Source organism: Oreochromis niloticus, linkage group LG16, assembly GCF_001858045.2.
Source record: "Oreochromis niloticus isolate F11D_XX linkage group LG16, O_niloticus_UMD_NMBU, whole genome shotgun sequence".
Lineage (NCBI taxonomy): Eukaryota > Metazoa > Chordata > Actinopteri > Cichliformes > Cichlidae > Oreochromis > Oreochromis niloticus.
The window spans coordinates 845,621-961,425 of record NC_031987.2 but is presented as its reverse complement, the minus strand read 5'-3'; the positions used below and the strand labels follow the sequence as shown (position 1 = coordinate 961,425).

The 115,805-nt window shown below is 43.1% G+C and overlaps 5 protein-coding genes and 1 long non-coding RNA gene across 9 annotated transcripts; 2 read left to right on the top strand and 4 right to left on the bottom strand.

The window, feature by feature from the left end:
• Positions 1-5,695: 5,695 nt before the first annotated feature.
• Positions 5,696-43,510, bottom strand: LOC106098083 (thrombospondin-type laminin G domain and EAR repeat-containing protein). Its single transcript, XM_013270203.3, has 16 exons — positions 42,997-43,510; positions 41,832-42,037; positions 40,146-40,210; positions 39,906-40,067; positions 39,549-39,781; positions 39,369-39,459; positions 39,142-39,295; positions 35,352-35,483; positions 34,781-34,898; positions 34,588-34,702; positions 33,464-33,647; positions 31,369-31,427; positions 31,049-31,225; positions 8,769-8,947; positions 7,927-8,028; positions 5,696-7,855 (listed from the first exon to the last, which is right to left on the bottom strand). The coding sequence occupies exons 2-16, from the start codon at positions 41,911-41,913 to the stop codon at positions 7,702-7,704; spliced, it is 2,007 nt and encodes a 668-aa protein (XP_013125657.2). The 5' UTR covers positions 41,914-42,037; positions 42,997-43,510; the 3' UTR covers positions 5,696-7,701.
• Positions 43,511-48,071: 4,561 nt separating this feature from the next.
• On the bottom strand, positions 48,072-57,750 carry ube2g2 (ubiquitin-conjugating enzyme E2G 2 (UBC7 homolog, yeast)). 2 transcript variants are annotated; one of them, XM_003443322.5, is made up of 6 exons: positions 57,577-57,750; positions 56,330-56,365; positions 56,155-56,200; positions 50,916-51,034; positions 49,030-49,170; positions 48,072-48,949 (listed from the first exon to the last, which is right to left on the bottom strand). In XM_003443322.5, exons 1-6 carry the CDS (start codon positions 57,617-57,619, stop codon positions 48,837-48,839), a joined length of 498 nt encoding a protein of 165 aa, XP_003443370.1. In that variant the 5' UTR covers positions 57,620-57,750; the 3' UTR covers positions 48,072-48,836. The 2 variants fall into 2 exon arrangements, with proteins under 2 accessions (XP_003443370.1, XP_025759736.1); XM_025903951.1 differs by lacking the exon at positions 57,577-57,750 and adding an exon at positions 57,333-57,351.
• A 1,285-nt stretch (positions 57,751-59,035) lies between these two features.
• LOC100690185 (olfactory receptor 10J5-like) lies at positions 59,036-59,998 on the bottom strand. Its single transcript, XM_019352475.1, has one exon. It carries the CDS (start codon positions 59,996-59,998, stop codon positions 59,036-59,038), a length of 963 nt encoding a protein of 320 aa, XP_019208020.1.
• A 6,428-nt stretch (positions 59,999-66,426) lies between these two features.
• LOC100689921 (olfactory receptor 10J5-like) lies at positions 66,427-67,389 on the bottom strand. Its single transcript, XM_003443252.4, has one exon. The coding sequence runs from the start codon at positions 67,387-67,389 to the stop codon at positions 66,427-66,429; it is 963 nt and encodes a 320-aa protein (XP_003443300.3).
• A 30,963-nt stretch (positions 67,390-98,352) lies between these two features.
• Positions 98,353-100,516, top strand: LOC109197528 (uncharacterized). Its single transcript, XR_002058580.2, has 3 exons — positions 98,353-98,405; positions 99,330-99,358; positions 99,786-100,516. It is a non-coding gene; the product is annotated as an uncharacterized LOC109197528 (long non-coding RNA).
• A 4,155-nt stretch (positions 100,517-104,671) lies between these two features.
• LOC109197352 (ATP-dependent DNA helicase PIF1-like) lies at positions 104,672-110,273 on the top strand. Of its 3 annotated transcripts, XR_003216960.1 has the most exons (5): positions 104,672-107,613; positions 107,806-107,913; positions 109,193-109,306; positions 109,423-109,526; positions 109,631-110,273. XR_003216960.1 is itself a non-coding variant. In XM_019352325.2 (2 exons), the coding sequence occupies exons 1-2, from the start codon at positions 104,677-104,679 to the stop codon at positions 107,555-107,557; spliced, it is 2,559 nt and encodes an 852-aa protein (XP_019207870.2). In that variant the 5' UTR covers positions 104,673-104,676; the 3' UTR covers positions 107,558-107,686. The 3 variants fall into 3 exon arrangements, 1 of the variants encoding a protein (XP_019207870.2); XR_003216961.1 differs by lacking the exons at positions 104,672-107,613; positions 107,806-107,913 and adding an exon at positions 108,390-109,022; XM_019352325.2 differs by lacking the exons at positions 107,806-107,913; positions 109,193-109,306; positions 109,423-109,526; positions 109,631-110,273 and having other exon boundaries at positions 104,673-107,210; positions 107,533-107,686.
• Positions 110,274-115,805: the final 5,532 nt, after the last annotated feature.

Here is a 115,805-nt window from a genome sequence, read left to right as displayed (position 1 = left end):
TCTGAGGGCAGCTCCTGTAATCACAAAGACAACAGAACCATCAAACTCAAATATAAATTTTATCCCTCAAAATTGAAATAAAGCTGATTCTTCTGTCCTCACACACTCAGGATCTGAAGTTCTTCTCTTACGTTTTTTTCAGTATTACAGTACACTACAGTACTTTAATCCATAGTTCCTGATTAATGAGGAGTTACTGAAATACAAGCTTTTTAAAAAAAAATGTTACTGTCTTTACAGATGTGGCAAGAGACTGAAAACATGCTGTTGTTTGCATATATTTAATAATCAGCTCTGCACAGGAGCTGCAGCAGCGTGCAGCCTGTTGCTTTTACAGTATAATACTTGTAATAAAAGTACAGTAACAGTAATTAGTGACTGAGTAGCCCGGGGCGTTTCTCTTGATTTCTTTAGTAAATTCATTCACCTGCACAGCTAAACGAACCCTGACAGCCGAGTGCTCATCTTAACTAGCTAGGTCTCAGGACTGAGCTAAGGACGGTAGTTACGGATTAGCTTACAAACACGTTTAACTTACCGAAAAAGTGCAGCCGGGCCTCGGGTCCTTCTGTCGGGTAGTCCAGTTTACTGAAGAACACCTCAGGCTGTCAGGTTAAAACACTCGGTCGTGTTTTCGTAGCGTAAACGCTGGCCCTCCTCTCAGAGCCTACGCTCTATCTGCTATTCGCGAACAGAGATACGCAAGTTTCTCCGTGACTGCAGCTGCCAGTCAAAGCTGTTATGATGACGTTTCACCCCAATTTAACATCGCCGCGGTAGGAATTAGAATCAAACTTATGGGAAAGGAGACCCCTTGGACATCAATCAGCATGATGAGAACTATTGATAACAAAAGAAAGAATCTTTGGAAAAAAATTATCTGAGGAGAATAAATTTATTTTAGTCTGACCCCAGTCCCATCCGCTAACATGGAGGAGGCGGGGTTTATGACCTATACTGCAGCCAGACACCAGGGGGCGATAGAGACGTTTTGGCTTCATTTTTGGGGAGCTGTGGCGTCGTCCATGTTTTCTACAGTCAATGCTGAGAACCTTCACAGACATATTTATCTGGGATCGTTTAATCATCCTAAATATTGTAACTCAGCGATATGAGCCAAACTTTGAAGGATTATTTTGTTGTGACACTGAACTCACAGACAGTGAAACATGTCCGCTCACATTTATTCTCACAGGATTGTTTCATCTTGTGCGTCCTCTCCAGAGGATGAACTTGGGACAGCCCCCCCCCCCTCAGGATGCGTTTAGCTGGGGCGGTGCTGGTTACCTGTCCAGGTGAGTCCTGGCAGATGTCAGAGCCAGTAGCGGTTTTTGATACGGGCGACACGGGCGGTTGCCCGGGGCGGCATCGTGGTGGGGGGCGGCATCACGGGCATCGGCAAAAAATAAATAAATTACTCGTATTCATGCTGCCCCGACATGATGCCATATTGGGAATGGCATAGGCACCGATCGGTTTTCTATCGCCCATTTGCTGGGAGTAAGGGCGCCCTCCGTTAGTGAGGTGCACCTGCTGCTTGCGGCACAGGGAGGACGCTTTTCTTTGCAAATTCCTTTGAATATATATAAGCCTTCTTTTTTCTTTATACTGTCGTCACGGTTTTTAATAAAAGCGTTTTTCAAGGACAGCACGAAAACAGTAAAGAAAGAAAAAAAAAGCCACCTCTTTCCTATTGGTGGAAAGTTTTGGGAGTGAGACAGAGCGAGCGAGCGAGAGAGAGGGATTTGAGATGTGAGAGATTTGTGACGTTTAGCGTGTAGTTAGTGTGTTGTGTAGTCATTGTTTAGTGTGTCAGTGAGGGCACTAATGAACGTCACAAAGGCAGATTACAGCGTAAACACTGTCTCCAGGTGGAAAACCGCAGCAGTGATACACCTGCTGTCAGGCCTGCAGGTTTATCCCTGTGCTGTTCTCCTCTGCAGGGACAATTTCTTTCTTTTTGTCTTTTTTTTTTACAGCACAAATAATTTGTGGGGCTTGTTATTGTGACACCTGATTGTTCTCTCATTTTAGTTACAGTAGTATTTTAAAATGGTTGTACAAAATAAAATAAAAAAAACACCAGCTGCATCGGCTGCATGTTTAATTAATAGTTGTATATAACTTTATTGTTTACAAAATTTGTGCATAAGCTTTCAAAATTTACAATTTATATTTGCATTTCAAGTTATGAAAATAATTTACTAAACATGTCTGTGGTTTATACAGTAAAAAAAACTACTACTAGGATTTTATGTTTTTGTGTGATTTCAGATCAGTTGTGTTGCTACAGCATGTCAATGAAAAAAAAACTGTAAATTCAGACACGGGAGGTTGAGCCGAAGAGAATGACACCAAACAAGGCAAGGAAAACATAATTAAACAATTTGAAGGTGAAATACAAAAGTAAAATCAAAAGCAGTCAACAATGGCCAGTTATATTTTGGACCTCAGAGGGTTAACCCAACAAATCATTAAAGATTAGGTTTAAATTTTTGTTCATGACGTTGCAGATTTCTCACATTTTGTGTAAATTTAAGCACATAACAATTTGATTTTTTTCTAACAAAAAAAAACAGTGAAACTTAATTTAGACTGTGTGTGTAAATGAACCGCCGCATGTTGTGTAGCTTTCTGGATTTTATACTTATTGGGCTACAAATTTATTGATCATACAGGCTATACAGTACATAAGATCAACATTCACGTGTTTTATGTAACTGAGATATTTAATTATGTGGGCTACAGACAATAATTAGGTTATAAACTATATTTATATAAAACGTGTATGCTTACTGCATTTGAATTATTTTAACCACATGTAACATCTGCATATGTGGGGTTTTTAAAAGAAGGCTTTCATTTTGCCACCCCATTTCATTTCCATGCCACCCTAAGAAAATTTCTCTAGATCCGCCCAGTGAAGAGAAACCTGTGGTGTGGTTGAAGGAAGGTCCAGCCACAGAATGTTCAATTTCAGAAAGCGTTCAGATACGTTTCCACGTTAGTTAGTTGAGCAGAGACTCACAGAGGAGCTTCAGGTCTCACAGAGAAGAATCCTGTAGGTCAAATACAGGGACGAACCACCAGGGGGCAGCAGCACGCTGACACATGCATGAACAAAAGACACGACACTGACAACAACAGGAAGCATCAGCAAGACTGGAAATAGAAACTGTCAACTGAAGATTGATATTTAAATACTGTAAATTAAAAAGAACAAGTACTAAAACATCAACACAGGCAAAACATATGTAAACATAAACTTGTGTAAGCTCTGTGACCTTTGAACTTGTGAGAGCATCGTGATGCAGAATAAATGCCTTAATTTGAATGTTTCTGTTTTTATTCCCTTTTCCTCTCTCTCTCTTGTCGCTCACTCTGCTCTTTGGTTTCTTTGCGTCTTTTTTCTATCACTGCGTCGATCACCTGTTTCCTTACCCATCCACAAACAACGCTCTCTATTTCTACTTGCTCACTCTGCACGATCACGCACACACATGCGGTTAAAGGCAACACATTTACAACAGCCTCACAGCGCACACAGATATAGGACACACACACTCAGACGTGTGCACACTTGCTCATATTAATTATTATGCACACACATATAGAGACAAGGAGCTTTTCGCTGCGCATTTTTCTTCTTTTTATTTACAAACAAATGATGTGTTTCCATTTTCCTCACCGTCTAAGCAAGACACACAGCGTACATCATTAGTTATACACACACATCTATGGGCGCACTAAGGTTTGTTACATGGAATGTAAATGGAGCTGGGTCCAGAGAAAAAAGGTTAAAAATATTTAACCAACTTAAAAACCTACAGGCAGATGTTGTTTTATTACAAGAGCCTCACAGGCCTGTCACAGGTTTGAATGAACTTAAAACACCTGAGTTTCCTAATGTGTTCTCAGCTTGTTATAATTCTAGACAAAGAGGAGTAGCAATTTTAATACATAAAAATATTAATTTCACAATATTCGACACAGTTATAGATCCAGAGGGCAGATTCCTAATCGTTAAACTATCTATACTTAATCAAAAGCTAGATATTGTAAGTGTATATGATCCAAATGTTGATGATCCCTCATTCTTTCACAGTTTTTTCAGTGCACTCTCTGAACACTTAGATGGCACACTTGTTCTTGGAGGCGACCTCAACCTTGGACTAAATGAAGAAATGGATAGGCTCAATACAGCAGGAACTCAGCGTAATTGGCAGTCCACAAATATAATCAAACAGTATATGAGCGACTTTGGTCTTTGCGATGCATGGCGCTCCCTTCACCCCAACAGTAAGGAATATTCTTTCTTTTCACATGTTCATCACTCCTACTCTCGTCTGGATTATCTCCTAGTCAGCAGCTCACTGCTGAGGGACATTTCAGACACTGAGATTCACCCTATAGCTGTCAGCGATCATGCTCCTGTTGTGGAAGTTTTCCATTAAATAAAGCCTGCAGACGAGCGGTGAGCGGTAGCTAACATTCTTTAATCAAAAGACAAAGAACAGAAAACCAAGCTTGGTGGAGCCTGCATGATCGCGGGGCAGATGGTCAGCAGAGTCTCACTGAGCCTAGCATGGCTCTCAGTTAAATACCTTCTCCAGGAACAAAAGGCAGTACACAGCTGTTTCACACCTTAAGGTTCACACTCCCTTGCTACCTCCCAGAGTCGTTGAAGAGACAAAAGACTCTTCCTGTGGAGTTGTCTGCTCCCCCCCAACTTCCTTACCAGACCCCCACCATCTGTCTAACTGTATGAGTGTGAGACATGTTAAAATTCAGTGCCACCAAGGCATCATACAATAAAATAATGTGATTAATACATAAATAACAGAAATTCCTATACACTCTCCTCAGCTCTTCCCAGGAGGGTGGCATGGTTACCCCCCGGTGGTCCTCCTCGGGTCCTCGTATTCTGGGGCCTCTGGATGTTTGGGGCCTGGATCTCCTCCATGCCTGCTTCATGCCCTGGGGGACGGGGCTATGGCTCCCCACACTCCCTAGCAGATCATTACATGGAGAAACCTTTTGAATACAAGTGTGCCGATCCACACAGGTGTTCACACGGGTGTTCACAGACACAAACTACACCTTTCTTGGCTGCTACCTCAAAGCACATTGTGTACTGTCGATCTTGCGTGCTGCACAATAACATGTAATATTTAGTATCTACTGTTAGCTAGTTTATTGTGATGGTGTTGTATTTATTATGTTGCTCTGTTTTGTTTGTTTTCTTGTCTGTTTTTTCTTCTCCCCATACAGGTGATCCAGGTGTTTTGTTTGTTTTTCTTTTTTTTTCTTCCCCCCTTTCTCACCATCTCTTCTCCCCTCTATTTTTCTTTCTCCCCCTCTCTTTCTTTCATTTTTTCTCCCTGTCCTATCCCCCAGTCATGTCTGTCCCATCTGTAACAACCGAAAAATAAAATAAAATAAATACATAATTATAATAAAGGTCAATCAAATGGACCAATATGGCAAGGCCATGATGATCCACTTGGTAAAGTAAATCTGCTTGGCATCTTTCTTGGCCTTCAGACAACAATTTTGATGGCTAAAGATCCAAACGGGACAGGCAAAAAAATAAATAAATAAATAAATAAATAAAATAAAATGAAATAAAATAAAATAAATCACGCATGTCTGAGTTTCCTGTTATTTTCTGAGCTCGTCACAGAAACTGGTTTCATCACAGATTTATTACAAAGTTTGAGTTTAGACCTGATTTTGTGTTGGATGATGAAATAAAAACATTCGAGCACATGTTGTGTAATTCACATATATTACCTTTTACTTCACCTAAACATTCACATAACGTTTTATACTTTTTATATAAACATCACATACATATATGAATGATGATATTGTTGATTTATTGATGTGTATATCACTTTAATGCTGCAGCTGTTGATGGTTTTCATCACCTATATACTGCTGGCCATCCCGATCTGTATAAACAAACTTAATTTAAGTAACTAAAACTTTGAAGTTAAATATAACAACATAAGAACAATACGTAAAGTACTTCACTTGTACTCTATTGCAGTAGAAGTGACGATTGGTCCTTGTTTTTGATTCTCAGAATAATCCTTCTTTTTCTGATTCTGGCCTCAGTGCAGGGTCAACCCCTCACGTCATCGTCTGTCTTAAACAGGCTGATTTAGCTTCTCCTATAGTTTCCAACTTTGCTCTGATTGGCTGTGTCACACAAACAGAAGGTTTGAACAGCAGGTGGGCGGGTCTTCCTCCTGTCTATTATATCATCCAGATCCATCCAGTGTTTCCAGCAGCCCGAGCTCTGGGCTCACAGGGATTATTGTACATACAACGAGGTCATTATTACAAACTTGGGTCATGTTTAATCAGAACATCTACCACAGGAACAGGAAACACATGACTGGAAATATGGAAGAAAAACGAAGCAGGTCCAGGTAAGGGAAAATGCAGCTGGCTGAAATGAAGCAGAATGACCCTTTTAGCCGGCATTTCAGATCAGCATATAAAGAGGAAATATCTGTCTCTGCGTTGAGCTTCTCACATTTATATAAATGAAAATATGCACGTTTTAAAAAGAATTTATTCAATGTTTAATTTATATATCAATCAGCAAATTAGCTGAAACATAAATAACTGGAAATAAAATCTCAAGAAAACACAGAAAAAACAAACATGCAAAATATTTTCAGTGAAAAAACTGTCAGAAAAAAAATATCCACAAATATGAACAAATGTAATAAATAGAGTAAAAAAATCCCCAAAGTGTCAGAAAACATATTTAATGAAACATAAAAACTCCGAACCAATGAACCAAAAGTGTAAAAAACAAACTGCTGAACAAAGCAGAGAAAAACAATTAGTGCTGAACATGTGAGGAGCCGATGGGACGAACATCTGGACCTCCACCTCCTGAGATAACTGTCTCTGATGTCTGTCCACCGAGAGACCAGAGACACAGACGGGCCGGACAGGAAGCAGCGGCGTGGCGCTCTGTCTGATGATCGACTGAACCCAGTGACATGAGACGGGTTTCCTCAGAGTCTCTGAGGGAGTCCCGCAGGGTTCCATCTCAGGCATCATTTCATTTTTCTATCTTTGTATAAATAAGATTGTGAGAACATGTTTCCAGTTAAAGGGCGCCTTTGTGCTTCAGCTGCAGGAGTCACTGAAGGTTTTTCAGTAAGCGCTTCCAGATCTCTCAGCGTTGGTGTTTTCCTTTTGGAGGAGATTTAAGGAAATATTTGTGTATCCGGGTGAATGATGCTCTTTTGTTTAGAGTGCTTATTGAGCACTTGGTGGAAAATCTGAAGAAGGTTGAGACCTCTGTTTTTAAGTTTCATTGTCTCAGTGATATGTTCACGTCCGTGATTCAGTGAAACAGGAGGTCCTCTGAGTGTAATCAGCTGACTTAAAATGGGACAACTTTCATTATTGAGTCATCTGATGATTCATTTCTGAGGTTTATGGATCATGCAGGATCAGAGAGGCACTGTCCTCGTCAGCAGAGCTTAAAGTGACTTGATATCCAAACAGCATAAATGAATCTTTAATCTTTGGGGGTTTTCATCGCTGGATTTAAATAATGTTCTCCTCGGGATGAACTCAGGATTTAGCTCACAGGAAGTTCAGTCCACTGAATGATCACATGACCTCAGAGGAGTCTGGGGGCGGTCGTGTGTCTCTCCAGGATGGTTTCACTCAGTAGTTCCTCAGTTTGAACACCTTGCTGAGCCTGGACTTGGCGCTGGAGTAGATGAGGAAGGAGCCTTCCTCTGTGCTGAAGTCCTCCCAGTCTCTGCAGCCGAACGTGGGCAGGCTGTGGACAGGAACGAAGCCCTCATAACCCTGCCACCTAAAAACACACACAGAGGTCACCGGAGCTCAGGAAACAAGTCACACCTGAGCAGATGAGCACTTACGCACCTGTAGACAACGCTGTTCAAAGAGTACGAGCTGCCGTCGTGAGAGTTCGCCACCACCAGGAACTTTTCATCACCGATGGTGAAAAACTCCCAGTCCAGCGCACTGAACACACAAAGGACAAGGAGATGAGATACTGTAAAGAGCAGCTGTTTTTGGTGTTTTTACAATAAACCTTTTCTTTAAAATATATTTAAGTTTTCAGGTCTATGTTTCTACAGCTAAGCTTAGCAATCCCCCAAAAATGTCCAAAAAATTACTATTATAGTTCAAAAATAATAAAAAAAATAAAGTGGAAAAGAAGAGGTCATCAATATCCTCAGAAAATATTATTAAGTATAATAAATATAAATTAACACACATACACACATGAATTAATATAAATATAATAATATGTATTAAAAATTAAATTCATAATATTTATGAATATTTATGAAATAATAAATGAATATAAAATAAATAAATAAAAGTTTTCTAAAAATAAAAAACTAAAAACTAAAAAAAATCAACAAAAAGTGATAATAAAAAAGAACGAATGATGTAAATATAAATAATTTAATAAAGATATAAAATACTATGACCAAATTTTGAAAAGTTGTTAAAATATGTTTTTTAACTAAATGTAAATGATCTCAAACGAAAGAATAAAATTCCAAATGAAACCTTAAACAAACATCAGGCTTCTTGGTGCTGATGGCTTCCTTTTAATTATCAGCAATGTTTCCACAGTGACTTTGAAATAAATGTTATTCAGCCTTTAATCTTCATGCTGCTCCTTTAATCTCCAGTTAAAAGCAGGAAGTGTATCTGAAGACATGTTAAATGAGCCCAGGTGTGACGCTCACCTGTGTGTGAGGATGTCCTGGAAGCGGATGAAGGTCTGTGTGAGCGTGTTCAGTTCGTACACGGTGGAGTTGATGCTGTAGACACTCGTGCCACGATCAGGGATCTTCTGACTGTTGGCGACGGCGAGGAAAAACCTGCCGTCGATCTGAAACGGCTCCCAGTCTGTCGCTCCAACTGTCTGCGGAAAGAAGAGGACACTCAGAGAACCAGGGTACGAAGGGTAACCCTCTGATAATCGTACACTTGGTGGGAGGGGCTTTCACTGCAGGAGCCCCTTCAGCGCTGCTTTTAGTGGAGAAAGAAGAACTTCTCCTTGACATGGTGGATGCTGATTGGCTAAACTCGGAGAAAACATCCACAACACGCTCTGTTTTCAACACTCACAGAAGCCAGAGGAGATGGAAAACAACAAGCAAGAACCAGAGTGATGCTAAAGCTGAGTGCATGCAGACCCAGCCACCTGATCTTCAGGAGGTAACAGGAGCATCATGGCCTCCGTGTCTACCTGTACCTGGATCCCTGTGTGATCGGACTGGGCTGGTTTTCATTCCCTCTGCTTAAATGGTAAAGGAAGCAGGGTCTGTGTGTCCTCGGCAGGAGAGGGATTTGTGTCAGAGTGTGACGGTGGCTTCAGATTTATAACGTTAACTGGTGAAAGTGTGAACACACAGCTCAGGTCATTTTACAGGATCAGAAATGAGTCCATCAGAGGAACAGCTCAGAGTCAGAGGCTGAGGTGGTTTGGACATGTGCAGAGGAGAAAGAGTGGATATACGGGACGAGGATGATGAAGCTGGAGCTGCCGGGCAGGAGGAGAAGAGGAAGACCTCAAAGGAAGGTTATGGATGTTGTGAAGGAGGACAGGAGGATTCACTGCTGTCACCCCAAAAGGGAGCAGTCAGAAGAAGGAGAAGACAAAAAACTTCATGCTACTTAGGTGGTTAGATGAGGAGTCAGAGGAAGATTCCAGCTCATGTGCAGTAAGTGTGATCAGGATCAGTCACAGGGAAAAACTCTGCATCAGCTGATGGAGGCAGTTGTGGCTCAGGTCATCCACCTATCAGAAAGTAGGTGTTTTCATCCCTGCTGCCTCCACTCTGCAGGCTGAAGTATCCTCGAGTGGGTGAACAAGTGTGTTTGCATGAATGTCAGACGTATGTGGGAAAGAAGAACTCGTCTGACGCGGGGATGAGCCTTCTATCATTTAAAACACTAACGAGTACTGTGTAATCTATTACTTTGAGTTGAGTAATGACTCCATCACTGCCTGTGAGCTTTGGGCTCACTGTACACACACTAACCCATTCATTTTCTTCCACTTATCCACAGCAGCAGCCCAAGCAGAGAAGCCCAGACCTCCCTCTCCCCAGCCACCTCCTCCAGCTTGTTCGAGGGAACACCGAGGCGTTCCCGGGCCAGCCAAGAGATATAATCTCTCCAGCGTGTCATGGGTCTATCCCGGGGCCTCACCCAGGAGGTGCCCAGGAGGCATCCTTGTCAGATGCTCAAACCACCTCAACTGACTGCTTTCGATGTGAAGGAGCAGCGGCTCTACTCTGAGCCCCTCCCTCTCTAAGGGAGAGGCCAGCCACCCTTCAGAGGAAGCCCATCTCAATCCAGGCCCGGGGAGCGTCTGGTGGACTTTGGGATTCACTGACACATCACAATGAAATAAGGAGGAAGCTTTTAAATGAAGTCATTATTCAGTGTTTTATACGTTACTGTAATGTGAGACTATGAAACGCTCTGCTTCGTGCTGCCTGTGTGCAGCGGCTCACGCAGCCTGCAGGGGGAGCTGGTGAGGTCTGGCTGGGTCTGATTGGAGCTATTTGCGGCTCCATTAGTCGTGTTGATGTCTGAGCAGTTTAATGCATGCTATGCCGGCTGTCAGCAGCTGAATTACAGGTTCAGGTGGTTTCATGACGCTTTAACATGTTTTTGTGGTTTTCAGAAGCAATAAAAGTCTTTCTTCAGCGCGCAGCTGGAAACCCCCTCGCACACACGCATTAATTACACTGCTCTGGTTTCCTGTTTCATCTTTGACATCAACAGACTGAAAAACATATTTTCATCAGCGTAAGATGATTTTTATGATCTGCTTTCATGTCCACATCTGTCACCACATTAATGTTTTAAACAAGCAGCTGTGTCTGCGTAGGCATCTCTGTTTATCAGGCTGCAGGTACACAGCGCTCATCATCACCACCACCTTCACCCTGAAACCCCAAACACTGACTTTAATAAGAACGTAATCTTTGATTATTTGATTGGATGTTAGCTGATAACTAACACTCTTCCAAATATGGTAAATCCCCCCCCCCAGCTAAATGAGGCTAAAACGGAGGCTACAGAGAGCGTGATGTCACAATGGATACATCCACCATAATCCAGAGTAAGCGAGGCGAGGACGAGGAACCTGAGTTTGTGAGCGGCAAGCGATCCAAACACCCTGCAACGCGTTCCTGCGATCCAGGATCAACGACGACCAAAGAAACACTGAAGCTTAGAAATTAAAGGGCAAAAACACAGAAATATCAAGTGTGGCTGGAAAACAGCGTTTTCCTGCAGAGGCACACCTGCACCAATCAGAGCCCGGCTGAGAGCGAGGTGTTTCCCTGCAGCTGTGAGTCAGCGTGGTATTTTTACCAGCGTGTGATTTGCGGTCGGGCGGCTTCACGCCGCTGCTGTTATCATGTGACTCACTGACAACATCCTCATTGTCATGGCTGCTCTGACCAGTGGCGGTCCTAGCCTTTTGGCGCCCCGGGCCAACACTCCCTCTGGTGCCCCCCCCCCCCAACTATTTTTATCATTTCTTCTTGGAGCAACTGTAACCCACATAATTTCCATAGGGATTAATAAAGTATTCTGATTCTGATTGTTTCAGGATGACCTGCCATTATCCAATGACACATCTGCTTACCTGTATCTTTTGCTCGTTTCTCCTTGTAGCTGCCGTCATAGGCAACTCTCGCATTTAAGTTCATTTTATTGGATTTGATATTGAAACAATTAGTAGTTGAAATATTAAGAAATAATAAATAGTAATTCATGTTTGTTGATTAGATTTATATGTTTAAATGTGTATTTGTGCTAACTGTGCAACTAGATAGGAACCTTTTCTATAGTTCCGTCTGTTGTTGCTAAGAGGGTATTTTTTGGCTGTCACACTCAGCAAGCTAATTAAGAGACGAGCCACGAGGTTTGCACGTCTACAGTAAGATAAATAAAAGAGTGCCTTTTTTGGACTACCCCACGACGTAAGGATTAAAGTTTTATTCCCTTTGAGTGAGGCCAATGAGGTAAATGTTTTCTTTTGTTTATTATCGTTGTATGTAAATACGCTAGTATTGCGTGATATTCTAGTGCAATTACCGCAGTGTGAAGTGTAATGTGTATTTTATTGATCCTGTTGTTAGAATGTTTCGTCATATATAATGCTTAAGGACTTTATTAAGAATATTCATTTAAGTTTGTATTTCTTTTTAGTTCTGACGGCATTGTATCGGCTGTGGTTGGACATCATTACATGTTAAGGCATGTCGAAGAATCCTCCTGTCCGAAATAAATGTCAGTTTAAAAGCAAAGAACAAGTTGAGCTTTATTAAGACTCGAGGGGAGTAACAGTCAGAACTCAGCCTGCTTCGTGCTGGAGGAGAGAGAAGGAGAAAGAGGTCTGCCGCAGCGGAGCCGGGCCGACAGCCGAGAGCAGCGGAGCCGAGTGGGAGCGGAGCTGAGCCGACAGCGCGCTGGGTCACGTGGTTAAGCTCGCGTCTCTCTCAAGCATCAAAGACACCCAAATACACACACAGACATCCCATAAGGCAACCAGAGTCCAGTGGTGCAGCTTGTTTAAGCTACAAATAAGTAACACGTTTATACAAGGTAAATGTGGAGAGTAGATTTCCTTAGCTCATCTTAAAGGGACTCTGTCAAGCAATGAAAGGGTAAGTGTGGTGGTTTTGGAGTAAAAGTTTAAGTTCATGTTATTAGTTGTTTATGCTAAGTAACTGCAATTAAGGTACGTTTAAGTTGATTATAAGGGTTTGCTTGTTTTTAAGACTGCATTAGATATTTAAAGGTCACATTATAGTATTTTGTTTGACATTGAAGGTTATTTTCTGTTTAACTACAAGTGAAGAACAATTTATTATTTTGGTTTAAGTGATGGTGACATATATTTAAGTTGACTCTGTAAAGTAAAGCAATTTAAGTTCCTAGGTGCTTCATAAGGTGACTATTCACATATTTAAGTGGACTTAGGTGACTTGAGTGTAGTATAACACCTTTGACTGTCTGTGACATGGAGCAAGAAGGCTGTGACACTGAAGCTGTGGAGCAGCAAGAAGCTTTTGAAGAGCAAGAAAGTTTGCAAGAACCATGCACAAGTAAAGCTACTAAAGAAGGAAGTTTGAGGAAAAGTCAAAGAGTTAAGAAGTTCACTGAAAGGGGCCAAGCACTACATGATGAAAAGGTGAACAAGCTTCAAGCTCGCTTTAAAGTCAGTTATGAAAGGTGGAAAGTTGTTGCAAAACAAGGCAAAAAGGCACTTGAAGAACCTGTTAGTGCAAAACTTAAAGAGCTTATTGACCGAGTTGAACATACCTCGGCAGAAGTGAAACAAGTTTATGATGAACTGCGCAATCATGAAACTCCTGATGCAGACACTCGCCGCAGAGTGGACACCTGTGACGCGGTTTCTCAGAAGATGATAAGGCTAGCTCAAGAAAAATTAGCAGCAGAAGAAGACGAAGAACTTTCTGAGAGATTAGTTCACTGGAGTGATATAGGATCAGCATTCAATTCTGCAACCTCTCAAAGATCCAAGAGTTCAAATAGCAGGCAATCAAGATGCTCAAGTAAGTTGTCTGTAAAGAGGCAAGAAGCAGCTGCAGAGCTTGCGGCTACTGAAGCGACTCTGAAGATTATGGAGGAAATGGAAAGTGAAAGAAAGGCACTTGAAATCCTTGAAGCAGAGAATGCTGAGAAACAGAAGGCCTTAGAGCAAAAGCGAAGAGAGCTTGAAAGGCTAGAAACAGTAAAGAGAATGAATGCTGCTAAAGCACGTCTGAAAGTGTACAATGAAGAAGGAAACTCAGATGAAGAAATATCAGATCTTCTGCACGAAAGGAGTAAACAGAGAAATGTCACATCTAAACCGATGAATCAGTTTGCACATTCGCAACTTAATGCAAATGCAGAGCCGTTTGATATGCCACAAGCCACGTCAAGGTCACAACCAAGAGAAAGCAAACAGGAAGACAGTACCACAACATTGGCCCAAGCTCTAGCTGAGTCCATTCACATAAGTCGCCTACCAGTACCAGAACCTACAGTCTTCAACGGAGATCCTCTCAAGTACAAGGATTGGAAATTGTCGTTTTAAATGCTGATAGACAGAAAGAACATCCCAGTGAATGAAAAGATTTACTATCTTCGCAAGTATGTTGGAGGACCGGCGAGAAAGGCTGTTGAGAGTTATTTTCTCTTGGGAACAGAGCTTGCTTATTACTCAGCATGGAACACTTTGGAGGAAAGATACGGAAGTTCATTTGTAATCACCAAAGCTTTCAGAGATAAGTTGACATCATGGCCAAGGATTGGTAACAAGGATAGCGTTGAACTTCGAGAATTTTCAGATTTTCATGCTTCAGGTTAAAGGTCTTGAAGTTTTGAATGACTGCAATGAGAATCAGAGAATGCTAAGCAAGCTACCTGATTGGTTGTCAGCAAGATGGAATCGAAAGGTCATTGAAATTGAAGAGCAAGATGGTTCTTTCCCAACATTTAGCCACTTTGTTGACTTCATTGCAAGAGAGGCCAAGATTGCGTGCAATCCAGTAACATCGCTTCATGCACTCAAAGCAGGTGACTCAGAGAAAACGAAATCTTCCAAGACAAGAAGTGTTGGAGCAAAGGTGCTAGTGAGTGCTGCAGAAGAGACGTCCAACACAAAAAAATGTGTGTTTTGTGAAAACTCAAATCATAGCATTCACACATGTAGGAAGTTTATGGACAAGGTCTTGAGTGAAAGAGTCAAGTTTGTGCAAACCAAGGGACTGTGCTTTGGATGTCTAGGCTTTGGACACCAATCAAAGAAATGTGAAAAGAGAAAGATGTGTGACACATGTAAAGGGAAACACCCGACATGTTTGCATGAAGAACGAGACAAATTCTCAAGGAAAGGGAAAGAAAAGGAAAGTGACAAGGAACCACAAATGAAAGAGATGGAAGACAATAAAGAGAGTAGAGAAACCAAACCCAAGGAAGCACCAAGTGAAGCAATATCAAACCATGTGATTCAAAGTGAGAAGTAATCTCACGTCTACAATCATTCCAGTTTGGTTATCCACAACAAGCAATCCTGAACATGAGATTCTTCTCTATGCTCTTCTTGATAGCCAAAGTGACACGACATTCATCTTGAAAGAAAAGGCAGATGCTCTGGATGCCGGGAAGAAATGTGTGCAGTTAAAGCTCTCGACAATGTCTTCTAAAGATACTTTAGTACCAAGTCAAAGGTTGTTTGGATTACAGGTCAGAGGTTTCTATTCTTCAAGGAGAATTCCTCTTCCTGTGACATACACAAGAGAGTTTATTCCTGCGAATTTGAGTCATATTCCCACATCAAGGACAGCAAGAGCGTGGCCACACTTAGAGCACCTGGCTGAAGAAATTGCTCCACTGATTGAATGTGAAGTAGGCCTGCTCATTGGTTACAATTGCTCACAAGTGTTGGTACCCAGAGAAGTTGTGGCAGGAAACGATAATGAACCTTTTGCCCAAAGAACAGACCTTGGCTGGACAATAGTTGGAGGAACTAATCCATGTGTTGACTATGGGGATGCCATAGGATGTAGCCACAAAATCATTGTCAAGGAAGTGACACCCAATCAGTCAGCTGAACAGTTGGTCAAAGAAGTGCAATACATCTGTCGCACACAAGTCAAAGAGGTGGTCACATCCGCAGATGTAATTAAAGTGCTCGAGTCCGACTTCAATGAAAGAAAGGTGGAAGACTCACACTTCTCACAAGAAGATTTGAGGTTCATCTCCATAATGGAAGAAGGAGTGAGGATAAAAGCAGATGGACACTGTGAGTTACCTTTGCCATTTAAAGAAGACAGACCAAGTCTGGCAAACAACCGGAGCTGTGCAGAACACAGACTCAAATATTTGAAGAGAAGATTTGAGAAGGACAAACAATACCACAAAGACTACACAGAGTTCATGAGAGAGACTATAGAGCGTGGTGATGCAGAAAGAGTTCCCTCTGTAGACCTGGACAAAAGCCCTGCCTGGTACATTCCACACCATGGAGGGTATCATCCACAAAAGCCTGGCAAAATAAGAGTGGTGTTTGATTGTTCAGCGAAGTACGAAGGAGCATCCTTGAACGACTACCTGCTTACAGGGCCAGAGTTAACCAACTCTCTGGTGGGGGTCCTGTGTCGATTTCGGAAAGGTCCAGTTGCAGTGATGTGCGACATTGAGCGCATGTTTCATCAATTCAGAGTCAGAGAAGAAGATCAAGATTACTTTTGCTTCTTGTGGTGGGACAATGGAGACTTCAACTCTACTCCATCTGTCTATCGCATGCGCGTACACCTGTTTGGAGCTGCTTCTTCCCCTGCCTGTGCGAACTTTGGTCTCAAGTATATTGCTGCACAAGGTCAAGGCAAGTTCAGTGAAGCTACCATAAGGTTCATTGAGCGAAATTTTTATGTGGACGATGGTCTTATCAGTTTCCACTCAGAAGAAGAGGCAATTCGTTTGGTGAAGGAAGCCAAGGAACTTTGCAGCACAGGAGGCTTGCGACTTCACAAGTTCGTTTCAAACAGTAAGCAAGTGCTTAATTCGCTGCCGGAAGAAGATTGTGCAGAAACAGTAAGAAAAGACTTGTCACTGGGCGAGCAACAAATTGAAAGAGCCCTAGGTGTCAAATGGTGCATCGACTCGGATCATTTCCAGTTTCGAGTAGTTGTGAATGAGCAGCCACTTTCCAGGAGAAGAGTTTTGTCCATGGTAGCCTCTATTTACGATCCACTTGGCTTTGTGGCACCTTTTGTTCTACTTGGGAAGCAGATACTACAGCAGATGTGTCGTGAGAAAGCAGATTGGGACGAACCACTCACAAGCGATCTGAAGTCACGGTGGGAGTCCTGGTTGTTGGATCTAAAAAATCTAGCAGATGTCAAAATTGACAGATGTTACGTGCCAAGAGATTTTCAAACAGTTCAGAAGTACGAGCTTCACCATTTCTCAGACGCAAGTGTTTCAGGGTATGGTGTTTGTACGTACCTGAGAGCTGTCAGTGAAGCAGGACAAGTCCACTGCTCTCTTGTCTTTGCTAAGTCCAGAGTAGCACCCACAAAGGTTACTACGGTGCCAAGATTGGAGCTGTCTGCAGCAGTTGTAGCAGTGCGGATTAGTGACATGCTCAAAGCAGAGTTGGAGCTAGAAGATGCTCAAGAATTCTTCTGGACAGATTCTCAAGTTGTCTTGGGATATATCAACAACGATGCAAGACGTTTCCATGTTTTCGTTGCAAATCGCATTCAGCGTATTAAGGAAAGCACTCAACCGATGCAATGGAAGTTTGTGGCATCAGATCTCAATCCAGCTGACCATGCGTCGCGCGGACTGAAGGCCAAAGACCTCATTACCTCCAACTGGTTTGGTGGTCCAAGTTTTCTTTGGCAAGAGAAACTTCCCCACGGAGAAGTCAAGGTGGGAAAACTTGATGCAGAGGATCCAGAAGTACGCAAAGCTGGTGTACTCCATACAACTACGGAAACATTCTTTGGCAGAATGTTGTCTGAAATTCTCCAGTTGGCCAAAGTTGTCGTCATACACCCGAGTGAAGATGGATGTATACGCAAAGTACAACTGTTAATGAGTGACTCATTGTTAGATGACCATGGAAAGAGACTGAGTAAACCAGTTCTACTTGACAGACCTATACACAAGACTGTGACACTATTAGAAGCAGATTAGTTTACATTTCATAAGTTCATGGGTGAAAATCACAAGTGATTTGGTGGGAGTGTAGCTGCCGTCATAGGCAACTCTCGCATTTAAGTTCATTTTATTGGATTTGATGTTGAAACAATTAGTAGTTGAAATATTAAGAAATAATAAATAGTAATTCATGTTTGTTGATTAGATTTATATGTTTAAATGTGTATTTGTGCTAACTGTGCAACTAGATAGGAACCTTTTCTATAGTTCCGTCTGTTGTTGCTAAGAGGGTATTTTTTGGCTGTCACACTCAGCAAGCTAATTAAGAGACGAGCCACGAGGTTTGCACGTCTACAGTAAGATAAATAAAAGAGTGCCTTTTTTGGACTACCCCACGACGTAAGGATTAAAGTTTTATTCCCTTTGAGTGAGGCCAATGAGGTAAATGTTTTCTTTTGTTTATTATCGTTGTATGTAAATACGCTAGTATTGCGTGATATTCTAGTGCAATTACCGCAGTGTGAAGTGTAATGTGTATTTTATTGATCCTGTTGTTAGAATGTTTCGTCATATATAATGCTTAAGGACTTTATTAAGAATATTCATTTAAGTTTGTATTTCTTTTTAGTTCTGACGGCATTGTATCGGCTGTGGTTGGACATCATTATATGTTAAGGCATGTCGAAGAATCCTCCTGTCCGAAATAAATGTCAGTTTAAAAGCAAAGAACAAGTTGAGCTTTATTAAGACTCGAGGGGAGTAACACTCCTCCTCTTTTCTCTTTTTTCTAAACTGAGCACCTGATGGCTTTGAACTTTTCTTGTCCATCTTCCATTGGTTTTAATTTTGCACTCCAGTATAAACACCCATCCCTCAACCAGAGGATCACCACAACATAACCTAATAGACCTACACCTTAGTTCACAGATTCACTTTGTCAAGGGTTTATTTCTGGGATTTTGCACAACCCAGGATTCAAATCATGAATACATAATGGGCTTGGATTTACAACATCATGAATAAAATGTGCTCTATTTGGAAGCAGCTGCTCCCCTCCCCTTTCGACAGGTTGTGTGTGAGACTTTAAATTATCAAACTGTAAATTATAAATTTTAAATTGTTATTGATCCCTTTACCCCTGGTCCTTATTTTCTTACTCTTCTTATATTTATTGTTTGTTTACTTGCACTGCTGTAACTGGAGCCTCGTCCTCTCGTCTCTCTATACACTGGACTGTATGTAGCGGAGATGACAATAAAGTTTACTTTGACTTCAGCAGAGAGCAGGCGCACCGAGGGCTCGCGCTCACTTTTCGCATATAGAATTTTGAAAAAACATCGGTGCAAATTATAAGTCTGTATCATAATGTCTCGTGCTTGTTGGTTTGTTTTTATTTTGTTGTATTTTGCGAGTTGGTTATTAGATGCTGCTCCAGCCAGAGAGTGAATCCCCCGCCCTCTCCTCCCTGTGCCGCAAGCAGCAGGTGCACCTCACTAACGGAGGGCGCCCTTACTCCCAGCAAATGGGCGATAGAAAACCGATCGGTGCCTATGCCATTCCCAATATGGCATCATGTCGGGGCAGCATGAATACGAGTAATTTATTTATTTTTTGCCGATGCCCGTGATGCCGCCCCCCACCACGATGCCGCCCCGGGCAACCGCCCGTGTCGCCCGTATCAAAAACCGCTACTGGCTCTGACATCTGCCAGGACTCACCTGGACAGGTAACCAGCACCGCCCCAGCTAAACGCATCCTGAGGGGGGGGGGCTGTCCCAAGTTCATCCTCTGGAGAGGACGCACAAGATGAAACAATCCTGTGAGAATAAATGTGAGCGGACATGTTTCACTGTCTGTGAGTTCAGTGTCACAACAAAATAATCCTTCAAAGTTTGGCTCATATCGCTGAGTTACAATATTTAGGATGATTAAACGATCCCAGATAAATATGTCTGTGAAGGTTCTCAGTCATCCAGGTCATCGTAGTCAAAGGAGTTTGCAAAGAAAAGCGTCTGGACTTCTTTAAGTTGCTTGAAGACGTTTCACCTCTCATCCGAGAAGCTTCTTCAGTTCTAAGGTCAAATGGCCGAGAGTCCCAGATTTAAACCCAGTGGGAGTATCCCCCCAAGGAGGGACAAAGGACCCCCTGGTGATCCTCTAATCACATGAGCCAAGGTGTGAAAGCGGGTGTGGGACCTAATCAGCCAGGGTTTCGGGTGAGCTCATTGTGAAACCTGGCCCCACCTTGTCATGTGAATTCCTGAGGTCAGATGGCCCAGGATGTGAGTGGGCATTAAGGCGTCTGGGGAGGGAACTCAAAACTGGATTATAGATGGCAGACAGTTGGTGTCGTAAACCACCGCCTCTGTTCAAAGATGGTCGCTCACAGTGGACATAGATGGCCTCTTTCACTCCTCTTTCAAACCATCTGTCCTCACTGTCCAAAATGTGAACATTGGCATCCTCGAAAGAGTGACCTTTATCCTTAAGATGCAGATGGACTGCTGAATCTTGTCCTGTGGAGGTGGCTCTTCTATGTTGTGCCATGCGCTTGTGAAGTGGCTGTTTGGTCTCTCCAATGTAGAGGTCTGGGCATTCCTCGCTGCACTGTACAGCATACACCACGTTGTTAAGATAAAGATCCCAGATAAAGAAAAAAATTTAATTCATGAATGAAAAAGATCATTATGAGACAGAATTTAATAGATATGAGAAAAAATATCTTTCAGGAGATTTTCTTCTGAAATGTTTGCCATAAATCATTCATGTGCCAAGAAGCTACGTCTGTCATGTGTCCAGGTCTGCCAGACAGGAGTTGTAGCATCTCAGGACTTCCTGCTTCATTAAAAATATAAATTAAAATAATAAAAATAAAATCACTTTTCTCTCTTTGGTAAATCACATTTTTACATTTTCTTTTTTGTAATTCAATCAAATAAAACAATCTATAGTTTCAGTTACGTACTGATGATACTGATAATCTCCATAACAAATCAAATATATGTCTCTCATGTTCATAATTTGACCTGCTGACAGGTCCTGCAGATTTATCAACTCAATCTTAGTAATTGGTGCATTTACTCGAATCCTGGGGGTCAAGAATAAAGAGATCGGTGCGGCTGTTCTCACAGCTGTTACAATAATGTTCAACATCCATGACAAAAGGTTAGCAGGAAGTTAGCGAGCTAGTAAAGATGACACACCACGCCACCTAGTGGTTAGCTACAGAGCTGTGGTTAGGCTAATGTAACAGGTATTACAATTAAATAACATGATATATGCATTAAATTATTGTCTCGACAACTTTGGACCAGTATCAGAAAGTTCTAGGTAAGACTATGGAGCCTTGAAAGGATCAGCAGAGAAGGAACCACACAATGATAGATAAGATGTGATTTGAATAGAAACTGTATTGAAAGTTGTAAAGTTTACAAACCCTGCCTGTCTAAAGCCGGCTTCCTACAGTGCACAAACGCACATTAAAGGGCCCAAAAATAAAATCAAGACCAAATATCCTCTTTAAGGAAATTCTCCAAAGAGTTTCAATTAAAGAGCTTCCGCTCCTGTTGCTCAGTCCACTTCTCTTTGGAAAGAGAAATTAGAGTTCCTTGTGTGTGTGTGTGTGTTTCTGTCCACTGGTTATAACACTACCCGGGTAGATTTTAACCCTCTGGGGTCCAGGGTGTAATTGGCCGTTTTTGACTACTTTTGATTTTACCTCTATATTTCACCTTTAAAATATGTTTTTCTTGCCTTGTTTGGTATCATTATTTTCAGCACAACCTCAAATATCTGAAATTTGAGTTATTTTTTCATTTTGGTATACTATATTAGCACAGTTGATCTAAATTCAGACAAAAAATTCAAAATCCGAGTGGAAAAAAGTTATATTTTTTACTGTAAAACCCACAAACATGTTTAACGAATCATTTTCATAACTTGAAATGCAAATAGAAATTGTACATTTCTAAAAATTATGCACAAGTTTTGCAAACAACAAAGTTATATGGCACTATTTACCTAAAAATGCAGCCAAGGCCTCAGGCGTTTTTTATATAACCATTTAAACCTATTTACAGAACAATCAGGTGTGCTGCATCAAATAAGAAGGCACACAAATTATTTGTGCAAGTCCAAAAAATGTAGTTTGTGTTCAGTATAAGACAGAGGAGAACACCACAGGCCTAAACCCTGCAGGTCTGACAACAAGAGGTGCAACAGTCCAGTTTTCCATGTGGAGACAGCGTTTACACTGGAATCTGCCTTGGACAGCTTTTTTAGAGCAAATATGAAATTCAGCAGTCTAACTGACACACAATACAAAACAATAACTACACAACAAACTAACTATAGCCTCCAAACACGCTAAACGTCACTAATGTCTCAGATATGAAAACTCGCTCTCTCTCTTTCTTTCGCTCGCCCGCTTTCCGTTGCGGGTGTCCCTCCTAAAAACTTCCCCTTCTCCCTAAACAACCAAGTGTCACATGTTGCCATATCATTTTTTTGATTGGCTAACATGGTAAACTCTAACACCAATAGGGAAGGGGTGTTTTTTCTTTTTCTTTTTTCACTCACAAGCGGAGAGTGTTTGCTAGCGCTGTCTATAGAAAACGCTGTTTTTACCGTTCTTCCCGCTGTAAACACCACTGTTTTGTTCGGAAAAAAACATCGCGTGTATTTTTTATCATAACTCTGGTTTTAGGTGGCCCATTGACACAATTTAAAGACTGGTATATAGTTTGAAGTCCGCACTTTCGAGCCAAGTTGAAATGGAGACTCTGACGCGCTGCATCTTGTAGCTGTGTCGTCTTAAATTGGTCATGTGATTTTGATGCACCGGCACGTCCGGCGACCCCAGAGGGTTAAAGTGCTAATTAGTCTTATCTGTGTCAAGGGATGTAGTGATAGTCCTGAGGTTCGCTGAAGATGGATCCCACGGCTGGCCACACCGTACTCGGGTCCGTCTACAGTCACTCTCTTGGGATTGGCTCGCCACTGAACCTACAGGGTTCAGGTCTCGAATGATCCAGTCCAGGTCAAAAACCAATCGGAGCTCGTGGTGAGATAGCTCGCCCGGATGACGCAGCTTCCCACGGCCATATTTCACAGATTTCAGATCCGGGATCTTTCAGCTAATTTGGCGGTTGCTTTGTGAGTAATGGCTTTCACAACAGGAAATGTTGGCTAACAGAAAGTCATCTCAAGGCATACTTGCCTCCTAGTGGCGGGGAGGGAAATTACACCTCCAGCCTTATTCAGCAGCACAACCCACAAATCTGATGTGGGTTACACTCTCCCCTCCTGAACTCATGCACGTCCCTGTGCATGACAAGTTTCACACAAATCTTTCTTTGGGGAAAAAGGCAGAAGAAGAAGCAGGTGCTTCACCTTCATTCACCATGTCATTCCACGCAGCGGTCAGTCCTTGGAAGAAAGACTTCACCACGGTGACAACTGGTTTCCCCAATTCAGTGTAGTCGAGCCTCATTGGTGGGTGACGGTCCCACTCAGACCTCCTGATATGGACATCAATGTCAGCTCGTTCCTCTACTTCACCACTCTCCTCCTGTCCTTCAGTTCCAGGATTATTCGTCACATTCTCCAACCTGTCCGGGAGGACTGGGATCTCTTTAGGTTGGTCCTCACTTAAGTCCTTGACCTCGTTAAGCAACTCCCCTTCCCCTGAACTGCCATCGAGCAACGTCCTTTGTCCCTCTGATTCAGTGGATGCACTATCATCCATCTTTGCTTCTCCCACAGATTCATGGGATTCAGGTGCTGGTACTTCCACAGGAGGAGATGAGGTCTGACCATCAACTGGAGTCTGCTCATCGCCACATTGATCTAGTGTTTCATGGTAAATTGATGTGACATCAGGCATAACATTGGCACCTTCCGGAATATCCGTCGACTCGGCGGAGATTGATGTCAGATTATTCTTGTTGCGACTGGAACCTAGGTCTCTGAGCACGCTCCTCCATTTGTGCAGCAAGAAATCCACATGGGAGTAAGAGGTCGCGATGCAGCGTGCGCTTGGGACCTTCGCCGTTCTCTGGTCTAACTGTATAGACTGGGAGGTCTCCAGCCTTCTTTACTACCACATGGACTGTGGACTCCCACTTATCAGTGAGCTTGTGCTTTCCTCGAATACGCACGTTTCTGACGAGTACTCTGTCGCCAACGCCTAAAACAGAAGGACTCACTCGCTTATCAAACCGAGTCTTATTCCTCTCAGCTACCTTGGCAGCAGTCCTTATGGCAACTTCGTAGCTCTGCTCAAGACAAGATTTAAGGTCCTGTACATATTGGGAATGTGACTTGTGTTGCTGTTCTTTCACTGGTAAGCCAAATGCGAGATCGACAGGCAACCTCGGCTGGCGTCCAAACATTAGTTCATATGGTGTGAACCCAGTCACCTCACTCCTGGTACAGTTGTACGCGTGGACCAATGGCTTTACAAAGTCCTTCCAGTGGGATTTTTCTTGACTTCCCAGAGTGCCAAGCATGTCCAATAGAGTGCGGTTGAAGCGTTCCACTGGGTTGCCCCTGGGGTGGTATGGTGTTGTTCGCGTTTTACGGATGCCCGCAATCTGACAGAGCTCCTTGATCAACCGCGACTCAAAATCAGGACCTTGGTTGCTGTGCAGTTTCTCTGGGAATCCATAATAGATGATGAAATTGTCCCACAACCACTTTGCAACTGTTCGAGCCTTTTGATTTTCTGTTGGTCCAGCTACGGCATACTTGGTGAAGTGATCAGTGATCACGAGGATGTCCTTTGTGTTGCTTCTGTCCGGTTCAACAGACAAAAAGTCCATGCATACTAATTCGAGTGGTTGCGTCGTCGTTATATTCACCAGAGGTGCAGCTCTCTCAGGTAGAGCTTTCCTGCACACACACCTGGTACACGTCTTTATTTTCTTCTCTATGTCCAAAGCCATTCTTGGCCAGTAGAATCTAGCTCTGACTAGATCCACTGTGCGTTCCTTTCCCGTGTGACCCATGTCGTCGTGCAGGCTTCTCAGAACCACGTCCCGAAGTTCCTCAGGCAAGACTAACTGATGTTGTGGGTGTCCCTCTTCTCGGCGTGTTCTATAGAGGATGCCATCTCGGAGCTCAAACTTGTTCAATTCTCTCAACAAGAGAGGCAAATCTGGAAGCTCAGTTCTTAGACTAGGTGGTGGGTTCACTCCGTGCTGGGAAATGACATGCTTAATGCACCGATCAGCTCGCTGCTTGTCTCTGAGGTCCTCCTCTGAAAGGTTTGGGATGATGGGTAGTCCTCCAAGCCCGTCCTCATGCCCAAAGCTGTCAGGCACCGCATCTGCAGAAATGGCCAGGCTTTCAACCAGGGAGATACTACCATCACAGTCCATTGCATTGTCGGCACAATAGATAACTTGTCTCTCACAAATGGCTTGAACGGCCTCTGGATTAACCACTTCAATGTCTCCTGGGTCAGATAGGTGATGTTGAGTGAAACGATGTATCCTGTCCCACTCTTTTTGAGATGGTAGGTCGTCACGCAGATTGCCGTGAGGGTGTCGCGACAATGCGTCAGCATCTCCATTTTGTTTCCCAGGGCGGTACTGGAGCTTAAAAGAGAAGGTGGAGAGTGCAGCCAGCCACCTATAGCTGGTTGCATCGAGCTTGGCAGAAGTAAGTATGTAAGTGAGAGGATTGCTGTCAGTGACCACCGTAAACTGATTGCCATACAGATAGTCACTGAACTTCTCCATCACAGACCACTTCAATGCCAGGAACTCGAGCTTGTGAGCCGGGTAGCGGGATTCACTACGTGATAGCCCTCTGCTAGCGTAGGCAACAACACGCAGCTGCCCCTCCTGCTCCTGATACAAGGCCGCTCCGAGGCCGGTGGAGCTTGCATCCGTGTGTAGGATGTAGGGCAACGTGGGATCTGCAAAGGCTAGAAATGGGGATGTTGTCAGATTGTCTATAATCATTTCAAAGGCCTGCTGGCAGGCAGGTGTCCAACGGTCCAGAAATGGTTCCTTTGGGTGGTAGTACTGCCCACTCTTGTCTTTTGACTTGGAATGCTTCTGAACAGGTGTGTACCCCGATGTCAGATCATTCAGAGGCTTTACTATGTTTGAATAGCCTTTGATGAACTTCCTATAGTACCCGCAGAATCCCCAAAAGGCTCTCAGCTCTTTTAAGCGTTGAGGAACTGGCCAGGTCTTTAACGCTGCTATCTTCTCCGGGTCTGTTTCCACTCCCTGCTCCGACACCACATGTCCCAGATAACGAACCAAAGACTGGAAGAACTTGCATTTTTCTGGAGACAGCTTCAGCCCGTACTCCTTCAACCGATTGAGAACCTTGATGAGTCTGGCTTCGTGTTCCTCTAAAGTCTTCGAAAAGACTATCAGGTCATCCAGAAAAACTACAACCTCCTTCAGGTTCATGTCGCCCATGCACTTTTCCATCAGCCTCTGGAAGGTACTTGGGGCATTCGTCACTCCTTGTGGCATGCAATTAAACTCCCAGAAACCAAGCGGGCAGACAAAGGCAGTCTTGGGCTTATCAGCTTCATCAACCTCAATCTGGTAATAACCAGACTTGAGGTCGAGAACACTGAACCACCTGGAACCAGAGAGTGCTGCGAAAGTGTCATCCATCCTTGGGAGTGCGTATGCGTCCTTCACTGTCTGCAGGTTCAACTTCCTATAATCAATACAGAGGCGAACTTGACTATTCTTCTTCCTGACCACAACAATGGGAGATGAAAATGGAGACTCGCTCTCACGAATCACTCCAGCATCAAGAAGCTCTTGAAGATGTTTTCTGATGGCTTCCACATTGTTTGGGTGGATCGGCCGGGCCCTGTGCTTGAATGGTGTTTGGTCAGACATCTTGATGTGATGCTTTACTTTATCTGTCCTCCCAAAGTCAATATCATTCATGGCGAAGACTTCAGGCATGCCATTCAGCTTTTTCACAATTCTGTCTCTCCACTCAGGAGAAATTTGAGATCCCCCAAAGTCAAAGACCAGCTTAGGTTGATCAGGGGACTTGGATCCAGGTAGCTTGGTTGGCTCCTGACCCTCCGTCGCACTCTGTTTGTGCGGTAGAATAGCCTGGATTGCATTGAGCTCAGCAATCACGCTCTTGGCCGGAATAGTGATGTCGTGCTCAGACGCATTAGAAATCACAACTGGTAGCCTGCATGGGGATCTGGTCGGTATGTTGAGGAGGCAGGTCTTTACTAGAAGTCCTCCAGGCAGAGATGATGTAGGGTACTCCACGATGGCACACTTCTCCGACTGGAATCCCTTGACTGCTACGGTTCCCTCTAAAACAACAGTTTCTCCAGCCGGAACAACCTTCTTTTCTTTCCCATGCATCCTCACCACTCCAATGTTACTGTCGTAACATTGTTCATGTCGCAGTTGTAATACTTTCAGCACAGTCTTGTAGCCATCTGCTGAGGTGTGGAGGATCACTGGACCTTTCTCTTTGTGCATGTTATATGCCACATCAAGGGTGTTAGTACCAATCAGTACATGAAAGCCAGATGTTCCACTGTCTGGGACCACTAAGGCCAAGGTTGGGACATCACACTCCTTCCCCAGGAATTGTTCTGGGAAGGTGATGGTGATTCTAATGTAGCCCAAATAAGGCACGGGTAACCCATTGGCACCTTCAACTTCCTATAGATCATACAGTGGCTCTATCTGTGTTTCAAACAGATGTTGATCAAAGAAGGACTTGGTAACCGTGGTCACTTGTGAACCTGTGTCAATCAGACAGTTAAACTGTTTATCTTGGATCATCACTTGGCATGTACTCTTTGTACCTATGAGTTTTGGGGAAACCTTCGAAAGGTGTTTCCTGACATTACACTGGTTCAAAGCAGCACTTAATTTAGGTGTAGCGTCTTTATTAACAGGGCGCTGGTGAGCTGATTCAGCCTCAGTTTGCCCTACAACTGAGGCTACATCTAAAAATTTTCATTGGGAGTTAGGTGGTCTGTTGCATCCCAAAGACGCTGCTTTTCTTTTAGCTGACTTCTTTTTTCATCAACGAGAGTGGGGTTTGGTTCGTTAGTGCAAGTTGAGGAAATATGGCCATCCTGACCACACTTGAAACAATACCAGGCTTTTGGCCTAGCGTTCTGTTTTGGGTTGGATGGCTTCCAGCTTTGTGCTCTAGGGTTAAGTTTAGGTGGCACTGGTCGGCTGGATGGGTGCTCAGCGCTTCCCTTGGGTTTCGAGGTCTTTTGGGGTTTCTTTGACATCAGTGCGGTAAGCTGGCTCTGAAGAGATGCCACCTGCTGTTTGAGTTCCGCCAATGTGTTGGACTCGGGTGGGATCACTACTTGCTGGCTGCAGGCACATGTGCTTTGCGAGCTAGTAACGGCCCGCTGTCGATTTGAGCTGAGGTGCTTCTTCATGCATGTGACCTTGGCTGCATGTCTATCCTCTTCAGTTCGGATCTGTAACAGGAGCTCTGCAAACGCTGGAGGGTGACTTTTCTTTTCTTCTAGGTTGAGGTCAGAGAGCAAGATGTTGTCCCAACAACCGCGGCAGAACTGCTTGAGAATATATTTGTCTGCTTCTTCAGCAGCAGTTCCTCCCCTCTTAACAGCAAGGTTTAGAACAGCCTGGAGGCGGCAGAGGTAAGACGAAGCCTTTTCACCAGGATCCTGAAGAGTGTTCATAAACTGGGCGAAAAGTTCTTCGCCATCTTCAACAGTTGCAAAGGCTGCATCCAGCAGTTGAAGGTAAGTTTCAGGGGTAGCTTCAGGACTTAGCCTTTTGACAATATCTGCTGCAGGAGAGAGCAAGCTCTCAACCATTTTCCGAGACTTCTGAAGATTGGACAGAGTGGGATCTTTCCTGAGAAGCTCAGCATGTGATCGCCATGTGTTGTAGTCGGTCTCATTACTGGGCCTTGGGGTTTTGCCTGAAAATGGGTGAAGCTTGATGGGAAAATGTGGATATGTGTTACAGTCACTTTTCCTTACAATGTGTTCAACGATGACCTTTTGAACCTCAGGTGGATGCAGGTCGCTCTCCCTGATGGGTAGATTTTGCCTCAGGATGGTGGGTGGCTTTGGTTCGGGGCAATCTTGACCGAAATCCATCAAGGAGGGACTTCTGAACATCCGGCGATCTGAGGTTTCAACAGTTTCAAGAGATGTGTTGAACGGTTTGGCTACAGATGCCTCATTACTGCCGTCTGTTCCAATTGTCTCACTGATCTCTGACATCATGTCTCTGAGCACTTCTTCATAGTCTTTCCCACTTAATTTTGCCAATTTCTTTATCTCATTGAGGTAGGTTTTGGTAACATTGCAGCCAACCTTTGAAGTGTAAATGCTAGCCAAAGCTTCAACGAGATACCTGACACTTGGGTTCTCTTTGAGTTCATGTGTGTAAGGCAAAAGAGGAGATAAGGCTTCAATGGCAGCAGCATCTTGATACTCAATAATCAGGTTTTTATAAAACTCTGATTCAGCATCAGTTACTGAAACAAGCCTAAAAGAACCATATTTCTTCAGAAAGTCTATAATCTCCTCGTCTTCTGGCAATCCAAGCAACCCACTCACAATCACTGCATTTGGGACTTTGATACCTGAGTTAGCTATGAACTCCATCTTTGGCAATGACGCTAAAGCATTTAAACACCTTTTTTTCCATACAATTTCCCAAACTTGAGATATGTTTCACTGCTGACACTTAACTAGGCTCCTGGCTGGCTCGCCACTTTTGTAACAGGTATTACAATTAAATAACATGAGATATGCATTAAATTATTGTCTCGACAACTTTGGACCAGTATCAGAAAGTTCTAGGTAAGACTATGGAGCCTTGAAAGGACCAGCAGAGAAGGAACCACACAATGATAGATAAGATGTGATTTGAATAGAAACTGTATTGAAAGTTGTAAAGTTTACAAACCCTGCCTGTCTAAAGCCGGCTTCCTACAGTGCACAAACGTACATCAAAGGGCCCAAAAATAAAATCAAGACCAAATATCCTCTTTAAGGAAATTCTCCAAAGAGTTTCAATTAAAGAGCTTCCGCTCCTGTTGCTCAGTCCACTTCTCTTTGGAAAGAGAAATTAGAGTTCCTTGTGTGTGTGTGTGTGTGTGTTTCTGTCCACTGGTTATAACACTACCCGGGTAGATTTTAAAGTGTTAGTCTTATCTGTGTCAAGGGATGTAGTGATAGTCCTGAGGTTCGCTGAAGATGGATCCCACGGCTGGCCACACCGTACTCGGGTCCATCTACAGTCACTCTCTTCGGATTGGCTCGCCACTGAACCTACAGGGTTCAGGTCTCGAATGATCCAGTCCTGGTCAAAAAACAATCGGAGCTCGTGGTGAGATAGCTCGCCCGGATGACGCAGCTTCCCACGGCCATATTTCACAGATTTCAGATCCGGGATCTTTCAGCTAATTTGGCGGTTGCTTTGTGAGTAATGGCTTTCACAACAGGAAATGTTGGCTAACAGAAAGTCATCTCAAGGCATACTCGCCTCCTAGTGACGGGGAGGGAAATTACACCTCCAGCCTTATTCAGCAGCACAACCCACAAATCTGATGTGGGTTACACTAATGTGAACAGATTAATTAATCTGCTGCTGGTTTGGATTACTCTGTGAAAACGCCCTGATCCTCAGCTGACACACCTGAGCTTAAAGACGTGCTGCACGTGACCACAGCTGACGAACAGCAGGACGGGCGAGAACGACCGCGTCGGTTTTATTAAATGACGCAAACAGCCAGAGGTCAACAAGAAGCAGATTACTGAGTACAGATGCTTTGAAACCAGATGTCACTATCAGTCATCTACAGTCACCCACTGGTTACTGCATCAGTGCTAGGAAAAAAACTGTATATAAAAGAAGGACGGAGTCACCGTGACATCACCGCTGGTTATTGAGGTCATGCTGCGAAGCCACAAACTGAACGTTATTGCTGTCACCATGTTTAAAACCAGAGGTCCCCGATGTGTGGTAGATCTGACTCTGAAACTGACCGATGCTGCATTCTCATTGGCTAATAACTCACCAATGACCAAACCATATGTAGCTGTCCTCTGTGACTGTAACGGGAGGATCATTTCCAAAATGAGCTTCATGTTTTATTTACACCTTTAACATGAGGGAAACATTCACTGAGCTCAGGTCAGCTGAGCAGGACACTCACAGACAACCAGAGGAGTCGCCCCCTGCTGGCCATTAACAGTTAGTGCACTTCTTCTTTGGTGTAACATTGCAGACCAGGAAGGTAAAAAGTTTTTGAAAGCAGACGGTGGGGAGACCCTGAAAGACAGACAAACACTGACCGGGACGCTCTGGAAGGTCTGGAAAGAGCCGTCCAGCCAGACGTAGATGGTGGAGCTGATGATGGTGGTCCGACCGTCAAAGGTGTTGGCCACCACCAAAAAGTGGTACGGCCCCACAGTAAAGAACTCCCAGTCGTAGGCTCCGGACGTCAGCAGAGTCTGGTTCACCTCAAATAGCTGCAGAGACAGGAGGGACGGGTTAGGACCGAAAACATGAGGACAGAGACAATCAGCAGCGTTTATAAAGGACAGGACAGAGAGGACATGAACACTCATGACAGGACAGGAGAAGATCTCATGCAGTGACTGAACAGCAGCACCTTTGTGTCGGGGTTCCACCTGTAGATCACACTGTGGATGTTGTGGTTGGAGTCTCTTTCTGAGGACACACAGGGACACATTGACATGATTTCTACACTTCAGTTCTCGTCCATGTGGATCACAGAGTAAAGACAGAGAAGTGCATCCAGCTTAGAAGAACGAGTCATCTAACAACGAGAAACACAAAGACCATCAACTGAAATCTCCACGGAGATTAGCCTCAACAAAAGGGAATCACCGTCAGCTGCATCTCACACCTTGTAATCTAATTACATCTCTCCAAAACCCTGGAACTGAGTCTCTATTTGTTTTTTGTACCTAACCCACACCAGATTATCGTCAGGATCAACCTTGGCTAATTTCTTTTCAGAGTGACCAAGATGATGGACTCTGATCTGCAGGACTCCACGTACGGACCATCCAGCTACCAAAGCTCTAAACATTGCTCAGAAAAACCACAGGTCTTCAAATCACTGTGGCTGTGATAGAACAGACTGATGGTTTGGACTGTGCTGGGTGCAAAGACACAACCTCATTCAGTTTCTGTTTCAGGTATTTTACCCACAGACTAACAGGTAAAGATGACAAGGGACAAATATATGTTTGACCAAACTGTTTGGTTTACGGTTGAGACAAGTTTCTAACCTTCACCCTCGATATGGAGCTCTCAAAGCTTTGTGACTGTTTGTTTTCCACATGTTAAAAGCTGAGTCGTGCACAGACATTGCCATATTAAAGTTTGTCGGTGATGCTATCTGAAGGGTGTGTGTCAGTACTCATGGAGGTACCTGCAGGTCTAAACCTGCCCACTTTAAAGTTCTCTGCATGCAGACCGGAGGTTTCCTGGATGCACGTTTGTGAGAGGGATTAGCATCCATGAAGTGAAAATAATCCACGTGTTTAGTGATCCTGGTTTGTTCCAGTTTGAGTTCTGTGACAACGAAGGAAAGAAATTCCTAAATTGTTAAAACAGTCATGGCGGTGATGTTTAGAGCTGTGACTCGAATAAAGTCTCATTGAAAATCATTTTATCTGAGTTGACTTTTTTCTACAACACAAATGTATTTGAGTAAGTTTGGATAGTTTGGTTGGAGAGACTGACACGACTGCAGATGACCTGTTTTTACATAAAGACATTAAAATATTCTTGTAAATGCAGAAGTTTGAGGTTTGAACCATTATTGAATCTTCCAAAAAATCCCGTCTGATTTTTCACAGCCTGCTAGCAACTAATTATTTACCCGGTACAAAAGTCCCTTCATAATTAACTGACAGTTTTTGCTCGTTTCATGTATTTAGCAGATAAAGAGGTCAGAAAATCAAAGTTGGCCCATTTATATCGAACGTGTTGGTGTTAAGGTGATTTCGGCTGGTGCACTGTGAGTTCACCATCATTCAGAATAAACGCGAGCTCAAACAGAGAGACGGCCCACAGAGGTGTGTGATCTAACCACAGTACACCTGCACAGCCTCAGCCTCAGGAGTGTTTTATCTTTACAGGAAGTGCAGACATGAATGTGTTTGAAGTGTTTACACTGGCGAGGAGATACGAGCTCTTCAAAGCTCCTGTTTGGTCAGGTGGAAACCTCGTATCTCCATCATCAAAAAGCCTCGTTTTAACCTTTAAACCCATCAGAAACGACCGGCTGCTCTGGAGCTCCTCATCCCGCTGCAGAGACTCGTTAAACTCAGATACTTTATTCACTGTGGAAAATACCCTGAACATGAAGGAAAATAGAATTTAACGAATAAAAACTGCCGATCAGGAACGTTTGATCCTGAAAGTTCATCTTTGATCTGGATATAAAAAGAAAAGTTTTATTAAAGGTTCTGTTTACAGCATTTTTATGCATGAAATGCTTCGTTGGCCTTGCAGACTGCAGGAGAGGGACATCGCAGGGCACAAAGAGCTGACGCCACTCTCCATTTATTATTTTTAAATTCTGATTAACTCAGAAAGACGTGGCCTGATGATGTTGTCCTGTGGAGACAAACAAAGAGCTCTTATCCTGGTTTTGTGTGATGCCCCAGCAGCTGCAGTGATCCATTCATTTAAAATGAAAAAGACTGCATTACAGTCCACTTCCTGTTTACCTCGTCTGTGATTGGCCACGACCAGGAAGCTGTGGTTGTGAATGCGAAAGGCCTCCCAGTCCTGGGCAGTGTGAGTCTCCAGAGTCTGATAACGGACGAAACGCCGCCGCCGCCGATGCCACTGATAGATGACAGACCGCTCAGACCCCGCCTCTCTGAAGTTTGCCGCCACCACAAGAAAAATCTGAAGGACAGAAACACGGCGATGTGTTTGATTTAACATCACAGCGCCGAGCGGCCCTGCTCAACTTTCACTGAACTGACGACACACAGAAGTTCACACCGAGGAGAAGTCTGTCTGCGCTGCAGTGACCTCTGACCTCTGCAGTTACTGTTCCTTTACACACTTCTCTGAGTTAACAGGACTGAATACCTGCAGCACAATATCTGCACACAGCTCTGTATGTGTGTGTGTGTGTGTGTGTGTCACACACTGTGCAAACAAGGCCAACACAATGTGCACACAAAGGTTCAAAGAGAATCAGCCTCAGATCTGTTTGTCCTCCTGTCCTCCGCCCTCTGAGCTCCATCCACTCCACGACTCTCAGCTACACCACCATCAAACCGGATTTATTAATCATGTTTTAAATGTTCTGCCTGTTTCGCTTGATTAGATCTGATCCCTCTGGCCTGATTGCACTTTGTGTTTTCTGTCAGAGACTGTGACAGAAACAAGCTGGTTCGTCCTCTGACGGCTCGTCCTCTGACGGCTCGTCCACCGACGTCCACGTCAAGCACCCCACACACATTTTTACAGCCATGACTTTAACCGAGTATGATGTCAGACAGTATTGATTTTTTCCAACAATAAATCACATGATGGCACAAAGACATTTAGTTTCTATGGTAACAGCGAACAGAGGGACAGTTAGCAATTAGCTATAACTTAGCAGCGAAGCAGGTCTCTGTTGTCAGCATGTTAACATCGTCAGCTGACGCTCATCTATACAAAACACACGACACACAGAACATACAACGATCAGTGACTGTCGCAGTAACAGCTTGAGCTCGTGTCGTGCATCAGTCACAGCAGCACGGTGCTGGCTGCTCGTAGGCCGTGGGCGGAGCTAAGCCCACGGCTTTGTGCTGAGCTCCTTGAACTGCTCGTCCATGGAGGTGCTCACCTTGTCGTCGATGGTGAAGTGTTTCCAGGATCGAGCCTCCTGAGTGCTGATGTTCTGGTAGAGCTGGAAGGAGGCGTTGGTCCACCTGTAGATACCTGAGCCGGTCCGAGAGTCCCTGCCAGGGGAGACACGAGGGTTATACTGAGAGGACAGAGACTTGTCCAGAGCTGCGTTTCTGCTGCTGTGTTATTACTTGTTGGCTGCAGCCATGAACAGGCCCTCAGACGGGATGGAGAAGACCTCGACGTCCAGAGTCTCTGAGCGGGTGTACAGGTCCTGGTAGTCCTCCACGTAATCCAGACGCTGCTTACCTGCACACACAGGTGATACAGCTTACATGGAGGACAGACACGTCGCAGGCACATGACATCATCGTCAGAGATTAACAGAACCAAACTAGCACCATCCCAGCGGTACGTTCACATGAACCCCTCCTACAGTCAGCTCCACCCGCAACATCACCAGATCCTCTACAATCATAAGAATTTGTTCCTTTCTGGTTTGGTTTCAGATGAGCTTTTCCTTTTTAAAAGTTTAGAGGTTTGAAATCATCATTTCTCATTTCTTATGTACAGATTTGGCATCATGTGCATTTTCATTCTATTTAAAACAACGTTTGTGATGTAAAGATTTATGCAATAAAATGAGCACCTCCTAACACAGAGTAAAATCACCCCTTATGATCCTAATATAATGTGTTTTAGTCACATGACCCTGACATGTCTGAGGTGTGTGAAGTACTTCCTGTGTACTTCCAGACTCACTCTGCAGCAGCGTCCTCCAGGTCAGCCCGTCACAGATGAACAGACCCTTCCCCTGAGCGTTGAACCACAGCTGGCCCTGCTCCAGCCTCGAGCAGGGAGGACGATCTCCCAGAGTCACTCTGGCCTCGGCCTCTGAAACATGACAGCAGTGTTGGTCAAGTTACTTGAAAAAAGTAATCAGTTACTAATTACTGATTACTTCCCCCAAAAAGTAATCCCGTTACTTTACTGATTACTTATTTTCAAAAGTGATTAATTACTTAGTTACTTAGTTACTTTTTAAAAACACAATTTACAACCTGAACAGGTAATAAAGCGATAGATCTTTCAGCCCAATTCTACTTTTTCTGCATAATCCATCATACAAAATGTAATCAAATGGAAAAGTCTCTTTTTAAAACTTTAAACTTTAAATCTTTTAACTTTATGCATCAAGCAAAAACTTAATTATATGCAACATTCTCTGACTGGAAGAAATTTGTTTAACATTTAAACCTATTTTCTGCACATTCCAGCACATAAAATAAAATATGTTTTTGTGTTTACACTCACTCTTTCAAATAGATGCAAGTAAAACACAGCAGAAAATATATAAAATCAAAGACTAGCGGTCCTGTTGCTCTATTTTCACCTGTAAAGCAGGACTGGGGTAGGCGGAGGAGGTTTACCCTGGTGCAGGTGTGCCGCAGCGGTCAGTGGAAGAATCCGCGAGTTTCTCTGTGAATTTCACATTACGTCGTAGCGCACTCGCTGCTTGCTTGGAAGTTTAGGGGTTTTTTCGCTTTAAAAAGTTTTCTTCCCACGCACAACGGACACTAATGTTTTTGTCACTTTTTATGGAATCAAACTCGAAATAAATGGTAAATGGCCTGTATTTATATAGCGCTTTTTCTAGTCCCTAAGGACCCCAAAGCGCTTTACATATCCAGTCATTCACCCATTCACACACTGGTGATGGCAAGCTACGTTGTAGCCACAGCCACCCTGGGGCGCACTGACAGAAATAAGGTCAGTACTTCCACGCTTTAAACGCTGCATGCTACACTCTGTCCCGCACTCGATATATTATGATCTGCACACAGCTGTTGTCACGAACGTCGCACTCGCTTACGTCACTGTCATGAGACGTTCTCTCAAAAAATCACGGTTTTAGTAACGCAGTAACGCAGCGTTCCTACGTGAAAGTAACGGTAATCTAATTACTGTTTTTGCAATAGTAATCCCTTACATTACTCGTTACTTGAAAAAAGTAATCAGATTACAGTTTAGATTACTGCCCATCTCTGCATGACAGAGTGAGGGTTACACCTGAGGAGCGTCATGGGAACAGAGGACACGTGAGCTCCTGATAATAAGCTCATCTGTTTAACACTTCATAACAGCACACGCTCATTTTATTGGCTTAAACCAAAGCAAACTTAAAAAATCTCTGAAGTACCAAAGGATGGCAGATTCACAGTTTCCTACTTATTCCTGTTGTTCAGGAGTGACCTCACTATCGTCTACCTGACTGAAACCATCAGGTTCCCTCTGAGTCGCAGTCACAGTAAAAACTTAATGACAAAGATTTTTTCAATGAAACAAACATGCAGCAGAGAGCGCACATCAAATATAACCCAAAGAGCTCCAACAGCACAAGCACGTCCAGAGGCCACGCCCCTAATAATGCAAACTTTAAACAGGTGAGTTAAAAAAACATCCTCCCCGTACGAAGGAGAAACGATCCACAGAGACCAATCTGTTTATTTCTGGTGAAGCTTTAACATGGGAGTGTATAGGGACTGACTCACTGCTGCCTCTGCTGGACGTCAGAGGAACTGCAGGGCTAGAGCCCTACAGTGAAACATGGTGGGGGGTAAACAGGACCCCTGATCATTTGCTGACATGTTTCTCTGCAGCAGAGCTGGATGTGGAGGGCGCGGCTGGGAACACATGCCTGTGTTCCTGTCAGCAGCTGCTTCAGTCTGTGCTCGACAGATGAACACGCAGGTAATGAAGTGAAGGTTTCCATTTAACCACAAGAGATGAGTCCTCCATGATACATCAGACGTCTTCACCTGAGGGGCAGCCAGATCCAGATCCAGATTAAACCGCCACCACGTTACCACAAATGACGCAGACATGCTCAGATAGAGCCTGACTCTAAAACAGGAACTCTGCTGTGTTGTCTTCTGCTTTTCTCTGGAAGCAGAGACTCTGAGTGTTGAAACGAGGCAGCTGCTGTTTGTGTGGTGCGCTCAGGTATGTAAATCAAACACATCACAGACAGAGCTGACACAGGTTTATATAAACTGTGACTCATAAAGAGTCGGGATGACTGAAGGGCTCAGCACCGAGTCTTCAATCAGCTGAACTTTATTAACTCTGAGCATGATGACAGCACACGCTCAGCCTAGCTTACATCCACCCATCCTGTTTCTTTGCTGATGACCTGAGTACAGGTGAGAGTGCTGGAGACAAGGGCTGTAAGGTGGATTTCACCTGGACAGGAGCCTCATGCACCTTCATCCAGGAAATAAAAGCTGGAGAGTATGCAAATGAAACCCTACCTCACAAACAACCAGAACCACCACCCTGTGGCTCTGTGACCTCCACCTGTAGTTTCCAGCTATGGCTGTCCAGAGTCATCATACCTGAAGTGAGACGATAGATGGATGGATGGACGGATGGACGGGTGGATGGATGGATGGATGGACGGATGGTTAGATGGATGGGTGGATGGATGGATGGATGGACGGATGGTTAGATGGATGGGTGGATGGATGGATGGATGGACGGATGGATGGGTGGATGGATGGACGGATGGATGGGTGGGTGGATGGACGGATGGTTGGACGGATGGATGGATGGACAGTGTTGTGGTGTTTGTTGGTGGCACAGAGGTAGGATAAGCTGCTCCTTCCACCCGACTCTGACACAGTAAGACAAACACACCTGTGTGAATCAGCTTCTGTCTGACCTCACGCTGTCATGGAAACACACATCAAACAGCAAGACAGAGGCTGAGTCTGCAGGTAGCACACACACACACACACACACACACACACACACACACACACACACACATGCACAAACACAGCAGCTGCAGAGCTGTCAGTCACAGGTGTTTTCGTGCTTCAGGTTACTCGATCACTGAGACCATCACAGTGCCGGGTTTACGGTCCAAACACACGCAGGGGTGGAGGAAGTCCTCGGATCCTCGCTTCGGCAGCGAGCCTGATGAGTCAGTCACCCCCAGCTCAGTGTTTTTCCACACAAAGGTTAGAGGTGTGCAGGGCCATGCTGTGGTTTTCATCCAAACCACAGCCTTTTGTTCAGCCTAAGAGGAGCTTTTAGTCTAACCCTAACCAGCCAGCAAAAACCAAAGTAAACACTTAAAGTGGAAAAAAGTGAAACAAAGATCTCTACACCTGTGAGACTGTCACTACCACACTGACTCCACCACAGCGGGCATCCAGGCACTGAATACAGCGCCTACAAACTCTCGGGTTAGAACTATGAGCCAGGAAACGTGCAAAATGCAGACATAAAGAGGTGAGTGAGGTGAAACTCTGCTTTTCATGCTTCCTCTCACAAACCTGTTGGTGTGGATGTTGTTGGTGAATGAAACACATCTGTCAGCTGGAGCAGCTGAAAGTATTTTTACTGTGGCTGATTATGAACTGTTACTCCAAACACACTCATAAATGCTTTTTTATCAGCCTTCTAGCACTAGCAGCTGAAAATGAGCCTGTACAGCTCTCTCACAAACCGCAGGGGGCGCTGTGCTGTGGCAGGTTTGTCTCCTCACCATAGGTGTAAACTGGCCCCTGCTGGTCTGGCTGGAAGGGGGTGGTCTTCAGGACCTGAGGGATGGACAGCTCAGTCAGAGTGGGGTCGGGGGAGGGACACAGTCTGGGCGTGGCGTCCGAACCGGGAAGCAGCACCAGCTGCCGCAGTAAACCCTGAAGAAGAGACAGAGCGGTGAGAACCAGCAGGACAGACAGTTGGCTGATCTGACGCTGATCAGAGACTCACGGAGAAGCGCCCCCTCCACCGCCCCCTGCTGCCGACGAAGAACCGGGACCCTCTGGTGCTCAGATGGCTGGGGAAGGACTGGACCTGTTTACTGAGGGACAAGAAACCACTTAATGCCATGAAGTGGATCTCTACTGGTCTCTATTGGTCTTTATTGGTCTATGTGGTGTCAGCTCTCACAGCTCCAGAGGAAGTCCACAGTCAACAGTCAGCGTGGCGTATGGCCCAGTGACAGCCAGCACCACTGTGTGCCAGCGGTTATTGTCCAATCCAACGTCCTTAAAAGTCATTCGACTCCGCCCACCAGGGCCAGTGGATGTGGTCAAGAAGTGGAGGCGGTTCTCAGACACTCGTAACCCCAACAACAGCGAATCAGATCCCTCCCTCACCACAGAGAAGATGTACTCATTCGTCTGGAAGCAGAGAGAGAAAGAACACATTAGACTGGATCAAACTGGTTCAGACTGGGCTGAACTGGGCCAGACTGATCCAAACTGGACCAGACTGGACCAGATCCATTCCATTCCGCTGCATTACCTTCTGTCTCAGTGTCTGAATCTTCACCGTGGCAACCAATGAGAACTCAGAGGGAAAGTAGTAACAGTTGGTGAAGATCTGGGAGGCGGGGAAATTCAGAGGTGCTGCCACGGCACTGGCCAATCGGAGACCTCTGGAACCTTTGGACTGAACCATCTGCACCTGGAGGGGTAGTGGATGAAATATTAGGGGTAGCTACCATTATAAATGTTCATACCTTCATACTATCCTGTGTCTTACCTGAGTGGGCGTGGCATGTCCTGGGGGGGGCAGGGCTTTGGACAACAGGTCGAGAGGCAGCAGGTCTGAGGGGAAGAGAGCAGAGACAGAGTGAAATAAATCAAATAAGTCATTATAATTTATATTTTGTGAACCGTAAATCTGCTTCCTGTTGTTCTGCTAACCTCTCCTGCAGCCCCAGCAGTGAAACGCCACCAAGCAGACCGTCATCAGACTCTATGAGAGTAACCCTAACACCACTGACCCCACCGAAACTTCAGTGAAAACAAAGCATGGTTTACTGGAGCCTGATTTCCACCACAGAGTTATACTGAACCAGCTGTATGTAGCTCGATTTAAATCACCGCAGGGACACGTAAGGAGCGATCAAGGTTAGACAGTTTATCACCTGCTGCTGATTTCAGATCCCTGAAAGCTGATTTTCATGAAAGCAGCAGCTAGTGAGGCGAGTTTATCAGCTCAGAGCTCATTTCCTCCAGCTCTGACTGATAAGTGTATCTGCAGTTAATCTGTATCAGCGATGACATGTAAATGATCTCAGATCAGTTTGTTTTTATCCCCTCAGAGACGGATGTTTCTTTGTCCGAAACCTCAGACCTGATCTTTAAAAAAAGCTCAAGCTTTTCAGCTTCCTGCTGAACAGTCACAGATTTCTGCTCTGACTCTGACGAGGCTCGAGTAAATCATTAAAACATTAAAAATCAGTTTTTCTGGATTCTTGTGTGAGACAGCGGCTGAGGGAGCAGAGACAGCATCAGGTCAACATTAGTTTTCAGCTGGAATTCCCCTTTAAGCTCCTCTGAGGCCGTCTGTGTGTTTTGTTGCGCTTGAGGATCAATGTAAGATGAATGGAGGATGAATGGAGGATGAATGGAGGGAGGGGACGACATGTACAGAAACAGATCTCACATTTCAAAGACTGAAAACACAGAAGAACAAAGCAGCGAAAGCATCTGAAACACAGCGAGACGTCAGAGCTGCAAAGCGTTCTCTGACATTTGGCATCAGTGGAGTCAGCGACAGGACACACCTCAGGGGTCAGAGTTCACAATACTCAACCCCAGGAAGGCTTCTCACAAAGCCCAGCAGCCAAACGCAGTTTCAGCTGCAGAAATAAATCAGCTTGTAGCAAAGAGAAAGATCAACAGTAATGTCATCAAAAGTAAACATGATGTAAAGGTGTGTACTCGGCTCTTTAACTAGAACAGAAAGACAGGTGGGGTACACCTGAAAGTTCCTCAACTGAAAGCTCCACTGAATAATACCCAGAAACACATGATAGAGAGGACCAGGAGTCAGTTTAAGCTGTGACAACTGAACAATATTGTCCTCATGTTTTCCATCTAGCTTTACGCGACCCTCCTAACCCCACACCAGTCTGGTGACTGGATGTGTTTGGGGGCCTATCCAGGATCTTCAGCACAACAGAACAACTTGAACAAGCAAGTCATGAATTAAAACTTCCTGTTAGGATACAACAAAGCTTTCAGCACAATGTCTGTCAGTAGTAATATATAAAAAACAAGCTCAAAACCTTTATTTATCCAGTCTCAGAAGCAAAAGTCTCTCTTATTTTGGACACACTGCAGATTTTGTGTTTTGTTCTTCAGAAATGAATCTGACCTCTTTCTGAAACATGTGACCGTCCCTTTAGAGCTGAAACCAGCACTCTGTGTCTCCTCGTACCTGTACAGGGTCTCCAGCTGTGGCTCTGGACTCTGGCAGTGAGCAGCACCCAGGTGAGCAGCAGGAAGTGACACGAAAACATCACGCCTTTGCGCCGTGAACAGCGTGTGTTTGACTCCCGCTCACCGACCTGCTTCCTGTCCTGCGTCTCTCAGTGTCATTCTCCAGTTGGCCTGAGGATCTCCTGGGCGGTGTTTCTTCAGCGTCTGTGGTCAAAGAAGAACATGACAAACGTCTCAGATTTGGTTCCTTACAGCGGCGTGTCCAACATTTCCACCCGGCAAACCTAGACAGCCGTCTCGCCAATTCTTCATGAACGCCACCAAGTTCATTTGTGTTCACATAACCTGGCTTCAAACCAGCAAACTGTCTCTTTTTCTGTAACTACAGCTGAGCTTTCAGTTTAAAGCTGATCGTTGCCTTCAGGCAGCAGAAGTCCTGAAATAAAACTGCTAGCTTTATTTTTAGCTAATAATTTATTCATATTTGAGTTATTCCAGCTGTATATCTAACAGTCAAACATTTTAACTGCTAGCCATATTTTCTGTGGTAGACATAGTGAAACATTTAATTTGTGGCCTTAATGGTTCGGCATTTTTTGACTGTTAGCCGTACTTTCACATTACATTACATTTTACATTGTTTCTTATCTGTCATTTTCAGTTAACTTTTAGTTAACTGCCTGTTTAAAATCATTTCTGTGGTAACGGCAGAAGGACCCGGGACAGACCCTTGGTGGGACTCTCCATGTTACACCTGCACCAGGTGGGATTTTCACAGCCCTACAGACTGGTTTAAACTGGTTTAATAAATGATGCTAAACATAAAAAACTCGAGTGGCTGAGAAATATCACACTGTGTAATTTTACCATCAGACTTCACTATCAACATGCCTACTGGGAGAACACTGGAAACAGAAAAAGGAACATTTGTGGTCACATTGATCACAAAACGATTAAACGATGAACCAAAGATAAGAACAACTGCTAAAGATAAAATCATGTGAACTCGTTTCAGTTTCTCCCCGTCGTGTAATGAAGCTCGTCTCCTGAACACTAACCTGCTAACATGAGCGTTTGGCCCACATTTACCCGTCTGAGAATCTGTGAGAGGAAAACAAAGATGCAAAAGCTTTGATGCACAGTGACGTCATATCTGAGCAAACCTGGGTCAGAGGTCAGAGGTCAGAGGTTTAACCAGCCTCCTGAGGTCCAGCTCCAGTTCTAGTCTGTGAAGAGGTTTCAGGACATGTGAGGAGACCTCTGACTGTTTGTTGAGCACAGGTAAGAAGAGGCGGTGAGAGGAGCTCAGAGTGGGGAGGTTTGGCGTGCTGTGACCTCACAGACGTACAGTCTTTGTTCTACCTGTCGGCCGTCCTTAAACCATCCTCTTCGTCTTTGCTGGACATTTATCTGTTCTTCAGTGATCCAGAGAAACCAAAAACACAACCAGGCTCATCATCAGTCCACCTTTAAAAGTCTTCTCAGCGTCTGAGATGAACCTGATGATCTCCAGCGTGTCACCACCTTCAGGTGCAGACCTCCACTTGTCGTCTCCTCCTCCCTCTCCACGTTTCGCCCTCTTTAAGTCCTCCACAATTTCTCCTTTCCTTCCTCAGAGGCTGCTGTCTGTGCAGCGACTGGAGGTGATTTTCAGCTTCAGGTGAGTATGACTGAGGAGAGAGAGAATTTACCTGCAGGTGAGCCGGCCTTGCTCGCCCCACATTTAAATAAAAAAGACTGGGAGGGGCTGAGGAGCGAGAGGGCGGGAGGGGCGGCTGCCTCCTCTTTACCTGTGACACACTTGAACTCACCTGAAGACAAACCTGACAGACAAAGCTGGACAGAGTCCACCTGAGAGGACAGGTGAGTCTTTCATAAAGGTGAAAGTTGTGATTGGTGGAGAGGTTTCTGCACGTTGCTGCTGCAGGTTAGTTCATGTGTTACTGGTCAGAGCAGCTGACACATCGTCGCTCCCTCTGTGATCAGATATGATCACTTCCTGTCGGCGACCATGACGCTGATCAGACCAGCCAATGGGTGACCACACGCTGTGCTAGTCCATCTTTTATATACATTCAGTCTGTATTATCATCAAACTGATAAGCCTGACCGATATCAGATTTTTAACAGCGATACTGATATTTGGTGATTTAAAAGCCAATATTCTGACATTTCGGCCGATATTTGTCACTCTCGTTGTCCTTCTCTTTCCTCATTTTTACCCTCTGCCCAGGTCGGATCAGCTGCTCGCTGTTTGTGGCGTTTCAAACATAAACATGGAAGTTGCAGAGCGCCCTCTGGTGGACAAATGATGTAAGGTTAAATGGTGTTTCTGTTGTCTCTATGCTCATATATCGGCTGTGATGAGCTGAAACTAATAGAGCAGCAAATAATAATCTGAGCTCTCCATGAAGTTGGTGCGGCTCTAAAAATGACATCACATCAAATTTTTATTATTTTGTGTGTCTCGTGCTGTGGAGCAGTCTGGGTTTGGGCTTGTCAGTCAGGTGTTGTACTAATAAACTTTGATTGATTATTCTTTCCAACACTGAAACTGTAAATATGAACGATCAGCTGCAGAGTTCGGTCCATGTTTCATATGATGTGAGGTTCCTTCACACATGCTGCCTGAGAAGAGGAGGAGGAGGAAGAGAAGAAGAAGTGACTGATCTCAAGTCTGCGGCTGGCCCTCAGCTCTTCACAGCACAGGAATTTCCCAGGTGAGCCAGGGCTCCGCCCCCTGCCTGTCTGACCCACCCCCTGACATCAGGTGCCATCAGACCTGAGGCTGCACACACACACACACATAAAAGTACTGCATTCAATGCCAAAAATACACAGGTATTATCAAAATAAACAGAGATTATTAGAGATTATATTAACCTCCATCATTACTGCTCAGTCTCATGGTTCAGGCCAGTGGTTTCCTAGCCCTGCACAGGGTCATAGGATAATCCCAGGAATACAGCAGGTGAGGCAAAGCTCCACCCATCAGGGTTACCTGATCAGTCTGAGGGGTGATCAGATTATAAAGGAAGAAAGAAAACTGTGAAATTACAGAAAATAATTTAATAATTTTTATTTTAAAAATCAAACTTTCATTGGTTCTCTTTTCTAAGAGGATTGAGTGTCACAGCGGGTTTCGCCGATGTGTTGTGAACAAGCGAGCCTTTATTTGGCCGGAAGTCAGCAGTAAACATGAAACTAAGAAAAATTATGAACAACTTTGACAACTATGAATACACTGTGATAATTATGACGAAGACTATGAAGACTGTGGTCAGTTTAACAGACTTAAATGCACAGGAGGTGATCAGGGGAAGTGAAAACACACGAGGAAACAGCTGACACAATGAACATAATGACTGAAGTGAAACTAGATACAATGAGCAAAGAATAAAAGAAACACGGAGACGCAGACATGACAATACAAGAACTAATAATCACAACCTAGCACAAAAAAACACAAAAACACAGAATAAAGTCAAAAACGTGATATTCAGCTTTCACACACACACACACACACACACACACATCCTGACAGCGGTGCACATGAGTCAGTCTTCAGATATTTGTCACAGCTCATCAAAGTCATATGACTGAGAACATCAGGACAAACCAAACCTTCACCAGCTGAGACCTCCTCTTCTTCAGCAACGTGAAAATCTTGCAGTTCCTCTGACGCCCAGCAGGGGCAGCAGGGACTCAGTCTCCATAGACAAAGTGTTCTAGTCTCTAGTTTCACCTTCCTAACACATGTAGGGGGGAAGATGTTTCATTCAAAGAGTAAATTATTAAATTTTTAGGGGCGTGGCCTCTTTGATTGATGGTGACGCTGTAGCTGCTCACTGTGGTTACACCTCAGCTAACTGCCCTGATGTGGGTCTCTGGACTGTGTTTGTGCTGTTGGAGCACTTTAATGACATCATCTGAAGAAACTAGCTAGCATTAACTAATAACTCAGTGCTCCGCCCTCTCTTCACACCTGGCTCTAAAACCTCAACACAGTTCAAAATGGTTCAAATGAAAAGTGCACAGTACAGATCCAGTCATGGTGGTCCCTGTTCCTGTGACTCTGAGATGGTACGACGGGAGCACGTGGAGGCGGCCTCGAACACGATATCACTCAAATTAAAATCAGGTGTTTGCCCACCGAACCCCGTACCTGCACAGGTAAACCAGAAGTCAGTGTTTGCTGTGAGGGGCGAGCGCTGGGAGCTGCACAGTGTACTCAGACATGAAAAGCAGCTGTGATGTGAGAGACGTTTAAAGCCCAGTAATCCCAGTTTAAATGTGAGCCTGGATCCAGGCCAGCAGGCAGAGACACGAATGAACCCACAGAGACCTTCCAGTCTCACTGTGACCGAGCTGCAGGTTCACAGGTGGAAGCAGAGCTCCACACCTTTACCTGCGTCTGCCCTCAGTACAGGTACAACACAGACTGTAAGTAAAACCATCCAGGAAGCTCATTTTTTCAAATGTTATGATAACAGTATAATCAGGATTTCCATTTAAATGCACATAAAAGAGCCACAAAAATATAAAAAACAGACAAAATGAACTCAGAGGAGTGTCACACACGCAGCGTAGACTCTTTAGAGTGGACCCATCTGAACGGACTCAGGTGAGACACGCTTGCTTTCACCTGCCGACTGAACACAGGTGAGTTTCTGCTGCTCTACCTGTGCAGGTTGGTGTCGTCAGGAAAAGAATCAGTGAAAATATCCGAGAGAGCGCCCCCATCAGGACGCTGTGACCTCTCACCTCAGATCCAAGATTGTCATATACATCGCAAAACACAAGTGGATACGCCGAGCAACGAGACTCTGACTTTGCAACTAACTAAAATAAGAATAAACTTAACTCCGAGTTAGAAAATAATACATAGAGTAAAACAAGTGCTCATGTATCTCGTGTGTGGGTGGAGTCAGAATTTAAAGTGCAAGTAGTTGTAACACTGTCACAGTGGTAACTTCCAGCTAAACTTCCAGGTCAAAGATCATCACAGTTTGAGTCAGTGATTCTGTATGATGGGCTGATCAGCACAGCTGGCTCTCACACAACAGACAGTACACACAGTTTGTTTCAGGGAGGCAAAGGTTTTACTGCCAACAAGGTTCAAGACCCGAAACAGAGTCCTCGCAAAGACAGTGTGTGTGTGTGTGTGTGTGTGTGTGAGGAATGTGAGCTGATAAAATCTCTCAAAGTGTTTCTAAAGGAAAACCATCTGCATTCATGCTGAGTTATATAAAACTGGAACACACACACACACAGTTTTTATAAAGACCAAACAAACTGTATTAGCCGTGAGGAGCAGTGATGTCAGTGTCATGTGACTGGGTCTTCAGCAGCAGATCCAGGGTCAGGCTGGTCCCAGATCAGCTCAGTGACAGACACATGCTGGGCTGAATCGTAACTGCACCTCACGTTATCAGGAGCAGGTCAGCAGGTCGTCTGTGGGGTTTAACGAGGATCGGCTGAGACTGATCCCTGTGAGCGTCACCCTGCTCTCCAACAACACTGGGCGCTGCCCCTCAGCAGGCTTCCTGAAGTTGGCCAATCAGAAAGTGGACCTTAGTGAGTGGGATGTTAAAGAGAAGCAGGTGAAGCAGCTTGTTTCACAGAGGATGGAGTGTCAGATAAAGAAGGATTACTCTGAACTGTGAGAGTGCCTGACAGCACGGAGCTGGGCTAAGCAGACAGGACCAGGTAATCAGATTACCTGCATGAGCTGTGGGCTGCCTGCGCTCTGTAACTGATGCTGCCTTCCTTTCATGTCTTTATGTCTGAGGCAGGCCCAGACAGGAAGCTGCCGCCACGGCATGCCACCTCCCTCGCCGACCCCTCTCATCTGCACTCGGCTCGCTGCAGTCGTCCTTTTTATCTGCAGACTTGACTCAGCGCTGACGTGAGCTGAGTCAGAGTCGCAGCGAGGTTAAAACAGACTGATCCGGGATAAGCTCAGGTTTAAATCTCCATGTGATCTCAGACATTTATAGGTGCTTCTGCTTTAGCGGCGCTTCGAGAAAATGCCACTTTATTTAGAAACGTGACAACTGAGCCCTGAAGGTCTGAACCCAAGCACATCACAAAGGAGGAAGGTGTCAGGCTCTGGGCCGACACTGGGCTTTCATTTCTCAGCTGATATTATTTGAACAAAACTGCAGTCAGAGAAAAAAGGCAGCTTTATTAAATGATGGACCGGTTTTCAGAGTTAATAAATAACCAGCTCACACTCTACTCTTGGTATTTTTTATTAATTGTTTGTTAAATCAGACAAATTCAAAGAAACCCTTCAAACTAAAGCTCTGCGCTCCCGTCAGCTCCTCGGTGAGCTGAACCATCGTGACGTCCTCCTTCAGGAAGACATAAAGTGCATGAAGTCCTGCTGAGAGAAGCCGACGTGCTTCCGTCCGACCGGACGCCCAGTCCGAGTCCACGTTTATCAACCAGTCAGATCAGAAACGATTTCTCGCCAACAGCAGCAAACGAACAGAAACAGGAAGCAGGAGTCGAGGGGCGGGGCGGGGCGGGGTAATGCGGTTCCAGGACTCTTTCGATCCGTCAGCAGTCTGAATCCCTGAACTTTAAACCAGATCGGACTACAGACCGGCTCCCCTCTGTGTCGACGACTGTACACTGACAGCACCAGGCGGCACAGCAGGGGGCGCCCATGGGACAAGAGCTTCAGGTAAAACATCATTTCTATCCTATACAAACAAAGTTTAAATTGATCTTTTCATGAATTTATTGATAAATATTGTCCTGCAGAGGAGACGGACGAGGTATGGCGGCGATGCCGTTTCTGCTGCTGCTGTCAGAGTGAAGGTGGTGGTGATGTCATCGCATTTGGTTCGTGTCCTTTGATCGGCTTCCATCCATCAGTTTATTTATTGATCTGTCCATGCTGAGCGCCCTGTGTATGTGTGTCTGTCCATGCCATTTGTTTCTGCTGTGCACACACACACACACACACACAGGGCGCGGGCTGATGACATCATCTCTACAGGCCCAGAGACTTGCGTACGATCTTCTGGGCGAGTTTGTTGAACTGCTCTCGATCTTCCCGCCACATTTTGGAGGCGTCGACGTTCGCTCCGCTCTCATCGTTGGGCTCTGAGAGGAGAAGAGAGGACTGAGCACGCAGGTGAAGCGTGGTTTACACATGATGACATCACAGAAAGGTGTGTGATTACCTGCCAGCATGCTGACCACAGACAGCAGGATCTTCTCCACACTCTGGACCGGACTCCACCTCTCTGCACTACTCTCATATCCCATCGGATCATCGCCCGGAGCGTGGAGGATGGAGATACAGACCCGACCGTCCGGATAGACTGAGGAGGAGGAGGAGGAGGAAGATGATTAATAAGGGAGCACGACTCAGCCCGCCCATCTGAAAGAATCCAACATATTTAACGACAACCAGTTTAACACACAGGTTTAGTTTGTAATGCCTACAGGTGCGAATGCTGCCAGACTGGTGACCTGTCCAGGTGGACCTGCTGCTGGGACAGGCTCCACCCCCCCGACACGGATGGGTGGATGTTTCTGAACGCTGTGAATCTGATTTTAAGACATTTCTGTTCAAACGCTTCATTAAAGCTGAGACTCGTGTGTGGTGTCATGTGAGCGTCTCTTTGAGTTTTTGGGATTCATTTTTTTGTAAAAACTTCATTAAACATTTTCAGTGAGGACATATTTGGAAACAGGATGTTCTTTATCTGCTCCTCAAAGTGCCGCCCGGCGGCTCAGGTGTTGCTGTTGAGTCCTCACAGGTGCAGCAGAACAACACCTGACAGGTAAACAAGCCTCCCGTCAGGTGAGGCAGCACTCAGAGGCTATCTGTTTCCATCAAACATCTCGTTGTTATCAGCGTGCAAAGTGCTTCCTGTCGGCTGTCTGACGTTCCTGCTTTGACAGCTGCTGTTTTTATCAGCACACGATAGATACGAGAGCCGAGCAATTAATCTGATCATTTCATATTTTATTCTCAGCTTCCAACAATTCAGGAAACAAGATAAAGCTCCTGCTGCAGCCGGAGCCATGCAGACGGAGAACAAGCTTTATATTTATTCATTCAGATATTTCACATTTCTATGAAACAACAGGTTTGATGCAGAGGAGCTGGGTGCTGTAGACCTACAGACACCTGCTGGCAGCCTGGCACCTGTTCTCACCTGTGCAAGTGGTGCCATGAAGGGCAGATGGTGAGTAAACGTTCAGCTCAGAAAGTTGGAAAACTTTTTCTCTTCTTTTGAAACCTGAGACGTGTTTTTTCCATCACCTTTGAGGAGGTTCAGGCCCGCTCAGTGTTTTCTTCTTCGTGGGTTTCACCTGCGGCGGCTGCAGGCTGTTGATGAATGATCAGACGCTACAGTTGCAGGAGGAAGTTCAGCTCGGGGGCATGCTGGTGCAGGGTGGTGATGATGGGACAGCAGCGAACAGCTTGTCCTCTAATCAGGACTGAGCGTGCTCAGACTGTTACCCTACTGTGACATCATGGCTCAGCGCTCTAATCACAGCAGTAATGACAGCGTGCTAACAGCGTGCTAACAGCACGCTAGCAGCACGTTCACATTAGTGCTGCGTGCTGTGACTGGTCACATGACTGCTTTGAAGTCAAACCAACTCTCAGGAGCTTCAGCCGTTACTGTGACAACACAGCCTTGTGTCACAAGACTTGTCACATGACTGAGGGGGTCACTGCAGTCTGTTTACCATTCAAAACAGACGCAAACCAAGCGTGTTCTGTTCAGGAACCTGAGGCACACCTGAGTTTACTCCAGGTGTGCCAGGTGTGTTTAAGAGTTTGTCTGTTTTCAGGTGAACACGACGGGTTAAAATCTGAGAGCGAGGCTCTAAACGGGTCCTAAAACCGTGGAAACACGAGCTCGTCGCTGCGGTGATTCACTGTCTCTGCTGGATTATGTGACTGAGAGGGAGAGAGGATAAACATCACATCAGCTTCTCCACAAACACACCTCCAGTCTGAACTGAGCTTTAACCTTCATAAAACCCTGTGAGAACACAAGCTGTCTGTGCAGGTGAGGGGGCGGAGCTCAGCCGCAGGTGTACTTACTGTTGGGGTGAAACATGTCGCAGGTGAACCTCATCTTTGGAGGACTGAGGGGGTAATCGGAGGGGAAGCTGAGGATGGCTGGAAACACTCCGCCTTCGAAGCACGTGTCCTGAGGACCCCTGAAACACACACAGGAAGTACACGTGAGATCCAGAGGGCACGAAACCAAAGAGCATCTGAAGAACTCGGAGAACACGCCTGGATCACCTGTTAGCAGCTGGACGGGTTTTTAAGTTTAATCTGCTGCTGTTTCTGTTCCCGTCTCTGTAACACCTGTGCACAGGTGACCCTCACTCTGATTTCATGATCCTCTAACAAATTTTTATCTCCCTCAAGAACCTGAAGGAGCAGCTTCAGAACAGGTAACCCCATCTCTATGAACACATCAGGATGTGAACATCTGCAGGTTCCAGTCCTGTTGACCAATCAGGTGTGAGCAGCCTTGGGATACACGCAGGTAAAAACAGAGATTAATGTTCCTTGTAAACATGGAGACAGCGGGCAGCGAAGCAAACAGGAACATTAACACCTGTCCTCTCCATCAGGAGCTTTATTTGGACCAGCAGCTAACAAACTCTCATTTCACGCGTTTGTCTTCATGTTTTTCAGAGGCCACTCAGATTTGAATATTTGTTGCTGGAAAGCAGAAAGTTTGTTGTTTTTCAACAAAAATGTGTTTGTTGAAAAAACAAACTTTGTTCTCAAGTCAGAAGAAGGAGATGAACCAGCTTAACTCCAAACACAGCCAGTGTCAGTCTGTGTAAGGAGACAAGTACTGACATACTTCAACATAACGTGGGTCTGATGTTCAGACCAAATGATGAGAAGATCTCAGAAAGAACGCTGGACTGTAAACATGCTGTGTAAATGCTGCTGCTCCGTCTACAGTGACATATACTTTTCTTTAGACCGACTTTGTCTCCTTATCATTACTCTTATTGTTGTTATGTTAGCATTGTGTTGTTGCTGTACTTGGTCTCAGTGTGCCTTTCTCATGGAAAAGGGAGGAAAAACATCCTGTCAGAAGAAAAAGCAGAGCGGCTCCCCACATAGCCGTTGGAGTAGTTTCAGGTACTTGGGGAGAACGTCCTGCGGTTCCTTTAGAAGCAGATCTTTGTACCGGCTTGGAGAAGCTGTTCTGCTCCTGCAGATCGGTGTGCAGCGCCGGCAGCTGTTTGAAGCTCACCGATCTGTATCAGCTGCGAGGACACGGCGCCGGTATCACAACGTGTTTATGATCGTTACGCCGTCATGGAGCTTCTGAGTCATCAGAGTTCAAGAGGACGTTTGAATATCTGAGCACATCACAGATCTGAGGTCAGGCAGATCAGCCGATCTGATCATCTGTCTGCAGATTACTTCGGCTTCACCTCCTCCACCATCAGCCGCTCTAATCACTGACCACACACACTCTGATTGGCTATCTGTGCTACCAATCAGCGCTCGTCTGACGCGTTTTCTTTTATCAGATCTGGAAGCAGTTTGATCAAATCAAAGGGTTTCATCACCTGGATCCAAACAGTGACGCTGCTACAGCTTTATGAATGTATGGTTAGGAGCGAGTACCCTGCATCACTTTAACTGGCACATCGCTGTCGACCGCGACACAAGGACGCTGACCAGCTGAGGACAAAACAAGTCAGAGTACCAGAGGTTCAAAGAGCTGAAACGACTGAGCGTCAAAGAGCTCGTATTCACACGTGAACTTCTGTGACTGTCTATAAAACACATGTGTACTGCCTGGTGACTGCACCGAAAACACAAACGGCTCATCTGTGAGCATACTGGGTCCAGTCTGACACAGGTGATCCCCGTTTGCCTCTGAAACACCTCCAGCTGTCTCTCAGTGTAGGTGGAGCCATGGCAGAGGGTCGGCGCGCTCCCAGCAGCTTGTTTCTGAATCTTCGACTAACCAACGAGTCACAAAACAGTCAGCCGTTAAACATGAGCAGGCAGCTCAGACGTCTTCCCATGAAGAAACAGCATCTCAAAGGGCAGCTCAGAGGGCTGACCTGCTCAGGTAATGACCTCGGAAATGATAGGGTGTGGCGCGGTGATGTCATCGGTCAGGGGGATGGCAGGTATGTGGATGGTTGGCCGGAGAACGAGCTGCAGGTTAAATTGAAGGGCAGACTGAAGCTGCTGTCACGCCAACATCCACAACAACAGAAGGCTCCGTTACTAATGACAGACTGAGGGTGCTGCCTTCACTGACATCACGTTCATGTTGGTTTCTTAGGTACAATAACTTCTGTACATCTACTGCAGTCAGGCAGTCTACTTTCACGCTGAGTACTCAGAGCACACAGCTGTGGGTCCACATCTGGGGTGTTGTAATGGATTTAGATCCACTGTAACTTCACTGTTAGAGGAGATATGGACATGAACACACTCGAGGTGTGAGAAACCAGAACCTTCTGTTTCTGATTTTGTTCTCTGAGCAGATGTGAACATTGGGAAGTAACTGAAGCATCTCTGAATTCATAGAGGAGCCAAGACAAGCTTTGCCACGCTCCCATGTTTGATCCGTTTCTGATAATTCACCACTGAAAACCTAAAGAAGTGCATTCTGGGTAAACTTGTTGGGATAGGTGGCTGCTCAGATCAGGTGAGAGCAAATGAAAGGTGTCCCTTGTACCAGAATAATGACTGCAGCATATGGCTGTAACGCGTTCTGTATGACGCGGTGAACCAGTCACAGGTCAAACACCTTCAGCTATTTATTAATAAGTGACTTTTATGTATATATATGCCTGTATAAATTGTGCTATTCTTAGTTAGTGTATTGTCTGTCTTTGTTAATGTTTGTTTATAATGGACTGTAACGAAGCACTGTAACGAAAAATAATTTCCCCTAGGGATCAATAAAGTACTCTGATTCTGATTGAGCAGACGGTTCTCAGACGGAGTCTCAGGATCAGCAGATCTTCTCTGCAGTTTGTTGCTTCAGTTCTTGCTGAGACTTATTTTGGTCTGAGACAGCATGAAGCTGCAGCACCTTTAATAACTTATTAGAAATGTTTTTGTCTAACAGCATATTAAAGAGGACATGAAACACTGAACACATCGAGGCTAATTTACCCCACTGAGCTCTCAGACTCTGACACACATGTAACTGTCTGTGAAGCTGGATTTAACAAATAACCGTTTAAAGTTTTAAAAACATGTTTCTGTCAGTACGAACGTGACGTCAGGTGGTTGGTCGGTTGCAGCTAACAGGCCCTCCTCTACACTGTCCTTTACAAACACCAACATCACGGCTAACAGCTGGATTTTCCTGTTTCACTGCAGCTAGCCAAACAGCCACTTCCTGCTACAGACACAGACAGTAAAGTGGACAGTATGTCCTGGTTTCACATCAACTCACTGCTGCAGCACTACAGTGATCTCCTCACTGATGTTTAGCTTTAATGTCCTTTTTTCCTCTGAGGTATCGATCCTGTCACTAGTTAACTAACATAAACTAATGTGAGTCTGTTAGCCTCAACCAACCAATCACATGACGTCACGTTCGTACTGACAGAAACATGTTTTTGAATATTTAAGCTGCTGTTTCTTAAACCCAGCTTCACAGACAGTTACATCTGTGTCAGAGTCTGAGAGCAGGATCAGTTAAATTCTCCTTGATATGTTCAGTGTTTCATGTCCTCTTTAAAAACACACCTTACAGTTAAAATGACACTTGAAAATCTTTGTTGGTCCTCAGCTGTGTCCACACTTCATGGAGAATGATGCTCCTGGTTGTTTCTGTAGGTAGACCAGGCCTTGGTCTTCAGATTAAGACTTCTCCAACACTCGACATCTTTAAAATCCGCCTGAAGACACATTTTTACTCCCCAGCGTTTAAATTTGAACACTTTTGTGTTGTCTTGTTTCCTGCTCTGTTTTCTTTCAGCCATAAATCCACTGACTTGTCTTAACTTTGTGTTACTGGGGAGTGTACTGATAGCTGTGTTTCATCTCCAACACTTTGAGAACAGCGACACCTTCTGGTCTCACTCGGTCATCGTCACACTGAACCTGTGAGTCTAGTTGCCATGGTTTACAGGTATGAGGGTGAATTCATGACTCAAACTGCAGGTTTTTACTTTCTGAGTTTGGCATAAAGTGTGAAACAGGTTAACGAAACAAATACAGAGAGGTGAGCCTGTTACAAACACTAACAGCTGCTAATAAAAGGATCAGACAACTGATCCCAGCAGACGGGAGGTTAAAGCCATGAGGGTGCAGCATCGTTCACTTTTTAAATGCAATTAGTGTGATTAGTGGATCTACGGAGATCCGTCGCTGCTTTCATGACTGAGCCTGACCTTTAAGCACCCAGCATAGAAGTGAAAGCAACTCGTTTGTGCAACAGCCAAATTAGACAAATGCTGGTGCTCACAGAAGTGCTTCAGGTGACTGTGAACGTGAGTGTTGGTCTGGGTGTTTCACAAACTGCTGATATGAAACATCAGAGTTTACAGAGAAGGTCTGAAGGACAGAAAACATCCAGTGAGCAGCAGTCCTCTCGGGGGAAATGCCTGGTTGAGGTGTGAGGACAGACTGCTTCAAGCTGATAGTAAAAGCAACAGGAACTCAAATAACCACTCATAACAACCGAGGTATGCAGAAGAGCACCCCTGAGCCTTAGAACAGATGATCTACAGCAGCAGAAGACCACACTGGTGCCACTCCCACCAGCTAAAGGACATTTTATACCTGCTACGCGCTGCCTTGCAAACAGCACCTTACAACAGAGCTAACGTCATTTCCACTGTCACTAGCTGCCACTGCTGCAGGTCTTATATCAGCGATGATGTGGAGGAATCGTCCGAGTGGCAACACCAATTGTTCAGGAGAACACTGCAGCGGCTTCCTGGGCTGTAGCAGCGAGTATAAACAGAAGCAGCTGTGTGATGACGATGCCAGCAGTGTGGGAAATGACCGCAGCCTCGCCTCTGTCAGTGCGCCCCAGGGCGGCTGTGGCTACAATGTAGCTTGCCTCCACCAGTGTGTGAATGTGTGGATGACTAAATGTGTAAAGCGCTTTGGGGTCCTTAGGGACTAAGTAAAGCGCTATACAAATACAGGCCATTTACCATGTACCATTACTCTAACCCAGTACTAGTAAACTGTACCCAATAAAGCGGCTGTGAGAGTCCAGTTACAACTGACACATACACAATAACACTCCAAAACAAATACAAACACCCAAAAATGACTCAAACGTGTGTTTCCATGGAGACGGGGTACTCACATGATAAGAGCCTCCCACTCGAAGAAGTTCTCCTCGTTCACTGGACCTGCACAGCAAACACAAACTCTTTAAATCTCCTGCTCTCAGAGCTGCTCGGGTGTCTGACTGTTAGAACAACACACTGAACATCTGAGGGCACATCTGCAGAAGCTACAGATGTGTTCTGGTGTCTCACCTGCCACGATGCCCTCAGGTGGGTTCAAAGTCAGCTCTGAAGCACAAACACAGAAAGATGAGTGACCTTTGACCTCTGCTGTGATCCGGTATCAGTCACATTTTTAAACAGCTGATGGATTGTTTGCTTTCCCATATTGAAGAAACGATTAACATTTATTCATTTAAAAACAGCCTAAGGCAAGAAAGCAGTTATAAAAGACTTCCCAATTATCTTAAATACCAATCAGGTTTACCACAATGATCTATGTCGAACTGTTTATCCATAACTGTAAATCATCAAGTTTGCACACTTATACACAACATAATACAACTGTAATTACCCCTAACCTGTAAAGTTGCAATTGTTATACATAGCTCTACATATACACCATAATATATACTCTGTATATATTATCACTGTGACAGTGTTGCAACTACTTGCACTTTAAATTCTGTTTACACCCACATAAGCTACAAGATTTACAAAGCACTGTTTGTCTGTTTTACTTTCTTTTAGTCGTGTGAAGGGAACGTACAAAGTAAAAATTTCATTGCTCTGCGTAACCATTTGTGTTTTGCGGTGTACATGACAATGAAGTTCTTGAATCTTGAATGCATCGACTAATCTGTGCAGAATTCACATTATTACACAAGATTAAAGTGTAGCAGCCTGAAATGAGCGCATTAAATAAATGACAGGCCTAAATATGAATGTGTACCGAGGCTAATCCCCCAGTTAAAGTTCTTATCGTTAGCCCTCAATGCACCAAATTACATTTAAAAACCTTCAAATTTATCACTTTCAGAAAAGGCAAATCAGCCGCCGTGTCAGTGCAGCGCTGAAGCCTCGCAGCGAGTTTTCCACCTGCGCTCTGTGTTCCTGTAATCAGCATATAAACATGATGTTCGCACTTTGTGTTCATTTATCACACTTTAGAAAAGTTTTGAAAGTTACATCACGGCAGCTACATGGAACATTCTGGATAACGCCACACACACGTTATATAAGCTCCAAATTATACCGCGGTTTAAACTGCAGGTGGACAAAGCCGACACCGGATTATTCACACTGTGCAGACATTCATCAGGTTATCGGTTTGAGTCGCAGGAGAGAAGAACAAACGCGGACAACAAAGAAAAGCTCAAACCGACCGAACTTTTAACGGAGTTTCGTACAGAGATACAGGCGCTCGCGGGTTGTTAGCTTAGCATGCTAGCTAACATTAAAAGACCTCCCATTGGCTGAAAGCGGCTCGCGTTACTCACGTTTGTACTCGGCCATTAGTCTCTTTAGCGCTGTGCCAGCCATCGTGTTTACCGGAGAAAACAACAAACAAACAAATAAACAAAAGCGGCTCAGTTTCTCACGTTCTCACAAAGCAACGGACCAACAGCTGATCCGACTGAGCATGCGCAAAACGTGTTTCAGTTTGCGTGTCAGCAGACAGCGCACCCTGTCGACAAAAATAAAAACAATTAATTTAAAAACAAATAAAAAAATAATTAATTGTTTAATAATTAAGCTCATTTGTTTAATTGTAAACTTAATTTTACTCAAGTAAATGTTTTTGTGCCTTTAATAAATGTTATATAGTCTTTTTATTCAATTTTGTCTTTATTTAATTTAATTTATGTATGTAATTGATTTCCTTACCTGGATGACTGAGCATCAAGATGTATGCATGTAATAATAAGTTACGGTCTAACTGATTGCTTTTCTGTACAGTTAGCTTTTCTGTGCCACAGCAGATGTGTTTTGTTGTTGTTGTTGAATACTCAAATACATAAATAATAAAATAAATAAATAAATTCAATTCAAGTCAACTTTATTTATACAATGCCAAATCACATCAACAGTCACCTCAGGGTGCTTTATATTGTAAGATGGACCCTACAGTAATACATACAGAGAAAAACCCAACAATCATATGACCCCCTATGAGCAAGCAATTTGGCAACAGTGGGAAGGAAAAACTCCCTTTTAACAGGAAGAAACCTCCGGCAGAACCAGGCTCAGGGAGGGGCGGGGCCATCTGGACCCACTGGTTGGGGTGAGAAAAGGAAGACAGGATAAAGACATGCTGTGGAAGAGAGCCAGAGATTAATAACAAGTGTGATTTAGTGCAGAGAGGTCTATTAACACATAGTCAGTGAAGAAGTGTCTGACAGCGAATGACTGACAGGAAATAGTACCACATGTGAAAAGTGATGATTTCCTGTTTTTCTCTTTTTACTTGTAATGACTCATTGGTCTGTGTGACCTTTGACCTAAGAGTGCAGTTTCCACTGAATAATTGATCAATAAGAATTGATAAGACTGATTAATACAACCAAACAAGAAGAATCCAGACTGTTTTTAAAATATTCAAACAGCAGTCAGAACTCAACTTTGTTACTTTATATAGTGAGAAGTTTCTGTGGCCTGAATATTGAACTGCTGGATTTTGCCCATATTATTTGCTGAGGGGACTTTTATCTGTTGTTGTTGTTGCTGTGTGCAAATGCTGCAGCTGCATACAGCTGCCACATCAGAACGTGCTGCAGTATGTTCCTCTTTATCAGGAAGTCTAGTTCAAGGCCCTCTGCTGCCTCCCCCAACAAGATGTGGATGAACTAAAGAGCATAAAATGAAAATGAATGTTGATTACAAAACAAATATTTATGACCTTTTTTCTGATTATGGGAGTGGAGTCAGAGACCAGAACTCAGGATCTGGTTCTGTGGGTTATTCAGCTCTCTGGCAGCCCAGCAGCCTCCTCAGCTGAGCCCTGATCTCCGTCACCTTTAGGCCATACACCACCGGGTTGAACACAGTCGGGATCATGACCTGGAGGATGGAGGTGAGGACAGAGGCTGTGGGCTGACTGCCAGCCTGTAGGCGGCGCTGCAGCACCTCCACCCCAGAGCTCACGCTGTAGTTACAGAAGACGAGCAGGTGCGGCAGGCACGTGCTCAGTGCTTTGCTGCTGAAGCTGCGCGAGCGCCGCAGGCAGATTGACAAGACGGCGCTGTAAGAGAAGAGCACAAAGATGGCGGGCAGCAAGACAGTAGCCACGATGACCGAGAGGTTGTAGACTTCGCTCAGCAGTGTCTCACGACCACCACAGCTCAGACTGACCAGGCTGTAGATGTCGCAGTAGATCCTGCTGAGCTGCGAGCGGCAGAGCGGCAGGCGGCTCGCCAGCAGCACCGCAGTGCCGACCAGCCCGACAGGCAGCAGCCAGCAGAGCAGCAGCAGTGCCAGCACTGTGGCTGGAGACATGACAACGGTGTAGAGCAGCGGGCGGCAGATGGACACGTACCGGTCAAAGGACATGGCTGCTAGCAGTAGGAAGCTGGAGGTGCCCGATGAATATAAAAGCCAGGCCTCACACATGCACCCACGCAGGGTCACCTGCACTGAGCGGCCCCCCCTCAGCAGGTCCACCAGGAGTTTGGGGTAAAACACCGTGCTGCCCGCCACAGAGTTCATCAGCACAGCCGCCACAAACACAAACATGGGGCGGTGGAGGCTCCGCTGGGAGCAGATCACGTAGACCACCAGGCTGTCGCTGCACAGCATGAACAGGTAGGCGCACAGGAAGAAGAAGAAGAAGAAGAGCCGCTGATTGGACAGCTGCGCCAGGCCGTCCAGGGTCACTGATGTCACCAGGATGGGCAGTGAGGTCACGTTTACCCCTGCTGACATCATCGGGGGAGACACAACAATCTGAGGGTGTCAGCTGACAGAAAGCTCTGGAACAGCTGCACACAAGTTTAAACCATCAAATCGAAAACAGAAGCAGAAAAAATATTGTTTCAATATCAGATCATCAATTTGCAATTTATCATGACATCATTAAATGATCATTTAAGGCATCAACGTTTAGGTTATAACCACTTGAATAATGTTTTAAATCAACCTTTGAATCATCAACACTTTAAATGTTCAAACTGTATAATTGTTTAAATTAATAACATTTACTCTTTTATTATTTCAATAAAATAAATGTCAGCATTTAAAGACTTAAACTAACATTTAAATCGATATTATATGTGTTTAAAATCATTCTTCACATCTTCAACACTTATGAACATATAAAAATGTTACATATTAAAACAGTTTAAACAATCAACTGAATCATTTTTAACATAATATCTTTACAATTTTATCATTTATCATCATCAGTGTCAAAAAATAAAATCATCAGCATTTAGATTATCAGTGTTCAAAACATATATCTTCTCGCAGACGATCGAGTAAAGAACTATTTAACTCAATATTTTAAGTTTTATCTTTTAAATCTTTGCTTTAAAAACAACATTTAGATGATTAACAACAAAATATCTACATTTAACTTCACATATGATTATATAATCTGTGTTTACATAATCATTTAAATAATAATTTTGGAGTTAAGCGTCAAAATTATAAATTATGAAATTTAAAGAATAAATGTTTACATCATTATTGTTTAAATAGTCACACTGATATGATGGATTTTATAAAGAACTTTTTTCAGTGTAAAACATCAATGTTCAAAACACTAATGAACAAGAATGAACGAATATAATTATCAGCTATATCACACTAACTCTTTATCCTTGATTTTCAAAACAACATTAAAGTCATTATAGTTAAAACAATATTAAATCAATAACATTTGAATGATAAAAAGTTAAACACAAAAAAGTACATCATCAAACTTCAGACATAGAAAGAGACACACATGCTCCCACACCTGGATCATGTGGGCTGTGACAGGTTTGAGCTGTATTTATGATCCTCTCGCCTCAGTGGAGCTCATTAACTCTGCCTTATCTTCATCGTCTCTATCATCCTCCTCAGCATCGAATGTTTGATATTTTTCCTTCACTGAGGCTGTAAGCATGTTTCTCTCCAAGGGTTGAATCTGGAATCATGTTAGGGATGACTGTGAATTTTCAGTGGAAAAAACATCTTAACCTAAAAAAATAAACATTTTACAGTAAATTGTCAAACAGAAAAACCGTCATCTCTGTAAGCATAGTCTTTAGGTTCTAGGTTTAAATCTGTTTAGAGGTAAAACAGAAAACCTTAAATAATATATATAAATATATAATTAATGGTTGTAGCCAAAACATCACCCATTTGTCTTTGGACTCTGTAAAGTAAGTGAGTCAACTTAAATTTTAAAGAGCTTTTCACAGGCAAGTAGTGACAAACACTGTACAACAAAACAAGTTTGGGCACAGAATAATGCAAAAACAACTGCTGTCAGCAAAAGTCTCAAAACAAGGCCTGGTTAGAATAAAACAAAAAAAACAACAACAAACACTGCTTTTTAATAGAGTTAGCTAAATGTAGGCGTAGCAGCAGACTGTTCCATAGTCTTGTTTTCTCAAACTGAAAGCCTCTGTCCTCCCCAGTCTCCAATCTTGGAGTGCGTGCACACTGAAGGACATGTCCTGGTCAAAAATGACTCCAAGGTTCCTCACAGCATTACTGGAGGCCAAGGTAATGCCATCCAGAGTAAGAATCTGCTTAGATACCATATTTCTAAGATTTTCAGGGCCGAGTACAATAACCTCAGTTTGATCTGAATTAAGAAGCAGAAAGTTAGCGGCCATCCAGGTCTTTATGTCTTTAAGACATTCCTGCAGTTTAACTAATTGGTGTGTGTTACCTGGCTTCATGGATAGATAGAGCTGGGTGTCATCTGCATAGTAGTGAAAATTTATGCTATGTCTTCTAATGATGCTGCCTAAGGGAAGCATGTATAATGTAAACAGAATTGGTCCTAGCACTGAACCCTGTGGAACTCCATAATTGACCTTAGTGTGTGAAGAGGACTCTCCATTTACATGTACAAATTGGAGTCTATTAGATAGATATGATACAAACCACTGCAGCGCAGTACCTGTAATACCTACAGCATGTTCTAATAGCTCTAATAGGATATTATGGTCAACAGTATCAAACGCTGCACTGAGGTCTAGCAGGACAAGCACAGAGATGAGTCCACTGTCAGAGGCCATAAGAAGATCATTTGTAACCTTCACTAAAGCTGTTTCTGTGCTGTGATGAGCTCTGAAACCTGACTGAAACTCTTCAAATAAGCCATTCCTCTGCAGATGATCTGTTAGCTGTTTGACAACTACTCTTTCAAGGATGTTTGATATGAAAGGAAGGTTGGAGATTGGCCTATAATTAGCTAAGACTGCTGGGTCTAGAGATGGCTTTATAAGTAAAGCAGGTCTTCTTTTTAAATTTTGTTTTGCCTGTCCCGTTTGGTTCTTTAGCAATCAGAATTATTGTCTGAAGGCCAACAAAGACGCCCAATGGATTTACTTTACCAAGTGGATCATCACGTGGCCTTGCCTTATCGGTCCATTTGATTGACCTTTGTTGTTATGATTGATTTATTTTATTTTATTTTCAGTTGTTACAGACAGGACAGACATGACTGGGGGAAAGGAAACGGAAATGGAAAGAAAAACAGAGGAAGGGGGACAGTGAGAAAGGACACTTAAAAAAAGGGAGAAAAAAATCACCTGGATCACCTGTTGAGAGAAAAAAGGAGAAAACAAGCAAAAAGAGAGCAACACAATACACACAACATCATTGCAATAATCTAAATATTACATGTTATTGTGCAGCACGCAAGACCGACAGCGTACAATGTGCTTTGAGGTAGCAGCCAAGAAAAGTGCAGTTTGTGTCTGTGAACACCTGTGTGGATCAGCACACCCTCTAGCAGATCTCCATGTAACGATCTGCTAGAGGGTGTGGGGAGCCGCAGCCCCGTCCCCTAGGGCATGAAGCATGCATGGAGGAGATCCAGGCCCCAGACATCGAGAGGCCCCAGACTGCGAGAGCCCAAGGAGGACCACCGGAGGGGCATCCATGTCACCCTCCTGGGAAGAGCTGAGGAGAGCCCCAGACTAGGGGTCACCCAGCAGCCATGGAGCAGAAGTCAGAGGGGCTGCAGTGGCGTGCCCGCTGGCTCTGCCGGCAGCCAGCTGTGCCAGAGTGAACCAAGCCGCAGGCCCAGAGGCCTGAGGGCCCCCCACCCCCCGGAGGACGCCCGACCGAGCCACTGGCGCCAGGCTCTGCCAAGCAGCCACCGGGAGTGAGCCGGTACATACCTGAGCGCCCAGCCCCGGACACCAAGAACCCCCAAGTCACCCACACCTGAGGGCATCAGCCACCAGCAGGGAGTGTGGTGAGGGGAGATAGGCCTCCATACCTGGGAGAACCTGAGATGTTCCGAGAGGGGTGGAGTCTGAGACCCGACCTGATACATAGACACAGACAAACAGCCGCACACAGACACAAACATGCATTCCCACCCTCATGCACACATATACAAATCCTCAGCACTCACCCAACGTAAAGACAGACACAAATGGACACTGTACACACAATCACACTCCCCAAACATACTCTATACCCCAGGTCCACGTACCCTCGCCCCCAGAGGGGGAAACCACACCTAGACCCAGGAGATGTTACCCTTTCCCCCGACGTGGGGACAGGCAGACTGTCCCTGGTCCCGTAACAGCAGGGAGGCCCCGCAGGAGGCCAACTCCTCCTCCCAGCCCCCCGCCCCAATGGCTAACAGAGAACGGGGGTGTGTGAAGACCCCATACCTCCCTCCGCCCGCTCATATGTGGTGCTACTGCGTGTTGTTCTAAAGTGCATTTAAAACACGGGAGGGCATGGTAAATAATTCGTAAATAATATTGCGCCGTGCTATTTAACTGAACTTCTCAGCCTGTATACTCCTAGGAGAGCACTTCGATCATCGAGTCAAATGCTCTTGGTGCAACCTAGGTCCCGGCTCAAAACCAGAGGTGATCGTGCCTTTGCCATTGCTGCACCGAACCTCTGGAACAGTCTTCCAGCTGATATTCGCGCGTCGGAATCTATTCAAACTTTTAAAACATGATTGAAAACTTATTTATTTGATCTTGCATTTTAGATTAGTTAGGGATTTATCGGATGTACACTTTGTACTTTTATTGCATTTGTATGTAATTTTAACCTATTGTGTTACTGGGTTTTTCCAGTTGATATTTCTGTGTTGATTTTACATAACTTTTACACTAGGTGTGAAATATTTCTTTTAACATAGTACTCACGGGTTAATTAGTGCTTTGTTTTATCTGGGAATGTATTTGGACTTTACGTATCTGTATCCACATCTAATTAATTTTATTTCATATTTTATTATTGAGAAGCACTTTTGAGTACCTCTGGTCTTTTAAATGTGCTATACAAATAAAGTATTGATTGATTGATTGATTGATGGTGCTTCCTGCCAGCAGCAGGTGTTAGCATGGCCCCTCAGGAGAACTGTCAATGTGTACATACATTTAAAATGGAGAGGTGGGCAGAGTTGAGGCTGAATACACAGACCATCCTCTGTTCGCCGTGTGACATCCCCACCCCCAAGGCCCTATATGTATATGTTATGAGAGTGTGAGTAATGTGGATGTCTAAAAAATAAAATTTGGTCCCAGGCGGCCAGAAGGGGACAGAGGGGGGGTGCCTCCCCTGCACCCTGGTGACACACCTGCACCCCAAGGGCCTGCATGCAGGTCTTTTTACAGAGCAACAAACCCCTTTTCCAGGCTAAATGAAGACCCTTCACTCTGCTTGCTCTCTGGATAGCAGGGCAATGTTGTGCATAGCTTTCGACTCATCAGCAGTTCTGCAGGGGATAAACCTCAGTCAAGAGGAGTCCTGTAGCTCAGCAGAGCTGTCTCCTCACCTACTTGTTTTATCTTTGCGTTACACATTGGCAGAGACTCCACTATCATATCTACTTCTTTTTCAGTGGAGCTCTGAAATCCACAGCTGGATACTGTGCATGTATGGTAGGCATCCCAATCCTCTGAAGACGTCCTCATAATGCTGTACAATGGAGTCAACTGTCCCTTCGTGCCCACTTGCTGCTTCTGCACAGTTGATGTCACCCCACCTAGCAGTGATTAACAGCCCTCTGGTACAACATTATACAATACATCATAATGTTTGTGTTTTATTGTCACTTTAGTCTGACCACTGCTTTCAATGTCCTTCCCATTGTAGTCTTTTCTTTATTATTTTGTGCTTTGTTTCATAGCATTGATCTCTGTCATGCTGATTAGGTTTGCCTGTGCAGCTGTATCAATCCTTAGTCTCACCAAAGTTTCATGTACTGGGAGTGAAACAATCCACGTGTCCTTATAATCTGAGCGCCTCTCACTGTCTTCTGCTTCATTGTGCTCAGTTTTTACATCACCTTGTGACACTATGCCCACAAAGAAAGTCTCACTTCAGTCACTCTCTTAAATGCACTGATTTGGGTTTGGCAAAATGATTTTTTCCATATAATTTTAAACATCTTTTGCCATAAGCAGGACACTGTCAGGGTTCATGTCTGCCACCACATTGCTCACAGGAGTACATTGTATCATCTTTGCTGGACTTTTGTGAAATATTCTTCCTCATTTTCTTTTGAACCACAGCTATTTTCACACTATCATGCACTGCAGTGACACTTGTTTCATTAAATGTCCTTGCATGCTGCAGGGATAACTCACTCACATGACACAGTCTTTCTGCTTCATCCACAGTTAGTTTGGCATCTCTGAGCAGCTGTTCTCTAGTCTGTTTGTCATGTCATTGGATGCCTCCAAACACGCCCCTTCTGGGTCTAATCTATATATGACCCCCCAGTTCTACAAGCTGTCATTCTCGTTTTCATCCCCCACCCTCCTTGCCCTTTGTTCAGTTCTTTCACTTCTTCACTTCTCATTAGTAGACGGGGATCTGCCAGGCCCCATCGAGGCCTTCCTCAAACCGCAGCTCAATTCTTCATTAAGCCATTCGCCCCTATCTACTAAAAATGCTGCCAAAGCTAAGCTAGTGAATTAAAAATAACAGCCTCCACGTATGCCTTGTGAACTACTGCTCCAAACGTTTTATTACACAACACCACAGACCAATCTTCTTTTATATGCTCCCCGTTGCGATCCATGAGCTTTCTTAAATACAGTGCCCCCTGCTGCTCAACCTTGTCATTACATCAACATCATACTGCATATCAACACAGGAACCTCACTATTAGAGTCTAACAGAGACCAGAACTCAGGATCTGGTTCTGTGGGTTAATCAGCTCTCTGGCAGCCCAGCAGCCTCCTCAGCTGAGCCCTGATCTCCGTCACCTTTAGGCCATACACCACCGGGTTGAACACAGTCGGGATCATGACCTGGAGGATGGAGGTGAGGACAGAGGCTGTGGGCTGACTGCCAGCCTGTAGGCGGCGCTGCAGCACCTCCACCCCAGAGCTCACGCTGTAGTTACAGAAGACGAGCAGGTGCGGCAGGCACGTGCTCAGTGCTTTGCTGCTGAAGCTGCGCGAGCGCCGCAGGCAGATTGACAAGACGGCGCTGTAAGAGAAGAGCACAAAGATGGCGGGCAGCAAGACAGTAGCCACGATGACCGAGAGGTTGTAGACTTCGCTCAGCAGTGTCTCACGACCACCACAGCTCAGACTGACCAGGCTGTAGATGTCGCAGTAGATCCTGCTGAGCTGCGAGCGGCAGAGCGGCAGGCGGCTCGCCAGCAGCACCGCAGTGCCGACCAGCCCGACAGGCAGCAGCCAGCAGAGCAGCAGCAGTGCCAGCACTGTGGCTGGAGACATGACAACGGTGTAGAGCAGCGGGCGGCAGATGGACACGTACCGGTCAAAGGACATGGCTGCTAGCAGTAGGAAGCTGGAGGTGCCCGATGAATATAAAAGCCAGGCCTCACACATGCACCCACGCAGGGTCACCTGCACTGAGCGGCCCCCCCTCAGCAGGTCCACCAGGAGTTTGGGGTAAAACACCGTGCTGCCCGCCACAGAGTTCATCAGCACAGCCGCCACAAACACAAACATGGGGCGGTGGAGGCTCCGCTGGGAGCAGATCACGTAGACCACCAGGCTGTCGCTGCACAGCATGAACAGGTAGGCGCACAGGAAGAAGAAGAAGAAGAAGAGCCGCTGATTGGACAGCTGCGCCAGGCCGTCCAGGGTCACTGATGTCACCAGGATGGGCAGTGAGGTCACGTTTACCCCTGCTGACATCATCGGGGGAGACACAACAATCTGAGGGTGTCAGCTGACAGAAAGCTCTGGAACAGCTGCACACAAGTTTAAACCATCAAATCGAAAACAGAAGCAGAAAAAATATTGTTTCAATATCAGATCATCAATTTGCAATTTATCATCAAATGAATACTTATTTAACTCAAAAACATATAAAATGTTACAATTCAAATGATTATTGTTGAAATGCTAAAAACTGACACTTAAATCAAAATCATCAGAGTGTAAAATATGTGTTTGAATCATTCACAGACTGAACTGTTAACATTTTATCATTTACATGATCAGGATCATATAATCATTATAGAGCGAACGATCAACTAAATCAACATTTAAGCGATGTTTACATTTTGAATTTCACATTATTGCTTTTCAAGAAAACATTGAAATCATCAATATTAACCTCCTAAGACCCGAACTCTTCGATGCCAAGCATTTTTAATTTCTCTTTGATATTTGGGCATATTGGCACCCGATGAATGTAAAAACAAAGAATTACCAGATTTTTTTTTTTTTACCTAATTTTTGTTCCTGAGAAAAATTAGATCCACATATGAGGATATGTGTTTAAAATTTCAATAGAACAGAGGCAGTATAATGTCCTCGTAAGTGGATATCAGGCCCTTGTAGAGCAAACCAAAATGTGATGTCCACATATGTGGACGCCAGGTCCTAGGTGGTTAAAATATCAACATGTAAAATCAGATGTAATGACACAATTACCATCAACACTTCAATAATTATTTCTCAGATTTTGGATTAGGAATGTCTGAAGAATAAAAATATAAATTATTGACTTAAAGAAGCAGAGACGCAACCATCAACATTTTGAAATTGTAGTGTTTATATTGATATCATCAGTATTTGAAATTAATTTTTAAAACAATAATCCAACTTTAAATGATCAAAAATAAAATCATTATTTTTAACAGTTTAAGTCATCAGAATGATCAGTGTTTAAAGTATCAAAGTGACCAAAGGTTAAATTATTAACATTGAAGTTATCAAGGTTCAAGTCCCTGTTTTAATTATGAAAATCTAAATGTCTGTTTAAATGTGTAACAATAATGTAAATCCTTGTTTTAATGATTACACCTTAAATTATGAAAGAGGAACAATTAAATTATCAGCATCATTGTTTTATGACTGTTTAAAGTTTAAATTGTGAGTTAAATAATAATGAACAAAAACATTTGGATCGTTGTCACGTTCAGCTGAACAGAAACAGAAACAGGTCCTCCCACACCTGGATCATGTGGGCTGAACCCTGAGAGCTGCTTTTATCATCCTCTCGCCTCAGTGGAGCTCATTAACTCAGCCTTATCTGCAATAACGCAAATAAAGTTTAAAGTTTGGATTGTAAATGTTTCAAGAATCAAACTACAAAAGATAGAATTTTAAGGAGTGTTTGTTAAAATCATCAATCTTGGAATGATCACAGTTTAATCTGGAACAGATGGATCACAGTTATATAAATGATCCATATGTCATTAATAAAAATATGGGCAGAATCATTATCAGGTACAAACTACATGGAAACATTACACAGATACAAGTACCTGCCAGTGCTCAGTAATTCAATTCAGTTTTATTTATACAGCGCCAAATCACATCAACAGTCGCCTCAAGGTGCTTTATATTGTAAGGTAGACCCTACAATAAAACACACAGAGAAAAACCCAACAATCATATGACCCCCTATGAGCAAGCACTTTGGCAACAGTGGGAAGGAAAAACTCCCTTTTAACAGGAAGAAACCTCCGGCAGAACCAGGCTCAGGGAGGGGCGGGGCCATCTGCTGTGATTGGTTGGGGTGAGAGAAGGAAGACAGGATAAAGACATGCTGTGGGAGAGAGACAGAGATTAATAACAAGTATGATTCAGTGCAGAGAGGTCTGTTAACACATAGTGAGTGAAGAAGAAACACCCAGTGCATCATGGGAATCAGCAGCCTACACCTATTGCAGCATAACTAAGGGAGGGTCCAGGGTCACCTGGTCCAGCCCTAACTATATGCTTTAGCAAAAAGGAAAGTTTGAAGCCTAGTCTTAAAAGTAGAGATAGTGTCTGTCTCCCAACAGTAATGTAATATAATGTTACTCAGTAACATTACATTTCCTTCACTAAACTGGAGCTCATCCTTTCTGGACAGTCTGCTCGTACAGTGACCTTCAGGTAAAGCTAGCAGTCAGCTAGCAGCTACATCCACCTGTGAGTCAAAGAGACCACTCTCCTATTAATGCAAACTGTAATTCTTAATACTATTTAAACAGGTGAGTTATGAAACTGTAAAGCTGCTGTGAAAGTGAAACTTATCTACACAGACCAAATAGTTTGTGTATCAGGCTGTAAACATTTTTAGTTCTGTAAAATTTTAACATGGGAGTCTATGGGGACTGACTCACTGCTGCCCCTGGTGGACGTCAGAGGAACTGTAGTTGATGCTTTTTCCTGTGTGTAACCCAGGTCCCACGTAGCTATGGTAAAGCTAGACTATATAGTACAATGAGACTGGGCCTGGGTTCGTAGTGCTACTAATACTGATACCCTCTAATTGAATTAATAAGAACCACCACAACTATATTTTACACAAATTAAATCCCTCACTGGGTATTTATTTAGACAACAAAGAAATAAATAAAATAAACACTTACTTTTATAAAATGAAATGAATTGAATTCAAATAAACAAACAAAACCACGGTAAATGTGACTACATGGGTTATAAATAAAAGATTACCCAAACAAAATAACTCTTTCTTAGATGCCAACTGTTATTTCAGTTACAACAGCTCACACCTTTAAACGGGATAATTTTCGACCTTTGAAAATACCTTTAGTTACAAATAAACACTTACTCAATCTAAACCAAATTTGTAACCGTGGGCCCACACACACACTTTAACCTGTCCACACTACACCTGTAGCACAGTGCTTGTTGCAGGCCTGATTTGAAGTTCGGGTGCGGTCAGGCCTAAAACTGATGGCCGCTTCACTCAAAACTGAACAATGAACAAAATACGTGCACTTTAGTTCCAGTTAGTACTCATGAGTCCAATGAGTTTGTTAGTGGGGCAATCAGAAACGGGCAGTTAGCAGTTAGTTCATCAGTAGTAAAGACAGTCAGGGGCGAGAAAACAGCAGGGTCCATCCGGGGCAGAAACCTCTCTCTCCCTCTCCTTCCACAGCGTCCCTCGGCTTCTAAACATATTAAAACACTTGAGCTACAATACCAAATGCTATCACATAACGATTAAGCATTAGCATGCTTTGACTGAAAAATCACAGAGCTAAACATACAGCATGGTATCACAGCACATAACGCGGCAAGCTGTGCTAATTAGCAAGCCGCTAGTTAGCATCACATATCACGCCATTTTACCACTATAACGAATAGTTACAGTACAAATGTCAAGGCACACACTCTCATTTACCTCTTGCAGATCACAAATAAGTAATATCAGGACCACGGGTAGTCGACCTCAAAGATACACTTAGATGCAAAATCCACACCACGTTTGCCTTACGACATCTCTCTCTTCAGACTCAGCTTCTGTTTCCGCTCCCACAGATTCACACAAACCTTTACACTCGTCCCGCCCCCATAACAGAGAAGAGTTAGCACAACAACCAATGACAATACGACATTAAGGTAACTGACATTAGATGGATAAACAAACTTAGGTTACACCCCAACATATTGCTTCTGCACAGTAAATGAACTCTAAAGCATGAAACCCTTTTATTTATTGAACTCTTAACTGTAAATGAAATACATTGGTACCCAAGCGTATGATTTTAAACCCTTTTATCAACTATTTATATTTTAACCATTTTTCATAACCGTAAACTTTTTCTTTATACTGTAAGCCCGAATAATTGCAGACAGGGCTACACCCTCCCCCTTCTAACCGTGTAGATCCCCTCATCACACCTCTGACTTCTCTTTAGCTTTACAGGGTGATGGGTTTCCTCACTTCCTAAGAACTTCTTCGATGTCTTAGAACGTCCCTTTGGTTCACTGATGTCTGGAGGGTTTAATTTCAGTTGAATGAATGGTGCATGATGGTAACAGGCTCACAAGATGGGTGACCTGGCTTTTCATATGTCAATCTCATGGGTGGTTTTGGTTTTCTCAGGGATTTTCGGGATGTGGAAAACTGTTCACTCTCATTTCTTGTACTTCTGTGAGAACTGTCACTTCGGGTTCTGTTTGAAAAGGGTGAACTTGTTTCCCGTTCCTCTTCTTGCTCTCCCATAGACTCATTTGTCTCTTGAGCATCATATTCCAGCATAGTAGGTATATCATCTCCAGATGAGTTTTCACTTTCACTTTCTCCTACTGGTTGGCTTTCTGCTGCTTCAAAATGTTCCTCCTCAGAACTGTCCTCCTCTTCCGAAGTCTGATGTGGCATTGCCAGTTGTCTCCTGACCTCTTGCACACCAAAACTTTGCGGATTATGGACAGTTTCAAACATTTCGTCTGGTGATGCTGTGTCACATTCTTCAACTGGATCAGGCAGTTTAACTGCTTGTCGACTTTTCTGGGCACGATGTGCTCTGGTTACGGGTCTCCTAATGTGTCCTGTGTCATCCACTGGAATAGGCATCCTGATCATATAACCAATGGGCAACAGGTGGTCTCGATGGAGAGTTTTGACTATAACTGGACCATGTTCTGGTTTTACCTTATAAACAGGCAGGTTAGGTAACTTCTCCACTACAACATACGGTGTAGATTTCCAACGATCCTGCAGTTTATGCTTGCCTTTTATTCCAACATTCTGAATGAGAACCCTGTCTCCCTTCTCCAAAGGCAGATCTCTCACACGTTGGTCATACTGTGCTTTGTTCTTCAGATGATTTTTTGTAGCTGCATCTGATGCGAGTTTGTATGCGTCCTGCAACTCTTTTCTCATCCGTGAAACATACTGTTGGTAGGAGGACTCACTTTCACCATTTGGCGAGATTCCAAAGCAGACGTTGATGGGCAGTCTAGCTTCTCTCCCGAACATGAGATAATAAGGTGAGTACCCTGTGGCATCACTCCTTGTACAATTGTACGCGTGTACCAGGTAGGTGATATGCTGGCTCCAGTACTGTTTCTTTACAGTGTCCATGGTACCAAGCATTGCTAGAAGGGTTCTGTTGAATCTTTCCGGTTGCGCATCACCTTGCGGGTGGTAGGGAGATGTTCGTGACTTCCGAATCCCCAACATGGACAACAGCTCCTTGATCAGTCGACTTTCAAAGTCTCTGCCCTCATCAGAGTGTATTCTTGCAGGTAGACCGTAGTGCACGAAGTACTTCTCCCACAGGACTCTTGCAACGGTAATGGCTCTTTGATCTTTGGTAGGAAATGCCTGTGCATACCGTGTATAGTGATCTGTCACAACTAACACATTTGCAACACCCTTAGAATCAGGCTCTATCTGTAAGAAATCAATGCAGACCAAGTCTAGAGGGCCATTACTTGTTATCTGATTCAAGGGCGAGGCACGCTGAGGGAGCGTCTTCCTGGAGATACACCTCCCACAAGTACGAATGTACTGCTCAATCTCAGCTGCCATACGAGGTCAGTAAAACCTCTCTTTAATCAGTTCTGTTGTTCGCTCTACTCCCATGTGCCCACACTCATCATGCAGAGACCTTAACACCATAGACCTGTATCTTGCTGGCAAGACAAGCTGCCGGCTTTGTTTTCCACACATTTTTTCTTTTACTCTGTAGAGTAATGCATCACTCAACTCCAATTTGCGACTTTCACGGAGCATCACAGTCTCTGGTAAATCAGTTTTAGAGCGAGCAAACCCTTTATTGCTCTTGATTGCTTTCTTCAATGGCCCAATGGTAGGGTCCATATCTTGTGATGTTTGAATATCTTTTGGACTCAGCTGATCGAGGATGCTTACACTGAGATTCACAGGAAATGCATAGGCTTCTGGTACTGCAGAGGCAGGAGCACCAAGTTGATCCACCAATCTGTCAGGTACAACTGCTCCTTCCCTAATGCAGGCCTGTTTACAGAGAGCTTTAATGCCAGCAGGCGGGATGGAAGTCCATTCTCCAACTTCCTCTTGGGCATACTGTCGGGACAGCAAGTCAGCATCAATGTTGTGGCGCCCAGGGCGGTACTGCATGGTGAAGTCAAACGTGGTGAGGGCAGCGAGCCAGCGATGCCCTACAGCACTGAGCTTAGCCGAAGTCAATACATACTTTAAGGGGTTATTGTCAGTCCTGACAATGAATTTGGTACGATACAGGTAGTCGTGAAATTTATCCACGACGGCCCACTTTAATGCCAAGAATTCCAGTTGATGAACTGGATAGTTAGGTTCTGAGTCTTTGAGCTTTCGACTTACGAAAGCTACCGGCCTTAGGCCCTCAGGGTGTTCTTGGTTCAAGACAGCACCTAAACCATTCAAGCTGGCGTCCACATGCAAGATGTATGTCTTGGTGGGGTCAGCGAATGCCAATACTGGAGCATTGATCAGACATTCACAGATCTGTTCAAAAGCAGCCTGGAAGGCTGGAGTCCATCATTCAGCAAACGGCTGAACGATGGACGGATGCTTTAAAATAGGTTTGGTTTGGGTCTACACTCTTCTTGGCTTTGGGGTCTTTCCAAGTGGGTGCATAACCCTTGGTGAGTTCTGACAAGGGACGGATAATGGCAGAGTAGTTGGCGATGAACCTCCGATAGTACCTACAAAATCCGAGGAAAGACTTGAGAGGTTTCAAGTGAGTGGGCACTTTCCAGTGTTTCACCACCTCAACCTTCTCAGGATTGGTGGCTATTCCATTGGTGGATACAATGTGACCCACATACTTAACTTGAGGACGACAGAATTGGCATTTGTCAATGGAGACTTTCAAACCAACCTCCTCTAGTCTGTCCAACACCTTAAAGAGGCGTTTCTCCTGCTCTTCAAGCGTTCTGCCAAAGACAATGATATCGTCCAAGTACACAAGGGCTTCCAGAAGATGCATGTCCCCAACAGCCTTTTCCATTAAGCGTTGGAACATTGCAGGTGCTCCCGTGATCCCTTGTGGCATGCGCTCAAATTGATAGAATAGAATAGAATAGAATAGAATAGAATAGAATAGAATAATCCTTTAATTGTCCCACAAGCGGAAATTTGGTTGTAACAGCAGCCAAAAAGACACATATACAAACAAACAGTACACAGGACACAGAACAGAAACATACACATTTTTTCTTAAATATTTACATTAAGGACAATGGTTACTATATACAGAGTACTATACAGTTATTAAATTAAATAAAAATAACTACAAGTAAGAGGCAAACCAGGTTGTAGTGCGAATCGATTGATTAACTTATTGCAGTTACAGTGCTGATGTAGAAGCCCAGGGGGCAAATAAATGCCGTCTTTTCCTTGTCCTCCTCAGCCATTTCGATCTGATAGTAGCCACTGCGCAGATCTAGGACTGAGAACCATCGGCTGCCTGACAAGGAGTCCAAGGCATCATCAATGCGTGGCATTGTATACTGATCAGGTGTAGTGCGGTTGTTCAGTGTTCTGTAATCAATACAGATTCTTATAGCCCCATTCTTTTTCCGCACAACTACAATTGGGGAGGCATAGGGGCTACGGGACTCTGTTATAATTCCAGCAGCCAACAGCTGCTGTATATGTCGCCTCACATCATCTATGTCGGCTGGGGCTAGTCTCCTTGACCTCTCCCTGAAAGGTCTAGGGTCATGTAGATGAATGTGGTGTTCAACCCCTTTAGCCAAGCCAACGTCCCACTCATGCATTGAGAAGACATTTCTCCTCTCAGCTAACTTCTGCCGAAGTCTACTTTTCCACTCCTCGGGGATAGGGGAGTCCCCAAAATCGAAGAGGTTTGGATCTATTTTCTCAGTGGCAAGGTCAAAGGGTTGGACTGGGGTGACTGTATCCACGGCAAACATTTCAGCAATGACAGATCCCACTGGTATGGAGACTGTCTTTGTGGACTCATTTTGGAGGAGCACATTCAAGCTATTGCTGTCTATGCCAGCATCTGAGAGCACACCTGGCTGTACCAGCACACCGGCAGGGAGTAACTGGGTAGAGGGTACATCGATCAAGATAAGGTCTTTGGAGGGGGCACTGTGCCTGTCTACTTTGCAGGTGGCATAGCAATTTGCTCCTGGGGCGATGGAGAGAGGGCAGGGTCCTTTCCATTTTATCTGTCCCAGCACATCATTTTTTGGCAGTTGCTCCTGTGCCCTGATGGGGGCATACACAGACTGAATTCTCATAGAATGAGCTGTGTTCTGGTCACCTTTCATTTGCACCAAGTCCCATAGGCGGCGGAACAGAGATGTATTGGTGCCAACCGACACGGGGGTTTGTTGCTGGTTTTTCGGGTCAGGACAAATCAATGCGAGCACTTCTACTCGCCCGGAGACACCAGTGATCTCCTTGGTAAACTCCATCTCTACAACAACATAGCCTTTGTAGGGATACTCTGTGTCAGCAAGTCCCCAGAGTCCCAAGCGAGAGAGAGGTTTTATGGGGACATCTGCCAAGTGTTGGTTATACCAGCTTTCAAAGGTAATAGTCACGTTAGACCCACTATCAATAAGAGCATTACAGGCCACATCATTGACTTTGACTGTGTGAATAAATGATGGGCCTACAAGACCCTCAGGCAGGCCTGTGTCAGTTTCTGGGACTTCAACCTTGTTGGTTCGAGCAACGCATGGCTCTTCTCCTGTAGGATTTGGGTCCTCCTTGTTAGGACCAGATACTCCTCGCACTAATCGTATAAGTTTTCTTATGACTTTCTGGGGGTTCTCAGGTGCAGTGCACCTTGTAGCTATGTGGCCATTTTCTCCACACTTATAGCAGAAATATTCATCACTCTCTCTAGATGATGCTTTAAAAGAAGCAGGCTTGGGGCAAGAAGCTGCTTTGTGTCTGCGAGACTGAGCTGAATGTTCTTGTGGGGGGTCAGTTGTAGACTTCACCACCATTACACTCATTTTATTTTCTAGTGCTTTCACTTGCTTTCTGAGTGACCGTATTTCACTCTGCGAATCACTTTTCTGTTTTTGCTTCTCTGTTGGGGGTTTGAAAGTGCAATCAGCCAGTGGTTGAATTCCTGAGTGGTTTCTTTCCTCTGACTGTGCTCTCAACTCTCGAATCTGAGCTTGCAGTTCACTCTGAGTTACCGCTTCAGACTGTTTCTCCTTTTCCACCTGAACTGTGCGAACCCTTTGGTGACACTTAGATGGGGTCTGCCTTTGTTTGGCTGCTTGGCGGCCTTCCTCTTCCATCACCTCTCTTAACAAGTTCAGGAATGAGGGAGGACTATCCATTCACTCCCTTATTTTCAACTGAAGCAACATAAGCTCAGAAGTGGATCCTTTAACTAACTGCTCTAACCGAGCTTTGTTAGCAGCGCAAACTGGCAAGCCACCTCCCTGGACTACTTTAACAAGAGACCTCTCTAATCTTCGCAGAAACTCAGACAGGTGCTCACCAGGCTGTTGGTGAAGGGCTCTGAATGACAGGTAGAGCTCCTCTGCGGACTCTACTCTGCCGAAAATGGTCTCTATGGCCTCTATGTAGTCCTGGGAACTAGCATCAGGTTGAGTCAGACACACGGCCTGAAGGATCTCCAAGGCAGGCCCTTTGAGACTTTCCAGTATGCGTCTACATTTTTCCTTATCAGAGCACTCCCCTTCATCTACTAGAAGTGTCGCTTGCTCCAACCAGATATCTAAGGCTTCTTCCCCAGCTGGGGTGGGACTGACCCCGGAAAATGTCCTTAGACGTCTGTATGGATGGCTTTCAGGCTGTTTGTTTATTCTGACCATTAACTCACCTACTGCACGGATGATGGCTTCAGAATTACCATCCACTTGCTCTTTGTGGGTGTGTAACCCCTGGATATCCTCTAGGGTTTTCACTTCATTCTGCAGAAAAGTGAGTAACTTTCCCTCAAAGTCATCTGGCTGAGGTTCAATGTAGTACACTGCTTTCCAGCCACTTCCACCACTTATTGGCATTATCTCGGGGGGATTGTCATGGGGTTTATCTCCTCACGACACTCACACAACACCACTAACGATTGTAGTTGAGAGTTAAACATTTTTCCCTTAACTACTACTTTTCCCAAAGCTTTGATAGTCCCTGCAGCTTCTTCTATTTCATCTCTCGAAACGCCTTCCGGTACCCCATATAATAGTAGGGCATGTTTCAAATCTATTGATTCCCCTTTGCACCAGTTGACCAACTCAAGTTGTGATGGTCTGCTCATTTGTTGTGTCGTCATTGCTATCCGGTCTGTTTTTGTTTTTTTGTTGCACATTTGACTACTTTAACACTTTAACAGTTGTGGGGTCAACCTGTTTTTTTTTTCTCTTGGTCCAAAAATAAATTTAGTCTACTTTAGTTAACTATCCCAGCGGTGCCTCCATTTATGTAACCCAGGTCCCACGTAGCTATGGTAAAGCTAGAGTACATAGTACAATGAGAATGGGCCTGGGTTCGTAGTGCTACTACTACTGATACCTGATACCCTCTAATTGAATTAATAAGAACCACCACAACTATATTTTACACAAATTAAATCCCTCACCGGGTATTTATTTAGACAACAAAGAAATAAATAAAATAAACACTTACTTTTATAAAATGAACTGAATTGAATTCAAATAAACAAACAAAACCACGGTAAATGTGACTACATGGGTTATAAATAAAAGATTACCCAAACAAAATAACTCTTTCTTAGATGCCAACTGTTATTTCAGTTACAACAGCTCACACCTTTAAACGGGATAATTTTCGACCTTTGAAAATACCTTTAGTTACAAATAAACACTTACTCAATCTAAACCAAATTTGTAACCATGGGCCCACACACACACACACACACACACACACACACACACAGGCTGTGTCCCCATTCAGGGTATGCACGCTTGAAGTATGCGCACTACATACGGTGCGTACTATAAGTACGAGAAGTGCGGAAGTGAGAGGCTTGTGAAATGGGACGGTCTAGCCTTCGTCGCGCTATTCAGGTTGCCTAGCAACCATGATACTAACCGCGAGAAACGTTTCAGACAGCTTTGTTTGACAGAAATGAAGGAGAAAAAATGTTTTGTTGGTCATTCATTTTTGTCATGACATCACTTTGATTAGTTGAGACCACAGGACTGTCAAACATGATAGTTGGGCTTCATTTCTGTACTGAACAGTCATTTTAAGATTAGTTAGTAAATAATAATTAGCTAATGTTGTTCATGAGACTAAAGTCATCTCACTGTGGTAATGTTAATATAATATGGACAATATTATATGTATTGTCAGATATCTATATACATATACATATATACATATATACAAAAGAAAAAAAAACACCCATCTCGCCCTTGCGGACAGTTTATCCTTCAAGCTCGGGTCCTCTACCAGAGGCCTGGAAGCTTGAGGGTCCTGCGCAGTATCTTAGCTGTTCCCAGGACTGCGCTCTTCTGGACAGAGATCTCCGATGTTGTTCCCGGGATCTGCTGGAGCCACTCGCCTAGCTTGGGAGTCACCGCACCTAGTGCTCCGATTACCACGGGGACCACCGTTACCTTCACCCTCCACATCCTCTCGAGCTCTTCTCTGAGCCCTTGGTATTTCTCCAGCTTCTCGTGTTCCTTCTTCCTGATATTGCTGTCATTCGGAACCGCTACATCGATCACTACGGCCGTCTTCTTCTGTTTGTCTACCACCACTATGTCCGGTTGGTTAGCCACCACCATTTTGTCCGTCTGTATCTGGAAGTCCCACAGGATCTTAGCTCGGTCATTCTCCACCACCCTTGGGGGCATCTCCCATTTTGACCTCGGGACTTCCAGGTTATACTCGGCACAGATGTTCCTGTACACTATGCCGGCCACTTGGTTATGGCGTTCCATGTATGCCTTGCCTGCTAGCATCTTGCACCCTGCTGTTATGTGCTGGATTGTCTCTGGGGCATCTTTACACAGCCTGCACCTGGGGTCTTGCCTGGTGTGGTAGACCCCAGCCTCTATGGATCTTGTACTCAGAGCTTGTTCTTGTGCTGCCATGATTAGTGCCTCTGTGCTGTCTTTCAGTCCAGCTTTGTCCAGCCACTGGTAGGATTTCTGGATATCAGCCACCTCCTCTATCTGCCAGTGGTACATACCGTGCAGGGGCCTGTCCTTCCATGATGGTTCCTCGTCCCTCCTCTTTCTTGGGTTTCTGCTGCCTGAGGTATTCACTGAACACTCGGTCAGTTGGGGCCATCTTCCCAATGTATTCGTGGATGTTTCTTGTCTCATCCTGGACTGTGGTGCTGACACTCACCAGTCCCTGGCCCCCTTCCTTCCGCTTAGCGTACAGCCTCAGGGTGCTGGACTTGGGGTGAAACCCTCCATGCATGGTAAGGAGCTTTCTTGTCTTTATGTCAGTGGCTTCTAGCTCCTCCTTTGGCCAGCCTATTACCCCAGCAGGGTACCTGATCAAGGGTAGGGCGTAGGTGTGGATGGCCCAGATCTTGTTCTTACCGTTCAGCTGACTCCTCAGGACTTGCCTGACCCTCTGCAGGTATTTGGTGGTTGCAGCCTTTCTAGCGGCCTCTTCATGGTTTCCATTCGAATGCGGGATCCCCAGGTACATGTAACTGTCCTCTATGTCTGCAATGTTGCCTTCTGGTAGTTCAATCCCCTCAGTTCTGACTACCTTCCCTCTCTTTGTTACCATCCGACTACACTTCTCCAGTCCGATCGACATTCCAATGTCATTGCTGTATATCCTGGTAGTGTGGATCAGTGAATCGATGTCTCGTTCACTCTTGGCATACAGCTTGATGTCATCCATGTACAGGAGGTGGCTGATAACTGCTCCGTTCCGTAGTCGGTATCCGTAGCCAGTCTTCTTAATGATCTCACTGAGGGGGTTCGGGCCTATGCAGAACAGCAGTGGGGACAGAGCATCTCCTTGGTAGATCCCGCACTTGATGGTGACTTGTGCTATGGGCTTGGAGTTGGCCTCTAGTGTTGTACGCCACATCCCCATTGAGTTCCTGATGAAGGCTCTTAGGGTCCTGTTGATCTTGTACAGTTCTAGGCATTCCAGTATCCAGCTGTGGGGCATTGAGTCATAGGCCTTCTTGTAATCAATCCAGGCAGTGCACAGGTTGGTCAGTCTGGTCTTGCAGTCTCGGCTGACTGTTCTGTCTACCAGTAGCTGGTGTTTTGCGCCTCTGGTATTCTTGCCAATCCCTTTCTGTGCCCCACTCATGTATTGACCCATGTGCCTGTTCATCTTAGCCGATATGATGCCTGACAGGAGCTTCCATGTAGTACTGAGGCAGGTAATTGGTCGGTAGTTGGATGGGACCGGTCCCTTCTTGGGGTCCTTGGGGATCAGGACCGTCCGACCTTCGGTTAGCCATTCCGGGTGTCTCTCGTTAACTAGCAGCTGGTTCATTTGTGCTGCCAGACGCTCGTGGAGTGCAGTCAGCTTCTTCAGCCAGTAGGCGTGAACCATGTCGGGCCCTGGTGCTGTCCAACTCTTCATACTGGAGACCCTTTCTTGGATATCTGCCACTGTGATGGTTACTGGACCCTGTTCAGGGAGGTCGCTATGGTCTGCCCTCAGATCCACTAGCCACTGAGCATTGCCGTTATGGGTTGCATCCTTCTCCCATATGCTCTTCCAGTATTGCTCCGTCTCCAGCCTTGGTGGTGCTGTTCTCTTATTGTTCCCTTGCCACTGAGAGTACACCTTTGCTGGTTCTGTGGAGAACAGGTGGTTTATTCTCCTGCCTTCTATCTCTCTGGTGTACCTCCTCAAGCGGCTGGCCAAGGCTGTGAGTCTTTGCTTGGCAGTTTCCAAGGCCTCAGGTATGAACAGCTTGCTGTATTTCTTATGCACCTTCTTTGTCGCACCTTTCTGCAACTCCGTTAGTTGGCTAACCTCCCTCCGTGCTATATACATATATACATATATACATACATATATATACATATACATATATAAAAAAAACACCCATCTCGCCCCTGCGGGCGGTTTATCCTTCAAGCTCGGGTCCTCTACCAGAGGCCTGGGAGCTTGAGGGTCCTGCGCAGTATCTTAGCTGCTCCCAGGACTGCGCTCTTCTGGACAGAGATCTCCGATGTTGTTCCCGGGATCTGCTGGAGCCACTCGCCTAGCTTGGGAGTCACCGCACCTAGTGCTCCGATTACCACGGGGACCACCGTTACCTTCACCCTCCACGTGTATTCCAAGATGGCGCCGCGTATGGATGCCCTGGTACTTCAGTGCGTTACTTCTGTTTTGTTTTTGTGCATAACTTGTGTGTCTGGGCACTCCTCTGGATATTCTTACACCAGAGAAGAGCTTCTTAACTACCGGACTACAACACCTGTGGATTTACTTCCAATATTTGTCGCATCTGCGGCAGATTTACTACAGACTTTGATCAGGAAAGTGAGACGCCGAAGGAGAGGAAAGCGAGCCGGCGCACTCGTGCGTCTGAGGAGACGCGGACTGCGAACTGCTCTTCCTGGGATCTTCCTTTCCAACGTACGCTCACTCCGGAATAAGATGGACGAGCTGGCCCTGATGAGAAGCATGAAGAGAGACTTTGCCTCCTCCTGTGTCTTATGTTTTACGGAGTCGTGGCTCTGTGAGGACATCCTGGACTGCGCGCTCAAGTTGGAGGGTTTTCATCTGCTGCGCGCGGACCGGCAGGCCTCTCTCTCTGGTAAGACCACAGGTGGAGGTGTCTGCTTCTACATTAATAGTGGCTGGTGCACAGATGTAACAGTGATTGCTCAGCACTGCTCTTCCTCTCTGGAATACCTTTTTATTCACTGCAAACCGTTCTATTCTCCGCAGGAGTTTGCTTCATTCATCTTGGCCGCTGTTTACATCCCGCCAGATGCGGATGTGCAGGCAGCTCAGTGCACCCTCGCGGAGCAGATACTGCACACGGAGCAGACATTCCCGGACTCTCTCATTATTGTTCTTGGGGACTTTAACAAAGCCAATCTGAGCCAAGAGCTTCCCAAATACAAGCAGTATTTTAAATGCCCGACCAGAGAGGAGAGGACATTGGACCACTGTTACAGCACGATCAGCGGGGCCTATCACGCGGTGCCCCGCGCTTCACTCAGACTTTCTGACCACGTCATGGTCCACCTGATCCCCACGTACAGACAGAGGCTGAAGCTCTCCAAACCTGTCGTGAGGACTAAAAAAGTGTGGAGCAACGAGGCTGTGGAGGAGCTTCGCACGTGTTTGGAGTCTACAGACTGGGACACAATGAAGGCTGCTTCTAACAGCTTGGATGAGTTTACGGACACTGTCACCTCCTATATCCACTTCTGTGAGGACAGCATTGTGCCATCACGCACCAGGGTGAGTTATAACAATGACAAACCCTGGTTTACTCCTAAACTCAAAAAGCTGTGGCTGGAAAAGAGAAAGGCGTTCAGAAGCGGAGACAGGGACTGCTACAGAGAGGCCAAGTACAGGTTCACTAAAGAAGTGGACATTGCTAAACATCAGCACTCTGAGAAGATGCAGCAGCAGATCTCAGAGAATGACTCGGCCTCTGTGTGGAAAAGTTTTAGGAATATCACCAACTACAAGCCTAAAACCCCCCACTCCACTGATGACTTGCTCTTGGCAACACCCTTAACGACTTTTACTGCCGTTTTGACGAGCCATCAAGCAGCCTTCACACCTCCAACGGCCCCAACAATAGAGACACTTTGGACACTCTTTCCCCCACCTCTCCCCCCTCCATAGAGCCATCACCACCATCAAACACTTCACCTACAACACCTCCCTCCACACCCCACACCAAGGAGGATTTCACACCACCTTCTCCCACCACAACTCTTCATATTCATGAAGCAGACGTGAGGAAGCAGTTTAAGAGTCTGAATGCTCGAAAAGCTCCTGGCCCAGACGATGTGTTTCCTGCCACCCTCAGACACTGTGCAAATGAGCTGGCCCCAGTGTTTTCTGGCATTTTCAACTCCTCACTGCAGGCATGTCATGTGCCTGTCTGCTTCAAGTCCTCCACCATAATCCCTGTCCCCAAGAAACCAAGGATCACTGGACTAAATGACTACAGACCTGTGGCTCTGACATCTGTGGTCATGAAGTCATTTGAGCGCCTGGTTCTCTCCTACCTCAAGACCCTCACGGCCCCCCTCCTGGACCCCCTGCAGTTTGCATACAGAGCCAACAGGTCTGTAGACGATGCTATCAACATGGCTCTACACTTCATCCTGCAGCATCTGGACTCCCCAGGAACCTACGCCAGGATCCTGTTTGTGGACTGCAGCTCTGCCTTCAACACCATCCTTCCAGACCATCTCCAAGGCAAGCTTTCCCAGATGAATGTGCCTGATCCCATCTGCCGGTGGATCACTGACTTCCTGACGGACAGGAAGCAGCATGTGAGGCTGGGAAAGAATGTCTCGGACTCCCGGACCATCAGCACTGGCTCCCCTCAGGGCTGTGTTCTTTCTCCTCTGCTCTTCTCCCTGTACACTAACTGCTGCACCTCCACCCACCAGTCTGTCAAGCTAATCAAGTTTGCAGATGACACCACCATTATTGGACTCATCTCAGACGGGGATGAGTCTGCCTACAGGAGGGAGGTTAAACATCTGGTGTCCTGGTGCAGCCACAACAACCTGGTGCTGAATGCCCAGAAGACAGTGGAGATTATTGTGGACTTCAGGAAGCACACAGCCCCACTCCCCCCCATCATCCTGACTGACACCCTCATCACCTCTGTGGACTCATTCCGCTTCCTGGGTACCACCATCACCCAGGACCTGAAGTGGGAGCCCACCATCACCTCCGTCATAAAGAAAGCCCAGCAGAGGATGTACTTCCTGAGGCAGCTGAAGAAATTTAACCTGCCAACATGGACGATGATGCAATTCTACACCGCAATCATCGAGTCCATCCTCACCTCCTCCATCACCGTGTGGTACGCTGGAGCCACTATCAGGGACAAACAGAGACTGCAGCGTGTTGTGCGCTCTGCTGAGAAGGTGATTGGCTGCAGACTCCCATCTCTGCAGGACCTGTACACCTCCAGGACACTGGGGCGTGCAGCTCGGATCAAAGCTGACCCTTCTCACCCTGGACACAGTCTGTTTGACCTGCTCCCCTCAGGCAGGAGGCTCCAGTCCATTCGCACCAGAACGTCTTGCTATAAGAACAGTTTCTTCCCCTCTGCTGTTGGACTCATGAACAATAACCATATGACTGTTCCCACCAATAACACATGACCCTACACTGTGTTCACTGCATCATTCCATGTCTGGCACTGATCACCACCTGCACTCATGTACATATCTATCCTCTTAGCACTTTTAATTCTTATTTTTATGTCTATTTAAGTGTTGTATAACATTATGTTTGCACTAAGTACCGCAGCAATTTCCTAATGTTGTAAACCTGCTCAACATTTGGCAATAAAACCCTTTCTGATTCTGATCCTCTCGAGCTCTTCTCTGAGCCCTTGGTATTTCTCCAGCTTCTCGTGTTCCTTCTTCCTGATATTGCTGTCATTCGGAACCGCTACATCGATCACTACGGCCGTCTTCTTCTGTTTGTCTACCACCACTATGTCCGGTTGGTTAGCCACCACCATTTTGTCCGTCTGCATCTGGAAGTCCCACAGGATCTTAGCTCGGTCATTCTCCATCACCCTTGGGTGCATTTCCCATTTTGACCTTGGGACTTCCAGGTTATACTCGGCACAGATGTTCCTGTACACTATGCCGGCCACTTGGTTATGGCGTTCCATGTATGCCTTGCCTGCTAGCATCTTGCACCCTGCTGTTATGTGCTGGATTGTCTCTGGGGTATCTTTACACAGCCTGCACCTGGGGTCTTGCCTGATGTGATAGACCCCAGCCTCTATGGATCTTGTACTCAGAGCTTGTTCTTGTGCTGCCATGATTAGTGCCTCTGTGCTGTCTTTCAGTCCAGCTTTGTCCAGCCACTGGTAGGATTTCTGGATATCAGCCACCTCCTCTATCTGCCGGTGGTACATACCGTGCAGGGGCCTGTCCTTCCATGATGGTTCCTCGCCTTCCTCCTCTTTCTTGGGTTTCTGCTGCCTGAGGTATTCACTGAGCACTCGGTCAGTTGGGGCCATCTTCGTGATGTATTCGTGGATGTTTCTTGTCTCATCCTGGACTGTGGTGCTGACACTCACCAGTCCCCGGCCTCCTTCCTTCCGCTTAGCGTACAGCCTCAGGGTGCTGGACTTGGGGTGAAACCCTCCATGCATGGTAAGGAGCTTTCTTGTCTTTATGTCAGTGGCTTCTATCTCCTCCTTTGGCCAGCCTATTACCCCAGCAGGGTACCTGATCACGGGCAGGGCGTAGGTGTTGATGGCCCGGATCTTGTTCTTACCGTTCAGCTGACTCCTCAGGACTTGCCTGACCCTCTGCAGGTATTTGGTGGTTGCAGCTTTCCTAGCGGCCTCTTCATGGTTCCCATTCGCCTGCGGGATCCCGAGGTACTTGTAACTGTCCTCTATGTCTGCAATGTTGCCTACATCCACAATGACGGCGAAACAACTAGTAGCTCAGTGTTCCAACATTCGAAAGAAGGGACTGCTCTCACAGCTAGAGATTGACGAGGTACAACATAAATGCTACGGCAAGGAGGAGTCAGGACGCCAGGTCAGGGGGGAGATATCAGCTCGTTCAAACACACATTGAAGTCCGTTTGGCTCGACACCACCGAACAGAGGCAGCAATATAACATAGCTACCATTAACAGTTGTCACGAGTTCAAAATATTGGGGATGGATACAGGAGGAAAACCAAAATAACAACACTGGTCCGGCCGGGTCAAGTCAAACGATGATTTTAATGAACACACGTGTGGGAGATGGGACACTGTACGCAGACAGCATAAGATCTCTCTCCGAAAACCACACAACAATAGTTTTTATGAAAATCAGGGTATTGGAACGCCCCCTCATGCATAAAGTAGGTACAATACAATCAATGTTGACAACTTTTAACACATTAAAAGAACATCTTCTTCTTCCCGAGGCCAGATCCTTCCCAGTAATCTTCTAACTCTGCTTATCCCCTGGAACAAACAGTCTCTCCTGCAAGCATAATCAAACAGCTACAAGGCCTTGCAAACTATTATTTAAATGTTTGAACTCTCCCCTCTACATGAGTTTAACTACTGCTTGTGTGTGTGTGTGTGTGTGTGTGACTCGACCTCAGCCTTCACTCTGTCTAACTCTGCATGTGTGCAATAACCTGACTGAAACCATACATGTAGTCTGTTGAATAAATGTTCTAATCAAATGCCACTATTCAAAGCTTAATAAAAGAATATAAATGAATAAAGGATAATGATGAATAACATGGTATATGTGTTTTGTAAGCGTGTTCTTTGTATAGCTCAAGATCCTTAACACAATGGATTGTTCAGTCCTCGCGCCGAACAAAGTTTCCGACCCTCCACTAGTTGACCGAGCCCCCCTCATTGGCAAGCACAAAAAATACAATGCTTGTATATACAAAATTAATTATCACTGCACCTGTAATAGAAAAATGTTAACCTGGAATCATGACAATACCTGTAATACAAGTTGCACCATAAGGCCGACAGCCTAAAGAAATTCTCTAATGAAGTAACAATTAATGATGATACATAAATGAACTAATGAGTAATTATTGCCAATACACACTACTTAAAGGTTAACAAAAGATATATCTAAATAAAGGATCATAAAATAACATGATGTAAGTGTCTTGTAAGCATGTGCGGCCTTCTACGCTCTACGTCACTTCCCTCAATAGATCAGCCAGACATCCCGCTGACTGTAGCTTTTAACCCTTACTGACGTGAGCACAACTCCATAATAAGCACCAAGCGGCAATATGTATAAAGATGATCCTGGTTACACCTGCAATGAAAGATTATATGATTATACCAACCAGTGTTGGTCAAGTTACTTGAAAAAAGTAATCAGTTACTAATTACTGATTACTTCCCCGAAAAAGTAATCCCGTTACTTTACTGATTACTTATTTTCAAAAGTAATTAATTACTTAGTTACTTAGTTACTTAGTTACTTTTTAAAAAGACGATTTACAACCTGAACAGGTAATAAAGCGATAGATCTTTCAGCCCAATTCTACTTTTTCTGCATAATCCATCATACAAAATGTAATCAAATGGAAACGTCTCTTTTTAAAACTTTAAATCTTTTAACATTATGCATCAAGCAAAAACTTAATTATATGCAACATTCTCTGACTGGAAGAAATTTGTTTAACAATTAAACCTATTTTCTGCACATTCCAGCACATAAAATAAAATATTTTTTTGTATTTACACTCACTCTTTCAAATAGATGCAAGTAAAACACAGCAGAAAATAAATAAAATCAAAGACTAGCGGTCCTGTTGCTCTATTTTCACCTGTAAAGCAGGAGTGGGTTAGGCGGAGGTTTACCCTGGTGCAGGTGTGCCGCAGCGGTCAGTGGAAGAATCCGCGAGTTTCTATGTGAGTTTCACATTACGTCGTAGCGCACTCGCTGCTTGCTTGGAAGTTTAGAGGTTTTTTTCGCTGTAAAAAGAAGTTTTCTTCCCACGCACAACGGACACTAATGTTTTTGTCACTTTTTATGGAATCAAACTCAAAATAAGGTCAGTACTTCCATGCTTTAAACGCTGCATGCTACACTCTGTCCCGCACTCGATATATTATGATCTGCACCATTGACTGTAGAAAACATGGACGACACCACAGCTCCCCAAAAATGAAGCCAAAACGTCTCTATCGCCCCCTGGTGTCTGGCTGCAGTATAGGTCATAAACCCCGCCTCCTCCATGTTAGCGGATGGGACTGGGGTCAGACTAAAATAAATTAATTCTCCTCAGATAATTTTTTTCCAAAGATTCTTTCTTTTGTTATCAATAGTTCTCATCATGCTGATTGATGTCCAAGGGGTCTCCTTTCCCATAAGTTTGATTCTAATTCCTATCGCGGCGATGTTAAATTGGGGTGAAACGTCATCATAACAGCTTTGACTGGCAGCTGCAGTCACGGAGAAACTTGCGTATCTGTGTTCGGGAATAGCAGATAGAGCGTAGGCTCTGAGAGGAGGGCCAGCGTTTACGCTACGAAAACACGACCGAGTGTTTTAACCTGACAGCCTGAGGTGTTCTTCAGTAAACTGGACTACCCGACAGAAGGACCCGAGGCCCCGCTGCACTTTTTCGGTAAGTTAAACGTGTTTGTAAGCTAATCCGTAACTACTGTCCTTAGCTATGTCCTGAGACCTAGCTAGCTAAAATGAGCACTCGGCTGTCAGGGTTCGTTTAGCTAATCTGTGCAGGTGAATGAACTTACTAAAGAAATTAAGAGAAACGTTCCGGGCTACTCAGTCACTAATTACTGTTACTGTACTTTTATTAGTGTGAATGCTTGTAAAAGCATTCACAGTATTGTTCTTCTAATCTTTATTAGTGTGAATGCTTGTAAAAGCATTCACAGTATTGTTGTTGTAATCTTTATTAGTGTGAATGCTTGTAAAAGCATTCACAGTATTGTTGTTGTAATCTTTATTATTATTATTATTAGTGTGAATGCTTGTAAAAGCATTCACAGTATTGTTGTTGTAATCTTTATTCTATTTTATTATTATCTATTCCGTACGTTTTTTGTACTGTATCTCCTTCAAAACCGTTCAACTTAGAAAAACCATTCAAACACCATTAGATTCCTCTTCTTTTGGACATGACTGCTTCTACTTTTCTCATTTATAACATTTATATTTTTAAAATTATTCAACTTTTTTCAACAAAAATTTCCCATGTATTTCAATGGGGAGACCCTTCAAATTCTCCTTCAACTTACTCGTCTTTAAACTGTATCTACTTCCACATACATTGACATAGATCCACCATTCAAACTTTAAAATGAAGACAAGACATTCAACTATTCAACTTGTATTTATCTTTTCAATATCTGTTATACTTTTTCTTCAGTTCCAGTTTAAGTTTCATGATGTTTTTTCAGCCGTTTCAGAGTTTATAATGGGTGTGTATGGGACGGAATGTTGGGGCTAGAGTGAGACAGCTGAACTGCTAGAGTGAGAGGAGCGAAAAAATTAATCTTAAAATATTTTTTAAAACTGCTGCTGTGTCCGCAGCGTTTGCTCTACAGGTCTGATTTTACCCTCAAAACGTAGCCATCGCTGTCCTCTTTCATCCAATGTGTTTACTATTGTACTAGGTGTTATGGTTCTTTCATAAATGTCACCAAAGCACAGCCTCCTCCCTCCAACTCCTCCATAGACTCTAATGTTAAAATGGCTCAGAAGGTTCGTTTGAAAACCAGAAGTACAGGCTGTCTTTACACTGTCACCACGTCCATATAATAAACTCCACAAGCATGAAAACTGAGAATTAGGTAGACTGGACATTGCTGCCGCTCACGGTGAAAGAATTTTGTCAATACGACATGTACTTTTCATTTGGGAGCGATTTGTTTCGACCTGACTTTTCTATTCATTTTAAGCAGCAAAAGTGAGGTGCATGTCTGTGCGCGTGTGTATGGAGCCAGTGGGTGCAGTCACTATAGCAACCAGGCTCACACCTGCCTGCCTAATGAGCTCTGTCTCTCACTGTGCCAAGATTCATCTTAAACACTTCTCTTTCAACTGCTGCTGTGTCCACAGTGTTTGCTCTACAGCCATCATTTTACCCTCAAAACGTCACCATCGTTGTTCTCTTTCCAACAGAGTGTCTTTGAAAGCTCAGATATGTAAAGTTTTTAAACTGTGTGGATCCAAGTGGAGGGATCACATTTTAGTCATTCAGTGATTCAAAGAATATGAACTTTTAATATTCATTCAGATGTTTTCTGACTCTAAATAGTCTTTTCTCATTTCTTATGTTTTTCTAATTTACATTTAAAACATTTTCAGCTCTTTTCCAACTTCTTCTCTGTGGTTGTCAGCTTTTAGCAGTTCAGCTTTTTTGTTTTCAGGTACAAATTTCTGTATTTTTCATCTCATTCAACATTTTTAACTTAAAATTCAGCAATTAATTCATTTCAGTGCATACATTCAGATTCAAGCATTCACACTGCAGTTTCTTCAGAAAATGCATTTTCTAGTTAGTGTGAATGCTTGTAAAAGCATTCACAGTATAGTTGTTGTAATCTTTATTAGTGTGAATGCTTGTAAAAGCATTCACAGTATTGTTCTTCTAATCTTTATTATTAGTGTGAATGCTTGTAAAAGCATTCACAGTATTGTTCTTCTAATCTTTATTATTATTATATTTTATTCTTCCGTACGTTTTTTGTAGTCCTACTCCTTCAAAACCGTTCAACTTAGAAAAACCATTCAAACACCGTTAGATTCCTCTTCTTTTGGACATGACTGCTTCTATTTTTCTCATTTTTAACATTTATATTTTTAATTTTATTCAACTTTTTTCAACAAAAATTTCCCATGTATTTCAATGGGGAGACCCTTCAAATCCTCATTCAACTTACTCATTTTCAAACTGTATCTACTTCAACATACGTTGACATAGAGCCACCATTCAAACTTTAAAACGAAGACAAGACATTCAACTATTCAACTTGTATTTATCTTTTCAATATCTGTTATACTTTTTCTTCAGTTCCAGTTTAAGTTTCATGATGTTTTTTCAGCCGTTTCAGAGTTTATAATGGGTGTGTATGGGACGGAATGTTGGGGCTAGAGTGAGACAGCTGAACTGCTAGAGTGAGAGGAGCAAAAAAATTAATCTGAAAATCTTTTTTAAAACTGCTGCTGTGTCCACGGTGTTTGCTCTACAGGTATGATTTTACCCTCAAAACGTAGCCATCGCTGTCCTCTTTCATCCAATGTGTTTACTATTGTACTAGGTGTTATGGTTCTTTCATAAATGTCACCAAAGCACAGCCTCCTCCCTCCAACTCCTCCATAGACTCTAATGTTAAAATGGCTCAGAAGGTTCGTTTGAAAACCAGAAGTACAGGCTGTCTTTACACTGTCACCACGTCCATATAATAAACTCCACAGGCATGAAAACTGAGAATTAGGTAGACTGGACATTGCTGTCGCTCACGGTGAAAGAATTTTGTCAATAGGACCTGTACTTTTCATTTGGGAGCGATTTGTTTCGACCTGACTTTTCTGTTCATTTTAAGCAGCAAAAGTGAGGCGCATGTCTGTGCGCGTGTGTATGGAGCCAGTGGGTGCAGTTACTATAGCAACCAGGCTCACACCTGCCTGCCTAACGAGCTCTGTCTCTCACGCTGCCAAGATTCATCTTAAACACTTCTCTTTCAACTGCTGCTGTGTCCACAGTGTTTGGTCTACAGCCATCATTTTACCCTCAAAATGAAGCCATCGTTCTTCTCTTTCCAACAGCGTGTCTTTCAAAGCTCAGAGATGTAAACCTTTAAAACTGTGTGGATCCAAATGGAGGGATCATATTTTAGTCATTCAGTGATTCAAAGAATATGAACTTTTAATATTCATTCAGATGTTTTCTGACTCTAAATAGTCTTTTCTCATTACTCAGGTTTTTCTAATTTACATTTAAAACATTTTCAGCTATTTTCCAACTTCTTCTCTGTGCTTGTCAGCTTTTAGCAGTTCAGCACTTTTGTTTTCAGGTGAAAATTTCTGTATTTTTCATCTCATTCAACATTTTTAACTTAAAATTCAGCAATTAATTCTTTTCAGTGCATATATTCAGATTCAAGCATTCACACTGCAGTTTCTTCAGAAAATGCACTTTCTAGTTATATTTTATTATATATTCCGTACGTTTTTTGTACTGTATCTCCTTCAAAACCGTTCAACTTAGAAAAACCATTCAAACACCATTAGATTCCTCTTCTTTTGGACATGACTGCTTCTACTTTTCTCATTTTTAACATTTATATTTTTAATTGTATTCAACTTTTTTCAACAAAAATTTCCCATGTATTTCAATGGGGAGACCCTTCAAATCCTCATTCAACTTACTCATTTTCAAACTGTATCTACTTCAACATACGTTGACATAGAGCCACCATTCAAATTTTAAAACGAAGACAAGACATTCAACTATTCAACTTGTATTTATGTTTTCAATATCTGTTATACTTTTTCTTCAGTTCCAGTTTAAGTTTCATGATGTTTTTTCAGCCATTTCAGCGTTTATAATGGGTGTGTATGGGACGGAATGTTGGGGCTAGAGTGAGACAGCTCAACTGCTAGAGTGAGAGGAGCGAAAAAATTAATCTTAAAATCTTTTTTAAAACTGCTGCTGTGTCCGCAGCGTTTGCTCTACAGGTATGATTTTACCCTCAAAACGTAGCCATCGCTGTCCTCTTTCATCCAATGTGTTTACTATTGTGCTAGGTGTTATGGTTCTTTCATAAATGTCACCAAAGCACAGCCTCCTCCCTCCAACTCCTCCATAGACTCCAATGTTAAAATGGCTCAGAAAGTTCCTTTGAAAATCAGAAGAGCAGGCTGTCTTTACACTGTCACCACGTCCATATAATAAACTCCACAGGCATGAAAACTGAGAATTAGGTAGACTAGACATTGCTGCCGCTCACGGTGAAAGAATTTTGTCAATAGGACATGTACTTTTCATTTGGGAGCGATTTGTTTCGGCCTGACTTTTCTGTTCATTTTAAGCAGCAAAAGTGAGGTGCATGTCTGCGTGTGTATGGGGCCATTGGGTGCAGTCACTATAGCAACCAGGCTCACACCTGCCTGCCTATCGAGCTCTGTCCCTCACTCTGCCAAGATTCATCTTAAACACTTCTCTTTCAACTGCTGCTGTGTCCACAGTGTTTGCCCTACAGCCATCATTTTACCTTCAAAACGTCGCCATCGATGTTCTCTTTCCAACAGCATGTCTTTCAAAGCTCAGAAATATAAACTTTTTAAACTGTGTGGATCCAAGTGGAGGGATCACATTTCAGTCATTCAGTGATTCAAAGAATATGAACTTTTAATATTCATTCAGATGTTTTCTGACTCTAAATAGTCTTTTCTCATTTTTTAGGTTTTTCTAATTTACATTTAAAACATTTTCAGCTGTTTTCTAACTTCTTCTCTGTGGATGTCAGCTTTTAGCAGTTCAGCTTTTTTGTTTTCAGGTGCAAATTTCTGTATTTTTCATCTCATTCAACATTTTTAACTTAAAATTCAGCAATTAATTCATTTCAGCGCATATATTCAGATTCAAGCATTCACACTGCAGTTTCTTCAGAAAATGCACTTTCTAGTTATATTTTATTCTTCCGTACGTTTTTTGTACTGTATCTCCTTCAAAACCGTTCAACTTAGAAAAACCATTCAAACACCATTAGATTCCTCTTCTTTTGGACATGACTGCTTCTATTTTTCTCATTTCTAACATTTATATTTTTAATTTTATTCAACTTTTTTCAACAAAAAATTCCCATGTATTTCAATGGGGAGACCCTTCAAATCCTCATTCAACTTACTCATTTTCAAACTGTATCTACTTCAACATACGTTGACATAGAGCCACCATTCAAACTTTAAAACGAAGACAAGACATTCAACTATTCAACTTGTATTTATCTTTTCAATATCTGTTATACTTTTTCTTCAGTTCCAGTTTAAGTTTCATGATGTTTTTTCAGCCGTTTCAGCGTTTATAATGGGTGTGTATGGGACGGAATGTTGGGGCTAGAGTGAGACAGCTCAACTGCTAGAGTGAGAGGAGCGAAAAAATTAATCTTAAAATCTTTTTTAAAACTGCTGCTGTGTCCACAGCGTTTCGTCTACAGGTATGATTTTACCCTCAAAACGTAGCCATCGCTGTCCTCTTTCATCCAATGTGTTTACTATTGTGCTAGGTGTTATGGTTCTTTCATAAATGTCACCAAAGCACAGCCTCCTCCCTCCAGCTCCTCCATAGACTCCAATGTTAAAATGGCTCAGAAAGTTCGTTTGAAAATCAGAAGAGCAGGCTGTCTTTACACTGTCACCACGTCCATATAATAAACTCCACAGGCATGAAAACTGAGAATTAGGTAGACTGGACATTGCTGCCGCTCACGGTGAAGGAATTTCGTCTATAGGACCTGTACTTTTCATTTGGGAGCGATTTGTTTCGGCCTGACTTTTCTGTTCATTTTAAGCAGCAAAAGTGAGGTGCATGTCTGCGTGTGTATGGGCCATTGGGTGCAGTCACTATAGCAACCAGGCTCACACCTGCCTGCCTAACGAGCTCTGTCCCTCACTCTGCCAAGATTCATTTTAAACACTTCTCTTTCAACTGCTGCTGTGTCCACAGTGTTTGCCCTACAGCCATCATTTTACCCTCAAAACGTCGCCATCGTTCTTCTCTTTCCAACAGCGTGTCTTTCAAAGCTCAGAAATATAAACTTTTTAAACTGTGTGGATCCAAGTGGAGGGATCACATTTCAGTCATTCAGTGATTCAAAGAATATGAACTTTTAATATTCATTCAGATGTTTTCTGACTCTAAATAGTCTTTTCTCATTTTTTAGGTTTTTCTAATTTACATTTAAAACATTTTCAGCTGTTTTCTAACTTCTTCTCTGTGGATGTCAGCTTTTAGCAGTTCAGCTTTTTTGTTTTCAGGTGCAAATTTCTGTATTTTTCATCTCATTCAACATTTTTAACTTAAAATTCAGCAATTAATTCATTTCAGCACATATATTCAGATTCAAGCATTCACACTGCAGTTTCTTCAGAAAATGCACTTTCTAGTTATTATTATTATTATTATCTATTCCGTACGTTTTTTGTAGTCCTACTACTTCAAAACCGTTCAACTTAGAAAAACCATTCAAACACCGTTAGATTCCTCTTCTTTTGGACATGACTGCTTCTATTTTTCTCATTTTTAACATTTATATTTTTAATTTTATTCAACTTTTTTCAACAAAAATTTCCCATGTATTTCAATGGGGAGACCCTTCAAATCCTCATTCAACTTACTCATTTTTAAACTCCTACTACTTCCACATACGTTGACATAGATCCACCATTCAAACTTTAAAACGAAGACAAGACATTCAACTATTCAACTTGTATTTATCTTTTCAATATCTGTTATACTTTTTCTTCAGTTCCAGTTTAAGTTTCATGATGTTTTTTCAGCCATTTCAGAGTTTATAATGGGTGTGTATGGGACGGAATGTTGGAGGTTAGAGTGAGAGCTTCAACTGCCAGAGTGAGAGGAGCGAAAAAATTAATCTTAAAATATTTTTTAAAACTGCTGCTGTGTCCGCAGCGTTTGCTCTACCGGTCTGATTTTACCCTCAAAACGTAGCCATCGCTGTCCTCTTTCATCCAATGTGTTTACTATTGTCCTAGGTGTTATGGTTCTTTCATAAATGTCACCAAAGCACAGCCTCCTCCCTCCAACTCCTCCATAGACTCTAATGTTAAAATGGCTCAGAAGGTTCGTTTGAAAATCAGAAGAGCATGGTGTTTTTACACTGTCACCACGTCCATATAATAAACTCCACAGGCATGAAAACTGAGAATTAGGTAGACTAGACATTGCTGCCGCTCACGGTGAAAGAATTTCGTCAATAGGACCTGTACTTTTCATTTGGGAAGGATTTGTTTGGGGCTGACGTTTCTGTTCATTTTAAGCAGCAAAAGTGAGGTGCATGTCTCTGTGCGTGTGTATGGAGCCCCTGGCTCAGTCACTATAGCAACCAGGCTCACACCTGCCTGCCTAACGAGCTCTGTCTCTCACTGTGCCAAGATTAATCTTAAACACTTCTCTTTCAACAGCTGCTGTGTCCACAGTGTTTGCTCTACAGCCATCATTTTACCCTCAAAACGAAGCCATCGTTGTTCTCTTTCCAACAGCGTGTCTTTCAAAGCTCAGAGATGTAAACCTTTAAAACTGTGTGGATCCAAATGGAGGGATCATATTTTAGTCATTCAGTGATTCAAAGAATATGAACTTTTAATATTCATTCAGATGTTTTCTGACTCTAAATAGTCTTTTCTCATTACTCAGGTTTTTCTAATTTACATTTAAAACATTTTCAGCTATTTTCCAACTTCTTCTCTGTGCTTGTCAGCTTTTAGCAGTTCAGCACTTTTGTTTTCAGGTGAAAATTTCTGTATTTTTCATCTCATTCAACATTTTTAACTTAAAATTCAGCAATTAATTTTTTTCAGTGCATATATTCAGATTCAAGCATTCACACTGCAGTTTCTTCAGAAAATGCACTTTCTAGTTATTATATTTTATTCTTCCGTACGTTTTTTGTAGTCCTACTCCTTCAAAACCGTTCAACTTAGAAAAACCATTCAAACACCTTTAGATTCCTCTTCATTTGGACACGACTGCTTCTATTTTTCTCATTTTTAACATTTATATTTTAATTTTATTCAACTTTTTCAACAAAAATTTCCCATGTATTTCAATGGGGAGACCCTTCAAATCATCATTCAACTTACTCATTTTTAAACTCCTACTACTTCCACATACATTGACGTAGATCCACCATTCAAACTTTAAAACGAAGACAAGACATTCAACTATTCAACTTGTATTTATCTTTTCAATATCTATTATACTTTTTCTTCAGTTCCAGTTTAAGTTTCATGATGTTTTTTCACCCGTTTCAGAGTTTATAATGGGTGTGTATGGGACGGAATGTTGGGGCTAGAGTGAGACAGCCCAACTGCTAGAGTGAGAGGAGCGAAAAAATAAATCTTAAAATATTTTTTAAAACTGCTGCTGTGTCCACAGCGTTTGCTCTACAGGTCTGATTTTACCCTCAAAACGTAGCCATCGCTGTCCTCTTTCATCCAATGTGTTTACTATTGTACTAGGTGTTATGGTTCTTTCATAAATGTCACCAAAGCACAGCCTCCTCCCTCCAACTCCTCCATAGACTCTAATGTTAAAATGGCTCAGAAAGTTCGTTTGAAAATCAGAAGAGCATGCTGTCTTTACATTGTCACCACGTCCACATAATAAACTCCACAGGCATGAAAACTGAGAATTCAGTAGACTAGACATTGCTGTCGCTCACGGTGAAAGAATTTTGTCAATACAAGTTGTCGTTTTCTTTTGGGAACGATTTGTTTCGGGCTGACTTTTCTGTTCATTTTAAGGAGCACAAGTGAGGCGCATGTCTGTGTCATGTGTATGGAGCCATTGGGTGCAGTCACTATAGCAACCAGGCTCACACCTGCCTGCTTAACGAGCTCTCTCTGCCACTCTGCCAAGATTCATCTTAAAAATTTCTGTTACAACTAAGCAGTTGGAGTTAGATTAAGTCAACAGGTACAATAAGTCAGATTTGACAGGGTTTTGCCACAGATTAACAGTATGTCAGTAGTTAGTATAGGCCAACTGAATAGAGCATTCTCATTGGCCTGTTAAATTCAAGCTGATTGTGTATTGGTGGACTTGTCTTCTGCACACAGGTTTTTTTTTTTTAGATCTGGGCAGTTGGAGTCAGTTGATGACTTTAAATTAATTAATAATTAATTAATAAAATAATTTCTGACTGGATCATTAAAGCTCACAGCATCTACCTGTCTGTAGTGGATTTTCCCACATTTTAAATAATCTATTCTCATTTAATATCTCTGAGTGTATTCGTGGGGAGATAAACTATACAGACTAAAAACAGAGTAGTCTTAAAATAAAACCCATAAAACAGTTCAAGATGACATACTTTTTATTTGCTCGTTTAATGCCAGTTGCCCTCTTTCTCTGTATGTCACTCATTCGCTTATACTCAGGAAAAAGTATCAATTTGTATCCTGATGAGGCTTGTGTATTTTTTTTCTCTGTCTCTGTATGACAGAGAAATGTTTATGCTCAATATTGTTGTTCAAACTGATGCTCAAATTTCCAAGCACCACCTGAACGCCTCATCGGTCTTTAACTCATCACTGTACCACTGTCGTCATTCCGCTTTGCTCTCTGCTGTGGTAAGTACAATACACTCAGTATAGCACTGTTTTATTTTTATGATGGTAAAAATACATGTTTGACATTTAAACTCACATATCAAGTCTTTTTAAAGTTCAACAGAGTTCAAAGAATAAAGAAAGCAAAAAAAGAATAACCTTCGCTATCATTTATATAGGTTTATGACTTTTGCTGTTAGCAGCAGTGCTAACGCTAGCTTCAATGCTAATTCTAGCAACAATGCTAACGCTAGCTATAGTGCTAACACTAGCTTTAGCAGTTGTTAACTGACAAAAAGAATATTCCTGTGATATTCCTGTCATATTTATTGGCGGTCAGTGAGACAAAAGTAACAAATGGGCTTTATTATTGCCATTGTGGCTCAGTTTTAACAGTAAGAGTGCTTTATGACTTTTGCTGTTAGTAGCAGTGCTAACGCTAGCTTCAATGCTAATGCTAGCGTCAATGCTAATGCTAGCAACAATGCTAACGCTAGCTATAGTGCTAACACTAGCTTTAGCAGTTGTTAACTGAAAAAAAGAATATTCCTGTGATATTCCTGTGATATTTATTGGCGGTCAGTGAGACAAAAGTAACAAATGAGCTTTATTAGTGCCATTGTGGCTCAGTTTTAACAATAAGAGTACTAGCGCTAGCAGCAGTGCTAACACTAACTGAAGTGCTAACGCTAGCAGGAATGCTACCGCTAGCAGCAATGCTAAGGCTAGTAACAGTCTAACAGTAGCCTTACATAAGTGGAAATACTTCAGTTAATTAGTTTGAATTATAAAATGGCTGCTGTATCAGCTGGTGTGCTATATTACTCTATAATTACCCTGCTGACTATAAGTTCAGTGTATCATGTCGTGTGGGCTTTGTATTTCTGTTAGTCTGATAACACTGTACACACAATTAACATATTATTTCTCGTCTTACACTTTCAGGAACTTGACTGACACCTGTGCTTTGCCTGGTAGGTGTGCACATACTGTAAGAGAAGTAGACCAAAATAAAAAAATAATCTGACTAATATAAGCTGTAAAGTGATGGGTTCAATCTTTGTGCTAGACCCTTTAAACACAATTTTATAAAAAATACACATAAGTGCAGCTTAACAATTGGGCTAAAATATTTTTTTCGTACATTTCTGTAGTCCCACTACATGTGATTAGTTAATGATTCATGATGATTATTTGTATTTAAAACATTATTGCTGAATTTAATTAAACATTTATTCTTTTAAAAAGTGCCCAATTATGCAACTTTTTGCACATGGCAGCCGACAACAGTTTAGCTTGAATATTTGTTTTGTCCTTTTTCAGTAGTCACAATTAGTTCATACAATTACCATGTGATATCATTTTAATAAAATTTTTTTTTTTCTTGTGTTTTGTTCACAGTGTGCAGAAGAAGAACAAGGACCAGATCTCCAGTCTTCTCTCTCACATCCCAACCCCCCAACCCCTCTATCCTCTGTCCTACTCCACCTGTTGTCTCTGCCTTCTTTCCATCTGTATTTCACCCTGTGGTTTGTGAGAAATTTTGCCAAACCAAGAATCTTATTGCGGTTTGATTTCAAAGCCGTGTCTCTCCTGCTCTGTCTGTTCTCTCTGCTAAATTTTCTCTCTACCTGTTTTTCACTCTTTGGCTTGCTGCTGAAAAATGCACATGCCAATAAAGCAATAAAGAGTGCATATTTTGCCTCAACCTATGAACAAACTGAACAAACAAAGAAAACTCTACGGTTTGATTTCAAAGCCGTGTCTTTCCTGCTCTGCCTGTTCTCTCTTCTAAATTTTCTCTCTACCTGTTTTTCACTCTTGGCTTGCTGCTGAAAAATGCCAAGCCATTAAAGCAATAAAGAGTGCATATATTGCCTCTACCTGAGAACAAACTGAACAAACAAAGAAAACTCTAATTCACGGTTTGATTGTGATTTCCCAGCCGTGTGTCTCCTGCTCTGCCTGTTGTCTCTTCTAGATTTTCTCTCTACCTGTTTTTCATTTTGGGCTTGCTGCTAAGTTGTGCCAAGCCAATAAAGAGAGTGCATAATATTCTCTCGACTGAAGAACAAACTGTCAAACGAAAGACAACTGTTTCAGACAAATAAAAACTGAAATATAAAAACAAAGACAACATCTCCTGGTGTGTGCCACTCTTATCTTGTGAACATATTTTCTGAAGACTAAGAAACACTTGCAGGTGTGTGAAAATGCCAAGGAAGCAGAAAAAGTCACAAGCTGCAAAACAACGCTGGAAGAAGTTCCATGAGTTTCACAGTGTACCAATATGTGAACAGGCTGAGTTTGATTTTCCTCAGAGCTCTGCAGAAGACAGTGTGTCTGCAAAGACCAATTCTGACAGTGTCAAACAGGCAGGTCAACATGTTCCTGCACATGTACAACAGGTATGCTATGCTGATGCTGTAAAGAGTGGACTGCAGCATGAATTTAATGAACAACATGAGGTGTCAAGTGCCCCACAGGTGGGTTATGCTGATTTTTGAAAAGAGGCTGTCACATTGATGTCGGAGGACCATCTCATGCAGAAAGAGTGAACCTTGAAAACCAGCCCTCTGTAACACATGTCTGTGCATCTCACAGCCAGGCACATCCTAAATATGGAGACTCCAGAAACAAGCAGTGCACATGTAATTCACTCACATTTCTTGCATTCCTTCATGAGAATGAAAAAATGACTACAGCTGACCTTAATCTGGTCTTGGATAAAGGTGATGTGATGTACAAAGAGGCAAAGAAAAGATTCCCCAAGAGTATTCATTTGGCAACCGATGAGCTGCCTGACAAAGTTTATGCTCGCAGGTCTATGTATCATGTCGACATGACACAGCCTTCCCGGTATGGGACATTTGAAGAACCTCCAGAGGAAGCAGTAGATACCTTTCTCAGCTTAGAAGCAGGACTGAGCTGCCTGTTGTCAGATGTGCAGTATGCCTTATTGATTATGAGTGGATTGTGTATCGCAGTGTTCAGATCCACATCAGGCAAATATGGTTTCTTTGATCCACACTCCAGAACACCCAGTGGTCTTTCTCTATTACTACAGTCACGTAATCGTGGTACAGCTGTGATGCTGAGATTTACACTCCTCAGTGACATGATTAAGAGGCTACAAGATTCTTATCAAATGATGGAGATATCACCTTCTTGTAACTATGAGCTGAAGCCTGTGCAGTTTTACAGTATGAGCACAGTCAACCTAAGTGATACTATCAGAGACACAGTCTGCAGACCAACAGCTGCCACTGCTGTGGCACCTACTCACTCTGATACAACTGTTGATGAAGCAAACCCCTCTACTCCAAGGAGAAACACAACCACTGATCTGACTGAGAACATCTTTTGTCAAATGTCCATTTGTGCGCCACTGGTGAAACAAAAAGAAGTCCACATGACTCAGTTCACATCATATGAAGATCAGAATGAACCTCCTAATATACCAACTGAAGCACTATGCAGTGAATTAAATTTTTTTCCATCGAATGATGCTTTTTCATGTCAATCAAATGCTGCAATAACAAATGTTGCTGCCTGTGATCTTTCTGATATAGTTTTACAAAAACTGAAAAAAGTTAATAAACAACAAAGGCACAAAATGAAAAGAAGATTAATGGCATCAGAGAAACCCAGAAATCAGAGAAAAGAAAACCAAAAAAGCAAAGAACGACAAAAGTATGCTTCAAACAAAGAGTACAAAGAAAAGAAAAAATCTTGCACAAACGAGGCATATAAAAACAATCCTGAAGTTAGACAGAAAAAACAACAGTACATGAAAAGACGTTACTGTGAAAATGATGAATTCAGAAAGAAACAAAAACAATATGTTAAAAGACGTTTTTCTGAGAATGCTACAGTAAGAAAGAAACAACAACAATATATTAAAAGACGCTACTGTGACAATGCTGAATTTAGACAAAAACAAAAAAGCTATATCACTAAAAGGTATCAAGAGAGCCCAGAATTCAGAGAGAGACAGAGATCTCGAGTGACTCAGCGTTATGCACGTGACAATGCATTCAGAGTAAGACACAGACAACTAATGAAACAACTAATGCGAGACAGGTATCAAAGTAATCTTGCATTCAGGATTATGCACAACATGAGATGTGCCATGAAAATAAAAAGGAAATACAGATGGGTGAACAGACAAACCCAAGAGAGTGACAACAGTGTGATCAACGAGGCCATATCTGTGTTCAAATCACAAATCAAAGTTGGACCATCATACCCATGTACTGTGTGTTTCAAGGCTTCATTTCCAAACCAAGTGCGACCCTGCACAAGGTCAAATTATGTCAAAAACCCACATGTGGTTGCAACATGTTTGACAGGAAAGTTTGTTCATGTTTGTGATGAAAACTGCAGAAATGAGCAGTGCAATGTGCCTGATGAGAGAAAGAGAGAGTGGATTTGTCACACCTGCCACAATCATCTTAAAAATGGATCCATGCCAGCACTTGCTGTTGCCAATAAACTGGATCTTGCTGATATTCCACCTGAACTGTCTGATCTCAACATACTGGAGAGACATCTCATAGCCAAGTGCATACCATTTGCCAAGATCATTCCTCTTCCCAAAGGCAAACAGAGAGCAATTAGAGGAAATGTGGTCTGTGTCCCATCAGAGGTACAGGAAACTGTTGAAGCATTGCCTCGATTGAGAATTAATTCTCAGGTGATGAGAGTTAAACTGAAGAGACGCTTGTCTTACAAAGGTCATCAGCTGTTTCAGACTGTGAGCTGGTCTAAACTTGTGCAAGCACTGCATAAACTGAAGCAGATTCATCCACAGTATAAGGATGTGAGCATCAGAGATGATGCTGAGCTGTGTGATCCAACACTTCCTGATGAAGATGATGAGGAGGATGATGATGAAAACATGAATGAGGACGATTATGATGAGGCTGATTTAATGGAAATTGACAGCTGTGAGAAAAATGCACTGAGTGAAGCACAAAATAAAAATGAACAGGATATTGACATGTTATCCTGTGATGGTGAACAACCACGTGAACAGATGAGAGATGATTCAGAGCAAGAAGATGGGCTGACTAATGGTGGTTTTGCACTCGAGTCCTGTTTGCAGCCCCCTGATGTGGCTGAGGAGATATTATGTTTCAGTGAAGGAATCTACTCTGTTGCTCCTGCAGAGCGAAACAATCCAATAAGTTTTTTCAAAACACCTAAACTGGAGGCCATGGCCTTCCCTGTCCAGTTTCCTACAGGCCAAAACACACTTGATGAAAGAAGGCTGATCAAAGTATCCCCCAGTGGGTATTTCAAATCAAGGCTTTTCTGCATTGATGATCGTTTTGCCAAAGACACAAACTATTTGTTCTTTGCACAGTTTGTGACTGAAATACACTTGGCTACTTCCAGCATGACAATACAGTTAAGAAAGGCAAAGCCTCTGACCAGAGATGGGAGAAAAATAACCTCAGGTATGTTACAAGATAAACATGAGGTGGAGAAACTGGTGCGAAATAAAGACGCAGTGAGATTCATGCAGCCTCTGAGAGGAACCCCAGCCTATTGGGAGAAAACAACAAGAGATCTTTTTGCCATGATCAGACAGTTGGGAACTCCCACGTTCTTTTGCACATTTTCAGCTGCTGAAATGCGCTGGCCTGAAGTGATTGAGGCAATAACAAGGCAGCAAGGTGAACAAGTGAATTTTGAAGGTCTCGACTGGTCAGCAAAGTGTGACATCCTGAGAAGCAATCCTGTAACAACAATGCGCATGTTTGACAAGAGAGTTGAAGCATTATTTAGAGATTTACTCTTATCTCCTGCAGAGCCACTTGGCAAAGTCATTGACTACTTTTACAGAGTCGAGTTTCAGCACAGAGGAAGCCCACACATACACTGTCTCCTGTGGGTAGAAGGTGCTCCTGTGTTTGAGGAGGATGATGATCAAACTGTTGTTGATTTTATAAACAAATACATCACAGCTCAGCTGCCTGATCCACATAAACAACCTGAACTGTACAAGAAAGTAACAGAAGTGCAAAAACACAGTAAGAACCACACGAAGACGTGCTTTAGGAGTTTAAGCTCCGGGTGCCGTTTTGGTTTTCCTAAACCACCCTGCAATGAGACAATGATCACAAGACCCAGTGAGGATGATGAACTGGAGGTAGAAACAGCAAAGAACAAGCTCAGACCACTGAACCAGCTGCTGAATGAACCTGAAACTCCTTCCATGAGTTTAGAGCAGCTCTTGGCAAGATGCAAGTTGACGCATGCAGAATATGAGCGATACCTGAATAAAATGAACACGAGGAGTACGATCATACTAAAGCGTGATCCAAAAGACTCTTGGATAAACGGCTATAATCCACATCTGCTTGAAGCCTGGAACAGTAATATCGACATAAGCTTTGTTCTAGATGCTTTCGGCGCAGCAAATTATTTAATGAAATATATATCAAAAAAAGAGGGCGGGCTATCTGAGTACCTGAAAACTGTCATTGAGAACTCCCATAAGGACAGTGTAAATGAGTGCGATGAAATGAGAGCCGTCATGCAGGCATATTCAAAGAAGCGAGAGATCAGTGCACAGGAGTGTGTTGCTCGTGCATGTGGTCTTCACATGAAGCAATGTTCACGTGCTGTAATATTCATTCCAACTGATGATAATCCTGTGAAAATGAGTCGTCCCCTGTCAGTTCTGGACAACACAACACCTGAGTCTTCCAATGTTTGGATGACATCTTTGAATGACAAATACAAAGCCAGACCTGAAACACCAGAGTATGAGGAGATGTGCATGGCAGACTTTGCTGCTACTTGCAGGATTGTCTATGGCCAACAGACAAAAGGTAAAGATGTTTTGCCCCTTCTCAATGAGATGGGATTTGTGCAAAGGCGCAAAAACGATAAGCCTGCTATCATCAGATTTCACCGCTGCTCACAAGAAAAACATCCAGAGCAATATTACGGAAGACTGCTTAAACTGTACCTTCCTCATCGTTCAGACCACGAACTGAAAACGCCATCTTTGCCAACCTATCAGGCTTTCTATGGTGCTGGCTGTGTACAGCTACCAGGTACTGACCGTCTTGAATACGTGCAACACATTGTCAAAAGAAACAGAGAGAAATATGAGAAAAACAGTGAGGAGATCGAGAGCGCTGTTGAGGAATATGAGCAGAACAGAGGTGTGACTGATGAATGGTGTAATCTGGCACCTGAATCAGATCTCGTAAGGTTGCCACTTGTTGAACAAGAAAGAGAGCGAGACAATGAAAATGAACAGGAAGATGTGCCCGACTACAGCCGTCAGGCTGATGCTTCAACAGAAGTCAGAGCCATCAGGGAACCCCCTGCTATTGATCCCACATTGTTACGTCAGATGTTTCAGAATCTGAATAAGAAGCAAGCCTGCATATTTTATGCAGTTAGAGACTGGTGCATTAAAAGAGTCTGTGCTCTAAATCCAGAGCAGTTTTTCTTTTATATTAATGGTGGTGCTGGAACAGGAAAATCACATCTTATCAAATGCATCTACTCAGAAGCATCTAAGATACTGAGCAAAGTGCCCAGACATTCAGACGACGTTGATATATCAAAACCCACTGTCCTGTTAACTGCTTTCACTGGGACTGCAGCATTTAACATTTCTGGAACAACACTGCATTCTCTTCTCAAGCTCCCGAGAAGCTTAAAACCTCCCATTCAGGGACTTGGCAATCAGCTGGATGAAGTCAGATCAGAACTTTTGAATGCTGAAATAATCGTCATTGACGAAGTGTCTATGGTGTCAAGACATCTCTTTGCATATGTAGATGCAAGACTCAAACAGATCAAAGGGACTCGGAGACCCTTTGGAGGCATGTCAGTCATTGCTGTTGGAGACTTCTATCAGCTACCCCCAGTGCGACAGTCTAAACCTCTCTGTGTGCACGACCCGTCTGAGATTGACCTGTGGCGGGAGCATTTTCAGATGATCACTCTGACTGAGATTATGCGTCAGAAAGATGATGTTGTCTTTGCTGAGATGCTGAACAGAATTCGTGTGAAAGGAAAGTTGGATGAGCTTTGCGAAGCAGATAGAAATTTGTTGTCACAGGCCATAACTGAACCAGCCCATTGTCCGACTGATGCGTTGCACATTTTTGCAACTAATAAAGAAGTGGATGCACACAACTCTGCAACACTGGCTCTGCTCCATACTCATATCATTGACATCCATGCAGATGATTATAGAAAAGATCCTAGAACTGGCAGAATGGCACTACAAGACAGACCATTCAAAGGAGGTAAAAATGAGTTACCAGACACACTGAAAGTTGCAGAAGGAGCTCGTGTCATGCTCACCAGAAACATTGACATACAAAATGGTTTGGTTAATGGAGCTTTTGGAAAATTACTTCGAGTAATTTACTCTGAAAATGACCAACATATCATCAAGCTTGGACTTAAAATGGATAATGAGACATCTGGAAAGAATAACCGCACACCAGCAGACGACATGGTGTACATTGAGAGAGCAGAGGAGAATCTAAAGCAGAAAGGAGTGGTACGAAGACAGTTCCCAGTGAAGCTGGCCTTTGCATGTACAATACATAAGGTACAGGGTATGACAACCACATCAGCTGTTGTCTCTCTTAAGAGCATTTTTGAGCCCGGCATGGCCTACGTAGCTGTCAGTAGAGTGACGTCTCTCAGTGGACTGTATCTTCTTGATATGGAGGAGAAAAAAATATTCACTAACCCAGAAATCACTGCAGCGCTTGAGAACATGAGACAAGCCAACCTTGATGACATGATGCCTCTTCTACACGTGAGGCAAACACTGAGCAGGTCAGACGTTTTCACCATTGTTCATCATAATACAGAGGGACTGCCAGCTCACATTAATGACATCAAGAGTCACCATGAATTGTGTCTAGCAGATGTTTTGTGCCTAACAGAAACACACCTGCGGGGCTCCTTTGTCGCAGAGAGTCTCCACTTGGAAAATTATAATTTGTTTAAACGCAACAGACACCTGTCCTACACAAACTTTCCCCAGATGGCAAACAGAAGTGGTGGTGGAGTTGCTGTTTATGTGAAAAGTAACATTCAAGTGCATGAAAAACAGTACATCCATAATGTAACTGACCTTGAATTTCTGGCTTTAAAGGTTGAAGCACCAGTCAGTGCTCTGATTGCAGTTGTGTATAGACCTCCAGACTACACTCTGAGGCCATTCCTGAAAAACCTGGTAAGCCTATTAGACTCATTAGAGATCATGGACTGTCATCCCATCATAGTGTGTGGTGATTTTAATGAGAATGTTTTATCCAGTGCAAACAAACCAATCCTGAAGCTGTTTGAGTCTAGGGGATACGCACAGGTCATCACTGCCCCTACCACAGAGAAGAACACACTGCTTGACCTAATTTTCATTTCTCAGCCAGAGCGATGTCTCCATTCTGGAGTCATGAAGACCTACCATAGTTACCATGACCCTGTATACTGTGTATTGTCCTGTGATGATTCATGATCTAGATCTTTGACTACAGTAAGTAATTTCTATATTTTGAATGACTTAAGAAAGTAGAGTGATATTTAAAAGTTGACTTAAGAAAAAACGCCCTGCATTGCAGTATAATGTTTGAATTTTTTACATAAAATACAATTAAATGAATTAAGTAATGATATCAGTAAAAGATGACAATTTTATTTATCACAGAAAATCTAAAAATCAGTAATCTATGAATGTCAGAAAAATCAAATATACCAGTTTAAAACGAACAGTGTAGGCATATCCTCTCTTCAGCCAGGCTTCAAAATCCTGCCAGGCTGCCCCAGTCTCACTGTGGCTGGGAGGGAGGGAGGGTGGACCAGAGGATTGCCTACACAACACATAAATGTTCAACAGCTTCTTCATTGTTTCTGAGAGAACAACACAGACTAACGGTTGCTTTTTTTAAAAAAGAAAAAAAGAAAAAGAAAAACCTAATTACAGTAATAATGACAGTTAAGCCAGTTTATCTGTGCCTCTATTTTGAAATACTATTTACAAAAATGTTATTGATTTTGCTTTGTTATAATCTTTAAACTTTTTCAAAAGTATATGATTATATTTTTGGACAAATCTTTCGATGAAACATACATTTTTATGAGCTTTTATCATGTTTCAGCCAGTGCATTTATCAGGGTGGGTCTGGGTCTGGGATGATAAATGCACTGGCTGATAACTGCACATTTCTGTCCAGAAATGTTTCAGCAGTGTCACATATGTACTACATATGTTACACTTGCTTTTTGTTACCAGCTGATACCCTACATTTGTATAGACATTGGATGGTGTGAGGCTGGGGAGTTGAGTGGAGTGGGTAGGTGGGAGTTGAATGGGGGGGTGCAGTGGGAGGTTGTTAGGTTTCTTTTTTTTTTTCTTTTTTTTTTTTTGTTAAGAGAGACACAGTCCTCCTGTGTCTTCTCCAAGCTTCACATGTAAAATCCAACAGTGTGAAGCACATAGCAGCCAGAAACTGTAATGCCACAGATCAGAGAGGCTTCATCATCACCATCTTCATCGCCGTACAATCCGAGCGTGAGACTTCACATCTGGAGCACAGGAGAGATTCTGTGATAAGTCTTCCTTCTAGCTTGTCCCACAAGCAGTCGGTGAGATTTACTCACAACAAAAAGGGTTAATGACATTATTTTCATGAAAACATGTATTAATTATTTGTAAAGCATTTAAATTGTGTTTTCACTTGACCTTAGGAGTGTTATTTTGAGTGTATATTAACGTCTGTACTCAGGTGTTTCCCTCTGTGATCCATCCCCTTCAGAGCTGAGACACTCAGGACTGAACAGACTGCACAGCTTCTGTGACTGAGCCTCCAAAACACCTTTGAAACCACACATGATAGAAGGGCTTTATATTTGCAGCAGCACTACTAAAGGTATTCAGTTTATTACAGGATGTGTTTGTTTCTTAGGACCAGCTCTAAGTGCACACTACCTAACATATACACCTTTCTGTTCCTTACAAACCAACTACTCTGGATCATATGGCCAGTCGGCAGGAATGTTGCTGCAGGAAAACATCCCTGGAGATCACCATCATTGTCAGACTGACTGTGCCTCCTCTGTGCAGTGTCAAGATCCTCCCTAAATGAGTGTGTAAGTTAACATTTTCATTATTTTATTCCTTTTGACAAGACAAGTATCACTGATATTTACATTTACAACTACATATGTTCCTGTTTTCTGCTCTTCTTTTAAAGTCCTCAGCTATCCTGCTTCTGTGCTGCTTGCCACACATCAAACACTGGCCGGATGACAGGGAGGATCCACTCTGAAGTCACTGGACATGATGAGGATCATATGGGACTTTATAGTTTCACAGAAACGTTGTGCTCTTTGATTACAGGTTTTAAATGGACATAATGACTGCGTCTCTCTGATCAACAGGCTGAAGGATTCTTTTCATTGTTAATGCTCTGTACAATGTATGCTTATTTAATATTTCATCACAGAGCAAACCTTAATTTATTTATTTAACATATTTTTATTTTGTTTTAATGTTGAATTAACTGTGGCGATTGTTTTAAGTGGACACTTGGGATGTCATATGACCAGAAATGTGGTAACTGAAATTCTACATTATGTAAAAAAAATCTGCTAAGAACGAAACACACACAAAAAACCCCAAGAGAACTCAAATTCATTCCATGTAATCCAATCTAAAACATTTTAAACTGCTGAAAAGCAACACAAACAGTGTTAAAAAACAGTGTTAACAGAATGATTATGATGAGTTTGTACCAAAGTTTCAGGTCACATGGCACACCTAGTGTGTAGTGTGGGGTATCAGCTGGTAAGTATAGGTTTTTTCATATTTGTGTCCTTAGAGTTCAGATAGATAAAGCCTTGTGTATAATAATTAGTCATAAACACAACTCATAGTCAGGGATTAACTAAATTTTGGACTTAGTGTCTGAGCCCAGGTTAAAACACTGTGTTAAAAAGCATTTAGTGGCATGGCTGAACAATGCTGTAAACTAATGATGCTTATTTATCCATGTTCACAAAAAGGACTAATGTGTTTATTTAATTATTTACATGTGTTAAACTGTGTCACCACCTTAGGCTTTCATTTGAGTTTACTCAAAAATCTCTATACAGTTCTCTTTTACCACTGTGTGGACACTGTTTACATTAAAACATAAAAAAGAATGAGTAATAAAAAGATGTGTAGACAGATCAGTGGATTAAGTAGACCGATAGAAACAGCTGTTCAGCCATGTTCTAAGAAACCAACACAATTTAAAGGTTCAGGATTGTGGTTTTAAAAGTTGAATTTTCATGTATTTCATATGTTGCTTATTATTTTTATTTAGTTATTTAATTTAGTTATTTTTATTTACTCTCCTGTGAAGTGTTTAACAAAAAAAAGCTACTTTAATTTGAATTTTATTTGTTTATTATTTTGTAATTTGTTCTTTAAGAATGGAGTCTTTTCCAGAAACTAAAGTTGAACAGACACATGACAGGATCAGATTATTAACACCTTAAAACATTGCAAATGTCTCTTTTTAAAATGATTTTTATTCTATTTTGCAAAAAAAAATTTGTTGAATTAATTTAAGTCCTTTTTAGAAAGAAGCTGTAAAATATTACTTAAGATTTTTATGTTATTTTCTATGACATACAAAACAAATTGATGTATGTAATATCATTAAACATGTCATACACATGTGTATATGTCTGAAAAACATTATGCTGTATATTAAAGCTTGTATTTTCTCCAGAATGTTTGTTGATCTTTTCAGTTCAATTCAACGCATTTGTTTTTACAATTTACTTTTTATTTTATTTTTTTACGAATTAGACATTTATAATACATAATTCCAGTCTTTAAGTGATTAGAAGAATATGAACTTTTGATATTCATTCAGAGGTTTTCTGACAAAATTTTCTTTTGTCATTACTCATCTTTTTCTAATTTACATTTTAAACATGTTCAGCTATTTTTCAACTTCTTCTCTGTGAACGTCAGCTTTTAGCACTTTTGTTTTCAGGTTAAAAATTCAGTTTTTTTCATCTCATTCAAAATTTTTAACTTAAATTCAGCAATTAATTCATTTCAGCGCATACATTCAGATTCAAGCATTCACACTGCAGTTTCTTCAGAAAATGCACTTTCTAGTTATTAGTGTGAATGCTTGTAAAAGCATTCACAGTATTGTTCTTCTAATCTTTATTATTATTAGTGTGAATGCTTGTAAAAGCATTCACAGTATTGTTCTTCTAATCTTTATTAGTGTGAATGCTTGTAAAAGCATTCACAGTATTGTTGTTGTAATCTTTATTATTAGTGTGAATGCTTGTAAAAGCATTCACAGTATTGTTGTTGTAATCTTTATTAGTGTGAATGCTTGTAAAAGCATTCACAGTATTGTTCTTCTAATCTTTATTATTATTATTATCTATACCACATTCCGTACGTTTTTTGGCATCTAACTCCTTCAAAACCGTTCAACTTAGAAAAACCATTCAAACACCATTAGATTCCTCTTCTTTTGGACATTAATGCTTCTACTTTTCTCATTTATAACATTTATATTTTTAAAATTATTCAACTTTTTTCAACAAAAATTTCCCATGTATTTCAATGGGGAGACCCTTCAAATCCTCATTCAACTTACTCATTTTCAAACTGTATCTACTTCAACATACGTTGACATAGAGCCACCATTCAAACTTTAAAACGAAGACAAGACATTCAACTATTCAACTTGTATTTATCTTTTCAATATCTGTTATACTTTTTCTTCAATTCCAGTTTAAGTTTCATTATGTTTTTTCAGCCGTTTCAGAGTTTATAATGGGTGTGTATGGGACGGAATGTTGGGGCTAGAGTGAGACAGCTGAACTGCTAGAGTGAGAGGAGCGAAAAAATTAATCTTAAAATCTTTTTTAAAACTGCTGCTGTGTCCGCAGCGTTTGGTCTACAGGTATGATTTTACCCTCAAAACGTAGCCATCGCTGTCCTCTTTCATCCAATGTGTTTACTATTGTACTAGGTGTTATGGTTCTTTCATAAATGTCACCAAAGCACAGCCTCCTCCCTCCAACTCTTCCATAGACTCTAATGTTAAAATGGCTCAGAAGGTTCGTTTGAAAATCAGAAGAGCATGGTGTTTTTACACTGTCACCACGTCCATATAATAAACTCCACAGGCATGAAAACTGAGAATTAGGTAGACTGGACATTGCTGCCGCTCACGGTGAAAGAATTTCGTCAATAGGACCTGTACTTTTCATTTGGGAGCGATTTGTTTCGGCCTGACTTTTCTGTTCATTTTAAGCAGCAAAAGTGAGGTGCATGTCTGTGTGCGTGTGTACTGAGCCATTGGGTGCAGTTACTATAGCAACCAGGCTCACACCTGCCTGCCCAACGAGCTCTGTCTCTCACTGTGCCAAGATTCATCTTAAACACTTCTCTTTCAACTGCTGCTGTGTCCACAGTGTTTGCTCTACAGCCATCATTTTACCCTCAAAACGAAGCCATCGTTCTTCTCTTTCCAACAGCATGTCTTTCAAAGCTCAGAGATGTAAACCTTTAAAAGTGTGTGGATCCAAGTGTAGGGATTACACTTTAGTCATTCAGTGATTCAAAGAATATGAACTTTTAATATTCATTCAGGTGTTTTCTGACTCTAAATTTTCTGTTCTCATTTCTTAGGTTTTCCAAATTTTAATTTAAAAACTTTTCAGCTATTTTCCAACTTCTTCTGTGTGAACATCAGCTTTCAAAAGTTCTGCACTTTTGTTTTCAGTTTAATAAATCTGCATTTTCCAGCTCATTCAACATTTTTATTTTTAACTCAAAATTCAGCAATTAATTCATTTCAGTGCATACATTCAGATTCAAGCATTCACACTGCAGTTTCTTCAGAAAATGCACTTTCTAGTTAGTGTGAATGCTTGTAAAAGCATTCACAGTATTGTTCTTCTAATCTTTATTAGTGTGAATGCTTGTAAAAGCATTCACAGTATTGTTCTTCTAATCTTTATTATTATTATTATATTTTATTATATATTCCGTACGTTTTTTGTACTGTATCTCCTTCAAAACCGTTCAACTTAGAAAAACCATTCAAACACCGTTAGATTCCACTTCTTTTGGACATGACTGCTTCTATTTTTCTCATTTTTAACATTTATATTTTTAATTTTATTCAACTTTTTTCAACAAAAATTTCCCATGTATTTCAATGGGGAGACCCTTCAAATCCTCATTCAACTTACTCATTTTCAAACTGTATCTACTTCAACATACGTTGACATAGAGCCGCCATTCAAACTTTAAAACGAAGACAAGACATTCAACTATTCAAATTGTATTTATCTTTTCAATATCTGTTATACTTTTTGTTCAGTTCCAGTTTAAGTTTCATGATGGTTTTTCAGCCGTTTCAGAGTTTATAATGGGTGTGTATGGGACGGAATGTTGGGGCTAGAGTGAGACAGCTCAACTGCCAGAGTGAGAGGAGCGAAAAAAATAATCTTAAAATCTTTTTTAAAACTGCTGCTGTGTCCGCTGCGTTTGCTCTACAGGTATGATTTTACCCTCAAAACGTAGCCATCGCTGTCCTCTTTCATCCAATGTGTTTACTATTGTCCTAGGTGTTACGGTTCTTTCATAAATGTCACCAAAGCACAGACTCCTCCCTCCAACTCCTCCATAGACTCCAATGTTAAAATGGCTCAGAAAGTTCCTTTGAAAATCAGAAGAGCAGGCTGTCTTTACACTGTCACCACGTCCATATAATAAACTCCACAAGCATGAAAACTGAGAATTAGGTAGACTAGACATTGCTGCCGCTCACGGTGAAAGAATTTTGTCAATACGACATGTACTTTTCATTTGGGAAGGATTTGTTTGGGCCTGACTTTTCTGTTCATTTTAAGCAGCAAAAGTGAGGTGCATGTCTGTGTGCGTGTGTATGGAGCCCCTGGCTCAGTCACTATAGCAACCAGGCTCACACCTGCCTGCCTAATGAGCTCTCTCTCACTCTGCCAAGATTCATCTTGAACACTTCTCTTTCAACTGCTGCTGTGTCCACAGTGTTTGCTCTACAGCCATCATTTTACCCTCAAAACGAAGCCATTGTTCTTCTCTTTCCAACAGCGTGTCTTTCAAAGCTCAGACATTTAAACTTTTTAAACTGTGTGGATCCAAGTGGAGGGATCACATTTTAGTCATTCAGTGATTCAAAGAATATGAACTTTTAATATTCATTCAGATGTTTTCTGACTCTAAATAGTCTTTCTCATTTCTTATGTTTTCTAATTTACATTAAAACATTTTCAGCTATTTTCCAACTTCTTCTCTGTGGTTGTCAGCTTTTAGCAGTTCAGCACTTTTGTTTTCAGGTGCAAATTCTGTATTTTCATCTCATTCAACATTTTTAAATTAAAATTCAGCAATTAATTCATTTCAGTGCATACATTCAAATTCAAGCATTCACACTGCAGTTTCTTCAGAAAATGCATTTTCTAGTTCTATTTTATTATTATCTATTCCGTACGTTTTTTGTACTGTATCTCCTTCAAAACCGTTCAACTTAGAAAAACCATTCAAACACCGTTAGATTCCTCTTCTTTTGGAATGGTGTGCTTCTACTTTTCTCATTTATAACATTTATATTTTTAATTTTATTCAACTTTTTTCAACAAAACTTTCCCATGTATTTCAATGGGGAGACCCTTCAAATCCTCATTCAACTTACTCATTTTCAAACTGTATCTACTTCCACATACGTTGACATAGAGCCACCATTCAAATTTTAAAATGAAGACAAGACATTCAACTATTCAACTTGTATTTATCTTTTCAATATCTGTTATACTTTTTCTTCAGTTCCAGTTTAAGTTTCATGATGTTTTTCAGCCGTTTCAGAGTTTATAATGGGTGTGTATGGGACGGAATGTTGGGCTAGAGTGAGACAGCTCAACTGCCAGAGTGAGAGGAGCAAAAAATTAATCTGAAAATATTTTTAAAACTGCTGCTGTGTCGCAGCGTTTGCTCTACAGGTATGATTTTACCCTCAAAACGTAGCCACCGCTGTCCTCTTCATCCAATGTGTTACTATTGTCTAGGTGTTATGGTTCTTTCATAAATGTCACCAAAGCACAGCTCCTCCCTCCAACTCCTCCATAGACTCCAATGTTAAAATGGCTCAGAAGTTCTTTGAAAATCAGAAGAATGGTGTCTTTCCACTGTCACCACGTCCATATAATAAACTCCACAGGCATGAAAACTGAGAATTAGGTAGACTAGACATTGCTGCCGCTCACGGTGAAAGAATTTGTCAATACGACTGTACTTTCATTTGGACGATTTGTTTCGCCTACTTTTGTTCATTTAGCAGCAAAGGAGGTGCATTGGTG

Excerpts from the sequence above, each read along its gene's own strand:
- LOC100690185 (XM_019352475.1), bottom strand. The coding sequence starts at position 59,998 with ATGTCAGCAGGGGTAAACGTGACCTCACTGCCCATCCTGGTGACATCA.
- LOC109197352 (XM_019352325.2), top strand. The coding sequence starts at position 104,677 with ATGAACACGAGGAGTACGATCATACTAAAGCGTGATCCAAAAGACTCT. Across the intron at positions 107,211-107,532 it reads GTGAGGCAAACACTGAGCAG|GTTGAAGCACCAGTCAGTGC; the intron begins GTCAGACGTTTT and ends CTGGCTTTAAAG.
- ube2g2 (XM_003443322.5), bottom strand. The coding sequence starts at position 57,619 with ATGGCTGGCACAGCGCTAAAGAGACTAATGGCCGAGTACAAAC. Across the intron at positions 51,035-56,154 it reads GAGTGGGAGGCTCTTATCAT|GGGTCCTCAGGACACGTGCT; the intron begins GTGAGTACCCCG and ends TGTGTGTTTCAG. Across the intron at positions 48,950-49,029 it reads TGTGGTCAGCATGCTGGCAG|AGCCCAACGATGAGAGCGGA; the intron begins GTAATCACACAC and ends TTCTCCTCTCAG.
- LOC100689921 (XM_003443252.4), bottom strand. The coding sequence starts at position 67,389 with ATGTCAGCAGGGGTAAACGTGACCTCACTGCCCATCCTGGTGACATCA.
- LOC106098083 (XM_013270203.3), bottom strand. The coding sequence starts at position 41,913 with ATGTTTTCGTGTCACTTCCTGCTGCTCACCTGGGTGCTGCTCACTGCC. Across the intron at positions 39,460-39,548 it reads TGTGGACTTCCTCTGGAGCT|TAAACAGGTCCAGTCCTTCC; the intron begins GTGAGAGCTGAC and ends CTTGTCCCTCAG. Across the intron at positions 34,899-35,351 it reads CTGGAGGACGCTGCTGCAGA|GTAAGCAGCGTCTGGATTAC; the intron begins GTGAGTCTGGAA and ends CTGTGTGTGCAG.